The sequence below is a fragment of the Aotus nancymaae genome, unplaced genomic scaffold (assembly GCF_030222135.1).
Source record: "Aotus nancymaae isolate 86718 unplaced genomic scaffold, 86718_ANA_hifiasm-v0.15.2.pri h1tg000004l, whole genome shotgun sequence".
Lineage (NCBI taxonomy): Eukaryota > Metazoa > Chordata > Mammalia > Primates > Aotidae > Aotus > Aotus nancymaae.
The window spans coordinates 27606394-27750572 of record NW_026988415.1 but is presented as its reverse complement, the minus strand read 5'-3'; positions in this window follow the sequence as shown (position 1 = coordinate 27750572).

The following is a 144179-nucleotide window of genomic DNA, read 5'->3' as shown; positions in this document are numbered from 1 at the left end:
AGGTGCAGCCAATTCAATATGCAAAAAAAAGAAATTAAAGAAGACACATGTTAGCTATATTTGCCCAATCATGCTCAAGGTAAGAGAGAGCTAAGCCAATACATTTCTAATACTTTGACCTATTATGGAGAGCATCCCAATATGTTGGATATATTGGGCTACTCTGACACCTTAGGCATCAGGGTTTGATGGATTTTATTTCCTTTGTTATAATTTCAAGCTCATTAGGTAAATCTTCTGTATTTGGCCATTCTCGCATTGCTATAAAGAAATATCTGAGACTGGGTAATATAAATTATTATAAAAAATTTAGTTGGCTCACAGTTCTGCAGACTTTATAGGAAGCATAGTGGCATCTGCTTCTGGGGAGGCCTCAGGAAGCTTTCAATAATGGCAGAAGGTAAAACAGGAGTAGGCGCATCATATGGCAAAAGCAGGAGCAAGACAGAGAAGAAGTGGAGGTGCCACACACATTTAAGTAACCCTATCTTGAGAGAACTCACTCACTATCTCCAGGACAGTACCAAGGGGATAGTACTCAACTATTCATGAGAAATTACCCTCATGATCCAATCACTCCCACCAGGCCCCACCTCCAATACTGGGGTTTGCAATTCCATATGAGATTTGGGCGGGGACTCATTCAAACTATATCACCTTCTGTGTCTGATGTGGCTTTCCATGTACCATGAATACAGGGGAAACAATACACTGTTCATTTAAACTGTGAATAATTTGGTGCCTGAGTTAACTCTCAGTTTAATTTTTAAAAATTTTTTTGATTTGGTCCCCCACATGGTATATTGCGTTAGTGGTGAAGTCTGGGCTATTACTGTATCTATCACCCGAATAGTGTGCATTACATTTAACTCTGGGCTTTCCTAAACTCTCACTGTCTGTGGGCTCGTAAGAACTGTGGAGTCTGCTTGGGTGGTGTATACAGAGCTTAGGTGAGTTAATGGCTAGCCAACTCAGTGGTTTGCTCACCTTGGGTTTTATCTTTGTAGGGACCAGTTAGATAATTTGTCTTCAAAAGTCTCATGGACGACTTCTATCAAAAAGCCCCCTAAATACTGTCCTCTCCACAAGTAAGCTATTTGAGTAGTCTTTTGAATATCTAGAATGTTAATAAAGAACTATATTTCTTGTATTCTTCTACAAGAATACAAGATATTCTTGTAAAATCTATCTATCTATCTATCTATCTATCTATCTATCTATCTATCTATCTATCTATTTATCATCTATCTATCTATCTACCTAAAATGTCCCACAGATAGTACTTGCGACCTTGCTGGCAGAGAATTCTCTCATCATATTGATTTGATTATTCCAGTCCATGTGAGGATTATATTTTGCTTTTTCAGTAAATGAACTGGCATTTTCGTGTCTGTCTTAGCCTAGGGAGCTTAATTAGTGTGCATGCATTGCTGAGAGTTGGATTTGCTCTTGGTGAGCTAACAATATCTATTTTCACAGGTTGTGAGTCAGTGTGTCAAACCCAAGACTATGGTAAAATCACTAAAGTAATAAGCACCTTCCTGTGAGACCTCTTAGGAGATTTTGTGTGGGCTTTCCCCACTAATGGCATGCTATGTAGCTGAAAATAAACATGTGTTTAATTTATAAAATGATAGAGTTTCTAATAGTCTATTAACCAAGCTGTGTCTATCTAGGATATGTTTAGGATTCATCACAAATCTGTGATAAAATGTGGTCACATTAACTTCTTTCCATTTTTTCCTTATGGAATATTTGATCCACACATACAAAAATGTATGTAACACAAATAGAAGTTATTGATAGCAGTAATAAACAACTCTGAACCTTAGAACTGACAAGTTACAAATACCATGGAAATTCCTGTGTTCTTCCCTGCTTCATACCAAAGCTGTGTCTTAAAGACAACTACTGTCTTGAACTTTACATTCACAATTTCCTGGGATTTCTTTATAGCCTCACATATATGTAGATATCCCTAAACGTTGTACTGCTTATTTTCAAACTTCATAAAAGTTATATCATACTGCATATGTTTTTCTGGGAGATGTTTTCTTCATTCTGAATTATATTCCAAGAGCGTCTTGTGTTGTTGCACATATCTATAGGTGATTCATTTCCTCTCTTTTCAAAAAATTTTAATTTTTTTATTGTACGGGGTACATGGTAGGTGTATATATTTATGGGGTTCATGTGATGTTTTGATATAGACATAAAACATAAAATAATAATTAATTAAGGTTATTGCAGTATCTATCACCTCAAGTATTTATCATTTATTTGTGTTAGGAACATTCCAATTCCATTCTTTTTGTTATTTAAAAATAAATATTCTATAAGTTATAGTTGACCACAGTTATCATGTTGTGCTATTAAATACTAGATCTTATTTATTCTATCTAACTATGTATTTACAGCCCTTAACTATTCCCACTTACCACCACTCTCCTCTACCCTTCACAGCCACTGGTAGCCATCATTTTACTTTCAGTCTCCGTGAAATCAATTGTTTTAATTTTCGATCCCACATATGAGTGAGAACATGTGAAATTTGTCTTTCTATGCCTGGCTTATTTCACTTAACATAATGTCTTCTAGTCCTATCCATGTTATTGCAAACAACAGCATTTCCTTCTTTTATGGCTGAATAATATTCCATTGTGTATATGTACCACATTTTCTTTATTAATGTTGATGGACAAATAGGTTGATCCCAAATCTTGGCTATTGTGAATAGTGCTGCAGTAAATATGAGAGTGCATATAAGCTCTTTGATATACTGATTTCCTTTCTTTCAGATGTATACCTAGCAGTGAGATTCCTGCATCATATGGTAGTTCTATTTTTATTATTTTTGAGGAGCCTTCAAACTATTCTCCCTAGTAACTATACTAATTCACATTCACACAGACAGTGTACAAGGGTTCCCTTTTCTCCACATCCTCTCCAGGATGTCATTATTTCCTGTCTTTTGGATAAAAGTCATTTTAACAGGGGTGAGATGATATCTCATTGTAGTTTTGATTTTCATTTCTTTGATTAGTGTGATAAGCACTTTTCATATACCTGTTGTCAATTTTTATATTTTCTTTTGAGAAATGTCTATTCAGATCTTTTTTTTAAGGCAAGTGACATTATTTTACTAAAATATACTTAACTTCTATTACAGCTTGAACTGGATTAAATAGTACCCACACCCTGGCAAATTGTTAAAAATTTATTTTTATTTCAATAGTTTTAGGAGGGTACAAGTGGTTTTTGGTTACATGAATAAATGTATAATGGTAAAGTCTGAGCTTTTAGTGTACCCATCATCCAAATAGTGTGCAATATACCCCCCCATATGTGATTTTTTAATCCCTCCCCTCATCCTTCCCCCTTCTGAGTCTCCAATATCCACTATACCACTCCATGTGCCTTTGCATATCCATAGCTTAGCTCCTACTTATAATTGAGGACATGTGGTACTTGGTTTTCCATTCCTGAGTTACATCACTTAGTATAATGGCGTCCAGTTTCATCCATGTTGCTGCACAAGACATTATTTCTTTCTTTATCATGACTGGGTAATATTCCATGGTCTAGATATGCCACATTTTTTTAATCTACTCATCTGTTGATTGGCAATTTGATTGATTCCATGTCTTTATAGTTGTGAATTGTGCTGTGATAAACATGAGTGCAGGTATCTTTTAAATACAATGACTTCTTTTCCTTTTGGTAGTTACCTAGTAGTGGGATTGATAGATCAAATGGTAGACTTACTTTAGTTCTTTGAGAAATCTCCATACTGTTTTCCATAGAGATTGTACTAATTTATATTCTTACTAACAGTGTACAAGCATTCACTTTTTACTGTGTATACACTAGTTATCTACTGTTTATGTTTTAAAAATGGCCATTATGCCTGGGGTGAGGTGGTATCTCATTTTGTGTTTTAATTTGCATTCCCTTGATGATTAGTGATATTGAGCATATTTTCACGTTTGTTGACCATTTGTATATTTTCTTTTGAGAAGTATTTATTTGTGTTCTTTCCCTACTTCTTAATAGGATTATTTGTCTTTTTCTTGCTGATTTGTTTGAGTGCCTTGCAGATTCTGGATATTAGCCTTTTGTTAGATATATAGCTTGCAAATATTTTCTCCCATTCTATAGATTTTCTGTTTGCTCCATTATTTCTTTAGCTGTGCAGAAGCTTCTTTAGTTTAATGAAGCCCCATTTATTTATTTTTGTTTCTGCTGCATTTGCTTTTGAGGCCTTACTGATAAATTACTTTTCTAGGCCAATGTCCAGAAAAGTTTTCCCTAGATTTTCTTCTAGAATTTTTATACTTTCAGGTCTTATATTTAAGTCTTTAATCTATCTGAGTTAATTTTTGTATATGGTAAGAGATAAGGGTCCAGTTTCATTCTTCTGCATGTGGCTGTCCAATATTCTCAGCAACATTTATTGAAAAGAGTGTCCTTTCCCCAGTGCGTGCTTTTGTCTGCTTTGTCAAAGATCAGCTCTTTGTAAGTATTTGGTGTTATTTCTGGGTTCTCTGTTCTGTTCTATTGGTCTATGTGTCTACTTTTATACCAATCCATGCTGTTTTGGCTACTATAGCCTTGTAATATAATTTGAAGTTAGGTAATGTGATGTCTCTGGCTTTGTTCTTTTTGTTTAGGATTCCCTTGGCTATTCAAGCTCTTTTTTGGTTCCATATGGATTTTAAGATTTTTTTTCTAATTCTGTGCATGATGGTATTGGTAATTTGATAGAAATTGCATTGAATATATAGATTGCTTTGGGAAGTATGGTCATTTTCACAATATTGATTCTTCTAATCCATGAGTGTGGGATGTTTTTCCATTTCTTTATGTCATCTATGATTTCTTTCATCAGGGTTGCATAGTTCTTCTTGTAGAGATCTTTCATCTCATTGGTTAAATATATTCCTAGGGGTTTTTTTTTTTTGTAGCTATCATAAATGGAATTGATTTGATCTAATTTTCATCTTGGTCATTATTGGTGTATAGCAGAGCTACAGATTTGTGTATGTTAATTTTGTAATTGAGATTTTAGTGAATTCATTTATCAAGTCTAGGATGCTTTTTAAGGAGTCTTTAGGGTTTTCAAGATATAAGATGATATCATCAGCAAACAGATAGTTTGACATTATTTTTTCCAATTTGGATGCCCTTCATTTCTTTATTTTGCCTGATTGTTCTGGCTAGGACTTCCAGTACTACGTTGAATAAAAGTAGTGAAAGTGGGCATCCTTGTCTTGTTCCAGTTCTCAGGGGCAATGTTTTCAACTTTTCCCCATTTGGTACAATGTTTTCTGTGGGTTTGTCATATATGGCTTTTATTATTTTTAGATATGTTCCTTTGATGCCTAGTTTGTTAAGGATGTTTATCATGAAAGGATGCTGAATTTGATAAGATGCTTTTTCTGCATCTGTTGAAATGATCATTTTTTTCAAAAAATTATTTATGTGGTTAATCACATTTATTGATTTCTCTATCTTAAACCAACCTTGGATCCCTGGGATAAAACCCCCTTGATCTTGGTGAATTGTTAATGTAATGTTGGGTTTGGTTGACTAGATTTTTCTGTTCATGAGGGATATTGGTCTATAGTTATTTTTGCTGTCATTATGTCCTTTCCTGGCTTTGATAGCAGGATAATATTGGCTTCATAGAATGAGTTAGGGAGGATTCCCTACTTCTCAAGCTTTAGTAATAGTTTCAGTAGAATTGCTACCAGTTCTTCAAATGTGTGTTAGAAGTTGGCTGTGAATCTGTCTGGTCCTGAACTTTTTTTCATTTGGATATTTTTATCACTAATTCAGTCTCACTACTTATTATTAGTCTGTTCACAATTTCTATTTCTTCTTGATTCAAGCTTGGAGGGTTGTGTGTTTCCAAGAGTTTATCCATTTCCTTTAGATTTTTTAAAAAATTTTTTATTTTACTTTAGGTTCTGGGGTACATGTGCAGGTCATGCAGGGTTGTTGCATAGGTGCATACATAACCAGGTGGTTTACTGCCTCTATTCCCCCTTCATCTATATCCGGCATTCCTCCCCATGTTATCCCTCCCCACCCTCCCCACCCTCCCCACCCCCTGCTGTCCCTCCCCTAGCCCCCCCAACTGCCCCAAGTATGTGATGCTCCTCTCCCCGAGTCCACGTGTTCTCATTGTTCACCACCCACCTATGAGTGAGAACATGTGGTGTTTGGCTTTCTGTTCTTGTGTCAGTTTGCTGAGAATGATGGTTGCCAGATTCATCCAAGTCCCTACAAAGGACACAAATTCATCATTTTTTATGGCTGCGTAGTAGTCCATGGTGTATATGTGCCACATTTTCTTTGTCTAGTCTATCATTTCCATTTCCTTTAGATTTTCTGGTTTGCACACATAGAGGTGTTCATAGTAGTCTCAGATGATCTTTTGTATTTCTATGGTATCAGTAGTAATGTTTCCCTTTTTGTTTCTGATAGAGCTTATTGAATATTCTTTCTTTTCTTGGTTAATCTAGCTAACTATCTATCAATTTTATCTTTTTGAAAATAAATTTTCCTTTTGTTGATCATTTGTATTTGGCAGGGGTTCAATTTCATTTAGGTCTGCTCTGATCTTCGTTATTTATTTTCTGCTGATACCTTTGGGTTTGCTTTGTTCTTGTTTTTCCAGTTGCCTGAGCTATTATGTTAGGTTGTCAGTTTGTGATTTTTCTTTCTTTCTGATGTAGACATTTGGCAAGATGAACTATCATCTTAGCACTGCTTTTTCTGTATCCCAGAGATTTTTATAACTTGGGTTACTGTTATCATTTCTTTGAAAAAAATTTTAATTTTCTTCTTGATTTCATCATTTATCCAAAGATGATTCAGGATCAGATTAATTTCCATGTATTTGGATAGGTTACAGAGTTTCCCTTGGCATTGATTTCTAGTTTTATTCTCCTGTGGTCTAAAAAGGTACTTGCATGATTTGGATTTTTTTTTGGACTTATTTAAGCTTGTTTTGCAGCCTCTCATATGGTCTATCTTGGAAAGATTTCATGTGCTGATGAGAAGAATGTATATTTTGAATTTTTTGTAGAATATTCTGTAAATATCTGTTAGAGTCTAGTTTCAGTCCAGTGTTTATTTGTTGACTTTCTGCTCAGTGATCTGTTTAGTGCTGCCAGTGGAGTGTTGAGATTTTCTTGGGTCTAGTAGTATATCTTTTATTAATCTGGAAGTTCTTGTGTTTGGTGTGCATATATTAAGGATTGTTATATCTTTTTTATTGAATCGAACCCTTTATCATTATAGAATTACATTCTTTTTCTTATTTTATTGTTATTGATTTAAAATCTATTTTATCTGATAGAAGAAAAGCTACTTCTGCTCACATTTGGTTTCCACTTGTGTGGAATATTTTTCCTATTTTTTTTGCCGTGAGTCTATGAGAATCTTTATGAATTACATGGGTTTCTTGAAGGTAGCAGATATTTACATTGTGTTTTAGTGATACATTCTGCCAATGTACATCATTTAAGTGGGACACTTAGACCATTTACAAAGTTAATATTGGTATTTGAAATACTGTTTGTAAGGTTTAAATGAGAGGCAATGGAGGCCAGTTATTGGAATGAAGAAATTTAATCAGCTCCTGGGCAAGGTTCTGTGGTCCCACAGGAGGGGCCAGAGAAGTCGCGCAGACTCCTCTCAGACGTGGGGTTTTATAGGGAGCGGAGGCATTTGATTGGTTGTGGGAGAGCAGGACATGGACATGGCAAGCTGCTATTGGCAGGTAGGCAGGATTTCCGGTGAGCGGGCACCCAGGGGAAGTGGGACCTGGATGGGACAAAATGCTACTGGGCAGGTTCTGGCAGGGCTTTTTAAAATTTTGGTGGGATTCTTCAACGACTGGCTAGGTGCTGAGTGCAGAGCCTAGTGCCGAGTGCAGAAGTGGGTGTGGGATGATGGGGGACGTGTCTAAGCTTCCGGAGGGGGAGTGGATGTGTCCGAGCTCCCGGTGAGGCTACCGGCCTTACACTGTTCTTATAACTAAGTTGATTGTTACCTAGTTGCTTGTTTTTTCCATTCTGTTACTGTTCTACAAGTCTTGTGAGTTTCATACTTTCAAATGTTTTTACAGTGATGCGTATAGACCTATCATTTTGATATTTAGAATTCCATTGAGTATTTTTTGTAGTGCTGTTCTAGTGGCAGCAAATTTCCTAAATGTTTGATTGCCTGAGAAAAAGTTTATTTCTTCTTCATTTATGATACTTAGTTTTGCAGAATACAAAGTTCTTGGCTGACAGTTATTCTCTTTGAGGAGACTGAAGATAGAACCCAAATCCCTTATGACTTGTAAAGTTTCTACTGAGAAGTATGCTGTTAGTATGATAGGTTTTTCTTTATATGTTATTTGATATTTTTGTCTCACTAGTCTTAGAATTCTTTCTTTCATATTGACTTTAGATAGCCTGATTACTATATGCCTTGGTGATGTCCTTTTTGCAATGAATCTGTTGGCATACAGAAATGCTACTGATTTTTGTATTTGATTTTGTATCCTGCAACATTACTGAATTTATGAGTTCTAATGGTTTTTTTGTTGGAGTCTTTAGGTTTTTCCAATTATAAGATAATATCATTTGTGAACAACAATAATTTAACTTCTTCTTTTCCAATTTGTATGCCCTTTATATCTTTCTCTTGTCTGCTTGCTTTAGCTAGGGCTTCCAGTACTGTGTTGAATAGCAGTGGTGAAAGTGGACATCCCTTTCAGGTTCTAGATCTTAGAAAAAAAACTTTCAGTTTTTCCCATTCAATATGATACTAGTTGTAGGTCTGTGGTGTATTACATTTATTTCATTGTGGTATGTATCTTTCCTACCCTGTGTTTTTAGGGGTTTTTATCATGAAGAGATGTTGAATTTTATCAAATTCATTTTCAGCATCGATTGAAATGGTCATATGATTTTTGTCCTTCATTACATCGATAGGATGTATCACATTGTTTTTTGCATATGTTGAACCATCTGTGCATCCCTATGATAAATCCCACTTTGTCATGATGAATGATATTTTTAATGTGTGGTTTAATTTTGTTAGCTAGTATTTACTTGAGTGTTTTTGCATCAATATTCACCAGGGATATGAATCTGCAGTTTTTTTTTAAATGTGTCTTTGTCTGATTTTGGTATCTGGATAATAGTAGTCTCAGAGTCTGAAAGTATTCCCTTTTGTGTTTATTATAGTTGTTTGAGTAGGATTGGTATTAATTCTTCTTCGAATAATTGGCAAATTTCATCAATGAAGCCATCAGATCCTAGGCTTTTCTTTACCAGGATAATTTTTATTATGGCTTTGACATTGTTACTTATTATTTGTCTGTTCAGGGTTTGGACTTTTTTGTGGTTCAATGTTGGTAGGTTGTATGTGTCTAAAAATTTATCAATTTCCTCTAGATTTTCCAATTTATTGGCATATAGTTTTTTACAGTAGCCAGTAATGATCCTTTGAATTTTTGAAATATCAGTTATAATATCCCTTTTTCATCTCTGATTTTATTTGTCTGGGTCTTTTTTTCTTAGTCTGGTCAAAGGTTTGTGAAGTTTACTTATCTTTTAAAGGACCAGCTTTTTTATTTACTTTGTTGATTTTTTGTATTGTTTTTCTCATTTCAATGTTGTTTATTTTTGCTCTGATTTTTATCAGAGGCCTGCTGTAACCACTACCTGGCTATCTCCTGTGTTCACTCAATGCCCTAGGGCTCTACAATCAGCGTGTGGTAAAGCCAACCAGGCTTGTTTTTCCCTTCAGGGTGACAAGTTTCCTCAGGCCCTGGGCAGTCATAGACACCATCTGGGAGTCAGAAGTTGGAGTCAAAATCCTTAGAAATCTACCTGTTGTTCTAATGTACTGCAGGTGAGCTGGTACTCAAACCTTGAGATGCAGTCTTTTCCACTTTTCTTTTCACTTTGCGTAGTCATAGGAACCTCAGTCCATAGTCACCACCACCACAGGCCTACAAGGAGTACTTCCAAGCTAAGACTCATATTTGTTTAAAGCCCAAGGGCTCTTTCATCAGCTTGTCATGAAGGTTGTCATGTCTGAGACTCACCCTTCAGGGCAGTGGGCTCCTGTCTGGCCCAGGGAGGGTCCAGAAGTACCATTTAAGAGCCAAGTTCTAGAATTGGGGACCCTAAGAGAGTTCTTGGTGTTATACCACCCTGTGGACAAACTGGTATCTAAGATGAAAGACAAAGTCCTTTTTACTTTTCCATCTGCCTTTCTTTTTGGATTCTCATGGTAGCCACTACAGTTGGGAATGTGCTGGGTCTCACCTGATGTCAGCATGTTTCAGAGTCTCACCCAAGGCCTGTGGCATACTACCTGGTTATCGTTGCTGTTTATTCAGGGCCCAAATTCTCTTTAGCCAGAAGGTGATGAGTCCTGCCTGGATTGCATCTTTCCTTTAAGGCAGAGGGTTCCCTTCAGACCCATGATATGTGTAGACATGTCATGTGGGAGATAGGTCCTGGAATGGGGGGCCTCATGACTCAGACTGGTGTTCTATCCTAATGTGGCAGGCTGAGCTGGTATTCAAGATACAAGATAATGTCCTCTTTACTTTTTCCTATCCTCATCTTAAGCGGAAGGAAGGGGTCCCTTTTGGAGCCATGGGCTGTGTAGCCTGGGGTTGGAGAAGGGGTGGCACAAGCACTCCTTTAGCCACCCTTGCTAGTGTCTGAGCAGGTCACATGCCTGCCAAGTCCACTGGCTCTCAGCCCAGGCCAGCACTAGGACTTGGCTAAGTGTTCCAGTACTTGTGGCCTAGACTGTCTATCAAGTATACTAAGAGCCCCAGAGCCCTGTAGCTGCAGTGTTGAGTCCTGCCACAACTCATGTTCAAACTGCTGGGATGAGGTATGCTTCTCAAGATAGGACTCATTTAAATGGTTTCCCTGTGGGTGGATGTCGGCTGAGTTGAGCCCAATTTTGCTTTCCACTCTGCCAGGGCAACACTGAGTTTAATGCAAAGTCTCACAATCACTGTGCTTTTCCTTTCTCAGGTGCGCAGATTGTCTCTCCATGCCATGTGGACAGTGCTGGGGGGATAGAGGAAGAGTGACGTCAGTGATTCCAGACTGTCTTTCCTAACCTTTTCAGTGTCTCTGCCCTCGATATGAAATTTAAATCATGTACTGAGTGTTCAACTCATTTTTGGTTCTTATGAAGATGATTTTTGTGTGTAGATAGTTGTTAAATTGGGTGTTCCTGTTGGGGGAATGGTCAGCAGAGCATTCTATTCAGCCACCTTTTCCACCCCACCTCCAATGGGAGACTTATTATGGCTTTGATATCATTAGTTGTTATTGGTCTATTCAGGTTTTATATTCATGGTTTAATCTTGGTAGGTTGTTTCTGTCTAGGAATTTATTCATTTCTTCTAGATTTGCCAATTTATTGGCATATAGTTGTTCACAGTAGCCATAATGATCCTTGGAATTTCTGTGGTATGAGTTGTAATGCTTCCTTTCTCATTTCTGATTTTATTTATGTGGGTCTTCTCTCTCTTTTTTTAAATTAGTCTGGTTAACAGTTTGTTACCTTTACTTATCCTTTAAAAACATAACTTTTCGGGGGAGAGATCCAAGATGGCCGCTTAGGAGGAACTCAGGAATGCAGCTCCGAGAGAAAGCACAGAGGGTGAGTGGACGCCGTATTTCCAGACTGATTTTTACTGCCCACAGACCAGGAGATTCACACGCAGAGAAGCCACACGGGTCGCCAGCGCCGCTGGCGCCGCTGGCTTGAACAGCGCAGCCGCTGGGCCGGCACCCCGAGCCAACGGCTCACTGTACAGAGTGAGAGAGTCTGAGTCCCCTATAAGCCAGCAAGGGGAGCTGAAACGGGGAGCCAGGCCAGCGCCACGAATCTCAGAGCCGCGGCTTTAGCCAACGCAGCGGCTCCGGAGGCAGATCAGATGAGACGGTGTCCCCTCTTACCCAGCAAGAAGACCTGAAACACAACTGAAACCGGGACGGTCCAGCTCTGTGGAGGAGGGGCGTTCTCCATAGGCACCCTGCTGTTCCCAGGGCTATCTACCAAGGCAACCCGCCACTACAGAGACTCCGTCACTACAGGGGCGGGCCAACATAGCGGAAGCAGTTCTAACTACACCCAGAAGTTCACACGGAAGCTGGGTGGAGCCCACAGCAGCTTAGCGAAGCCTCTGCAACCTGAGTGTGACTAGGCTGCCACCTTGTGGGCAGGGAAAACAGCAACCGCACAGGGGAACCGTAACTCCCTGGGACAGAACACCTGGGGAGAAGAGCAGGGGGTTTATGAGTTCTGCCACAGCAGACTTAAAATTACCAAAATCAGAAAGACAACAACTACAAAGTCAACAGGTGGATAAATCCACAAAGATGGGAAGAAACCAGCGCAAAAAGGATGAAAACACCCAAAACCAGAACACTTCTCCTCCTACAAGGGATCATAACTCCCCACCAGCAAGGGAACAAGACTGGATGGAGAATGAGTGTGATGAAATGACAGAAACAGCTTTCAGAAAGTGGATAATAAGAAACTTCCGTGAGCTAAAAGAACATGTTCTAACCCAATGCAAAGAAACTAAGAACCTTGAAAAAAGACTTGACGAAATGCTAACAAGAATGGACAACTTAGAGAGGAATATGAGTGAATTGATGGAGCTGAAAAACACAACACGAGAACTTCGTGAAGCATGCACAAGTTTCAACAGCAGAATTGACCAAGCAGAAGAAAGAATATCAGAGGTCGAAGATCAACTCAATGAAATAAAACGAGAAGGCAAGATCAGAGAAAACAGGGTAAAAAGGAATGAACAAAGTCAACAAGAAATATGGGACTACGTGAAAAGACCTAATCTACGTTTGATAGGTGTACCTGAATGTGACGAAGAGAATGCATCCAAGCTGGAAAATACTCTTCAGGATATTATCCAGGAAAACTTCCCCAACCTAACAAGGCAGGCCAAGATTCAAGTCCAGGAAATACAGAGAACACCACAAAGATACTCCTCTAGAAGAGCAACCCCAAGACACATAATCATCAGATTCACCAGGGTTGAAATGAAGGAGAAAATACTAAGGGCAGCCAGAGAGAAAGGTCGGGTTACCCACAAAGGGAAGCCCATCAGACTCACTGCAGATCTCTCAGCAGAAACCCTACAGGCCAGAAGAGAGTGGGGGCCGATATTCAACATCCTTAAGGAAAAGAACTTTCAACCCAGAATTTCGTATCCAGCCAAACTAAGCTTCATAAGTGAAGGAAAAATAAAATCCTTTGTGAACAAGCAAGAACTCAGAGAGTTCATCACCACCAGACCAGCTCTACAAGAGCTCCTGAAGGAGGCACTACACATAGAAAAGAACAACCAGTACCAGCCACTCCAAAAACACACGAAAAGGTAAAGAGTATCAACACAATGAAGAATCTGTATCAACCAAAGGGCAAAACAGCCACCTAGCACCAAAATGACAGGATCGAATTCACACATAACAATATTAACCCTAAATGTAAACGGACTAAATGCCCCAATCAAAAGACACAGACTGGCAAATTGGATAAAAAGCCAAAACCCATCAGTGTGCTGTATCCAGGAAACCCATCTCGCATGCAAGGATACACAAAGGCTCAAAATAAAGGGATGGAGGAAGATTTACCAAGCAAATGGAGAGCAAAAAAAAGCAGGAGTTGCAATTCTCATCTCTGATAAAATAGACTTTAAAGCAACAAAGATCAAAAGAGACAAAGAAGGACATTACATAATGGTAAAAGGATCAATGCAGCAAGAAGAGCTAACGATCCTAAATATATATGCACCTAATACAGGAGCACCCAGATACATAAGGCAAGTTCTTAAAGACTTACAAAGAGACTTAGACTCCCACACAATAATAGTGGGAGACTTCAACACACCATTGTCAATATTAGACAGATCAACGAGACAGAAAATTAACAAGGATATCCAGGACTTGAACTCAGACCTGGAACAAGCAAACCTAATAGACATTTACAGAACTCTCCACCCCAAATCCACAGAATATACATTCTTCTCAGCACCACATCACACCTACTCTAAAATTGACCACATAATTGGAAGTAAATCACTCCTCAGCAAATGCAAAAGAACGGAAACCATAACAAACAGTCTCTCAGACCACAGTGCAATCAAGTTAGAACTCAGAATTCAGAAGCCAACCCAGAACCGCACAGCCTCATGGAAAATGAACAACTTTCTCCTGAATGTTGACTGGATAAACAATGAAATGAAGGCAGAAATAAAGACGTTCTTCGAAACCAACGAGAATGAAGACACCACATACCAGAATCTCTGGGACACATTTAAAGCAGTCTCTAGAGGAAAATATATAGCAATAAGTGCCCACATGAGAAGAAAGGAGAGATCTAAAATTGACACTCTATCGTCAAAATTGAAAGAGCTAGAGGAGCAAGATCAAAAAAACTCAAAACCTAGCAGAAGACAAGAAATAACTAAGATCAAAGCAGAATTGAAGGAGATAGAGACACGAAAAACCCTTCAAAAAATCAATAAATCCAGGAGCTGGTTTTTTGAAAAGATCAACAAAATAGACAGACCACTAGCCAGACTAATAAAAAAGAAAAGAGAGAATAATCAAATAGATGCAATAAAAAATGACAAAGGGGATATCACCACAGATGCCACAGAAATTCAAACCATCATCAGAGATTATTACAAACAACTCTATGCACATAAATTAGAAAACCTGGAGGAAATGGATAAATTCCTGGACAGCTGCCTCCTCCCAAGCCTAAACCAGGAAGAAGTTGAAACCCTGAATAGACCAATAACAAGGTCTGAAGTCGAGGCAGCAATAAAGAGCCTACCACCCAAAAAAAGCCCAGGTCCAGATGGGTTCACAGCAGAATTCTACCAGACATACAAAGAGGAACTGATACCATTCCTACTGAAACTATTCCAAATAATCCAAAAAGAGGGAATCCTTCCCAAATCATTTTATGAGACCAACATCATCCTAATACCAAAACCCGGCAGAGACTCAACAAGAAAAGAAAACTACAGGCCAATATCCATGATGAACATAGATGCAAAAATCTTCAATAAAATACTGGCAAGCCGATTGCAACAGCACATCAAAAAGCTTATCCACCATGATCAAGTAGGATTCATCCCAGGGATGCAAGGCTGGTTCAATATACGCAAGTCTATAAATGTAATTCACCACATAAACAGAACCAAAGACAAAAACCACATGATTATCTCAATCGATGCAGAGAAGGCCTTCGACAAAATTCAACAGCCCTTTATGCTAAAAACCCTCAATAAACTAGGTATCGACGGAACATATCTCAAAATAATAAAAGCTATTTACGACAAACCGACAGCCAATATCATACTGAACGGGCAAAAACTGGAAGCATTCCCTTTGAAATCTGGCACTAGACAAGGATGCCCTCTCTCACCACTCCTATTCAATATAGTACTGGAAGTTCTAGCCAGAGCAATCAGGCAAGAAAAAGAAATAAAGGGTATTCAATTAGGAAAGGAGGAAGTCAAATTGTCTCTATTTGCAGATGACATGATTGTATATCTAGAAGACCCCATCATCTCAGCCCAAAATCTCCTGAAACTGATAAGCAACTTCAGCAAAGTCTCAGGATACAAAATCAATGTGCAAAAATCACAAGCATTCCTATACACCAATAACAGACTTAAAGAGAGTCAAATCAAGAACGAACTGCCATTCACAATTGCTACAAAGAGAATAAAATACCTAGGAATACAACTAACAAGGAATGTAAAGGACCTCTTCAAGGAGAACTACAAACCACTACTCAACGAAATAAGAGAGGACACAAACAGATGGAGAAATATTCCATGTTCATGGTTAGGAAGAATTAATATCGTGAAAATGGCCATACTGCCCAAAGTAATTTACAGATTCAACGCCATCCCCATCAAGCTACCAATGACCTTCTTCACAGAACTGGAAAAAACCACCTTAAACTTCATATGGAACCAAAAGAGAGCCCGCATAGCCAAGTCAATTCTAAGCAAAAAGAACAAAGCGGGAGGCATCACACTACCAGACATCAAACTCTACTACAAGGCTACAGTAATCAAAACAGCATGGTACTGGTACCAAAACAGAGATATAGACCAATGGAACAGAACAGAGGCGTCGGAGGCAACACAACATATCTACAACCACCCGATCTTTGACAAACCTGATAAAAACAAGCAATGGGGAAAGGATTCTCTGTTCAATAAGTGGTGTTGGGAAAACTGGCTAGCCATATGCAGAAAGCAGAAACTGGACCCCTTCCTGACACCTTACACTAAAATTGACTCCAGATGGATTAAAGACTTAAACATAAGACCTAACACCATAAAATCACTAGAAGGAAACCTAGGCAAAACCATTCAGGACATAGGCGTAGGCAAGGACTTCATGACCAAAACACCAAAAGCATTGGCAACAAAAGCCAAAATAGACAAATGGGACCTAATCAAACTCCACAGCTTCTGCACAGCAAAAGAAACAGTCAATAGAGTGAATCGGCAACCAACAGAATGGGAAAAAATTTTTGCAGCCTACCCATCTGACAAAGGGCTGATATCCAGAATTTACAACGAGCTAAAAAAGATTTACAAGAAAAAAACAAACAAGCCCATTCTAAAGTGGGCGAAGGATATGAACAGATACTTTACAAAAGAAGACATACATGAGGCCAACAAGCATATGAAAAAATGCTCATCATCACTGGCCATTAGAGAAATGCAAATCAAAACTACATTGAGATACCATCTCACACCAGTTAGAATGGCAATCATTAAAAAATCTGGAGACAACAGATGCTGGAGAGGATGTGGAGAAATAGGAACACTTTTACACTGTTGGTGGGAGTGTAAATTAGTTCAACCATTGTGGAAAACAGTGTGGTGATTCCTCAAGGACCTAGAAATAGAAATTCCATTTGACCCAGCAATCCCATTACTGGGCATATATCCAAAGGATTATAAATCGTTCTACTATAAGGACACATGCACACGAATGTTCATAGCAGCACAGTTTACAATAGCAAAGACCTGGAACCAACCCAAATGCCCATCGATGATAGACTGGACAGGAAAAATGTGGCACATATACACCATGGAATATTATGCAGCCATTAAAAACGAGGAGTTCGCGTCCTTTGTAGGGACATGGATGAACCTGGAAACCATCATTCTCAGCAAACTGACACAAGAACACAAAATCAAACACCACATGTTCTCACTCATAGGTGGGTGTTGAACAAGGAGAACACATGGACACAGGGAGGGGAGCACTATACATGGGGGTCTGTTGTGGGGGAGTGGGGGGGACAGCGGGGGGGGTGGGGAGTTGGGGAGGGATAGCATGGGGAGAGATGCCAGATGTGGGTGAGGGGGGGGAAGGCAGCAAATCACACTGCCACGTATGCACCTATGCAACAACCTTGCATGTTTTTCACATGTACCCCAAAACCTAAAATGCAATTAAAAAAAAAAAAAAAAAAAAAAGAAAAAAAAAAAAAAAACATAACTTTTCATTTTGTTTTTTAGTATTGTTTCTTTGGTTTCAATTTTATTCATTTTTGTTCTGATCTTTATTATTTCTTTTATTCTACAAATTTTGGGTTTGGTTTGCATTTGCTTTTCTAGTTTTTTAGGATGCATTTGTAGGTTGATTTTTGAAGTATTTCTACTTTTTTTGATGTAGGTGCTCACTGCTGTAAACTTTCCTTTTAGAATTTGGTAGGTCGTATTTCCATTTTCATTAGTTTCAAGAAATTTTTAAATTTACTTCTTAGTTTCTTCATGGATTTACTGGTCATTCAGGAGCATATCATTTAATTTTTGTGTGTTGAAACAGTTTTCAAGTTTCCTACTCAGGATGAGTGATTTACAAACCACAATTATAGTGTTAGAGAATTTTATATTTGTCTGTGTACTTACTGTTACCAGTGAGTTTTTTACCTTCTGATGATTTCTTTTTTAACTTGTTATTTAGGTTCAGGGGTGAATGGACAGGTTTGTTATATAGAGAAAATAAGTGTCACATGAATTTGGTTTACAGATTATTTCATCACCTAGGTAATAGGCATAGTACTCAATATGTAGTATTTTTTTTTTAATTTCAAGAACAGCATTTCTAAAAATTTTTTAATTTTTGTGAGTACATAGTAGGTATATATGCAAAAGTAGTTTCTGGATCCTCTCCCTCCTTCCACCCTCCATCCTCAACTAGGCCCTGGTATCTGTTGTTTCTTTCTTTGCATCCATGTGTTCTCATTGTTTAGCTCTCACTTACAAATGAGAACATGTGGTATTTGATTTTCTGTTCCTGCATTAGTATGCTTAGGCTAATAGCCTCCAGCTTCATCCATGTTGCTGCAGGGTACATGATCTCATTCTTTCCTATAGCTGTATAGTATTCCATGGTGTATATGTATCACATTTTTTGTTTTTTTTTTTAACACCCCACAAAGACCTGTGCCACATTTTCTTTATCCAGTCTTTCATTGATGGGCATTTAGATTGATTTCACATCTTTGCTAATAGTGCTGCAATAAGTGTACATATATGTGTGTGTTTTTGTTAGAATGATTTATATTCCTTTGGGTATATACTCAATAATGGGATTGCTGGGCCAAATGGTAATTCTATTTTAAGTTCTTTGAGGAATCACCACATTGCTTTTCACGAAGGCTGAACTAATTTACATTCCCACCAGCAGTGTATAAGCATTCCCTGTTCTCCACAACCTTGCCAGCATCTTTAATTTTTTTACTTTTTTTTTTTTAATGGATTCTCACTCTGTCGCCCAGGCTGGAGTGCAGTGGTGCAATCTCAGCTCACTGCAACTTCCATCTCCCAGGTTCAAGTGACTCTCCTACCTCACCCCCCAAGTAGCTGAGATTACAGACAACTGTTACCACACCCAGCTAATTATTATATTTTTTGTGGAGATGGGGTTTTACTATGTTGATCAGGCTGTATCTCTTGACTTATTAATAGTTATTCCCACTGATGGGAGATGGTATCTCATTGTGGTTTTGATTTGACTTTCTCTAATGATTATTGATGTTGAGCATTTTTTCATATGCTTGCTGGCCACATGTATGTCTTCTTTTGAAGTGTCTGTTCATATCCTTTGCCCACTTTTTAATGAGATTTTTTTTTGCTTGTAGATTTATGTTTCATATAGATTTTGGATGTTAGACCTTTGTCAGATGCATAGTTTGCAAATAATTTCTCTGATTTTGTAGGTTGTCTGTTTACTCTTGGTTGTTTCTTTTGCTGTGCAGAGGCTATTTAGTTTAATTAGGTTCCATTTGTCAATTTTTGATTTTGTTGCAATCGCTTTGGTGTCTTCCTCATGAAATATTTGCCACATCCAGAATGGTATTGCATAGGTTACTGTCCAGTTTTTATAGTTTGAGATTGTACATTTAAGTCTTTAACCCATCTTGAGTTTTCAAGGGATTTTTGTATATTGTGTAAGAAAGGGATCCAGTTTCAATCTTCTACATATTGCAAGCCAGTTATCCCAGCACAGCTTAGTGAATAGGGAGTCCTTCTCCCATTGATTGTTTTTGTCAGCTTTGTTGAAGATTGGATGGTTGTAGGTATGCAGCATGATTTCTGGGTTTTCTATTCTGTTCCATTGATCTATGTGTCTGTTTTTGTACCAGTACCATGCTGTTTTGGTTACTTTAGCCTTGTAGTATAGTTTTGAAGTCAGGTAATGTGATGCCTCTAGCTTTGCTCTTTTTGCTTAGGATTGCCCTGGCTATTTGGGCTCTTTTTTGGTTTCATATGAATTGTAAAATAGTTTTCTTCTAGTTCTGCAAAGAATATCATTGGTAGTTTGATATAAATAGCATTGAATTTGTACTTTGGGCAGTGTGGCCATTTAAACAATATTGGTTCTTTCTATCCATAAGCATGGAATATTTTCCTATTTATTGGCTTCATTTCTGTCTTTGAGCATTCTTTTGTGATTCTCATTGTAGAGATCTTTCATCTCTTTTGTTAGCTGAATTCCTAGGTATTTTATTCTTTTTGTTGCTATCATCAGTGGAATTGCATTTTTGATTTATCTCTCAGCTTGGACATTGTTGTTGTATAGGAATCCTGCTGATTCTTGTACATTGATTTTGTATCCTGAAACTATCATAAATTGTTTATCAGATCAAGGAGATTTTGGGCAGAGACTATGGGATTTTCTAGGTATACAATCATATCATCTGCAAACAGTGATAGTTTGACTTTCTCCCTTCTGATTTGGATGCCTTTTATTTCTTTCTCTTGCCTGATTGCTCTGGCCAGGACTTCCAGCACTATGTTAAGTAAGAGTGGTGAGAGTGAGTATCCTTGTTTGGTTCAGGCTTTCAAGGGGAGTACTTCTAATTTTTTTCCATTCAATATAATGTTTGTTGTGGGTTTGTCATAGATATTATTTTGAGGTATGTTCCTTCGATGCCTAGTTTTTTGAGGTTATTTCGCATGAAGGGATGTTGAATTTTACAAAAGCATTTTCTATGTCTATTGAGATAATCATTAAGTTTTGGTTTTAGTTCTGTTTATGTGGTTAATCCTATTTATTGATTTGTTTATGTTGAATGAACCTTACATACCAGGGATAAAGCCTAATTGATTTTGCTGGATTAGCTTTTTGATGTGCTGCTAGATTTGGTTTGTTAGTATTTTGTTGAGGATTTTTGCACTGATGTTCATCAATGATATTGGCTAGTTTTTTTTTTCCCTTGTGTCTCTGCCAGGCTTTGGTGTCAGGATGATGCTGGCCTCACAGAATGAGTTGCGGAGAGCCTTCCTCCTCATTTTTAAAAATGGTTTCTGTTGAAATTGTTTCAGTTCTTTTTTATACATCTGGTAGAGTTTGCCTGTGAATCTATCTGGTTCTGGGCTTTTTTTTGGTTGGTAGGTTTTTAATTACTGTTTCAATTTCAGAACTCATTATTAGTTTCTTCAGGGATTCTACATCTCCCTGGTTCAATCTTTGGACGTTGTGTATGTCCAGAAATTTACCTATTTTTTTCTATGTTTTCTAGTTCATTTGCATACAGGTGTTTATAATAGTCTAGAAGGGTTTCTTTTATTTCTTTAGGTTTGGTAGTAATGTCCTCTTTTTCATTTCTGAATGTGTTTATTTCAATCTTTTCTCATTTTTTCCTTATTATTCTAGTTATCCTTTCAAATAAAAAAACTCCTGGTTTCCTTTATCTCTTGAATTTGTTTTACATGTCAATTTCATTCAGTTCATCTCTGATTTTGGCCATATCTTGTATTGCTAGATTTGAGGTTAGTTTTCTCTTGTTTCTCTAGGTTTTTAAAATGCAATGTTATATTGTCAATTTGAGATCTTTCTAACTTAAATTTTTTTTATTTCAGTAGGTTTTTTGGGGAACAGGTGTTGTTTGGTTACATGAATAAGTTCTTTAGTGGTGATGTCTGAGATTTTGGTGTACCCATAACTGAAGCAGTTTACCTTGTACCCAATGTGTAGTCTTTTATCCCTGACCCTCCCATCCTTTCCCTTGAATCCCAAACGTCTATTGTATCATTTTTATGCCTTTGCATCCTCATAACTCAGCTCCCAATTATGAGTGAGAACATACAATGTATGGTTTTCCATTCCTGAATTACTTCACTTAAAATAATAATTTCCAATTCCATCCAGGTTTCTGTGGAAGCCATTATTTTGTTCCTTTTAATGGCTGAGTAATATTCCATGGTGTATAAATATGCCACATTTTTTGTATCCACTAGTTGATTGATGGACATTTGGACTGGTTCATATTTTTGCAATTGCAAATTGTGCTGCTATAAACATGTGTGTGCAAGTATCTTTTTCATATAATGTCTTCTTTCCTCTGGGTAGATACCTAGTAGTTAGATTGTTGGATCAAATGGTAGATCTACTTTTAGTTCTTTAAGCAATCTCTACACTGTTTTCCATAGTGGTTGTGCTAGTTAACATTGCCACCAACAGGGAAAAAGTGTTCCCTTTTCACCACATCCATGCCAACATCCAGATTTTTTGATTATGGCTATTCTTGCAAGAGTGAGGTGGTATCACATTGTGATTTTGATTTGCATTTCCCTAATTAGTGATGTTGGGCAGTTTTTCATATGCTTGTTGGCCATTTGTATATCTTCTTTTGAGAATTGTCTATTCATGCCCTTAGCCTACATTTTGATGGGATTGTTTGTTTTTTTTCTAGTTGATTTGTTTGACTTTGTAGATTCTGGATATTAGTATTAGTCCTTTGTTGAATATATAGATTGGGAAGATTTTCTCCTACCGTGGGTTGTCTGTTAACTCTGCTGATTATTTCTTTTGTTGTGCAGAAGCTTTTTAGTTTAATTACATCACATCTATTTATCTTTGTTTTTGTTGCATTTGCTTTTGAGTTCTTGTTCATGAAGTCTTTGCCTAAGCCAATGTCTAGAAGGGTTTTTCTGGCGTTCTCTTCTAGAATTTTTATTGTTTCAGGTCTTAGATTTAAGCAGTTTATCCATCTTGAGTTGATTTTTGTATAAGGGGAGAGATGAGTATCCAGTTTCATTTTGCTACATGTGGCTCACTAGTTATCCCAGCACCATTTATTAAATAGGGTGTTTGTTCTCCACTTTATGTTTTTATTTGCTTTGTCAAAGGTCAGTTGGCTGCAAGTATTTCGGTTTATTTCTGGGTTCTCTATTCTGTTCCATTGGTCTATGTGCCTATGTTTATACTAGTACCATGCTGTTTTGGTGACTATGGCCTTACAGTATAGTTTGAATTTGGGTAATGTGATGCCTCCAGATTTTTTTTTTTTCTTAGTCTTGCTTTGGCTATGCAGGCTCTATTTTTGGTACCATATACATTTTAGGATTTTTTTTTAGTTCTGTGAAGAATGATGGTGATATTTTGATGAGAATTGCATGAATTTGTAGATTGCTTTTGGCAGTATGGTCATTTTCATGATATTGATTCTACTCATCCATGAGCATGGGATGTATTTCCATTTGTTTGTGCCACCTATGACTTTTTTAAAACTATACTATAAGGCCATAGTCTACAAAACAACATGGCACTGGTATAAAAATAGGCACATAGACCAATGGAACAGAATAGAGAACCCAGAAACGAAGCCAAATACTTACAGCCATCTTATCTTCTACAAAGTGAAGATAAAACAAAAACAAAAATAACAACAACAAATAAAACACCCTTCTAGACATTGGCTTAGGTGAAGATTTCATGACCAAGAACCCAAAAGCAAATGCAACAAAAACAAAGGTAAATAGATGAGACTTAATTAAACTAAAATACTTCAGCAGTTACAGGACTTGCTCAGCTCCCACACACCCCAAAAGGCCGGTCTGACTCCTATTATGTCCCCTCCAACAGCACCAAGTTTGTTTCCAGACAGTGGATGAGCAGGGCTGGGAACTTGCCTCACTCTACCAGCCTCCCTGGTAGAGTAAACAGGGCTTTCAGGTTTTGTGCCTCCTCCCCCACCCCACACCTGTCCGCAGCTTCTGTGCTGTGTCTGCACTCCAGATTCACCCCCTCCTGCAAGTTCTGTCCAGGAAACTTTGTATTCAGTTGAAATTGTTATAAAGTTCAGCTGGAAGTTTCCTTCTCCCTTTGGTCTTTTCCCAGTTCTTCTGGCAGCCCTCCCAAGGACCTCTGTGAGGGAAAGTCAGAAATGGCTTTCCTACTGATCAAGAGAGCCCACAGGGCTCTTTTCCATCCTCTTCTACATCTGTATTTTGCTCAGCTCTCTAAAATAGTTTCTGTTCCAGGCAAGGTAAAATCTTTCCCCATGATCTGGAACTTCAAGTTCCCCAGTGAGGATGTGTTTTTGGGGGCAGATGATCCCCATTTCACACTGTCACACTTTGGGAGCTCACAATTTTTGGGCTGTCTCCCAGGGTCTGCAGGAGCAATTCACTTCCTTCAACGGTTCTGTGGATTCTCTCAGCTTTCCTGGTTTGTTCCTGTGGTAGTTCTTGGAGCAAAAGTTTACAATGTGAGTCTCCACATGCTGCTCTGTCTGTCCAAATGGTAGCTATAATTTAGTTCTGCCTCCTATCTGCCATTTTACTATCCTCTTGAAATTTGTCTTCCTCTTCTTTCATTTTTATTGTTCTATAATAATTTATTATATGACTATATTATAATTTGTTCATTTCTCTGTCAATAAATATTTAAAATGTTACTCTGTGATATGGTTTGACTGTGCCCCCATCCAAATCTCGTCTTGAATTGCAGCTCCCATAATTCCCTCATAATGTGGGAGGGACCCAGTTGGAGATAACAGAATCATGGGGCAGTTTCCCCTGTACTGTTCTTGTGGTAGTGAATAAGTCTCATGAGATTTGATGGTTTTATAAGGGGAAACCCCTTTCATTTGGCTCTCATTCTCCTGTTTTGTCTGCTGCCATGTGAGATTTGCCTTTTACCTTCTGACATGATTGTGAGACCTCACCAGTCACATGAGAGTTCATTAACCCTTTTGTTTTTTTTGTAAATTGTCCCGTCTGGGGTATGTCTTTATCAGCAGAGTGAAGATGGACTAATACACTGTGTATGTTGTTAGAAGTGTGAGAATTTCTCTGGGGCAAATAGGAGTAGAATTGCTATATAATAGAGTATGCATATCTTCAATTTTACCTTGGTGAGTTTATTGTGACAACTTATTGTGATACTATTTTTAATCTCTTTGGTTGCTAATGAATTTGCACATTTTAAATTATCCTTATTGGCTGTTCTTATTTTCTTATTTGTGAAAAGCATTTTTGTGTCTTTTGTCCATTTTTCTATTGGACAGTGTTTTAAATTTATTTATTTTTATTGCTGATGTCATTTTGGTACCAATAAATGTGTTATATATGTTAAAGATACCTTTCTCTAAACTGTGGCTTATCTTTTTGCTTTTCTTATGGTGACTTTTGATCATCAGAATTTTTTTATTTAATGTGTTCTTATTTATTAATCTTCTTTTATGGTTTGTACTTTTTGAGTCTGGTTTAAGAAATACTTCCTAGACACCCTAACATTTGATGTTCAAATTACCATAACTTGAACTTTCATTTATCTGATATCTTGAACTTAGCAACCCTTCCCTTTTCCATATATCTGGAATTTTTTGCTTACAGTAAATGTGTTCACAAGCCTGTTGCCCACTATAATACCACATTGCAACTGCTATGATATTTTTCTCATATTCCTTCAGCCAATATCCACTGCTCTTGAAGAAGTTTGGTGGAGCCTCATTGTAGCTTGCATTAGGGTTATCCTTCAGAAAATTTTCAGTATGTATGCTTAGGGTGTTCTTTTTCTAAGTTACATATCTTTGGGACATTAGAGGGTGCTCAGCTCTTCGTGGAGATAGGGAGAATGTCTGTTCCCTAGGCACCAAAGCTATATTGCCTGAATGCAGTATCTCTTAATATCTCCTAATAAAGACAAAACAAATGAAAACTAAACAAAAAGGTCCATGCTCATTTCTCCAATCACAAGTAATGTTTCAGTGATAATATTATCTCAGTTCACACATAGTATAGCAAAATTTTTTACTCACCCTTATGTTACACAAAGCTTCAGAAATAGAGTCCTTGCTCAGACATAAACATTATCTATACTTAAAAACCAGAACACTTAACCTGCACATTCATTTTCTTTTTACAGTCTTTAGTATGAAGTGAAGAAATCATGAGATCTATATATTCTCCTTGGCATGGTGTTGCTCTTCCAATTTCCTGGAAGTAAATATTTGGACAAAAAGACCTACTTAAATTTTTAAAGATAGTTTTCTGAGACAATCAAATAAAAATCCATATTAAAATATTCCTCATAGTCCAACTAAAGATATACCTAATTTATTAAACAGTACAGTTGAAACTTAAGTGTATAGTCCCTGCATATAGCTTAACAATTTTCCCCAAGAATACAATGAAGAAATACCGTACTCAAAAGCTGACCGAAATCTTCATCACTAAAGAGATAGAACTTCTTGGAGTCCTTGAAGTGGCAACCTCTGTCCATTCCACCTATTCATCAAAGATTCCAAAAAAGATCTTAAGGCCTGAGTTTCATGTCATATACTTCATTTCTATTAGTAAAAATATCCTAGAGTATAAAGCCACCATTGCAGGAACAGAATTGACTGTGTGAGAATAAACAGTGTGAGGCAGGAGATGTTCAGGACTAGAATAGATAACTTTGTAGCCATTTTGGTTAGGCATTTGTGGTAGGTTAAGGATGACTTCAAATTCCGTGATGTTTATTCCATCAAGTATTGGTGTTTATTTCCCCTACATTTGAATCTGGGCTGACTAGTCCCTTCTCTGGCTAATGGAATTGATGCTGTGCCACTTCTGGGCCTAGCTGGTAAGAGTAATGGCAGCTTCTTCCTTGGTTTCATGGAGACCTGAACCACCATGTCTCAAAATCCTGCTAAAAGGACCATGTGGAGAAGCTCTGAGACTCCATAGGGAGGAGGAGGAGGAGTACCATTGAGCTGTTCTTGTCAAGGAACCAGGAATGTGAGTGATGTGTCTTGGATCCTCCATACCAACCAAGCCACAACATGAATACATTTTTCCCTTGGTATCTGCAGGAGATTTCAGGACCCCTGTGGATACCAAAATCCACAGATGCCCAAGTCCCTTACATAAAATGGCATATTATTTGCATATAATCTAGGCACATTCTCCCATGCACTTTAAATCACCTCTAGATTTGCAATCTGAAAATCAATCAATCAAAATCAGAATCAACACTTATATAGTCATTCACAGAGCAATTTTATTTCTTTTAAGAGCAGAAAAAAATTTGAGTCTCTTTATGCACATATTCCTAGTTAAGGTTGAACAAAGTAATAGCCTTTTTGTTTCACCTCTCATATTTTAAATGTGTCCTCTTTGCAATATACTTCGTGCCATGGTTTTTGTATTTTTCTACTTTTTTTTTGGGTGATTTTGCTGTTTAAAATGGCCGATAAGCATACTGTTTCTAAGTATAAGAAGGCTGTGATGTGCCTTCCAGAAAAAGTAATGTATACTATAAGCTTTGTTCAGGTATGAGTTATAGTGCTATTGGCTGTGAGTTTAACAGTCATAAATCAACAATATATATTAAATAAGAAATACACAGAAAACAAGGTTATGTATTGATGAAATTATAGAAAAATTGTGATCTCAGCATTTGAGCTCTGCTAAAAGACAGAGTGCCTCCTCAAGTGGGTCCCTGACCCCCATGCCTCTTGACTGGGAGACACCTACCAGCAGGGAGAGACACCTCATACAGGAGAGCTCCAGCTGGCATCTGGCATGTGCCCCTCTGGGACAAAGCTTCCAGAGAAAGTAACAGGCAGCAATCTTTGCTGTTCTGTAGTCTCCACTGGTGATACCCAGGCAAAGGTCTGGAGTGGACCTCCAGCAAACTTGAGCAGACCTGCAGCAGAGGGGCTTGTTAGAAGGAAAACTAACGAACAGAAAGGAATAGCATCAAATTTAACAAAAGGAATGTCCACACAAAAACCCCATCCAAAGGTAACCAACATCAAAGACTAAAGGTAGATAAATCCATGAAGATGAGGAAAAACCAGTGCAAAAAGGCTGAAAATTCCAAAAACCAGAATGCCTCTTCTCCAAAGTATCACAACTCCTCACCAGCAAGGGCACAAAACTGGATGGAGAATGAATTTGACAAATTGACAGAAATAGGCTTCAGAAGGTGAGTAATAACAAACTCCTTTGAGATAAAGGAGCATGTTTATCTCATGCTAATGCAAGGTAGCTAAGAACCTTGAAAAAAGGTTAGAAGAATTGCTAACTAGAATAATCAGTTTAGAGAAGAACATAAATTACTTGATGGAGCTGAAAAACACAGCACAAGAACTTCATGAAGCATACACAATTATCAATAGCTGAATCGATCAAGTGGAAGAAAGAATATCAGAGATTGAAGATCACCTTAATGAAATAAAGTGTGAAGACAAGATTAGAGAAAAAAGAATGAAAAATAATAAACAAAGCCTCCAAGAGGGAAGAATGAAACCAAGTTGGAAAACACTCTTCAGGATATTATCCAGGAGTACTTCCCCAGCCTAGCAAGACAGGCCAACATTCAAATTCAGGAAATACAGGGAACATCACAAAGATGCTCCTCGAGAAGAGCAACCCCAAGACACATAATCATGAAATTCACCAAGGTTGAAATGAAGGAAAAATTGTTAAGGGCAGACAGAGAGAAAGGTCAAGTTACCCACAAAGGGAAGCCTATCAGACTAACAGGGGATCTCTGCAGAAACCCTACAAGCCAGAAGAGAGTGGGCGCCAATATTAAACATTCTTAAAGAAATGAATATCCAGTTAAACTAAGCTTTATAAGAAAAAGAGAATAACATCCTTTACAGACAAACAAATGCTGAGGGATTTTGTCACCACCAGGCCTGCCTTACAAGAGCTCCTGAAGGAAGCACTAAATATAGAAAGGGAAAACCGGAACCAGCCACTGCAAAAACATACCAAATTGTAAAGACCATCAAAACTATGAAGAAACTGCAAAACTAGTGGGCAAAATAATCAGCTAGCATCATAATGACAGGATCAAATTCACACATAAAAATATTAACCTAAAATGTAAATGGGCTAAATGCCCCAATTAAAAGACACAGACTGGCAAGTTGGATAAAGAGTCAAGATTCATTGGTGTGCTGTATTCAGGAAAAAAAAAAAAAAAAAAAAAAAAAAGCAAAGCAGGGGTTGCAATCCTAGTCTCTATTAAAACAGACTTTAAACCAACAAAGATCAAAAAAGACAAAGAAGGGCATTCCAAGACAGGAGCACCCAGATTTATAAAGCAAGTTCTTAGAGACATACAAAGAAACTTAGATTCCCACACAGTAATAGTGGATGACTTTAACACCCCACTGTCAATATTATACATAACAATGAGACAGAAAATTAACAAGGATATTCAGGACTGGAACTCAGCTCTGGACAAAGTGGACCTAATAGAGATCTACAGAACTCTCCACATGAAATAAACATAATATACATTCTTCTTAACCCCACATTGCACTTATTCTAAAATTGATCACATAGTTGGAAGTAAAACACTTATCAGCAAATGCAAAAGAACAGAAATCATAGCAAAGAGTCTCTCAGACCAAAGTGCAATCCAATTAGAACTCAGGATTAAGAAACTCACTCAAAACTGAACAACTACATGGAAACTGAACAATCAGCTCCTGAATGACTACTGGGTAAATAATGAAATTAAAGCAAAAATAAATAAGTTTTTTGAAACCAATGAGAACAAAGACTCAATGTACCAGAATCTCTGGGGCACAGCCAAGGCAGGGCTTGGAGGGAAATTTATAGCACTAAATGCCCACAGGAGAAAGCAGGAAAGATCTAAAATGGACACCCTAATATCAAGATTAAAAGAATTGGAGAAGCAAGAGCAAACAAATTCAAAAGCTAGCAGAAGACAAGAAATAACTAAGATCAGAGCAAAACTGAAGGAGGTAGAGAGACATGAAAAAATCTTCAAAAAAATCAATGAATCCAGGAACTGGTTCTTTGAAAAGATTAACAAAATAGATAGACCTCTAGCCAGACTAATAAAGAATAAAAGAGAGAAGAATCAAATGACACAATAAAAATGATAAAGGGGATATCACCATTGATCCCACAGAAATACAAACTACCATCAGAGAATACTATAAACACCTCTACACAAGTGAACTAGAAAATCTAGGAGAAATGTACAATTTCCTGGACACATACACCCTCTCAACCAGGAAGATGTCAAATCCCTGAATAGACCAATAACGAGTTCTGAAATTGAGGCAATAATTAATAGCCTACCAATCAAAAAAACCCAGGACCAGACAGATTCACAGCCGAATTCTACCAGAAGTATAAAGAGGAGCTGGTTCCATTTCTTCAGAAACTATTCCAAACAATAGAAAAAGAGGGAGTCCTCCCTAACTCATTTTATGAGGCCAGCATCATCCTGAGACAAAAGCCTGGCAGAGACATAACAAAAAAAGAAAATTTCAGGCTATTATCCCTGATGAACATGGATGTTAAAATCCTTAATAAAATACTGGCAAACTGAATCCAGCAGCACATCAAAAAGCTTATCCACCATGATCAAGTCGGCTTCATTTCTGGGATGCAAGGCTGGTTTAACACATGGAAATAAACATAATCCATCACATAAACAGAACCAATGACAAAAACCGTACGTTTATCTCAATAGATGCAGAGAAGGCCTTCAATAAAATTCCACACCACTTCATACTAAAAACTCTCAATAAACTGGGTATTGATGGAACATATCTTAGAAGAATAAGAGCTATTTATGACAAACACACAGCCAATATTATACTGAAGGAGCAAAAGCTGGATGCATTCTCTTTGAAACCAGCACAAGACAAGGATGCCCTCTTTCACTACTTTTATTCAACACAGTATTGGAAGTTCTGGCCAGAGCAATTGGGCAAGAGAAAGAAATAAATATACTGAAATAGGAAGAGAGTAAGTCAAATTGTCTCTGTTTGCAGATGACATGATTGTATACTTAGAAAAGCCCATTGTCTCAGCCCAAAATCTCTTTAACCTGATAAGCAATTCAGCAAAGTCTCAGGATATAAAATCAATGTGCAAAAATCACAAGTATTCCTATACACCAATAATAGAGTGCCAAATCATGAGTGAACTCCTATTCACAATTGCTACAAAGAGAATAAAATGCATAAAAGAAGACTTACAAGGGATGTGAATGACCTCTTGAGGGAGAACTACAAACCACTGCTCAAGAAAATAAGAGAGAACACAAACAAATGGAAAAACATTCCATGCTCTTGTATAGGAAGAATTAATATCGTGAAAACGTCCATACTGCCCAAAGTAATTTATAGATTCAGTGCTATCCCCATCAAGCTACCATTGAATTTCTTCACAGAATTGGAAAAAACTACTTTAAATTTCATATAGAATCAAAAAAGAGTCATATGGCCAAGACAATCCTAAGCCAAAAGAACAAAGCTGGAAGCATCATGCTACCTGACTTCAAACTATACCACAAGCCTGCAGTAACCAGAACAGCATGGTACTGGTACCAAAACAGATATATAGACCAATCGAACAGAACAGAGGCCTCAGAAATAATGCCACACATCTACAACCATCTGATCTTTGGTAAACCTGACAAAACCAAGCAATGTGAAAAGGATTCCCTATTTAATAAATGGTGTTGGGGAAACTCGCTAGACATATGCAGACAACTGAAACTGGACCCCTTTCTCACACCTTATAAAAAAATTAACTCAAGATGGATTAAAGACTTCAATGTAAGGCCTAAAACCATAAAAAGCCTAGAAGAAATCTACACAATACCATTCATGACAGAGGCATGGTCAAAGAATTCATGACTAAAACACCAAACGCAATGGCAACAAAAGCCAAAATTGACAAATGGGATCTAATCAATCTAAAGAGGTTCCACACAGCAAAAGAAACTATCAAAGGGAACAGGCAACCTACAGAAAGGGAGAAAATTTTGCAATCTATCCATCTGACAAAGGGCTAATATCCAGAATCTACAAGGAACTTAAACAAATTTACAAGAAAAAAACAACCCCATCAAAAAGTGAGCAAACGATACGAACAGACACTTCTCAAAAGCTCATCATCACTGGTCATTAGGGAAATGTAAATCAAAACCACAATGAGATACCATCTGATGTCAGTTAGAATGGCGATTATTAAAAAGTCAGGAAACAACAAACGCTTTAAGGATGTGGAGAAATAGGAAGGCTTTTACACTGTTGTTGGGAGTGTAAATTCATTTAACCATTGTGAAAGACAGTATGGTGATTTCTCAAGGATCTAGAACCAGAAATACCATTTGACCCAGCAATTCCATTACTGGGTATATACCCAAAGTATTATAAACCATTCTATTATGAAAACACACGCACACGTATGTTTACTGTGGCACTGTTCACGATAGCAAAGACTTGGAACCAAACCAAATGCCCATCAATGATAGACTGGATAAAGAAAATGTGGCACGCATATACACCATGGTATACTATGCAGCTATAAAATAGGATGAGTTTATGTCCTTTGCAGGGACATGGATGAAGCTGGAAACCATCATTCTCAGCAAACTAACACAGGAACAGAAAACCAAACATCGAATGTTCTCACCTATAAGTGGAATTGAACAATGAGAACACATGAACACATGGAGGGAACATCACAAACCAGGGCCTGTTGGGCAGTCAGAGGTGGGGGAGAAAGAGCATTAGGAGAAATACCTAATGTAGATGATGAATTGATGGGTGCAGCAAACCTCCATGGCACGTGTATACTTATGTAACTAACCTGCACGTCCTGCACATTATTTCATAACCTAAAGTATAATAAAAAAATTTTAAAAAGGAAATATTGTGGTCTAAAAAGCTCACACACACCTAACCTGCATTTTTTCTAGGAACAGTTGTTCAGTATTTTCTAATTTTGTTTTTGTGACTATGCTATAGACCATAAATATCATGAATAATGAGCATAGATTGTACTGCATTCTGCTTACTCATTCTACTGTTGCTGGACACATGGATTTTTCCAACTTTTGGCAATTGTGAATGATGCTGCTATAAATGTTGTACAGTATCTGTTTGAATCCCTGCTTTCAATTGTTTTGGGTATCTACCTAGGAGTAAAAATGTCAGGTCATATAATAATCCTATGTTTCACTTTTTGAGAAACCTCCAAACTTGTTTTTCATAGTGGCTGCACCATTTTGCATTCCTGCCAGCAATGTACAGGGATTTTAATTTCTCCATATCCTCAACAAAACTTGCTGTTTTTCTTTACATTTTTTATTACAGCTATTTAGTAAACATGAAGTTGTGTCTCCAATGAGTTGTTTTTGATTTGAATTTTCCTAATGACTAACGATATGTATATCTTCTTACCAAAAACGTATACTCTCGTAATTTGCCTATTTTTAAAATGGATTTTTCGATGGTTGCTGAGTTGTTGAAAATTTTTATATAGTTTGGATGTTAAGTCTTATCAGATTATGACTTGCAAATATCTTTTCTCATTCTGTACATGGTCTTTTCACTCTCTTGATACTTTGATGCCCAAAAGTTCTTCATCTTAATGAGGTATTTGTTTTTTCTTTTTTGTCTGTGCTTTAGGTGTCATATTTATAAAACCATAGCAAAATCCAAGGTGATAAAAACTTGCCCATATATTTTCTCCTAAGAGTTCTATCATTTTAGCTCTTAGATTTAGGCCTTTGATTCATTTGTGTTAATTTTAGTAAAATGTAAATGTTGAACTTCATTCTTTTGCATATGGTTGTCCAGTTTTTCCAGCACGATTTATCGAAGAGATTGTTTTTTCCCCATTAAATGGTTTCAGACCTCCTGTTAAATTTTTTTAATCAATTTCACTGGTTTATATGTCTGTGCATATGACAACATTATTTTGATTCCTGTAGCTCTGTAGTACATTTCAAAATTAGAAAGTGTGAATTTTCCTACATTCTTTTTCAATATTGTTTTGGCTACTCTGGGTCTCTTGAAATTTCATATAAACTTTAGGGTAGGACATTCCATTTTTGTAAAGAAATATTATTGAAATTTTCATAGTAATTACATTGAACCTGTGGATTGATTTGGGTAGTATTGCCATTTAATTTTTTGTATTTTTAATTTTTGATGGTATGTAATAGGTGTATATATTTTTGGGGTGTATGAGATGTTTTGATACAGGCATGTAATGTGAAATAGGCACATCATGAAGAATGGGGTATCCATACCCTCAAGCATTTATCCATTGAGTTGCAAACAATCCAATTATACTCTTTATTTTAGAATGTACAGCTATTATTGACTATAGTCACCCTGTTGTGCTATTAAACAGTAGGTCTTATTTATTATTTCTAACTATTGTTTTTGTATTCATTAACCATTCCCACCTCCCCTCAAGCTTCCCACTACACTTCCCAGCCTCTGGTAAACATCCTTCTACTCTCTATGTCCATGACATCCATTGTTTTGATTTTTTATACCCACAAATAAGCAAGAACAAGTGATGTTTGTCTTTCTGTACCTAGCTTATTTTACTTAACATAATGATCTTCAGTTCCATCCATGTTGTTGCAAATGACAGGATCTCATTATTTTTTGTGGCTGAATAGTACTCTGTTACATATTTTCTTTATCCATTCATACATTGATGGACACTTAGGTTGCTTACAAATCTTAGCTATTGTAAACAATACTGCAACAAACATAGGAGTGCAGATATCTTTTCAATATACTGATTCCCTTTCTTTTGAGTATATTCCCAGTAGTGGAATTGCTGGATCATATGGTAGATCAATTTTAATTTTCTCAGGAACCTGTAAACTGTTCTCCATGATGGTTCTACTGATTTGCCTTCCCACAAACAGTGTACAAGGGTTCCTTTTTGTCCACATCTCTGCCAGCATCTGTTATTGCCTGTCTTTTTTTGTTTACTTTAAAACATTTTATTTTTAATTGTGGTAAAATATATGTAACATAAAACTTATCATAACCATTTCCAATGCACAACTCTGTGGTGTTAAGTACATTCATATTGTTGTGTGACCATCACCACCATCTGTCTTCAGAATGCTTTTCATCTTGCAAAAATGAAACTGAAAATTTTTCTACTTTCTCTCTCTGTGAATTTGACTACTCTGAGTATCTCATATAAGTGAAATCTTATAGTACTTGCTTTTTTGTGACTGGTTATTTTATTTACCATAATGATCTCAAGGTTAATCCATGTTGTAGCCTGTGTCAGAATTTTCTTCCTTTTTAAAGCTGAATAATATTTCATTGTGTGTATATATGTGGGATGTACATACATACAATGTATTGAAATATATATATATACATATATGCACACATATATATATGGCATTTTAAATATAAACCATTTTAACTTGGGTAAGATGATATCTCCATTGAATTTTTGACTTGCATTTCTCTGATGATCAGTGATGTTGAGCACCTTTTCATATGCCTGTTTGTCACTTACAGTTTTTTTTTTAAGAAATGTCTAGTCAAATATTTTGCAGATACTTTGATCAGATTATTAGATTTTTTTAAATATAGCTGTTTGAACTCCTTATATATTCTGGTTTTTATCCCTTGTCAGATGAGTAGTTTGCAAATATTTTCTCCTATTCTGTGGGTTGTTCTTTACTGTGTTGATTATTTTCTTTGTGGTGCAGAAGCTTTTTAACTTGATGTGATATCCTTTGTCCATTTTTGTTTTGGTTGCCTGTGCTTGTGGGGGATTGCTCCAGAATTTTTTGCCTAGACAAGTGTCCTGGAGATTTTCCCCAATGTTTTCTTACAGTAGTTTCATAGTGTGAAGTACTAGATTTGTCTTTAATCCATTTTGATTTGATTTTTGTATATGGTGGGAGATAGGGGTCATGTTTCATTTTTCTGCATATGGATATCCAGTTTTCCCAGCACTATTTGTTGAAGAGACTGTCTTTTCCCCAGTGTATGTTCTTGGCACCTTTGTCAAAAATGAGTTCACTCTAGGTATGTGGATTTGTTTCTGAGTACTCTACTATGTTCCATTGGCCTTTGTGTCTATTTTTATGCCAATATCATGCTGTTTTTGGTTACTATAGCTCTGTAGTATAATTTGAAGTCAGACAATGTGATTTCTCCAGTTATATTCTTTTTGCTTAGGATAGCGTTTGCTATACTGAGTCTTTTGTGGTTCCATCTACATTTTATGATTGTTTTTTCAATTTCTATGAAGAATGCATTGGTATTTTGATAAAGATTACATTGAATCCATAGACTGCTTTGTGTAATATGGACATTTTAACAATATTGATTCTTTCAATCTATAAACATGGAATATCTTTTCAGGGTTTGGTGTCCTCTTTAATTTCTTTCATCAGTGTTTGGTAGTTTTTCTTATAGAAATATTTCACTTCTTTGGTTAATTCTTAGGTATTTAATTTAATGTGTGTCTGTCATAAATGGGATTACTTTTCACGTTTCTTATTTATATTGTTTTCTGTTGGCATATAGAAATGCTACTGATTTTTATATGCTGATTTTGTATCCTACAACTTTACTGAATTTGGTTATCAGTTCTAAAATTTTTCTTGTGGAGTCTTTAGGTTTTTCTAAATATAAGATTCTATCATCTGTAAACAAAGATAATTTGACTTCTTTTTTTCTAATTTGGATGCTTTAATATCTACGTCTTATTTGAATGCTTTAGCTAGGACTTTCAGTACTATGTTGAATAACAGTGGTGTCAGTGGGCATCCTTGTCATGTTCCAGATCTTAGAGGAAAGGCTTTCAGTTTTTCCTCATTCAGGATGATACTAGCTGTGAGTCTGTCATTTACGGCTTTTATTATGTTGAGGTATGTTCTTTCTATTCCCAGTTTTTGAGGGTTTTTATCATGGAGGGATGCTGAATTTTATCAAATTATTTTTCAGCATCAATTGAAATTATTATATTGTTTTTATTATTCATTCTGTTGATATAATGTATCATATTGATTAATTAGTGTACTTTGAACCATCTCTTGCATTCTGGAGATAAGTCCCACTTGGTCATGATGAATAATCTTCCTTTTTAAAAATTATATTTTACATTATATATATAATTATATATATAATGTAATTATATATAATTATATATAATGTATATATAATGTATATTTATATACATATATAATATATAATTATATATATAATGTAATTATATATAATTATATATAATGTATATATATTACATTATAATTAAAATATATTTTAATTATAGTTTACATTATATATATAATTATATTTATAATGTAAACTATAATTAAAATATATTTTTTATTGCCCTTTAGGTTCTGGAGTACATGTGAAGAACATGCAGGATTGTTGCATAGGTACATACCTGGCAATGTGGTTTGCTGCCTCCATCCCCATCACTTATATCTGGCATTACTCCCCATGTTATCCCTCCCCAACTCCCTACTCCCCACTGTCCCACCTTTAGTGCCCCCCCACAGACCTCAGTGTGGTGCTCCCCTCCCTGTGTCCATGTGTTCTCATTGTTCAATATCCACCTGTGAGTGAGAACATGCAGTGTTTGATGTTCTGTGCTTGTGTCAATTTGCTAAGAATGATGGTTTCCAGGTTCATCCATGTCCCTACAAAGGACACGAACTCATCACTTTTCATAGCTGCATAGTATTCCATGGTGTATATGTGCCACATTTTCCCTGTCCAGTCTATCATTGATGGGCATCTTGGTTGGTTTCAAGTCTTTGCTATTGTAAACAGTGCTGCAATGAACATAAATGTGCATATCTCTTTATAATAGAATGATTTATAATCCCTTGGATATATACCCAGTAATGGGATTGCTGGGTCAAATTGAATTTCTATTTCTAGGTCCTTCAGGAATTGCCACACTGTCTTCTACAATGGTTGAACTAATTTACACCCCCACCAATTATATAAAAGCGTTCCTATTTCTCCACATCCTCTCCAGCATCTGTTGTCTCCAGATTTTTTAATGATCACCATTCTAACTGGCGTGAGATGGTATCTCAATGTAGTTTTGATTTACATTTCTCTAATGACCAGTGATGATGAGCATTTTTTCATGTTTGTTGGCCTCATATAAGTCTTCTTTTGAAAAGTGTCTGTTCATATCCTTTGCCCACTTTTGAATGGGTTTGTTTGTTTTTTTCTTGTAAATCTGTTTTAGTTCTTTGTAGATTCTGGATATAAGTCCTTTCTCAGATGGGTAGATTGCAAAAATTTTTTCCCATTCTATTGGTTGCCAGTTCACTCTAATGATTCTTTCTTTTGCTGTGCAGAAGCTCTGGAGTTTAATTAGATCCCATTTGTCTATTTTGGCTTTTGTTGCCAATGCTTTTGGTGTTTTAGTCATGAAGTCCTTGCCTATGCCTATGTCCTGAATGGTTTTACCTAGATTTTCTTCTAGGGTTTTTATGGTGTTAGGTCTTATGTTTAAGTCTTCAATCCAGCTGGAGTTAATTTTAGTCTAAGGTGTCAGGAAGGGGTCCAGTTTCTGCTTTCTGCACATGGCTAGCCAATTTTCCCAACACCGTTTATTAAACAGGAAATCCTTTCCCCATTGCTGGTTTTTGTCAAGTTTGTCAAAGATCAGATGATTGTAGATGTGTGGCATTGCCTCCGAGGCCTCTGTTCTGTTCCATTGGTATATATTTCTGTTTTGGTAGCAGTACCATGCTGTTTTGATTACTGTAGGCTTGTAGCATAGTTTCAAGTCACGTAGCATGATGCCTCCAGCTTTGTTCTTTTTGCTTAGAATTGACTTAGCTATGTGGGCTCTCTTTTCATTCCATATGAAGTTTAATGTGTTTTTTTTCTAGTTCTGTGAAGAAGGTCATTTATAGCTTGATGGGGATAGCGTTGAATCTATAAATTACTTTGGGCTGTATGGTCATTTTCACGATATTGATTCTTTCTAACCATGAACATGGAATGTTTCTCCGTCTGTTTGTATCCTATCTTATTTCTTTGAGCAGTGGTTTGTAGTTCTCCTTGAAGAGGTCCTTTACATACTTTGTTAGTTGTATTCCTAGGTATTTTATTCTCTTTGTAGCAATTGTGAATGGCAGTTCATTCTTGATTTGGCTCTCTTTAAGTCTATTATTGGTGTATAGGAATGCTTGTGATTTTTGCACATTGATTTTGTATCCTTAGACTTTGCTGAAGTTGCTTATCAGTTTCAGGAGATTTTGGGCTGAGATGATGGGGTCTTCTACATATACAATCATGTCGTCTGCAAATAAGACAAATTGACTTCCTCCTTTCCTAATTGAATACCCTTTATTTCTTTTTCTTGCCTGATTGCTCTGGCTAGAACCTCCAATAGTGAATTGAATAGGAGTGGTGAGAGAGGGCATCCTTGTCTAGTGCCAGATTTCAAAGGGAATGCTTCCTGTTTTTGCCCATTCGGTTGAAATGGCACCCAAATTTGTGTGAGTTTTTGTGTGGAGACCCACTGCGCCGGCTGAAACAGCTGCACTGGAGACTCATGGTGCTTTTTCACCCAGGAATATCCTGATCTGTGGGCAGTAAAAATTCATTTGGAAATGTGGTGATCACTTACCCTCTGCATTTTCGCTGGGAACTGCAATCCAGAGCTGTTCCTATTTGGCTATCTGATGAATAATCTTTCTAAAGCATTGCTGAAGTCAATTTGCTAGTATTTGGTTGAGGAGTTTTGCATCAATATTCCTCAGAGATATTGGCCTGTAGTTTTCTTTTTTGAATGTGTCTTTTTCTTATTTTGGTATCAGGTTAAAACTGGCCTCATATAGTGAGTTTGGAAGTGTTTTCTCATCCTTTATTTTTTGGAATAGCTCGAGTAGGATTAGTATTATCTCTTTAAATGTTTGGTAGAATTTAACAATGCATTCTTCAGGTCCCAGGATTTTTATTACTGGCAGACCTTTTATTATGGCTTTGGTCTCATTACTTGTGATTGGTTTGTTCAGGTTTTGGATTTCTTCCTAGTTTATTCTTGGTAGGTTGTATGTATCTAGGAATTTGTCAATTTAGTCTAGATTTTCCAATTTATTGGTGTATAGTTGCTCATAGTAGCCACTTATGATTCTTTGAGTTTCTGTGGTATTAGTTTTAATATCTCCCATTTCATTTCTGATATATTTATTTGGGTCTTTTCTCTTCTCTTTTTTAGTTAGTCTGGCTAAAGGTTTGTCAATTTTATTTAACTTTTCAGAAAACCAATTTTTCGTTTTATTGATTTTTTGTATTATTTTAAAATTTCAACTTAATTGATATCTGGTCTGATATTTATTATTTATTTTCTTCTATTAGTTTTGGTTTTATTTGCTTTTGCTTTTCTAGCTCTTTAAGATGCACCCTTAAATTGTTTATTTGAAGATTTTCTTCTTTTTTTCTGATGTAGGCACTTACAGCTATAAAATTCCCTCTTAGTACTGCTTTTGCTGTATCCCATGATTTTTGGTATGTTGTGTTTTCATTATCATTTGTTTCAAGAAAATTTTTAATTTATTTCTTAATTTCTTCATTAACTCACTGGTCATTGTGGAGCATATTATTTAACTTCCATGTATTTGTATAGTTTCCAGAATTCCTCTTTTTATAAATTTCTGGTTTTCTTCCATTGTACTCAGAGGAGATGCTTGATATTATTTTAATTTTTTGAATATTTTAAGGTTTTTTTGTTACCTATTATATGGTCTATCCTTGAAAATTATCCATGTGCTGAGGGGAATTGCCATCTTAATGATATTAAGTCTTTAAATCCATAAACATAGGGTGTCTTTTCATTTATTTAAATCGCTTTAATTTCTTTGAGCAATATTTTGTAGTTTTTAGCATACAAATCTTATGCCTTCTTAATTAAGTTTATTCCTAAACATTATATTCTTTTTCATAAGTTGAATTGTTAATTTCCCTTTCAGATTGTTTATAAATATTGTATAGAAATGCAACTGATTTTTTTAACTATTGAAATTGTATATGGGGACTTTGGTAAATTTATTTATTAGCTCTAATAGTTATCTTTGGCCCATTTAGGGAATTCTACATATCAGATCACATCATCTGTGAATTTTACTTCTTTCTTTCCAATTGGGATACTTTTTATTTCTTCTTAATTACTCTCTTTAGAACTTCTAGTATTACATTGAATAGAAGTGGTGTAAGTTAGCATTCTTGTCTTCTTCCTGATCTTAGAGGAAAAGCTTTCTGCTTTTTGCAGCATTATCATTTTAGCTGTTAGCTTATCATATATGGCCTTTATTATGTTGAGGCACATTCTTTCTATACTTAATTTGAGGAGAGTCTTTATCATGAAAGTATGCTGAATTATGTCAAATGCTTTTTCTGAATTTATTTGAAATGATAATATGTGAATTTTGTTCTTAATTCTTATCTTATGGTATATTACCACTATTACTTCTTGTAAGTTGAACCACTCTTCCATACCCGGGATAAATTTCACTTTTTCTTGGTATATAATCTTTTTAATATGCTGCTTAATTCAATTTGCTAGCATTTTGTTGAAGATTTTTTATTTACATTCATAAAAGATATTGGCCTGTAGTTTTCTCTTTTTATGTGGTGTCTTTCTCTGGCTTCAATTTTAGGTAAATCCTGTCTCATAGAATAAGTTTGGAAGCGTTCCTCCTTTTGCAGATATTTGGAAGAGTTTGAAAGGGATTGATGTAATTTTTCCTTAAGCGTTTGGTAGTATTCACTAGTGAAGCCATTTGGTCCTGAGCTTTTCTTTGTTAGGAGGTTTTTGATTACTACCTTCAATCTCTTTGTTTGTAATTGATTAAGTCTTAGCAGGTTGTATATTTCTAGGAATTTTTCCATGTTTTCTAAATTATCCAATTCATTGACATATAATTGTCCATAATAGTCCCTTAATGCTCTTTTTTTTTTTTAAAGGAATTCATTGTAATGTTGCCTCTTTCATTTGTATTTTATTTGAGTCTTCTCTTTTTTTTCTTAGTCTAGCTAAGGATTTGTTGATATTATCTTTTCTACAAAACAATTCTTAGTATTAATGATTTTCTATTTGATTTATTTTTGCTCTGATCTTTGTTATATTCTTTATTCTGCTAACTTTGGGTTTAGTCAGTTTTTCTTTTTCTAATTTCTTGAGGTATTTGATTCGGTTATTTATTTGAAATCTTTCTTATTTCTTAATGTAGATGTTTATTGTTATGTTTTTTCTTATTACTGCTTTTGCTGCAGACCATAAGTTTTGTTATGCTGTGTTTTAGTTTTCATTCATCTCAAGATATTTTTAAATTCTTTTTATTTCTTCTTTGACTCTGTGATAGTTATTGTGCATTAGATAAGATAACTGCTGCACCTAGTCTTGTCAGACTGGCCTTATGTAAGAGATGAATCTCAGCAATCAGCCTAGTCAGAGATTCTAGATCCCTCTTAAATCCTCTTGCTTGTCTAAACCACAGTTTGTGTTCATAATGGCCCCAAGTAGATTAGGATGTGCCAAGTCCTGTTATTGCCTTCAGACAGGTGAAATAGAAACCATTTCCTCAAGATGCAGCTGTAAAGGTTGAGGGTATTGGATGAGTATTCCAGTTTATTCTATCCTAAGGGAGAAACTAAAAGCTGGAGTTTATTTAACATTCTCTTAATAAACTACCTTCTTGTTCTTTGTGGTCTAGGGAGTCTCATAAATTGAGAGCCTTGTCAATTCTCAGTGCTAGGTGATTTAGAAGCCAGACTTTTAGGTGGGAGCTGCAAAAGTTGGGGTGTTTGGCTCTGCATCCCCACCCAAATCTCACCTTTAATTGTAATTCCCATAATCCCCACATGTGATGTGAGGGACCCAGTCGGACGTAATTTGAGTATGGGAGTGCTTACCCTCATGCTGTTCTTGTGATGGTAAGTTCTTATGAGATCTGATGGTTCTATAAGGGGCTTTCCCCCCTTTGCTTGGCACTTCTCCTTCCTGCTGCCATGTGAGGAAGGACATATTTGCTTTCCCTTCCACAATGATTGTAAGTTTCATGAGGCCTCCCCAGACATACAGAACTGTAAGTCAATTAACCCTCTTTCCTTTATAAATTACCCAGTCCTGGGTAGTTCTTTATGGCAACATGAGAAAGGAAAAAATAAATATAGGGTGCTTGGTGCATGCACAAACTGCTTCTGGAAAGGATCTACACACATGGATTTATGTCTGTCACTGTCTGAGAGATGAGGCCAGGGAGGTACCCACACTTCTGTTCAGGCTCATGGAAGTCCATAGTTTATCTGCCCCATCTCCTCCTCAGATATAGGCTAGCCAGAAGTCTGACCCCCAGGCAAAAGATTTAAAAGTGTGCAGACAAACCACTTCCAGGGCAATATAGGGAGCTGGACATTTTAGCCCATTCCCTATAGACTTATTCCAGGCTCTACAGCTACTGGACATTCCTTTGTACTCATTCAAAACCACCTCTTTGTTGTATGTGGCTTAGGGAAACTTGAGAATGCTGAGTCCCTTTCATTTTCAGGTCTATGTGATTTGAGAGCAAAAGCCTCTGGATGAAACCATAAAAGTTGGGGCACTATATATGTGGTCCAAACCACATATATAGAGAAGCTGGGTATTGGAGATTCCTTCCTGATTATATGGTATTGTCCCTGGTGGAGGGTGTCCAGGTTCTTGGCATCTTGAACAAAGAATTGGACAAAATATACAAACAAAGCATGGACAGAATGAAGGGATTCATTAAAAATGAAAGTACACTCCACAGTGTGGGAGTGGGCCCAAGCATAGGGGTTCAAAGGCCCTGTTACAGAATTTTAGAGAGTTTAAATACCCCCTAGAGGATTCCATTGGTTACTGCAAGTATGCCCTATGTAAATAGAGAGGATGAAGTAAAGTAACAAAGTCATTTACTTGGCCTACACCCTATGGAGAGGATATTCCCTGTTATAGCTGAAGTGTTAATTGACCTTATGTTCCCTATCTTTCCACCCTAGTTTACTTCCTTATCTACCCTAATAGAGATGTAATCCCCATAAATATTTTGTGGGAGGCAGAAGAACCAAAGGTCTTTCTTCTGTAACTGCTTCATTCTGACTTAGGGTGTAGTTTATACCTCTTGAAGATCACGGAACTCACCCTGCTCTGTCTAGTGGAGTCAGGGTAGCTTCTTGATGACCAGGGTTGATGTGTTCACCTAGAACTGATTGGAACCTTTTCTGCATGATTATCTGAAGCTTGATGGTCTCTAGGTGAGAAGAAATGAATTTGCTTAAAAGATTTAACGGGAACTTCAGGGGATGGATACCTATGCTGTTAGAAATGTTTGTTATAGAGATTTGCAGGAGAAAAAGCAAAACCTGGTTTGCTCTAGGATCTATGTGTGTCCTTAAAGTCTTAGCACAAATGATTCCATTTTGGTTTGGTTTGGTCTGCTGGGGCCTAGTGCATGAGCTCTTGTCCAAAACAATAGCCTCCCAGAATTTTGCTTGAAAAATTCCTCCTTTTTGGTCAGAGTATGACATTTTAGATAAGAGTGGGACCAAAACTTAGGACCTTAGCACCACTCTCAGTTGCCATCATTTTGGGTTTTTGATCTCAGCACATCATTCATAGGTTACAGTGTTCTCATGATTGTGCATTTCTTTCAGTTCCTGTTATTCCAGTTGAAGAGAGACCATATGACATTCTAGAGATGGCTGGATGCAAGCATTTAAAACCTTTGAGAGAATATAGTGCACCAGGGAGACTACTATTATGACTATTGTGAAGATAATACTAAGAGTTTGTAGTATTCTCCTTACCCAAGGTCCCCATAAACCAAACCTCCTAAAACTAAATAGATGAAAGGATGAGATAGACAAAGAGTTTACTTACTTGACTAAGCAATTTCTTCATCAATCCCCTACTATTGAATTTCTATAATCTTCATTTGATGTATTTCCCCATAGGCCACAAATGCCAGCAGCTGCACAGGTACTTTCTGTTTAGCTAATGCTTTATTTTGCATAACTTTCACAAGAGAGTCTAAAATCTGTTGTGTAACTGTAGCCTTTACAGTAGAATTTGCTGTATAACCTATCATGAGGGATATGTTTTGAATAGTTGCTTCTTTTACTTTAAACTATGGAAAAAGGACCTAATAAATGATGCACTTTTAGAAGAGTGAAGTTCTTCTGGCAATGTTCTCTTTAACCCATGATGTGGGTTAACAGGAGTGAACCAATGTTTTTCTTTTGACTGATTATGAGGCAACACATGTAGCATTAAAATTTCTTATCTACATTGGGCCTTTATCTTTTATCTATCAAAGTATAAAGTCATCCATATATAAGGCTGGCTTCAGACTCCTTCACAAATAAAAGTATACCCCATAAGTGCACATAATAGACCCTTTTTCCACTTCTATTTTTCTTAGAGGCATAAGCAAGAAGAAACATTCGAACATAAGAGTTTCATGTAGACTAGGTGCAGTGGCTCACAGCTGTAATCCCAGCACTTGGGAGGCCCAGGTGGGAGGATCACCTGAGGTCAGGATTTCAAGACCAGCCTGACCAACATGGAGAAACCCTGTCTCTACAAAAAACACAAAATTAGCCAGGCATGGTGGCACATACCTGTAATCCCAGCTACTCAGGAGGCTGAGTCAGAAGAATCGCTAGAACCTGGAAGGCAGAGGTTGAGGTGGGCTGAGATTATGCCCTTGAACTCCAGCCTAGGCAATAAGAGTAAAACTGTGTCTCAAAAAAAAAAAAAAAAGAGCTTCATGATAGTAGAAGTCTTAATCTGTGAACTTGGGAACTTGGGAAAAGCTTTTCACATCAAGGATGACATCCTCTTCTTTGGAGAAATTTCTCTGGTTAGTTTTACCTTAAGGGTTCGAATGGATGCATACCTTCAAGAGTGTGGAAAGACCCTTCTCAGTTGTGAGATTATGAACCCAAAGCCCAGGGTCCTGAGGTTTTGTTGTAGTGTAGACAGCAAGGACAGTTTTTCTCTGATGTTCTCAGAAGATTCAAACCATAAAAAGATTTTTTACCTGGTGAAAATACACTGTGGCATAATAATCTACTGTTATAACATAAGCCTTCTTGCATTGGAAAACTTTTATACAACCGGAAAACACGCACTGAAAATAACAAATGGGCTGAGCGTGGTGGCCCATGCCTGTAATCCCAGCACTTTGGGGGGTCAAGGCAGGTGGATCACCTGAAGTCAGGAGTTTAAGACCCGCCTGACCAACTTGATGAAACCCCATCTACTAAAAATACAAAAATGACCTGGGTGTGGTGGCAGGCACCTGTAATAGCCACTACTTGGGAGGCTGAGTCAGGAGAATCACTTGAACCTGGGAGACAAAGGTTGAAGTGAGCCGAGATTGTGCCATTGCACTCCAGCCTGGGCAACAGTGAGAGAGGCTCTGCCTCAAACACAACAACAAAACAAACAAACAAACAAAAAAAAGAAAGACAAGAAAAAAAAGAAAAAGAAAAGCAAATGAAATCCCTTAAAAAAATATTTAAATGGCCCATCAGGTGACCAAATGTACACGAAGCTTTAATTGTTTTCCCAGGAATGTGGGACCAAGCAATTGGTTATTAGCTATTTTAAACAATTTCAGTATCAGCAGGTTAACATGAAAATCTGACAAAGTATTTTCTTGATGTTTAATTTATTTTTGTTCTACATGGGTTAATAGTTTTATAGAAGAAAATTTGGTTATTTCTGTGGTTCACAATAACCTAATAACCATAATTATAATTGATAGTATATACTATTTTAGAAATCCCATACAATTTTGGAACTTATATTAGTATAATTTGCAAAATATAGTCTAAAAAAGATCAAACATCATTTTGGCAAATATAATACCTAAACATGTCAAATAACCTCGTTTAACTCTTTTCTGGATGTTTTCAGTGGCCCTCTGATCCATCCAGAAAGCTAGGCATTAGGAAAGACAATTTTGAAACTGAAGTGTGATTTTGGAATTCCATATTACCCTAAATTATTTATTTTGACAAGGTGACTCAAATTTCAAAGTAAAAACCTTTTATAACCTTCTACAAAAAAACTCACATTCTACTGTTTTTACACACCTTGCATGTAAAACTATTTCTAGTAGTCTTTATTGCATGTTACAATGACAACTCTTAGCAATTTTAACTTTAATGTAGAATCTGGTAAGTTATGTTCTGATAACCTTTGACTACTTTCAGCATAGCTGGGAGTATGACCAACTCCACATATCCCCTGGACTTAACCAGCTGAAAAGCAGGCAAGTTAAACAAGCCAAAGAAGCAGTTTATGGCCTTAAAGCATTTAGCAAACCTAATATTTGAACATAATTTAGACCATATGTTTACATTATGAAGACAATTATATTTTACCAATAATTTTAAAACCATCTTTATGGACACGCATGGTGGCCCACACTTGTAATCCAAGCACTTTGGGAGACTGAGGTTGGTGGATTATGAGGTCAGGAGTTCAAGACCAGCCTGGCCAAAATGGTGAAACCCATCTCTACTAAAAATACAAAAATTAGCTGGGCATGGTGACACATGCCTGTAATCCCAACTACTTAGGAGGCTTGAGCAGAATTTCTTGAACCAGGACCCGGGAGGTGGAGGTTGCAGTTGGTGCCACTGCACTCCAGCCTGGTCTAGTGCGAGACTCCGTCTCAAAAAGAAAAAAATTAAAAAGAAAAAAAAAACTCCAAAAAAACACCCATCTTTATTTCCCAAAGATTGCTAAAGTCACATGAACTAAAGGGCATTACATTTCTACTTTTCTGACAAAATATTTGATTTAAGTTCTCTTATTATGCTAATTAATTAAGAACTTCATGGAGAACATTAACCAGTGTGCACAGACAGAAAGAGGCCAGAGACCGACTGGTAAGAATTTTTTACCCTTTTGCTGGCAGGCCAGGTTTCTGGTTCTTGCTCCCTGAGTGGCCCTGAGGACCCTGCTTGACTTTATGCAAACAAACACATTTCCATGAATTAAGAATATTCATACATAGTTTACGAATTAAGAATATTCATACATTGTTTACAAATTAAGGCAGACAGAAATATGAACCAAATTCTATTTGTGAGAGTACACTTAACACACTTAAAGTATCAGGAAGCCTAAAATCCAAAAAGTTATTTTAAGGATAAGAAGCTGGTGTGCTCCAACAATTCCTGCAGCCCAACAAAGGTAGCTTAGGAATTCCAGATAAATGAAACAAATGGTGACTTGCTGGAAATGCATAAGTAACAAAATAATTATTCACAGAACCAAATAAAAGGTTTCCACTAGCATGGATACAATTCAATATCCTTAAGTTCATCAATATTATCATACCTTCTATGCAATTAAGAAATTTATGTTAGGCACATCACCAATAAGTACTCCAGCACTATGCATCAAAACCAGTAAACATAGTGTGAAGCAATGCAAGCATGTTTGTGAAATTTGGCTTTACACTAAATCCAGCTTCATGCTTAACTTTATTTTTTTTTTAAAAAGAATTGCCAATCTGCCAATGCATTTCTTTACAATACTTCTTATTTTACTCAAGACTAGACGCTTTAATGATGAAAATGTTAATTAGCCAAATGTTTTCAATTCTTTATCAGAATTTTAATATTTTATTAAACGTTTTTCACATCTTTCTCCCCTATATAATGGTTCCTTACTACACTGTTTCGTAAATAACCTTTTCAAATCTGTAATTTGAACTAACTTTTAGATAACTTCTGAATTAGACAAAATTATTATTTTTACTAATAATATAACCCTTTCTAGCACATTTTGTATACAGAATTACGTGTTCATAAGAATTTTATCCTTAGTAACTTAAAACTTTAGTGAAACCCTAAAAAGCAAGAAATCCTATACTATCAGATATGGGCATTTATAGATAAGAACAATTCCACAATTTTAGAAACATATTTTCCCATATCACAGCCACTTCTTAATTGGAAATGACTCAGATATTAAATGAGCATCAAAACTAGCTTTAATATTTTAATTTACACAAAAAGTTTACCTAAAACATTTATCTCATTCACTGTACATAATTTTTACTTTTAACACAGGAGACATGAGACATCAATTAACATATATAAAATGAACATTGGTTTGGTCCAGAAAGGCAGAACAACTTGAAGTAGGGAGGGGATTTGATGGTTTTCAGATCACAGGTGGGAGAAAAACGGTTGCATTCTTTTGAGTTTCTGATTAGCCTTTCCAAAGGAAGCAATCAGATATGCATTTATCTCAGTGAGATTTTGAATAGAATGGGAGGCAGGCTTGCCCCAAGCAGCTCCCAGCTTGAATTAACACTGACATTTAAAAATATCTAACAAAGACAAATGTAAAATTCAGACAAAATGTATACTGACAATTCTGAAGGCATTTCTATTTTTATTCCACCGATAATTTTAAAGCTAGCCTGTTTAGTAAAGTTATACTTTAAGTCATGTGAACTTGAAAGAATTGCTTAGACTTACTTTGATATTATTATTTTTTTGAGATGGAGTCTCACTCCATCACCCAGGCTGGAGTACAGTGGTGTGATCTCAGCTCACTGCAACCTCTGCCTCTGAGTTTCAGGCAATTCTCCTGTCTCGGCCTCTCAAGTAGCTGGAACTACAGGTGCCTGCCACCACACCTGGCTAATTTTAGTATTTTTAGTAGAGACGGAGTTTCACCTTGTTGGTCAGGCTGGTCTCAAATTTCTGACCTCAGGTGATCCACCTGCCTTGGCTTCCCAAAGTGCTGGGATTATAAATGTGAGCCACCACACCTGGCCTAGACTTATTTACTTAATTAATTTATGGGTAATCTTTTACTTATTAGCCAGTTTTGGTGGATAAAACATATAATAATAAGTGTATGTTGGAAACAGATGCTTGGTGCCTCAAAGAAAAATCAGCACTGAGACAAGGAATCTCTCTGCAAGGCAATTTTACTTTCTGCAGAAAGGGTACTATTCACCAGTAGTCTTGCCATGAGAATACAATGAACAAAGGAAAGGCAGGCATATTTATTCCTTATGCATTGGGTCCTTACTGCTGTGTCTGATCTCTGTTGGTTGGAGCCAGACCTCACAATCTAAACTGAACCTGAATGGTTAACAACTTAAAACTTTTCTAAACAGGTAAAGGCAATGGAGAACAAAGGAAAAAAGGAAGTTCAAATAAGGAGGGGAGAGATTGTTGCTTGTGAAAGGAGTTAGAAAAGTAATAACATAAATATCTTGGGTAAAGTACAAGGACATAGAATGTACTATGGGCCTGTGACCATGTCTAGCACAAATATCTTGGTTAAAGTACAAGGACATAGAATGCACTCGTTCCCTTACATCTAACAGCTACATAGGATAGGGCTTAACCTAGTTACTAGCAAAAAGCAACATGGCTTTCAAGAAAGTTAGTCTTTAAAAGAAACTATTATTTCTAACATTTATTTTTTTTTTAACAAGAGGACACTTTTAAGAGGAACTTTTTACTTTCTACAGTGTACATACGAATAAACACATCTAGTCGTGTATACACACACATAAACAAAGATCCAATAGCTTGGAACCTTAGCCGTGAGATAGCAATACAAGGTTGCCAGTTTTACTTTGCCCCAATAGATAATCCAATGAAGGCTATGAACCAAAATTTGGGGTGAAGTAGTCTCCATGGCAGTTTGAATTTTAAAGGCTATACCTCCCCAGACTCCAAAGAGCACTGGGGCCAAACTGTACCAAAGGAGGATGTCACACGTTAATGAGGCCCCCTACTTAGGACCAAAGCACAAAAACCTGGTTACATGCAATGCTATTCTACTTTCCTGTTCAACAGTAAACTTCAGATTCCAAACAATGTTTTGGCCAAATAGCATTGCAACTGTGAGAGAAAATTCTAAGGAGGGCTTTTACTACTAGACCTCAGAAGCTCTGTCAAAAGCATCCTCTTTGGAGTGGCTGGGGTCTGCAGAACCAGTGGAGTATCCTCCTGTGGAGTCCAGTCTTAGAGTTCCAGACATCTCTAGCCTTAGGTGGGTGCCACATGCAGGTTTTCTCCTCCAGAGCATACTATGAGCTTTATAAGAACAGCCATGAACCGTAATAAGATCTAGATGCTGGGTGGCCCTTTTTGTTCATTAGCCAGTTGAGTATGATAAAGGAAGAATTTAGCATAAGAAAAGAAGGTTTAAGTTCCCTGAAACAGGTACAAGTTTGCTCCAAGCTGCGCTGCTGGTAGAGATCAGGAACCATGTGCAAAAAAGATAAGAAAATAAAAATCCTTTCCCCGTTGGGGCAGAGCAATTATTTCCACTCATTTCTTGGCCTTCATGGAGTACTGGGGAGTGATCCAAGCCAATTGCTGTCAATTTCCAAGGAGCTACTAGGAAACAGCCACTGAAAGACTGAAAATGAAAGAGAGGAAAAAAAGATGAAGAAGACCCTGCTCCCTTAAGTGAACCAGGCAGTGGAGGTAAGGCTTCCCTGCATAGAAACCCCTTAGTTTCACTGGCCAAGGCCAGAAACCTGTCATTGCTTCCATGTTTGGATGTTGCACACCAAGGGTCCCGGGTTGGAAAGGAAAAGAGAGAGAGAGCCCCTGTATGGAGCAGAATGAAGAGTGAGAACAATGAATCCCAAACTTTAGAATTATCTCTTCTTCCTGGCTGGATCACCAAAATATGTCACCAGCGAAGAGTGTCCAGGTTCTTGGCATCTTGAAGAAAGAATTGGACAAAATGTGCAGATGAAGCAAGGAAGTAATGAAGGGATTTATAGAAAATGAAAGTATCTTCCACAGTGTGGGAGCAGCCCAAGTGTAGGGGTTCAAGAGCTCTGTTATGGAATTTTTGAGAAATTAAATACCCCCTAGAGGATTCCATTGGTTATGTTGGGTATGCCCTACGTAAATTAAAGTTACAAAGTCATTTACGGCATACACTTTATGAAAAGGATATTTTCTGTTATAGCTGCAGTTTGAATCAGCCTTATGTTCCCTGCCTCCAGACCCTATTTTCCTGCCTCAGTATTGGTGTCTAGGGTGGGGTTTGTGCACAATTGTGCTTCAGCTTTTTCTACCCATTTTGATGTAGATATGTTCTCAGTTATAAAGTGTGTAGGAGTCTCTCAACTAGGTTCTGGCTTTCTCTCAGAGGAAATTGATTCATGTGTAGATATTTATTCCGTGTGTCCATGGCGGAGTGGGGGTGAAAGTCAGGAGCCTCCTATTCTGCTATCTTGCTGATATCACCAAGGCAGTTGATTTAAAGTATTTTTCTAGTGAGTCCAATATTTGGGCTTCCTCAACGATGATTTAATGCCTTTTTTACTGTTAATTGTACATACATTCTATGCCTTTGCCTGTCTTGTAATTTTGTTGTTAAAAACTGGACATTTTGAACATTGTAATGTGGTAACCGAATATCAAGTTCCTCCCTCTTCCTGGAATTTGTTATTTCTCTTAATCATAAGTTATAATTTTTGTTTAGTGACTTTTCCAATGTATCTTTGTAAAAACAGTATATTTGTCATGTGTGATCACTGAAGTCTCTGTTATGTTAACTTACTGTTTAGTGATTTGACAGATATTTTCTTAAATTACTAGAGACAAAAACAATCTTCTAGTGTTTGCAGCTGGGCTTTTTGTGTGTGTTGGAGGAAGCCTTTAGCACTCAAATCAACAGTTTACAACTTTGCCTTTACCTTCGCATCATACTCGTGCAGAAATTGAATGTTACCCAGAAATGAGAGCTTACAGACTTTCAGGTCTGGCCGGGCACAGTGGCTCATGCCTGTAATCTCAGCACTTTGGGAGGCTGAGGCAGGCATATCACAAGGTCAGGAATTTGAGACCAGCCAGACCAACATGGTGAAACGCGGCCTCTACTAAAAATACAAAAATTAGCCAGGCATGGTGGCGTGCTCCTATAGTCCCAGCTATTCTGGAGTCTGAGGCAGGAGAATAGCTTGAACCTGGGAGGTGGAGGTTGCAGTGAGCCAAGATCCCGCCACTCTGTGCTCCAGCTGGGCACCAGAGTGAGACTGTCTCAAAAAACAAAAAACAGACTCTCAGGTCTTTTTCTGGGCATACTTCCAACCCTGGATATATGCATGGACTTCTAAATTTACAGGAATATGTGGGAGCTTTTCAAAGCCTTTATTCCCCAAAAGGATCTTACTCCTGACTTTTCACTGTATCTGTCGTTTGCCCAACTGATGTCCATTGTCTCAGGCAGGAGCTGTTAGTTAATTTACCTTTAAATGTTTTTGATGAATGCCTACCCTCCATGTACTTACTTCTCTACCCTCAGAGAGCTCTAAGTTAGGCAAACAAATGCAAGCTATTTATGTTAGTACTTCAGGGAGCCACTACCTAGGTAAAAACTTTAAAAACGTGGTCTATGCTACTACTCTGGCACAAGGAATCCACATTGGGAACATGGACTGATGTCTTCAAGACCCTCACTAAGCTTGTGAGTCCGGGATGGGGCAGGGTAATTAAAAATGTCACAAAGCTTTTTTATCAGATTTCAGTCACCTGTTTCTTGCTAAAGTGTTCTCTTGAGAGCACAATTTTTTGAGAACATGGTCCAGAAATTGGCTCCTTATGGTACCAGAAATCCACACTGGGAATATGGACTGATGTTTTAAAGACAAACCTCTGGGCCAGCTGCTTGGTAAGAGGTGGGCCTCAAGGGGCTATTTAAGGCTTTCTTCACTTCCTGATTGTGTGTGAGAGTGTGAGAGTTGAGTAGCTATTCAGGGCTTCTCGGCTGTGTAAGTCTACCTGTTTACCTGGGGAGTGTAGCATCTCATGAGTTCACATGTTGTAGTCTTGTTCATTTCATCAGGCCTAGGCTCTGGGAAGCCAGGGTATTGGTGTTGCAGGCACCTATGTGAACATAGTGGAATAATGGTGGAGCCTCAGGGATGGAAGGGGTCAGTGGTTATTGGTCCCCAGGGCATAATGCAGTCTACAGTGGGTCTGGTTTCAAGATGGCACCATGTTAACAGCAGCTGAGGTTGTTGGGGTTTGGGATGCCAAGAGGGTTCCTGCTCTGGGGCCATGCAGTAGTGTCAACTCTAGACAACTGTCCATAGTGAATTTGAGGACTGGCAGACCCTTCTGTAGCAATGACTGTTGGCATCTGTGGCAGGGATGGGGACTGCCAAAGGTCTTCATCTTACCTTTTCCCTGTAAGAAGTTCCCTCTGGCTCTGAGCTGATCTCAGTGCGGGAGATGGTGTGGTAAAGGCAGGATGCCTCTCTTCCCTCTCTTTGGTGCTATCCTGGGCTTTTGTGCTCCACAGGGATTTTGCTGCTCCCCTGGTGCGCCTACGCATACTTCCTGTTATTCCATTTGAAATACAGTTGTTTATTTGTTGTTTGGGTCCTTTTTTTTGAGGGAGGGGCCAAGTGCCAGGTTCTGCTAGTTGGTCATTTTACTGGTGTCACTCTACTCACCCTCATTCTCACAACACATGGCTTGAGGATATGAGGACACCTTCCATACTTGTCATGAAGTCCATCCATTTGGTTTCCTCTGTTGCAAAATGCTCTTTGCCTCCCACCTTCTCCTCTGAGTTGTTGCTTTATAAAGTACACTTTTTTTTTTCTCAGTGAGGAATGAGTGTGTGCAGGCATTCATTTTGATCTTGGACACTGTTTCCTATCCTCTCCTGATGCATTACTCTATCTAGAGTTCTCTCTTCATGAATCTCTTCTGGCTCATTTTTTTTCCTGTGAGTAGAAGTTATGTTTTATTTACTTCCTGTTAGCCCAGGTAATTACATAGTGTGCCAAATCAGTATCCAGAGATAATCAAATAGTCCTTCCTAGTCTAGGGTTTGTGATTTGTCCAATGTCTGGACAGAAAAGTAAATCAATAGCAATGACTTTAGGCATTTTAGCCTTTTTCCCCAGTAAGTATGCTCATACTTCCCAGACTGTATGTCCTGACTTTCATTTTAGAAAAATATGGTACCTATGGATCACCTTGGTGAAGGAGTCAGATGGGATTTTCTGAATCAATTTATTTTTCTCATGGACCTTTGATGAGAGCCAGTGTTCAGTGTGCTTTTCCTTGTTATTGATTTGTTTGATTTATTGGGAAATTTTGCTAGGAGCATTTGACTTAGCTTTAATGGAAATAAGATAAATTAGATATGGCCTCTAATAAGTGTGTGTGTGTGTGTGTGTGCGTGTGTGTGTGTGTGCGTGTGTGTGTGAGAGAGAGAGAGAGAGAGAGAAAGAGAGAGGCTGCATTTTCTTGGTGCTTTAAATGAATAACTGATTTTCTTATTTTTTTTTTTTTCTGAGACAGAATCTCACTGTGTCACCCAGGCTAGAGTTCAGTGGTGCGATCTCAGCTCACTGCAACCTCTGCCTCCCGGGTGCAAGCAGTTCTCCTGCCTCAGCCTCCCAAGTAGCTGGGATTACAGGCGCACTCCACCACGCCTGGCTAGTTTTTGTATTTTTAGTAGAGACAGGGTTTCACCATGTTGGTCAGGCTGATCTTGAACTCCTGACTTCGTGATCTGCCTGCCTCGGCCTCCCAAAGTGCTGAGATTACGGGTGTGAGCTACTGCACCTGACCCTGATTTGCTTATTTTTTTTTCAATGAGGAATTAAATAACAGCAGTAAAAAGAAGGCTCAGGTAACCACTATCAGGAACTTGGAGTATGTATGAATATAGGCATTTTGCTAATATTTGCTATGAAGGTTGAGAAGAAAAACCTTACAGTAGAATGTTCTATTTTATTATTAATGGAGCTAGTGACATTTCTTTCTTGTAATTCATTTGAATGCCTTGCAAATCTGGTTGGAGCTTGCTGGTCTCTTGTTACTCTTGATACGTATGGAAGACAAATGGATATCAGCATTAGTGCTGTTTTTTGTGCTTTCAGCCAAAAAGCTGAAGAGGTTATAGAGCTATCTTCCACACTGTGGCATTTTGCCTGAGACTAGTTCAAGGCAAATGGAGCAACTGTATTAATGATAAAAAAAAAAAGGTATTAGTTATCAGTTCATACTAGGTGACAGTTAATATTTTATTGATTATTCCTAAATCTTGCAACATTAATATCATTGTCTCCATTCTATATATGAGGAAACTGAGACACAGAGTGGAGACAATTTGTCCCAGGTTACACAGCAAATGGTTCAAGTCCAGGTCTCTCTGAATGTAGAATTCTCTCTTTCTTTCTGCTGTGCCTCAATGCTTTTCATGGATTTTAGTTTCTTCATGGTATCATATCTGCTTCTTTTTTCTGTTCCTCTTCTCAAGTAGCTATTGTTTGAACATTTTCTATATCCAGGCACTGTGCTTGCCATATATTATCAATAAAACTCACAATAGCCCTGAAAGATAAATATTAATATCCTGGTTTGACAGATAATTTTCATTTTGCTATGCTGACTCTCCTTGTTCTTAGAGTCACCTATTGCCCCTGGCCTGGGTAGCTTTGAGCTATGCTTTTACCCTTCCTTCCCTATTCTCATTATAACTTCCCAGACCTGTGTTTCAGGTGATTCCATAATCTTGCTGCCACATGCTTGATGGGTGCTAATTATTTCCTGTGTTACCTTTCCAGCTTGTTAGCACTTTCTTAGAGACCCACAGGCTTACTGCTCACTATAAATTTATGGACTTACTAAAGCTTGTTTTTCCTCAACTATGATGAAAATCCACTCTATATCCAACAGCTATGTTTGCCCATATCAAATCACCTCCCTGGAATTTTTGGACAAGGGGAAGCAATGCAAACAAATATGCTTTTCTTATGCTGCTTGCTGTGCTGTGAGCACTAAAGTCCTTTTTTTCTGATCCAGGAATCTCGTCTTCTGTTGGCATCCATGAAACAGTATGATCTATCTTTTCAGTTTGCAAGTAGGGCAAATCCCAGACCCTTCACAGTTCTTGACAAATACTGTACTTAAGGATCTTCAGTGGGAAAAGGCTCTATTCCTAGCCCTATGTGAGTGCTGGCTACTCTAGGCGAACATTTTTCAGCCCTCCAGAGTTCTCCGTGTTGCTCTTTTTTTTTCAGTACTCTGTCCTGCAAACTCAAGTCTCCTTGTTCTCTTTATACTCTCAGCTCCTTCTCCTTGACTCAGGGAATCCTATAGGCTTCTCCCCTCCTCTGTCTCCCTGCATTACATGTTGAAAACTCTTTTCAGACAGTAAGCTAGTACAATAATTTGTTTCAAGGATCACTATTCTTTGTTGCTTGATGTCCTGTGTCTTGAAAACTCTGTTTTTGTGTCTATTTTTGGAATAGTTTTAGGTGAAAAGAGAATTTGGTCCCTGATACTCCATCTTGGCCAGAAGTGGAAGTTGAATCTGCCTTTTGAAAGTGGATTTCATATTTGGAAACAACCCAAAGAAAGGGGTACAAACTCAAATTAATAATGTTGGCCATCAAGCTGGCTAATTTCTCATACTCTCTTCCCCCAAAACAATGTGGTAGTAAAGTAACCAACCCACTTTTTCGTGTAGTTTCAAATTTCTGTGGTTTAGAATTGCAATTTTTATTTTTAGCTATTTACTTTTATATATGTATTTCTTTGAGACAGAGTTTCACTCTGTCACCCAGGCTGGAGTGCAGTGGTGCGATCTTGGCTCACTGCAACCTCTGCCTCTCGGATTCAAGCGATTCTCCTGCCTCAGCCTCACCACCACACCTGGTTATTTTGTTTATTTATTTATTTATTTATTTATTTATTTATTTATTTATTATTTTCAGTAGACGTGGGGTTTCATCATGTTGGCCAGGCTGGTCTCAAACTGCTGACCTCAAGTAATCTGCCCACCTCGGCCTCCCAAAGTGCTGGGATTACAGGCATGAGCCAGTGTGCCTGGCCTAGCATTATAATTTTTAAAGATGAGTTTCAGTGGTCTCCCTCCACTCTCCCCTCTCCTAATTTGCTAGTTTTTGTAACCTACAAAGAAATAAAAATCACGAGAAAAAATGGGTAGTGTCATGTTTTTACCATCAGCCACTTTTCAAATTAATTTAGTAGACAAATTTTCTGACTTTTCCCTTATTGATGTCTCTTACAATTTTCTCATTCTTAATGCCATGCTTCAGGCTGGCACTTGATCTGAGTTGTTATAAACCCCACCACCCTTTAACTGCTTTCTTTGTTTTTCTATCATTCACATTAAGGCAGACTGGCTTTCAGGAAAAAACAAAACAAAACAAAACAGGTCTACGTTATTTTTGCTTCTGATAATGATCTTCCCCTTGAATATAGACTAAGTCCAGCTTCATTTTTGCCCACAATCTGTTCTCTGCTTACATTTATCATCTTATTTTATATATCATAGTCTCCACCACTGATAGGATTATAATCCACAAATTACAATATTGTAAGATGCTCTAAACACAAACCGAGTGAGGAGAAGTTTGCCTTTCATATACAGGTCTAGTTCTGTTCTACCTTCATGACTTTGCTTATTCCTTCTCTTTTTGCCAGGTATACCTCGTTTTGCCTACCTTCAAAGAAATTTATCAACTAAGAACCACACCATAAGGCCTCCCCAGAAGCCTCTAATTGGAATAAATCACTTTGCCCGTTATTTTCTCATAACAAATTGGTTGTATCTGTATTAGAGGACATAGCAAAATCTGCTTTGATTTACTGAAGTAAATGTCTGTCTCTTTTAGTGAATTGCGAGTCCCTGGAAGGCAGGCCTTATTTCTCTTTATATCCATCTCAAGGCCTTTTAGATAGCATGTGCCAAATGGGTATCTATTGAATTGAAATTGGCTAAATCAGGGAACTTATTTAGCACATAAGACTAAATCAATGTACTTTCATTCGCTGACATCTGCAATCTGGTCCGAGTTCAGTGAAATTCCAAGTATATAATTTGTCTTTGGGTCTATAAAGTCCCTGCTTTCTCTTTTTGGACAACCTGAAGGCAGAACCTTCATTTCATCCCCTAAATGTAAGTGGTGCTACTTCTTCCTGCCTTCTCTAGGTGATGTCCTCTGGTAGTGGCTTCAAACATGGCTATGGTCCTAATGCATCTGGGACAATTGCTTTTTTCAACAATGCAGTTACTTGGGTTCAATCTGAGAACCACTGAGTTAGAATCTGGTGGCAGGGCTCAGGAATGTGTGTGTTTAGTAGACACCTGGCATTTAGTGATAATTTAGTATAGCCAGATTTGAGACCTACTCCTCTGTGCTCTTGAGTCTAGATTGTTCCCTGTACTTACTCTCCTGTCAGAATGTATCTACTCTGAGTCTCATGCCTTTGAGACCCAGATTTCAGCTAGCTGTAATTTTGAAAAGTGATTTTATTTACTTTCAAACTCCCCTTCATTCAGTTATTAATGTCTTCTCTCAAGGGTACTTGCTTTTTTATTAAAAAACAATTTAATAGCCATTATCTTTGGGGTGGTTTTAGGTTTACAGCAAAACTGAGAGGAAGCATTTAATTTTTAATAGGGCATTCTCGAAGACAATGAGGAAAATACTGCTTTTAAGAAATAGCAATGTTTAGACTTTTCAGAAGGAAAGAGTTCACCCCTTTAAGGGATATTTTTAAATTGCTGTGGAAAATAGACAAGATGGGATAGGACTGGTCACATGCCAACTTGAGTGGTCTAGGGAGTGAGGAGTGTGTGATGGTTGGTTTCACTTAAACCTCACAAAATGGATTTTCCATAAGAAAGAAGGTTTGACTACAGGAATAAAAGGGAAAAGGATATTATGCTGGGTAGATGATTTCACAATCTACTAAAGAAGTGTACTTGCAAATTTAATCTTGTTTTGATTGTGCTAATGGCACTGTGTGGAATAGTTGTAGACACAATGCCCTGAGACAAAAGGAATGTTTATCTAAGGGTAAACACTCTGTATAAGATTGGTCTTACGTGAAGTTAACTTGTAGATTTTTATATAAGCTAACACGCAATTTTCCTTTCTATTGTAACTGTCAACTGATCCTTACTTTATGAATTCGTAAATTCCCTGCTGTGGACATTAGTTTCTGAGGTCTTGGGAGAAACTGAATTCATTTTTGTGAGAGACAATGTGTTAATGAAAATCTTAAGCCTCATTAGCTTGAAATTTGTTTAACATTTAAGATTTGTTTAACATTCAATTGCTTAACATTCAGTTGAGGAGAAACCCCTTTTCGGGCTGTTGATTTACAGATTGATAAGACATTGCTCTTACTACAGTGATCAAGAAATTCTGAAAATTGTAGAGCTATTAGAATAACGATATTGTCAGAATCTATGCTATGTGAGAGCCTAGCTCAGGGTTTCTCTCTGAGATAGCACATATGTATTCACAGTTGAAGTACTGACCCTGAAAATCTGATTGTCGACTGGGAAAAGCCCTTTTAGAGTCAGTTTCTTCTGTAATTGGTTGATACTCTTCTTTCTCCATGGAATCAAGTAATAGAGAAATAAATGCAGAGTAAATAGAATTTCATGCTTGTGCAAATCACTGGCAAGATCATCTTTGGTCATGCAGGAAGAGATGTTCTATCCAGAGGCAAATTGCCTGGATGGGAAACATTTTATTTTAGGCTCCTTTCCCTTATTTACTCATTTTGAAGTTTTGTTTTTGAAACGTTGCTCCTTTCCAGAGAGATATACTGGGAAGGAGGGAACTTTAAACCGGTCATAGGGATCAGATGAGCTATTGCAGCATTATAAAATGAATGATTTACTCATGCAGGTCTTGAATATTACAAAACTCACCCAAGGCTAATTGTATAAAAGGAGAGAAGAGAATATTTAATATTCCATTTATTTATTTATTTAATATTAAATTAGTGTCTACTAATTTTACCTATTGGGCAAAATGGTAAAATAGACAAAGTTTGCCTTAGCATATAAATTACCTCAATTCTGTTGGTTTTATTTTTTTTCTCTCTCTTTCCCGTCTTCCCCTTGTCACTTTTCCTGCTACATTATATTAATTTTCTATTGCTGCTTTAATAAATTACCACAGACTTAGAGGCTTAAACCATACAAATGTATTGTTAACCATGTGGAATTTCACTAGCCTGTCATCAAAACCCAGTTTCTATCTTGCCAATTCTTTCACATTTCTATTTTAAGATCAAAACAATTGTCTTCCCTCATCTCATTCACAGCAACTACTGCCCATCTGTATTAGTCCATTATAACATGGCTATAAAGAAATATCTGAGACTGAGTAATTTATGAAGAAATGAGTATTAATTGGCTCATGGTTCTGCAGCCTGCACAGGAAGCATAGAAACATCTGCTTCTAGGGAGGCCTCAAGAAGCTTCCAATCATGGCATAAAAAGGGAGCAGCCATTTTACATGGCAGGAGCAGGAGCAAGAGAGAGAGAGGGGGAAGGTGCCACATGCTTTTGGACAACAAGATCTCACTTGTCATTTAAGAGAACTCACTATTACAAGGACAGTACTAAGTGGATGGTGCTAAACCATTCATAAGAAATCCAGCCCCATGATCCAATCATTTTCCACCAGACCCCATCTCCAACATTGGGGATTATAATTCGACATATGATTTGGGCAGTGATAAATATCCAAACTATATAATTCCACCTCTGGATCCTCCCAAATCTCATATCCTCACATTGCAAAATACAATCATGTCTTCCTAACAATCCCTCCAAGTCTTAACTCATTCCAGCACTAACTCAAAAGTTCAAAGTCCCATGTGAGAAAAGGCAAGCCCCGCCTCCCCGACCTATGAGCCTGATAAAATAAAACAAAACAAGTTAGCTATTTCCAAGATAAAATGGAGATGTAGATATTGGGTAAAAATTCCCATTCCAAAGGGAGAAATTGGTGGAAAGAAAAGGACTGGACGCCCCATGTAGGTCAGAAACCCAGCAGGGCAATCATTAAATCTTACAACTCCAAAATATTCTCCTTTGATGCTATATCCCATATCTAGGGCACACTGGTGCAAGGGGTGGGCTCCCAAGGTATTGGGCAGTTCTGCCCCTGTGGCTTTTCAGGGTTGAGGCCCCAAGGCTGCTTTCATAAGTTGATGTTGAGTGCCTATGGCTTTTCCAGGCTGAGGGTGTCAGCTGCTGGTGGATCTATTATTCTGGTGTCTGGAGGACAGTGGCCCTCTTCTCACAGCTCTACTAGGCAATGCCCTAGTGGGGACTCTGTGTGGGGGCTCCACCCCACATTTCCCCTCTGATTGCCCTAGTGGAGGTACTCCATGAGGGCTCTGCCCCTGTAGTAGGCTTCTGCCTGGACCTTATGGCTTTTCCATACATCTTCTTATATCAAGGTTGAGACTCCCAAGCTTCAACTCTTGCCCTCTGTACACTGGCATGCTTAACAGCATGTGGAAGCTGCCAATGCTTAGGGCTGTACCCTCTGAAGCAGCAGCCTGAACTATACCTGGGCCCCTTTGAGCCATAACTGGAGCTAGAGTGGCTGGGATGCAGTGAGGAGTGTCCAGAGGCTGTGCAGGCAGCCAGGCCCTGGCTCTGGTCCAGTAAACAATTCTTCCTTCCTAAGCCTCCCAGACTATGATGGGAGGGGCTGCTGTGAGTATATCTGAAGTGCTTTTGAAGTATCTTCCCCATTTTCATGGCTATTACCACTTGGCTCCTTTTTGAAAATATCTGTAGTCTGCTCAATTTTCTCACCAGAAAATGGACTTTTCTTTTTTACCACGTGGCAAGGCTACAAATTTGCCAAACTTTTATGCTCTGCTTCCCCTTTAAATATAGGTTCCAGCTTTAGGTCATTTCTTTGCTCATGCATATGGGCATGGGTTATTAGAAGCAGCCTGACAATATCTTGAATGCTTTGCTACTTAGATATTTCTTCTGCCATATACCCTAAATCATTGCTCTCAAGTTCAAAATTCCACAGACTTTTAGGGCAAGGGCACAATATAACCAAGTTCTTGTTAAGGCATAACAAAAGTGACCCTTGCTCCAGTTTCCCTAAAATTTCTCATTTCCATTAGGTACCTTATGAGCCTGGCCTTCACTGTCCTTATTACTATCAGCATTTTGGTCACTATCATTCAACCAGTCTCTAGGAAGTTACAAACTTTCCCTCATCTTCCTGTCCTCTTCTGAGCTCTCCAGACTCTTCCAACCTCTGCCTGTTACTCAGTTCCAAAGTTGCTTCCACATTTTCAGGTATCTTTACAGCAATGGTTCACTCCTGGTACTAATTTTATGTACTGATTAATTCTTTTATTGCTATAAAAAATACCTGAGACTGGGTAATTTATAAAGAAAAGAGGTTTAATTGGCTTACAGTTCTGAAGGATGTACAGAAAGCATAGCAACATCAGCTTCTAGGGAGGCCTCAGGGAGCTTCCAATTATGGCAGAAGGCAAAGAGGGAGTAGGCTTCTTACATAGCTGGAGCAGGAGCAAGATAGACAGGGAGTGGGGAGGTGTCAGACACTTTTAAACGACCAGCTCTCATGAGACCTCACTCACTATCACAAGGACAGTACCAAGGTGATGGTGCTAAACCATAAATGAAAAATTTGCCACCATGATCCAAGAGCTTCCAATTTGACAAGAGATTTGGTGGGGACACAAATCCAAACTATATCACCATCTTAAGACTTAGTGCCACCTGGTTATCTCGATTTTTTTTGGAGGGGGTGGTTGAGAAAGGTTACTTTCTATCCTTCCACTTTAAATACTTAACAAAGCGGTCTTCCAGTCCAAGACAATGTTATTCTTGAGAGAAATTCTAGTGATCAAATTTGTCTCTAACTCATTTCATAAAAATATAATTATTGTTGCTGTCATGAAGCAGATATGAATATGACATGACTAAGTGAAAAGAATACGATACCAGATGGTGAAGAGAAGAAAACTGTTTTCTGAACTTGACCTGTATATTCAGAACAAAGCTATGTATTTTATATGTTTCTTTATTTAGTCCTCACAATAACCATGTGAGGTGTATCATGATTAGCCTCATATTACACATGAGAAAAATGAGGACCAGAGAGCTTAAGTGACTTCAACTACTAAAAAGAAACCCTAGTATTTAAATTGAGATTTCTCTGACTTCCAACTTTATGTAACTTTCACTATACTGACACATGCCTCTGAATCTAGAGTCCTGGATCCAAAGTTCTATTACTCGTGATCCTTGAAAAATGTCATGTTCACTCTGTGAGTTTCACCTCCTTATGTATAAAACAGAAAGGCTGGATGAAATGGTTTCCAAGGGCCATTTGAGTACAGAAAATATGTTGTTCTATGACCTTTCCTTATACCACATTTCAAGTGCTTAATAGCCACCTGTGAGTAGAGGCCACTGTACTGTGAAGCACAGATATAGAATGTTAACTTTATCACAGGAAATTCTATTAGACAGTACTCACACAATAACAAATGTGTTGAGTGAAAAAAGAGGACTTAAGATTTTAAAATTATTTAATGGGAGATTTAGTCTGAGAGGCTTTCCTGAGGAGAAGAACATTTGAGTTCACCTTTCAATCAGAAATAATTAAGCAAATATTACCAGGTGATAACCTTTCTACAGATACTTCCTACCGTAAGATAATGTGACTTTTATTGAGTGACAACAATGAGGTTGTCTAGGTTATAAAGGAACTTACTTTCTGCCTTCAATGGATCCAACCTTGCCTAAGCAAGAGAGAACAGAATAGGGGAAAGTAGGGAGCTGTTTCACATCTGTGCCTGTTAAGGTCAGGATGTTAGAACCTGGGACCATGAATTCTTGTAAATGAAGAACTGCATGTATTTTGGGGCTTGCTTACATATCTTTTTTTAAAATATTGGGAGATCCCAGCCTAAGTATCGATATTAAATTTTACAGGACAATGGTATGATTCATATTGACAGGGTATTCAGAAAAAAAGAAAAAGAGACCAAGCAGGGTAAAAGCTGAACAGCAGAAAAGCTGAGCAGGGGAAAAGCTGTCTGTTCTTGGGTGCCTGCATTCTGTCAGAAGCTACATGCTCCGTGAGCTTCTCAAGTCTGCACTGGAGAGGAGAAGGACAGTTAGATATCCAAACATCTGTAGGCAGAATGTTAAGTTCAAATTCACAACCTGGCCAAGATGAAACATGTGACAATTTGATATATCTTCAAATTAATTGCCACACAGAATGAATCTTCCTCTATATGTCACCCTCTGCCTCTCTTCTATCTCTATTACCTATTATTGTCATTATCTGTATCAATTCTCTAGAAGAACTAGGCAGAATCTCCAATGCTATACACATCCCAAATCATTGCTTTCTGTATATTCCACTCAGGTCTTGATTCTTTCTCTGACCAGGACTCCATGGAACAAGGTGTAGGAAGGCCAGGTGCTTTTCTAGAGTGCCAATGACATGACCTAGGAATATTTCATATTTACTTTGCAGAGGGAGAAAACGAATCTTCGAAAGATGAATTTGACTTCATTGATAGGTTGCATGGTATCACCACAATTTGTCATGTCAGTAAAAAACACCAATTAAAATCTATGTATTAGTATGATAGAAATGGAGGAAAATCAAATTGATTGCATGAACTTTTCAACATTAAACCAATTATATTAATATCATGTGAATGTCATGGTATTGCAAATGAGAATGACTCAGTTCTCCAAACACTTCCCAGTTTTTGAACCTTCAGGAACAACTGTGTCAGCCTCTGCAAATCTGCCATCTGTTTGTCACACTTGTATATTGAAGTGCTTTTTTAATGCCTCCCATTGCTACTGTTTTTTTCTGAGGGAAGGATGATTTGTTTCTGAAGGTGATATTCTCTTTTAAAAGTACTGTTTCTTCCTCTTTGATATAGAATCCTGCTTGCAGCAGCCCTTCAGAGACCTTGACTCACTAGTTAATGGCTAGAATCCAGGTCCTGTCCTGCTCAGTTTTCATTGCATGTTCTGAGCTTTGTCAGAGCCATTCTGTATTTGATTTATCTCCTGCCAGGATTGTGGCTACATATTCAATCTGTGTGCCAAGTGCTTCTGAGGTTGCCTTTCCATACCAGATAATTTAATTTCTCCATTTTTAGAAAGCAAAGAGTATGCTACATTATTAACTGGAAAGATGCTTATTTGGGGGATGAGATGATCCCTCTGAATCTTAAGAAGATGCTCATTTTGTTCCTGAGGTTCACTTCTCCTTCTTAAAGTCTTTCTGCAATTTTCCCATTCCCTACCTCCTTATACATCCTCATATACAGATACATGGACACAGACTTCCAACTCTTCAAGTTCTATGAGTTATTTGAGGCCCAGTTTAAGTCTCCTTTCCTCCATGGTTTCTTCTCTAATTAGGAAATTTAAATTGTTTTTTCTCTTCTCCTACAGCATCTATCGTCTGCAACACACAATTTAACCTTCATTTATTATACTAACTTGTGCTATCTTCTTTTAATTAAAGGGCAAATTCTTTGAGACTAAGTCCATGTATTATAATTTTTCTCCTAGTTATTGCTTTATTCATTCATCTATTCAACAAACATTTACTGAACACTTTTACATTAGATCTTGTGATAGGTACTGATACTATAAAGGTAAATAATACAAAGATGAATAAGACATGGTCCCTGCCCTCAAGGAGTACCTGGCCTAGCAGGGCAGAGAAACACATAAACATATAGGTGAAATAATGTACTAGGTACTATAATAAAAGTCAAAATAGGGTACAAAGAAAGCACAAAGAAAGGAGTGGGGGCCAGTTCTAATTGAAGGAGGCAGGAATGGCTTCATAAAGGAGATGATGATTGATTGAGCTTTGTTTTCAAAGCTTAATCCACATTTACTTGGAAAGAAACAGGTGTATTCCAAACAGCGAGAGAATCAGAAGCAAAGTAATAGGGCTTGAAAAAGTATGACACATTGGAGAAACTTTAAGTGGTTTGATACAACTGGAAAGCACTTGGGCTAAGGCGGGTGGTGTAACTAGTGAGAGATAGCACTGGAGAGGTATCTGGAATTAGATTATGAAGGGCCTTGTCATGTTAAGAATATTGAACCTTAGGCTGTAGGCAAAGGTGAACCATTGTAGAATTTCATACAGAGGAGTTACATGATCTGATTTGTGATTTTAAAAGATTACTCTGATAACATGGAGGCCAATTAGAAGGCTGAAATAATGAGGGACTGATAAGACTGAGTACCATGGCAGTAGAAATTGAGAGGAAACACAGATTTTAGAAATATAGGGAGTCAAACATGACAGGACTTAGTGATTGACTGGGTAGGCAGGGCCAACGACAGGGAAAAGAAGTCTGGTAAATCTCAGGTTTGTGGTTGGGACCTCTGGGTGGGTGGTGGTGCCACTCACTGACAAAAGAAACAGGGAAGTAAGCCTAATACCTAATTGCTCCCCCCACCCCCCCCACAATCCCATGCAGGTCCACAGTAGGTGCTCAATAAATACATTATATTTATTTAATTTCATTATATTAAGAGAGAGGAAAATGTCTTGCTTTTTCTGTTTGTGTTCTGCCATAGTTTATATAAGACTTCCAGTAGTTGTAATGAAATTTCATGGCTTTTTTTTTTTTTTTACTGCTACTTTGTTCTCTCTCCTGTTATAATCTGTTTTTTCATTTAGGTGTCTCTGGTGCAGGTTATGGATTCATTACCCAGCATGCCTTTTTTGTTGTTTTTGTTGTTAGTGCCACACACTTCTGACCTTTGTCCATTTGTATGATTTAATAATAGTAATTACTCACATTTGAACAGTGATTTTAAGTTTACAAGGCATTTTCAAATATGATTATCTCCTTTGGGCCCTATTACTATATGGCAAAGTAGGCAGTGAAATAGATTTAATTGTTCATGTTTTATAAGTGAAAAGAATTTAGCCAGTGGTGATGTGACCTGTCACAGATCGCACAGTAGTAGGTGGCATAACTAGGATTCTGATTGCTTCCATATCCATTGTATTTTAATTTTACAATCCTGATCCTTGCCTTGCTCTCTGCTATCCATGTGCATCTAGACTCCTTGTAGCCTGTCTGATTTCTACCCTCTGCTTTCTTCTGACCTCCAGTTATTTTTCGTGCCTTAGATCCACTGTGCCCATCTGTTTTCAGTAATCTCTCTTGCCTTAGAACTGTACCTTACCTTGTATATCCAGATCTATTTTGGCTCTCCAAGTCCAGACATCTTGCTCTGTCTCTCCAGTTCTTTTACTTAGAGTCCTGGAAGTCACACAGCAGGGCCTGCAGATGGATTTGTGGCACTAGTAACTTTTCTTCCCAAGAATATAAGGTGACACCCACCTTCAGTCTGTTGGAAATAAATCTGACCTGATGAAATACAGGGCGTTGGACAATGTTGTTTGTAAATTATTTAATTCATGAATCTGAGCAGTGAACGATGACAGATATAAGGAAAAGGCAAGTTTTACAACCACTGCCTGGCCCCTCTCCAGCACAGATCTCTTTTTAGGTTGTCCAGTGAGCTCCACTGTATGAGCTTCAGTCTCCCTGTGAGCACATGAATCTCTTAACTCAAATGCTTGTGATTATTTTGAAACATTTAATATTCATATGGTAGCAGCAAACATTTAGTATTTATATGGTAGCTTTCAAGATCATATAAATCACTGGTAGATGCTTTCTCAATACTGAAGTAGTTTAATGTGACTCAGTGGGAGTCAGGGTCCTTAGCACTTCAACATCTTATAGTTGAGTAGCAAGTACTTTGAAACACCTACTGTGTAACAGGGATGTTATAAACAAACACTTTGCTCTTGAGCCTACCATCTAGTTGGGAAGATATATTGTTTTATATTGACTGAGCAGTGGACAATACAATTATAAATCTATGCTAGGAAGTTTGGGACAGAAAATGAGATATGAGCAGAATTAGTTGAAGAAACTTCCTAAAAATGATGACATCTGAACTGAGCCTTTAAGAGTGGGTAAGACTTTGAATGCAGAGTGTGTATGAGTCAGCGTTAGTGCTGATATTTTGGGATGGCAGAATGGCATGATGGAAACCCCATATTTAATTCTTTTTCAGAGTATTTTTCTCCATTTCAGGTGACAAGTTCAAGGGGGCCTGTCAAAGCAGGCTTTCTTAGTGATGCCAGATTATTTCACCATAAGTTCCCCCAATTCCACAGTTGGTTCTTTTGCAACATGATTTTAGGCTATGGTGTGAACGTAGCCTAGGAGATCCCTTTCTCAAGTCAGGCTTCAACTCCAAACAAAAACTAACTTTGTACTTTTGAGATAATTGTTCTAAGAAGGCAGTGCTGCTAAAACATAGGCTAGAATAGAAAAGTTAACTTTGTGTAGCTCAGAGATGCAATTTTCTCTTCTTCCTTGGCAAAGATGATGCTGTGACTGGGGAGCCTTCTCAGAGTGACAGATCTGTGTGGGCTGAAGCTCCAGTTTGATCATGAGGGGGTGGGAGATGGATTTGTTTTTCCTCTATGATGGGTTCTGATGTAGACAACTATATGCTCTGGGAGTTATTGCTGGGGGCCTTGTATGATGTGTACCTTGTTTCTCAGTGGAACATTATGTAGCAAACAGCTTCTGAAATGTGTTTTTGCAAGTAGGGCAGGGGGCACAATGTGCTAAGCAGGAGAAATAATAATTTATTGAATAGAACTATTTTTTGAAGCTATGGCCTGTAGAAATGCTGTATCTGTTATGAAACTTAATTACCTCACCCAGTGTTCTACGTTTTCTACATGCTAGGATAGAATTAAGGTAAGATCTTCTATCTTGCAATTTGGGTAGTTAGGGAGGTATTGTTAAACAAAAATGGGAAAAGATAGTTTGTCCTTGGCCAACTGTGAACTTGGCAACATATGTGAACTTGGCAACATATGTCTGTTAATTTCATACCTTCTTATTGGTTTTCCCTCTCCCCTCTCAATATTTTCCTCTGGGGAATCTGGAATCCCCCTCTGTTAAGTCTGTAGTGTAACCGCAATGGTGACTTACAGGGAGAAAGGAGTATGCATGAGACACAGTATGCAGGAATGGTGATAGGACTGCCTCATATAAAGGGCTCTCTCCCAATAATAGTAGAAAGTAGTCCAAACATAAGATCCTGAAAGTATAGCAGATTCTTGTCCAGTATGGGCTGTTGTCTATGCCTAAGGATAGAAGTTGATTGATGGAGTCAATCTGGGCTACTCTTAGAGGCTCATATGTTTTACTGCTGAATAGACAAGATACACATATTATGAAGAGCTAGAAAAGTAATTAAAGTGGAGATTCAGAAAAATAATCTCAAGGACTTGTTCAGGATGGATTCAGTGGGAGAGAAGTTAGTATCTAGAGGGTAAAAAATTGAAGTAGCTAATATTTATTGAGACTTTACTATATGTCAAGCATTTTATGTAAAGTTCTCATTTAATTCTCATGATAAGCCTATGAGGTACATAGTTTTATTACTCACACTTTACATAGAGGTAAAGTGAGAACAAGATGCCTAAGATCAGAGATCTGGTAAATGATTGAACCATGCTTCATTGGTTGATTGATATTTATTGTGGTAAAAACATAACATATAAGATAAAATTGACTATCCTAATCAAGTAAATACTGAACCAGGATTTATTTTATTATTTATTATTTATTTAAATCATTATTTTTTGATTCAGGGGGTACTTGTGCAGGTTTGTTACCAGCGTATATTCCATGATGCTAAGGCTTGCACTTCCACTCATCTGTCACCCAGATAATAAACAAAAGTACCCAATAAGAAGTTTTTCAGCTCTTTCCCCCCTTCCTTCCTCCCTCCTTTGGAGTCTCTAGTATCTCTTGGTCCTATCTTTATGTCCATGTGTGCTTAATGTTTAGCTCCCACTTATAAGTGAGAACATGAGATACTTGTTTCACTGTTTCTTTGATGGTTTGCTTAGGATAATTTCTCCAGCTGAATCCATGTTGCTGCAAAGGATATGATTTCGTTCCTTTTTCTGGCTGCATAATATTCCATGGTGTGTGTTTGAGTTGTGTATCACATTTTCTTTATCTAATTCACCATTAATGGGCAAGTAGGCTGATTCCATGTCTTTTCTATTGGGAATAGTGCTGCAATAGTTCAGGTGTTGTTTTGGTAGAATGATTTATTTTCCTTTGGGTATATACCTAGTAATGGGATTGCTGGGTTGAATGTAGTTCTATTTTTAGTCCTTTGAGAAAACTCCAAACTGCTTTCCACTGTGGCTGAACTAATTGGCATTCCCACCAATGGTATATAATTGTTCCCTTTTCTCCGCAGCTACACCAACTTCGTTATTTTCTGACTTTAAACAATAGCCATTCTGACTGCTATGGCATGGTCTCTCATTGCAGTTCTGATTTCTATTTCTCTGATGATTGGTGATGTTGAGCATTTTTTCATATGCTTGCTGGCCTCTTGTATGTCTTCTTTTAAGAAGTGTCTGTTCATGTCCTTTGCCTACTTTTTAATGAGGTTGTTTTTCTCCTTTTTGACTTGGTAAGTTCCTTATAGATTCTGAATTTGGATTTATGTTTAGTTGTATTTATAAAATAAAATTATTAAATTAGGAAAATAAATGTCAGATGGGAGGCAGGACTAACTTGCAGCTCCCACTTTGATGAACAGACCAACGTGTGGAGACTGACATTGTGAACATTTGCTCTAAGAACTACTACTTCAGAAACATACTAGGAAAATTGAAAGAATTCACAGACCCTTTGAAAGAAGTGGCTTGCTGCTTCAAATTCCATGAGACAGCCAAAAGAAAATAGAAACTGAGTGCACAAAGTGTGAAAGGAGGAAAGTATACAAAAATTATAGAAGATAACATCAGAAAAATCCTTCTAGACATTGACTTAGGCAAAGACTTCATGAACAACAACTCAAAAGCAAATGCAACAAAAATGAAGATAAATAGATGTATTTAATTAAACTAAAAAGCTTCTACACAGAAGAAATAATCAGCAAAATAAACAGAAAATGGGAGATAATATTTGCAAACTATGCATCTGACAAAGAACTACTATCCAGAATCTACAAGAGACTCAAATAAATCAGTGAGAAAAAAACAAATTATCCCATCAAAAAGTGGGCTCAGGACATGAATAGACAATTGCAAAACAAAATATACAAACGGGCCAACAAACATGAACATATGCTCAACATCACTAATTATCAGAGAAATGAAAATCAAAACCACAGTACAATACCACCTTACTCCTGCAAGAATGGCCATAATTTAAAAATCAAAAAATAAGATATACTGGTGTGGATGTTGTGAAAAGGGAAAACTTTTACACTGCTGGTGGAAATGTAAACTAGTATGACCACTATGGGAAACAGTGTAAAGATTTCTTAAAGAACTAAAAGTAGATCTACCCTTTGATCCAGCAATCCCGCTACTGGTTATCTACCCAAAGGAAAAGAAGTCATATGAAAAAGACACTTGTATATATATGTTTATAACAGCACAATTCACAATTGCAAAAATATGGAACTAGTCCTAATGTCCACAATTGCAAAAATATGGAACTAGCCCAAATGTCCACCAAATGTGGTGGTCCAGCTACCACCACAATGAGGATACAAAACAGTTTCATCTCCCATATATACACCATGGAATACTAGTCAGCCATAGACAGGAACAAAATAATAACATTTGCAGCAAGCTGAATAGAGTTGGAAGCCATTATTCTAAGTGAAGTAACTCATGAATGGAAAACCAAGCATCATATGTTCTCACTTATAAGTGGGAGCTAAGCTATGAGGACACGAAGGCATAAGGATGACACAATGGTCTTTGGGACTTGGAGGGAAGGGTGGGATGTGGATGAAGAATAAAAGGCAACAAATTGGGTAGAGTGTTCACTGCTCAGGTGATGGGTGTGCCAAAATCTCAGAAATCACCACTGAAGAACTTATCCATGTAACCAAACACCACCTGTTCACACACACACACACAGAAACTATTGAAATAAAAAATAAAATAATTATTTGACAAAGGTGCTTTTTTTGGTGTACACTAGTGTGAGTTTTAATACGTGTACAGGTTCATGAAACTACCACCACAATGAGGATACAAAACAGTTTCATCTCCCTAGAAAGCTCTGTCATGCCAGACTTTTACTCTTATACCCTCTGCCAGTTTTCTATCACTGTTTTGTCTTTCCCAGAAAGTTGTATATGTGGAATCATACATTATGTAAACTTTCATGATTGGTCCCTTTCACTTAACAAAATTCTTTGGAGATTTGTCCAGGTTGTTGCATGTCCATTCCTTTTTATTGCTGGGTAGTATTCCATTGTATGGATGTACCACTGTTTGTTTATCCATTCGTCTGTTAATGGTCATTTGGATTGCTTTTGATTTTTGGCAATTATCAACAGAGCCTCTATAAATATTCATGTGCAGACTTTTGTGTGAAAAGCAATTTTCTTTTCTCTATGAAAAATCTTAGGAGTTGGATTGCTGGTTCACATGGTAAGTGTATGTTTAACTGTACAAGAAATGGCCAACTCATTTTCCAGAGTAGCTGTACAATTTTGCATTCTCATAAGTGGTATATGAGTATTGTAGTTGCTCCATATCCTCATGACACTTGGTATTGTTAGCACATTTTATTTTAGCTAGTCTAATAGATAATAGTGGTATCTTATCATGGTTTCAATTTGAATTTCCCTAATGGCTAATAATGTTGAATATCATTTTATTTTAATTAATCAAGCCATTTGCCATTCATCTTCAGTGAATTATCTGGGCAAACCTTTTGCACATTTTTATATCAGATTGTTTTTCTTACTATTGAGATTTGAGAGTTCTTTATATATTTTGTATCTAAGTCTTTTGTCAGATATGTGATTTGCAGTTTTTGTCTTAGTTTGTAGCTTATCATTTTATTCTCTTAACAGTGTGTTTTGCCAAACACCCTTCCATCAGCTTTAAATTTAATAAAGTAGACTTTATTTTATAGATTATGCTTTTGGTATCCTATCTAAGAACAATTTATAATAACAAAAACGGATATAAAATTACTTAGGAATAGTGTCCCTGAATAATTTTAACAACTTTATTGAGGCATATTTTGCATATCATATAATTCCCTCTTTTAAAGTGTATAATTCAATGATATTTTAGAACCAAATTTACCAAGTTCTGCAGCCATCACCATAAACCAGCTTTAGAACCTTTTTTATCACCCCAATATGATCACATCTCTATATATTTACCGTTATCTCCGTTAACCCCTAAACCTGCTCTAGGAAACCACTAATCTACTTTCTCTATAGTTTTTCTGGCACCATTTATTTTTATTAAAAAATCTTCATGGTGGCAAAAACATATAACATAAAATTTACTGTTTTAACCATTTCTTTTTTTCTCAGTTTTTCTGAGTATGCATATTCTTTTTCTTATTATTGTACTTTAGGTTCTGGGTTACATGTGCAGATCATGCAGGATTGTTGCGTAGGTACGCACATGGAAATGTGGTTTGCTGCCTCCATCTAGGTATACAGTCCAGTAGTATTAATTATATTCACATTATTGTGTGACCAATTTCTAGAACTTTTTCGTCTTGCAAAACTGAAACTCTATTCCCTTAAAACAACAACTCTCCATTTGCTCTTGTCTACCAGCTCTTGGCAACCACCATTCTGCTTTCTGTTTCTATGAATTTGGTTTCTTTAGATACCTCTTATAAGTGGAATTATACAACATTTGTCTTTTTTTGACTGGCTTATTTTACTTAATATAATGTCCTCAAGGTTCATCCATATTACAGCACGTGTCAGAATTTCCTTCTTTTTTTTTTTTTTTTTTTTTTTTTTTTTTTTTTTGAGACGGAGTTTCGCTCTTGATACCCAGGCTGGAGCGCAATGGCGCGATCTCGGCTCACCGCAATCTCCGCCTCCTGGGTTCAGGCAATTCTCCTGCCTCAGCCTCCTGAGTAGCTGGGATTACAGGCACGCGCCACCGTGCCCAGCTAATTTTTTGTATTAGTAGAGACGGGGTTTCACCATGTTGACCAGGATGGTCTCGATCTCTTGACCTCGTGATCCACCCGCCTCGGCCTCCCAAAGTGCTGGGATTACAGGCTTGAGCCACCGCGCCCGGCCTCCTTCTTTTTTTAAGCTGAATAATATTCACCCTTAAAATCATATTATATGCATAGATCACATTTTGTTTATCCATTCTTCTGTCATTAGACATATGGGTTGCTTCTCCCTTTTAGCTATTGCAAGTGATTCTGCTATGAACATAGGAATACAAATATCTCTTTGAGACTCTGTCAGCACCATTATTTTGAAAAGATAATATTGTCCCTATTATAAGGCATCTTCACCTTTGTTTAAATCAATTTACCATAGGCACATGAATCGACTTCTGGATTATCTATTCTGTTTTATTGATCTATATATTTATCTTTTTGCCAATATCAATCAATCTTAATATTTTAGTTTTATAGTATGTCTTAGATTCGGGTTGTATGAGTCTTCTAAATTTGTTTTTTCTCCAAAATACCTTTGGCTACTTTAGTCCTTTACCTTTCCACATAATTTTAGAATCTGCTTGTCTATACCTATAAAAGTCCTACTGGGATTTCATTAAATTTATTACTTAGGAGAGAATTAAATATCTAAACACTCTTTAATCTAAAGATTTTTCGTGGAGTCTTTACATCCAAGAAAATTTTATGTCTTTAGGTCTTCTTTGATTTATTTTATCAAATTTTTCCAAGGCCTCATTGCACAGCAAAATTATCTGAAGTGTTTGTAAACTAAAGATCTGAGGTATTACCAGGGAATATGTATTGTTAACAAGCACTCCTGGTAATTTTGATGAAACGGATCCACAGAATGGTAGGCTGAGAGGAGTTTTACTTCTCTAGTTAGACTCTTTACATTAAAATCTACAGAGAATATTTTTCTTTCAGCTTTAGCACCAGGAAAGATTTATTTCTTCTGGATATCTAATATGCAGTTATCACATGGATAGTACAAGTAAGTAAACTTGGCATGTTGACTTCTATTTTCTTTGTTGGCTTGTATTTTTTATCTTTTTATAGGAGTAGTATTTTTTACCATACAAGATTAATATGGGACTCATATGATAAATATTGACTGAGCACTTACTGTGTGCCAGACACTTTTCATAGATATATAGGCATACCTCAGAGATGTTGAGGGTTGAGTTCCAGACAACCTTAATAAAGTGAATGTCACAATAAAGGAAGTCACACAAAGTTTTTGGTTTCCCAGTGCATATAAAAATTATGTTTACACTATACTGTAGTCCATTAAGTATGTGATATTATTATGTCTAAAAATGTACGTATCTTAACTTAAAAATACTTTATTGCTAAGAAAATGCTAATGATCATCTGGGCCTTCAGCAAGTTGTAATCATTTTGTTGGCAGAGGGTCTTGCCTCATTGTTGACAACTGCTGACTGATCAGTGTGGTGGTTGCTGAAGGTTGGGGTGGCTATGGTAATTTATTAAAATCAAATAAGAATGAAGTTTGCCATATTGATTGACTCTTCACAAAAGTTTTCTCTGTAGATGCAGACTGATAACATTTTACTCATAGTAGAATTTTTCTTCAAAATTTAAGTCAGTCCTCTCAAACCTTGCTGCTGCTTTATCAATTAAATGTATGTAATATTCCAAAAGTTTTGTTATTTCAGCAGTGTTCACAACATCTTCAGCAGGAGTACATTTCATCTCATGAAACCACTTTCTTTACTTATCCATAAAAAGCAATTCCTTATTCATTCAAGTTTGATCATGTGATTGCAGAAATTCAGTCAGATCTTCAGGCTTCACTTCTAATTCTGGTTCCCTTGCTATTTCCACCACATATGTGGTTATTTTCCCCCATGAAATCTTGAACTCATCCATGGGGTGTTGGAATCAACTTCTTCCGGACTGTTAATGTTGTTATTTTGACCTCCTTCCATGACTCACAAATGTTCTTAATGGCATCTAGAGTGGTGAATCCTTCCCATAAAGTTTTCAATTGACTTTGCCCAAATCCATCAGAGGAATCACTATCTATGGTAGCTACAGCCTAATGAAATGCATTTCTTAAATAATAAGACTTGAAAATTGAAATTACTCCTTGGTCCATGGGCTGCAGAATAGCTGTTGTGTTCCCAGGCAGGAAAACAACATTAATCTCCTTGTAAATCTCCATCAGAGCTCTTGGGTGACTAACTGCATGTCTCAATAAACAGTAATATTTTCAAAGGAATCTTTTTTTTTTAAGCAGTAGGCCTCGACGGTGGGCTTAACACATTCAGAAAACTATGCTGTAAACAGATGTACTGTCATCCCAGCTTTGTTGTTTCATTTAGAGAGCACAGGCAGATTTAGCATAATTCTTAAGAGCCCTAGGATTTTCAGAATGCTAAATGAACCTTGGCTTCAGCTTAAAGTCACCAGCTGGACTAGCCCCTAACAAGAGAGTCAGCCTGTCCTTTGAAGCTTTGAAGACAGGCATTGACTTTTCCTTTTTAGCTATAAAAAGTCCTAGATGGCATGTTCTTCCGATAAAAGGCTGTTTTGTCTATATTTAAAATCTTCTGTGTAATGTAGCCAACTTCAGCAATTATTTTAGCTAGATCTTCTGAATTACTTGCTGCACTTTTTATATCCGCATTTGCTACTTCACCTTGCACGTTTGTATCATGAATATGGCTTCTTTCCTCAATCATCATGAACCAACCTGTGCTGGCTTCCAACATTTCTTCTGCGGCTTACCCACCTTTCTCAGCCTTCATAGAACTGAAGAGAGTTTGAGCCTTTCTCCAGATTTGGCTTTGGTTGAAGGGAATGTTGTGGCTGGTTATTTTGTATTCAGACCACTCATACTTTCTCCCTATCAGCAATAAGGCTGTTTTGCGTTCCTATCATTTGTGTGTTCACTGGAGTAGCACTTTTAATTTTCTTCAAGAACTTTTCCTTTGCATTCACAACTTGACTAACTGTTTCCTCTGGTAAAATAGTAAATATTCTAAATACAAAGACCCTAGCATTTGGCCTATCTCAGCTTTCCACGTGCCTTCCTCACTAATATTAATTATTTATCGCTTTTGATTTAAAGTAAGAGATGTGCAGCTCTTTCACTTGAACACTTAGAGGCCATTGTAGGATTATTAATTGGCTTAATTTCAATATTGTTGTGTCTCAGGGAATAGGGATGGCCAAGGAGAGGGAAAGAAATGGGGGAATGGCCAGTTGGTGGAACAGTCAAAATACACACAGCATTTATCAATTAAGTTCACCATCTTATATAGACTTGGCTCATTGCATCCCAAAACAATTGCAATAGTAACAACAAAGATAATTGATCACAGATCACCATAAAATAATTATTAATATGAAAAGTTTGAAATATTGTGAGAATTACCAAAATGTGACACAGAGATATGAAGTTAGCACATGCTGTTTAAAAAATGGTGCTGATAGACTTGTTCTATGTGTGGTTGCCACAAACTTTCAATTTATTCAAAAAAGAAAACCAACACAGTATTTGTGAAGCACAAAAAAATGAGGTATGCCTGTACATTCCTTCATTTAATCCTCAAAACAACCCTATGTAGTAGGTACTGTTTTTTGCCCACTTTATAAATGAGGAAACTAAGGCTCAGCAAGATTTATAACTTATTTAAGATTGTACAACTAAACTGGGATGTAAATATGATTTTTTGATTTTAGAGTCCAAGTTTATAACCATTAAATCTATGTTATTCAGTATGGGCCATTATGTTGCAGGAACAAACAACCTTGAAACCTATGGCTTAAAATAACAAAGGTTTATTTTTTGTTCTTGCTACATATTTTTGGTTGCCTGAAGGTCTTACTGATGTTGTCATCACTCCAGGATCCAGGTTGATAGAGTAAATGCTATTACTAGCATTGCTGGTCACCTTGACAGAGGGAAAGAAGAGAGCTTGTGATGTATTACTCATTGGCTCTTAAAGCTTCCACCCACAAGTGACATATGTAATTTCCACTCAGGCATTGTTGGCCAAAGCCAGTCACATGGAGATACGTAACAAGTGTGTGTTGAGGGGTGGGGCTTAGGGTCAGGCATGTAATGCAATCTCACTATAATGCTGGGAAGGAGGAGAAATGTAAGTATTTGTGGAACAGCACTAATGACTGCCACAGCAGTTTTCAAATGTGCTTATTGATATAAAACTGTTACCATGATTATGAATATTATTATTATTATTATTATTTTGAGATGAAGTCTCGCTCTTGTTGCCCAGGCTGGAGTGCAATGGTGCTATCTAGGCTCACTGCAACCTCCGCCCCCGTGTTCAAGTGATTCTCCTGTTTCAGCCTCCCGAGTAGCTGGAATTACAGGCATGTGCCACCACGCCCGGCTAATTTTTTGTATTTTTAATAGAGACCGGGTTTCTCCATGTTGGTCAGGCTGGTCTCGAACTCCTTACCTCAGGTGATCTGCCTGCCTCAGCCTCCCAAAGTGCTGGGATTACAGATGTGAGTCACCGTGCCCGGCCGGAATATTATTCTTACCTAAGAAGCAATGAGGTGGGTTTACAATTTTTGGCACAGTCTTTTTTATAAATCATATCATAAAGCCTACTTATGTGCTACAATTAAATAAATTAAACAATGAATATATAAAACAAAACAAATAAATGAGCAAGTTAGAATCTGTGCTGTTTTAATGGATAGATTTGAATGTAGTTTTCCTTTCATAGAAGGGTATGGTTTTTACCTTCTGGAAATATATTAAAAGAAGAAATGACACTAGAAGGAATTAAAGTTTAATAAATGGGGTTGTGTATATATAAATTGGAAGAAATGCTGTAAACAGTTAAAGAGGTTTACTCTGCTTGTGGGCCTGGCTGATTTGAGAGAAATTTCCTGCATGTAATTGTCACAATGCCTAACATAGCCCTGTATAATTTTCAAAGTGCTCCTACAGAATTACTTGAACTAATATATGTGAAAGAGCTTTCTGTAAACTGTCAATACTTTGCAAATGTAATCATTATTATTGCATCATCTTATTTGGTCCTTACAATTACCCTGTGAAGTAGATGCAATGCTGTTTGTTGTTGTTGTTTTCATTGTTCTCATTTTATAGTTGAGGCAACTCAGGTGTATTAAACTACTCTCCATGGTTGTGTGGTAGGTAAACAAAAGAATCAGAGTAGAACTCCACTCTGTGACGCCTAGGTCAGCCCTTTATTCACTGCACAGTGCTGCCTCTCCAGCCAGATTTTTGGGTGTAACTTAAAACACATGAGTGAAATTTAAAATGACCCTGTTGAAAGAGTAAAGAGCAGCTGGACGCTGTGGCTCACACCTGTAATCCCAGCACTTTGGGAGGCCGAGGAGGGCAGATCACCTGAGGTCAGAAGTTTGAGACCAGCCTGGCCAACGTGGTAAAACCCTGTCTCTACTAAAAATACAAAAATTAGCCTGGCGTGGTGGTGGGTGCCTGTAATCCCAGCTACTTGGGAGGCTGAGGCAGGAGAATCACTTGAACCCAGAAGGTGGAGGTTGCAGTGAGCCGAGATTGCACCATTGCATTCTAGCCTGGGCCACAAAAGTGAAACTCTGTCAAAAAAAAAAAAAAAGGAAGGAAAGAAGGAAAAAGAAAGAAAGAAAGAATGAATGAATTCCCAGTTTTCCAAAAACACAGCAGGCATTGTGCAGGCAAACAAGCCGAGGAAACAGAACCTACTGCCTTCTGATAAGGAACTCCTGAAAAGACTGAATCATTCTAAAGCCTAACATTAAAAGTGAGAAAATGGTCTTTCTTAGGGGCCAATTAGAGGCTTGATAACCTGATATATTTTACAGAATGTCACAGCTCAAGGAGGCTGAGGAAAGGTAGTTATGCCTGCCTTGAAGAATTGTGCAAAGTGGGTTAGTAGCATTGCTTTCATTTTTTGAAAGAGAATGCCTTTCTAATTTTAGAGTTTTTCACGAGGTGGATGGGCTTTTGTGCAAAGGGAAGCTTTTCTCAGTGCTCATCTCAAGAGGTGCCTGTGAAATTATTTTATATCCTGTTTGGAAAAGAAAGACAATGTGTTGGGAATAAAAAATGAGTTTGCATAAAAAGTTATCTTCCCCAGAAGAGATGGTGGAAATAGGGCTCTATAGCCATATTTATTACTTTTTTCCTGTTATAGAGCTATGTGCTATCAGTTCAATGCAGTTATTGGGATGGTTTAACTGTAATGTCTCCTGATGTTATACAGTAGGAAATATTTATTTAGCAGATTATTCAAGAAGGGACAGAGACTTTTTAACTCCTGGAGGGTGTTGGGTTTTTCCCAGCTTCTCAATAGCTCCACTGTAATTTATTTTGCAAATCCAATTCTTAAAGCATTAAAAAGTAACTCATAAGCCAATCTTTTTATTTTCTAATCCATTGTTTCCTCTGGTAAAATAGTAAATATTCTAAATACAAAGACCCAAGGAAAAGAAAATAGTTCCCATAAAGAACCAGAGGTCTCTTTACAGGCTGGCAATTACTGTGTGTAGCTTTGTTTAAGTAACTGAGATTGGAGTATGTCTTGAGAACCAAAAATTTCTTTAAAAGTAGGGATTCCATCTAGAAAGAGAAAAGCTTAGATAAACCTAGGACTTAAATCTGTAAAATTATCAAGGGGTCTGGTGGCTGCCAAGTCCCAGAAAACTACGGGTATATTAGATTAGAATTGAAGGTATTCTTTTGAGAACCAAAGGCAATGAGATTACTCTGAATGGGGAGTATATTTAAGACTTCTGTTATCTACAGAGAGTATATAAATGTAAGGAGGAAAAAGAAGGATTCTAATGAGTATTTGTTATATATGGTCACATTTAATCCTCACAAGCTACTCTGGAAAGTACATATTTTATAAAGAATATAATAAGACTCAGACAAAAGTTCAGTAATAGACTTAAGGCTAATAAATAATAGAGATAGAATTACAACCCAAATTATGAGAGTCTCAAAGCCATACTCATCTTATCATAGTAGTTTCAGGAAGACTATAGGTAAACCCTTAGTAGACGGATATATATATAGAGAGAGACAGTTATTAAGGGAAACCAAAGATAGCAAAGCTTTCCTTAATATTCAAGACTGATATCAAGGACAACTAGGCCTTTCTACCTTGGGCCTCTGAGACAGAACTTGAAGCCAAATAGACTGTACAGCTGAGGTGGCAGTCATGCCAGACTCCTATGTAGGCCAGTTTGCAATAGGTGCCTTTGAGTTAGATTACATCCATAGCTCAATCAACTAATGCCAGAGTGTCCTGGTGTAAAGCATTATGATTATTGGGGCATATGTGACCTATAAGGATTTTTCTGATTACTGTGTTCACTTGGAACTTGTTATAGGTATGAAAGATCCTGTATAGGTGGATATATAGAAGAGATCTGTCTAGGACGGATTTTTCATTTGTTAGTATTGGACAAGATGCGTCTAGATCCAAAATAAGATGGATATTCATTAAGATCTGGCTTAAATGGAACTTTTTCATCCAATAAATATTTTAGTTATATGATATTTTCTAATTTTTTTGAGCTCATATTTTATCATTTTTAGTCCCTCAAACTAGATCTTAATATGCATTTTTCATAGAATTTTTTAGGGCCCCTCATGTGTGCATATGCATATATAAGTGTGTATATATATATATACACATACATACACACACACATATATATATGCATGTGTGTGCATATTATTTTGCAATCTCTATCTTCAGCGCCTATCTCCTGAGTATCATAACTCATTTCAAATGTCTCCTCAACAGCTCAACTTGATGTCCTACCTCAAACCTGGACTCATCTTTTTTCCACAATACCTCCTATCTCTTATTTTTAGCATCTCTATGAAGGGTACCACCATCCACAGAACTGCTTGTATCAGAAATGTGGGAGTTATTATTTACTGCTCTTTTTTTCTCTCCAGAACAAATCTCTCACTAAGTTCTATTGATTCAAGCACTAATGGTATCCTGAGGGTGGAGTGGGTTGCGGAGAGTGAGGAGTGATTGCTAACAGGTGCATAGTTTCTTTAGGAGGTGATGAAATGATTCTGAAATTAGGTAGTGGTGATGATTGCAAAGCCTTGTAAATGTACTAACAAAGCAGTTTAAAAAGGTGAATTTTGTGACGTGAACTATGTCTCAAAGAGCTATTTATAAAATTACTATATTTCCATAGCTCTGAGAACATGGTGGCACATGATATTGTAGACCTTTCTTTTCTGTCTTAGATCTGTCAGCATGATGTAACCTTTTTTTAAATGCCACTTTTTGAAAAAACGGATGAAAGAACATACTCCTGCTTAATTGATCTTCTTCTGTTAATCTCTGGCTGAGGTGGCCTCTGTCCTTCCCACTTCATTGTGTTCTCTGGTTGCTGGGCTGACTCATTTAATCAAAATAAAATCTTTACTCAGTCACGGTCATTTTTCTGTCTTTATCTTAATAACAATGATAGTAAAAATAGTTTATATTTATTGCAGGTTTGCCATATGCCAAATAAATTTTTCAATTAACCCTTGCAAAAAGCTAATGAGTCAGTACTATCTCTTTTATCCAAGTAAGGAAATCCATGCATAAAAGCGAAGTGATTTCTTAAGATCCAGCAGATATAAATAAGTGATGGAGCCAATATTCAAACCCAGGTCTATCTGACTTCGAAGTCCCCACAGTCTCCTTCTTTCTTTCTCCTCCTTCCCACATTCCTCCTCTTCCCCTCTCTTCACATTTATTAGCTTTGTCATAATACGAAGAAGAAAACAAATAAATAAAGCACTCATAATTCACCTCCTAAATAACTCCTGTTAGCATAAAAAGGGCAATATATGTAGAAAGTTTGAAAATCCAGAGAGTGGAGAAAAGTACTAAGTGCAAAAGAGAAATTTTCTCTGTTCCTCCTAAATATCTCTTCCCAACGTATACCACTGTTAAGAGTTTAGAGTGGTTTCTTCCAACATCCATTTTTCCTTTTTATTTCTAAGTAGTATTCCATGGTATGGATATATCACAGTTTGTTTAGTCATTCACTCTCTGAAAGGCATCCGGCATGATTCAGTTTGTGACCATTATAAATAAAGCTGCTATTAAAATTTGTGTAGAGATTCATAAGTTTTCATTTCTCTGAGAAAAATGCTCAAGAGTGGAATTTCTAGGTCATCTGGAAGTAGCATGGTTAGATTTTTAAGAAATTGCCAAACTTTTGTAGAATAGAGCTACCATTTTTAAAAATTATTATCTCATTTATTTTTTTAAAAAACCTCATGAATAGTATTTCAATTTTTATAAAGTTGAGTTTCTTCACATGTATGCATTCTTTAACCAGTTAACCTTCTCACAAGCAATGTATGAGTCATCCAGTTTCTTCACAGCCTCTCTAGCATTTGGTGTTGTCATTATTTTTCATTTTAGCAATTCTCAGAGGTGTATAATGATATCTTGTGGTTTTATTTTGCATTTCTCTGATAACTAATGATGCTGAGCATATTTTCATGTGCTTATTTGCCATTCATATATCCTTTTACGGGAAATGTTTCTTCATGTCATTTGTCTGTTTTCTAATTGGATTGTTTCCACTTATTTATTTATTTATTTATTTAGAGTTGGAGTCTTACTCTGTCACCCAGGCTAGAGTGCAGTGTTGTGATCTCGGCTCACTCCAACCTCCGCCTGCCGGGTTAAAGCGATTCTCCTGCCTCAGCCTCCCAAGTAGCTGGGATTACAGGTGAGTGCCACCACGCCTGGCTAGTTTTTTCTATTTTTAGTAGAGATGAGGTTTCACCATATTGGCCAGGCTGATTTTGATCTTGTGACCTCAAGTGATCTGGCTGCCTTGGTCTCCTAAAGTGCTAGGATTACAGGCATGAGTCACCGCTCCTGGCCTTTTATTTTATTACTGTAGAGCTTTGAGGATTCTTTGTATATTCTAGATACTTCTACTCTGTTATTAGATATGTTCAATTTCTCTAGCACCATTTGTTATGAAAGTTGTCCTTCCTCTATTGAATTGCTTTTGTACTTTTTTCAAAAATCAGTTGGACATATTCTTGTGGGTATATTTCTAGAATCTCTGTTCTGTTCCACTGATTTATGTGTATAGCTTTCCACCAATATCACACTGCCTTGATTTGTAGTCATATAGTAAGACTTAATATTTAATAGACACATCCTTCTCACTTTACCTTCAAGAGCATTTGAATTATTCTAGTTTTTTGCCTTTTCATATAAATTTTAGAGTAATTTTGTCTATATCACAAAGAAGTCTTGCTGGAATTTTTGATATAAATTGAGTTAAACGTTGCTATGGACAGAATTGTTTCCCTGTGAAATTTAGAGGTTAAATCCTTAACCCACAGTGTGATTGGTGATAGGGTCTTTAGGAGATAATTAAGGTTAAATGAGGTCATAAAGATGGGGCTGTGCTATGGTTTGGTTATGGTTTGTCTCCATCAAAACTCTTGTTGAAATTGGATCCCCAGTGTGGTGGTGTTGGGAGGTAGGGGCTAGTGAGAGGTATTTGGCTCGTGAGAGCCAATCCCTCATAAATGGCTTGGTGCTATTTTCACAAGAGTCTTCTCTCTGACTAGGTTACTTTAGTACTCGCAGGAATGCATTAGTTCCCATGAGAATAAGTTGTTAAAAAGCTAGAATGCCCTTTGGGTTTTGCCTCTTTGCATGTATCTGCTTCCCCTTTAACCTTCATAATGTTATGATGCATCACAAAAGGTCTCAGCAGAAGCCCGGGCCATGCCCTTGAACTTCCCAGCCTTCAGAACTATGAGCTGAATAAACCTTTTTTCTTTATAAATTACCTAAACTTAGATATTATATTATAACCACAGAAAACGAGATAGGCCACAATCTGTTAGGAATGTAGCCTTACAAGAAGAGGAAGATCTGTTTCTCACTCTTTCTGTCTCTCTGCCAGGTAAGTACACAGTGAGAAGGTGACCATCTGTAACACAAAGAGAGCCTTCACCAGACACCAACACTGTTGGCACCTTGATTTTGGGTATCCAGTCTCCAGAACTGTGATAAATAAATTTCTGTTGTTTAAGCTACCTAGTCTATGGTATTTTGTTATGGCAGCCAAAGAAAACCTATAAATCGATTTAGAGAAAATTGGCATTTTTACTGTGCTGAGTATCCCAATCCATGAACATGGTGCATCTCTCCCTTTATATAGGTCTTATTTTATTTTCTTCATTAGCGTTTCCAGCATATAAATCTTGTATGTGTTTTGTTAGATTTACACCTAAGTACTTACATTTTTCAGTAACTGTAAATAATATTGTATTTTTAAATTTCAGTTTTCATATGTTCATTGCTAGTACCTACAAATACATTTTATTTTTTCATGTTGATCTTGTATCCTGTGAACTTGCTGAACTCCCTTGGTTCTAGGTGTTTTCTAGAGAGTCCTTGGGATTTTTATAGACAACTGTGCTATCTGCAAAAAGGGACAATTTTTCTTCCTTTACAATCTGTATGCCTTGTATTTCCTTTACTTACCTTATTTTACTGGCTAGAACTTCTAGTACTATGTTGGATAAGATTGATGAAAGCAGATATCTTTGTCTTGTTCCCAATATTAGGAAATGCAGCATTGCAATTTTTGTTCAATCTTGCTATGGTTTGAATTATATACCCCCAAAACCCATATGTGAAAATTTTAACCTCCAGTACTTTAAAGTATAACTATATTTGGAGATAAGATCTTTAAAGAGGTAATTAAATAACAATGAGATCTTTAGGATAGGTAAGCCCTAATCCAAGATGACTGGTATCTTTATAAGAAGGGGAAATTTGGAGAGACAGGTACAGAAGGAAGACAATTTAAAGACTCAAAAAGAAGAATGCCATCTGCAACTCAAAGAGAGAGTTCTTAGAAGAAATGAACCCTGCTGACAACTTGATCTGTGATTTCTGACCTCCAGAATTGTAAGAAAATAAGTTTCACTTGTTTAAACCACCCAGTCTTTTGTACTTTGTTATGGCAGTTCTAGAAATCTAATACAAACCCCAAATGTAATTTACAAAACTCAAAAACAGAAGGAAAGTTATTTAAAATTACTCAGGTTTTTATTCTTTCCATTGTTCTTCCTTCGTTTTTGATGTTCCAATATTTCCTTTGTTATCTTATCCTTAATGTTTAGAGAACTTCATGCAGCCATTCTTTTTAGGAAAAATCTACTAATGACAAATTCTTTTTTTCTTTCTTCATCTGAGAATATTGATTTCCCCTTCTTCCCTGCAGGATTATTTTCACTGAATATAGAGGTTTGGGTTGACAGTTCTTTTTTTCAGCAGTTTAAAAATGGGACAATTTTCTGGCCTTCATGGTTTCTGGTGAGGAATTCACTGTTACTTAATACTGCTTTTCCTGTTAAGTAAAATATCTTCTCTCACAGCTTTTAAGATTTTTTTCTTTGTCATTAATTTTCACAAGATCGGCTACAGTATGTCTTGGTGTGGACATCTTTGAGTTCATCTTGTTTTCAGTTTGTTCAGCTTCTTGAATTTTGAGATTTGTCTTTTGCCAAAGTTTGAAAGTTTTAGCCATTATTTATTTGAATACGTTTACAACCCCACTGTTTCTGCTTTCCTTTCAGAACTTCAATCACATAAATGTTAGATATTTTGTTTAAGTCTCACAGGTCCATAAGGGTTCATCCTTTTTTTGCTATTGTCTCATTATTTTTTATCTGTTGTTCAGATAGGGTAATTTTTATTATTTTATCTTACAATTTATTTGTTTCCTCCATTTTGCTGTTGAGACTATTTGGTGTTTTTATTTTGGTTATTATAATTTTCAGTTGTAAATCTTTATGTTCTTTATTTGATCGAATTATACTTTTTTATTTGTTTCTACTGTGTTCATAATTTCTTTTTGAACCATTTTATAATGACTACTTTAAAATCTTTTAGAGAATTCTAACATCTCTATCATCTCAGTGTTGGTGTCTATTGATTATCTTTTTTCATTCAAGTCGAAATTTTTCTGGTTCTGTGTATGATGAATGATTTTCAGTTGAAACATTTGGGATATTATGTTATGAGACTCTAGATTTCATTTAAATGTTTCATTTTAGTTCTTTTTCTGACACTACTCTGGCAATAGAAATGAGAATACCACCTTGGTAGTACTAGATGGAAGTAGAAGCTCAAGTTTTCCACTCTGCTTCTGTTGCCATCTGAGGTGGGAGGCATGGGGCTATTTATTACTGTTGGATGAAAGTGGAAGTCCAGTCTCCTCCCATGGTTTCCACTGGCACTGTCAGAAGGAGGGACAGGCTCATCACTATCTTTACTTGGCCTTCTCTGACCACTATGGTGGGGGTGTTGGAGCATTTTGGTATAGCCTGGTGAGGATGGAAATCTAGACTCCCTATTTTGCCTTGCTGGTGGGGGTGGGGATAGGGGTAAGGCCAATGTTTTCTTTGTGGAGTTTGTCTAGAATGGAGCAGATACTGTCTAAATATTTTTCTGTCTTGCTAGACTGCCCCCTTTTTGGACCTTTGGTTAGAGAGAGAAGGCCATCTTAGTCTGTGCTTGTTGATGCTTCTGGGTTGCTGGCTTATTCAGCTCCAAGTCTGGGATATTAGAGGCAAAAAGACAAACCAAGGAATTCACCACCTAGTTGCTCCTAGGGCCTAATGTCCCTAGCAAGTTAGGCTTTTTCTTTCCTTCAGAGTTTTATTTTGTTTGTTTTATATATAACACCCAAGAGTTTTAGTTGTACTTAAGAGGAAGTATAGCAAAAATTGTGTCTGCTCCATCTTTCTGAAAGCTGATATTGGTTTTAGAAGTTCCATAATTTTGCTGGGCATGGTGGCTCACACCTGTAATCCCAGCTACTCAGGAGGCTGAGGCAGGAGAATCTATTGAACCTGGGAGGTGGAGGTTGCAGTGAGCCGAGACTGCGCCACTGCACTCCAGCCTGGGTGACAGAGTGAGATTCTGTCTCAAAAACAAAAACAAAAAACTTTCATGATTTCAATTTTTACATTTTAAATGTTTCGGTTCATTTTATTTTGACTTAAAGAATGAGGTAGGGGTGCGGCCTTTCTTAAATTTCAGATGATCAGCTAGTTGGTACAAGCCCAATTATTGAATAATCCTTTTCTTTGCCAACTTCAAATGCCACTTTTATCACAGAACTATTTCTATATTTGTGTAGGCCTATTTCCATTCTGTCTATTCTCTTTTAGTAATCTTGGTTTTTTTCTTTGTTATCAAATGGTTTTAATTAGTAAAGTTTAAAAATAAGTTTTAATAGACAAGAGCTATACTCTTGACCATTTGACTGGTTTCCACTTTATTCATGTGGAATCTCACTGGCAGTAGAAAGATGTCCTGTATGATTTTCACAAGTGACAATGCCACCATGTTTCTTCTCTGCCTATTGTGATTCTAGTGCTTGGCTGGACACTGGGATGTTAATTCTCTGGAGCAGGAAAGAGAATCTTGGGAGAAAGAGAGAATGCCTTCTGGCAAACCTCAATTCTTTCAGCCTAATAATGCTTGGTAGATGCTACTCTAGAGGGGATGGAAATTTGCAATTATTTTTCCAACTTTGCAATCCAGCATGTTGCATCTCTGCCTTTTACCTTCACAACCTTCTAAGAACATCAGTAATTAAATTTCACCCCTCGTTTCTAATGAGGAAAGTACCAAGACAACTTTGACCTAGAAGCTCTGGGGAATGGGTTGCATGTGGAGAGTGCCACCATGGGGGCACTCCTTTTAACATTCGCCATACAATTTACTTCCATGGCTACTCATCTGTTAGGTCGTCTTGTACATTCCCTGTTTTTCTAAGGGAGATTAAACAAACTGAAAACCTTTTAGAGTTATATATATATATATATATATATCTGGAGTGTAACACATTAACTTTTCTATCAACGAAATATAAACTGAACTGGGCTTCAGTCTTGCACTCTCCAAGTTACCTCCTTTACTGAAACCAATATGATTTATCTCCCTTGTCTCTATTTCCAGCCTAGGCCTTTACACTGAGCTACTGACCCATATATATATAGCTGCCTATGTAACATCTTCTTTTGAATGTTTCGGATACACTATCTTCAAAATGAATCAAATGATCGTCCCACTAAAATCTGCTTTCATTTTAGAGTTTCTTTTCTTTTTCTTAAAATGAATGACTACCCAGCTCTAGTAATGCACCAATCAGAGTCTGTCATTTCCTTGACCTCACAGCCTCCTAACTGGTAGTTTGCTTCCACTTCTGTTCCTCTCCACAGTATTCTCTATCTAGCAAAAGTGCTTACTAAAATACAAGTCTGATCACATCAAATTCCTGCTTAAAATCTTTTTAATGGCTTCCCATTACTGTTAGAATGCCTACCTCTAACTTTCTCAATTTATTTTCTTTTTCCCCCATGTCCTATCGAGTGACAGTGATGGATATTTGCCTCCGAGATATATTCTGAATGTATTTATTTCCAACTTGAGTGCCACCACTCCATTTCAAGCCACCATTTTTTTTTTTTTTACCATGTGTTCATTTTGTGGTGACCAATTAACTAGATTTCCTGATTATACTTGTTTCCCTTTATCTACCTCTACTTAGCAGTTACAATAATCTGTTAAACATAGATATGCTCATGTGACTGTTCTTCTTTTACTCCTTCTTTCACATACAGCATAGAATGTCATCTTTCTACTGTAGCACACAAGTCCCTCCTTGATCTGGATTCATCCCTATATTTTCAGCCACAGTGCAGCATTAATTCACCCTGTATTGTAGCTTTAACAATAATTAATAATAGTACCAAATACTCCAAACAGTTATTGATTACTAACCATCTTCAATACACTAGCCCTGTGAATCTATTACCTCTAATTCTCAAAACAATCTTCCTAGTTACTTATTATATAACTGCTAATCTAGGCATTATTAATTGCAATGCTGACTTATTTGTTTGAAATGAAAATATCATGTTAAGTGATTATCTTTCTGTTTCAAGTTTATTAAAATTTTATGAGGAATGCAATGTAGAATTTGATGAAAACCTTTTTATATCTACTAAGATGATGTCTCTATTCATTCAGGCTCCTATAACAAAATACCTTAGACTGGGTAATTTATAAAGAATATAAATTTTACACAGATCTAGAGACTAGAAAGTACAAGATCAAGGTGCTAGTAGATTCAGTGTCTGGTAAGGGCTTGTCTCTGCTTCTCAGATGACACCTTCTCACTGTGTTCTCATATGATGGAAGGAGCAAATGCTGTATCCTCACATGGCAGAAGGGCAAAACAGCTCCCTTGAACCTCTTTTATAAGGGCACTAATCCCATTCATGAGGGCTTTGCTCTAATCACTTAATCACCAAATAAAGTCCCACCCTTAATATTTTCACATTGATGATTAAGTTTCAGCATATGAATTTGGGAGGATACATTCAGACCACAACAGATGGTCATATAGATATTTTTGTTGCTTTATTGATGTGGGATATATTATGGTTGCAGATTGCTAATTAAAGGATGTGACATTTGAGGAATTAATCCTACTTGTTATTATGGTATTTTAATCTTTTAATATACTGTTAGATTTGATTGAGTTTAGCATTTTAAAATCTATATTCATAACTGAGATGGGTTAATTGAGATGGGTCAATACCTTTTTGTGTATATATGTGTGCACATGTACATATGAATGTGTGATGTCTTTATCTGCTTTATTATCAGAGTTGTAGTACCCTCATAAAATTGGTATGCCTACACAATATTCTTATAATTTTTTGTTAAATATCTGTGCCTCCCAGTAGATTATAGCCTCTGTGAGGACAGAAAGCAAGTCTAGGGTAATCCTAGCACAGTACTTGGCACATTAAAATTAATATGTAAATTTTGCTGAATGTTTGAATGAATCCTGGTTTTGTAGATGGGAAAGTGAGGCTCAGAGTGTTTAAGCAATGTAGTCAGGATCCTATAGCTAGTAAATGGCAAAGCTGGTCCTAAGAAAACTATAAATAGGATAAATAGAATTTAATGGCTAAGACTTGGGTAGGAAAGTAGGGCACATGGATTGGAAACTTGAGGCTTTGTGGTTAGCATTTCATAAATGCAAAATCAAGTCTCATAGTCATCTCTTCTTGTTCAGACTTATAGACTCTATTCTGATTTCAGAGTCTGTGCGAACTTCCACTTTATCATATGGCCTCTCCAACTACTTGCAGCTTTCATATATGCAGAGTGTATTGCATAATGTATTATCTTGGGGACCAGGATGTCTGATCTTCCCATTCATACATACATTGTGTGTTGTCATTCATATCCGTACAATTGCCCATGATGTGCACTATGCTTGAAATGCCATTTCTCCTTCTTTATGTAGTCAACTCTTACTAATCTTTCCAATTCTTCTCACTCTGGGAAGCTTTGTCAGGCTCCTCCTTTCCCCGCAGAGTCAGTCAAATGTTTTACTCTAGTGTATATTCAGCACTCTGTGATTATTCCATTCCAGTATTTATCATACTCTTATAACTGTGTGTGTTTAATGATCTCCTTTCCTGATAGGTTATGAGCTACCTGAGGTCAGGAACCATGTCTTTTCCCCGCTAGTGCCTGGAAGAGCTTGGCATATTTTAAGCAGTTACTAATTGTTTCTTGAATATATGGATCCACAAACAGATAAATGAATGAACCACAAAATAACATTGCTCTTTTCATACCAGAAAATGGCAACCTTTTGTGAAGGGAACTGGACAAGAAAACATGCTCGTGCTTTCCACTTGATGTCTGTGGCTCAGCTCTCTCTACTGTCAACCGTTAGTAAACATTAGGGCTGGAACAGATGGCCTCGCTGTGCTATGAGGCATGCTAAAGGGTGGTCTGAACAATACAGCTTCCACTAGTGTGCCACACAGTCTGGAATGCTGCCACCACAGCCATTCCTTTGTGGTAAATACTGTCTCTAGATGGCCACTCCTAAAATGTGCATATGTTATCCGAGAAGAGTAGCCCTGTAAATTATCACTCTTTCCTTTACTCACTTAGATTTTACTGGAAATGGGATATAATATACAGAATGGGTGAATGTGGGTGACAGTGGGGTTGGTCCAATGGATGGAATTTTTGTTGTCTATAATTATCTATCCATGAGATTAATAGATGTCTCCCCCACTATACTGTGAGCTCCATGAAAGCAGAGATATGCCTCCTTTTTTACTCAGTACTCAATATAATACTATGTATACTGACCTATATATAGTAGATGTTCAATAATGTTTGATGACTGACTGATACCATGATCACATACCACTTTGTACATACTTATAGACCTTATATCACTGAACCTCATTTGTTTATTTACATGTTGTCTTGCTTTTATGCAGCCTCACTCAAACTGAGGAACATTAAACCTGTGGATTTAGACTGCCCATCCCAGCATCAAATCTGACCAATGCAGGATCTATATTACCAAGTAGAACACTGACTTGTTTTACTTCCTGGTAATTCGTCATGTGTGTGTAGAGCAAGTCTCAGAGCCCCTGTGTGCTTGAGGAGCCACAGCACTTCTACTAATCCTTGCTGTTCTGATCTTCAAATAACCCAGATTGGCTCTTTCCAAATTTCCATCCCCACCTTTGTGGGATTAGATCGTGCTTTCTGTACCCTCAGATTCTGGCTATGTCCCTGTATTATAAGATTGGATTATAATTATAATTTTAGAGTGCAAGTGTCTGTCAGGCACTTTGTTTTATTCATTGCTATACTCCTGATGCCCAGTGCAATGCTTGGCATAGAGTAGGTGTTCAATAAATGCCCATCAAATAAATGAAAGATGAAACCCTTTCCAGAGAAGGTATGCTGTGCGCATGTGTTTGGGGGTGAGGGTGGATGGGTGGGAAGAGATCTTGGGCTGTAATAGTAATAGCTATCATTTATTATTTGCATACTCTGTGCCAAGTCCTTTGCTAAGCATTTTAAGGACTTTTTAAAAATTGGCATAATGATGCCTATGAAGCAGGTAGTATTATCTCCATTTTACAGGTTACTAAACTGAGGCTCAGAGATGTTAAGCAACATGACTAAGATAACATGGTAAGTTGTGGAACAAACTCTTATTGTTATGATTCCAGAGCCCCATACTTTCCATTTTATCATATGACAGAGTACTTCATTGGTGACATTGGGATGGCAATTTGGTGGGGTCACAGATGAGTTAGGGAAGAGGTGAGGGTAGTAAAGAGAGACTTTATTTCCTGACGTATTTGCCAAGTACCAGCTCTGTTGCCCTTTGAGTCTGAAGCTGCTGCTACCCCAGAAGAGTCAAGCTGTCGATCTCTGAGATTTATGTGGTTCAGTAAGCACTGTGAGCAGACAGGACAGAGAATGTGGGTAGGTATTGATTGGCTATGCTGGGAGGTGTCTCTGTTGTTTACTACCTGCTCTATGCAGGCTAGTTAAGGTGCTGGGAATTTGTGTTTACATAGGATTTTAAGTTGAGGAAAAGATTATTGTTAATAGTTTTGTGGTACATATGCAGGATGAGCAGGTTTGTTACATAGGTAAACATATGCCATAGTGGTTTACTGCAACTGTCAACCCATCATCTAGGTATTAAGCCCAGCATGCATTAGCCATCCTTTCTGATACTCTCCCTCCCCCAACCCTATCCCCCAACAGGCCCCAGTACCTGTTGCTTACTTCCCCATGCCCATGTGATCCCATCCTTCAGCTCCCACTTATAAGTGAGAACATGCAGTATTTGTTTTTTTGTTCCTGCCTTAATTTGCTGAGGGTAAAGGCTTCCAGCTTCATCCATGGCCCTGGAAAGGACATGATGTCATTCCTTTTTATGGTACATAATATTCCATGGTGTATATGTACCACATTTTCTTTATCCAGTCTATCATTGATGGGCATTTGGGTTGATTCCATTTCCTTGCTATTGTGAATAGTGCTCCAATGAACATACACGTATACGTATCTTTGTAACAGAATGATTTATATTCCTTTGGGTATATACCCGATAATGAAATTGCTAGGTTAAATCATATTTCTGATTCTAGCCCTTTGAGGAATCACCACACCATTTCCCACAATTGAGGAAAGGATTTGTAATTAATTTGGGATTATCTACTTGATTCCCCAAGAGAAAAACTCAGATTAATTCATGTATGAAATTTACTCCTCCCAATCTCATTCCTTCTCTGGCTCTGGCTCTCCACAGTATATCTGATGAAATCCTTTTGGGGTAATTTATTATACTTGGGAATACTTGGTGGCAGGGGGCCGCAATTTGAATGAATAGGAAGCCAAAATATGAAAATAATTGTGTAAATAAATTTTTAAAAAGATTTGAAACTCAAAGGAAATGCTGAATTATGGGGAAATCAACTCACACACTTAGCTTTTGCCAGGTTGACTGGTTTGGAGGTGATGGACATATGGGGTTAGCTGGCATATTATAAATGATCTAGCCTCTTGCTTTTTACCTAGGATGCTAGGGGCTTCATCTAGCTGTAATACATTCTAAGGAAAAATCGGACAAGCCTACTGTGGGTTGAAATTGCAGGCACTGCTTTTGTTAACAGTGGAAGGTGTCCAGGTTTTTGGCATTTGGATCAAAGAATTGGACAAAACACACAAACAAAGTAAGGAAAGAATGAAGGGATTTATTGAAAATGAAAGTACACTCCACAGTGTGGGAGTGGGATCAAGCATAGAGGCTCAAGAGCCCCATTACAAAATTTCTGGTAGCTTAAATACCCTCTACAGGATTTCATTGGTTACTTTGAGTATGCCCTATGTAAATGGAGAGGGTAAAGTAAAGTTACAAGGTCATTTACTTGGCCTATGCCCTGTGGAGAGGATATTTCCTGTCATAGCTCAAGTTTGAATCAGCCTTACGTTCCCTGTCTCCAGGCCCTATTTCCCTGCCTTATCTCCCCTCTGAGAGATGTGATCCACATAAATCTTTAAGGGAGGCAGAGGGTCCAAGGGTCTTTTTTCTGTAACTGCTTCATGCTGTCTTGAGGTGTAGTCCCTACTGAGGATCACGGAACTCTCACCTTGCTCTATCTAGCGGAGGCAGAATAGCTTCTTGATGAGCAGGGGTGGTCGTTTGGTCTGTTGGGGTCTAGTACATGAGCTCAGTCCAAAGCAATGGCTTCCCAGAATTTTCTTAAAAAATTCCCCTTTATTCAGTTTCTCACTTAGGCGAGAGTATGACCAAAACTTAGGGCCTTAGCGCCACTCTCAGTTACCATCACTTTGGGTTTCTGGTCTCAGCACTTTATTTATAGGTTACAGTGTCCTCATGGTTGCATATTTCTTTCAGCTCTTGTCATTCCAGTTGAAGAGAGACCATTTGACGTTCTAGAGATGGCTGTATGCAAGCATTTAAAACCTTGGAGAGAATACAGCACACCAGGGAGACTATTACTGTGACTATTGGGTGGATAATACCAAAAGTATGGAGTACGTTCCATACCCAGGGTCCCCATAAACCAAACCACCTATAATTAAATAGATTAAGGAACGAGCTAGATGAAGAGTCTACTCGATTGATTAAACATTTTTTTTTTTTTTGTCAATCCCCTACTATTGAATTTCTATAATCGTCATTTGATGTACTTCCCCATAGGCCACAAGTGCCAGAAGCTGCACAGGTACTTTTCTGTTTAGCCAGTTCTATTATTTAGCATAACTTTCAAAACAGAATTTAAAGTCTGTCGTGTAACGATAGCCTTTACAGTAGAATTTGTTATAGAGCCTATCATGAGGGAGGCATTTTTTTTATTGTATTTTAAGTTCTGGGGTACATGTGCAGATCTTGCAGGATTGTTGCATAGGTACACACCTGCCATGGTGGTTTGCTACCTCCATCCCCCCATCACCTACATCAGGCATTTCTCCTAATTTTATCCCTCCCCAACCTCCCCACCTTCCACTGTCCCTCCCCTACCTCCCCACCTCCCGCTGTTCCTCCCCTAACCCCCCACCCCCCAACAGACCCTAGTGTGTGACATTCCCCTCTCTGTGTCCATGTGTTCTCATTGTTCAACACCCACCTATGAGTAAGAACATGCAGTGTTTGGTTTTCTGTTCTTATGTCAGTTTGCTGAAAATGATGGTTTCCAGATTCATCCATGTCCCTGCAAAGGACATGAACTCATCATTTTTTATGGCTGCATAGTATTCCGTGGTGTATATGTGCCACATTTTCCTTGTCCAGTCTATCATTGATGGGCATTTGGGTTGGTTCCAGGTCTTTGCTATTGTAAACAGTGCCACAATAAACATATGTGTGTTTGTGTCTTTATAATAGAATGATTTATAATCATTTGGGTATATATCCAGTAATGGGATTGCTGGGTCAATTGGAATTTCTATTTCTAGATCCTTGAGGAATCGCCACACTGTCTTCCACAATGGCATTGCTTCTTTTACTTTAAACCATGGAAAAAGGACCTAATAAATTGTGGCCTTCTGGAATAGTGAAGGCCTCCTGGCACTGTTCTCTTCAACCTATGATGGGGGTTAAGAGGAGTGATCCACTGTGTTATTCTTGACTGATTATGAGGCAATGTATGAACTGTTAAAGTTTCTTACCTACATTGGGCCTTCATCTTTTATCTATCAAAGTATAAATTCATCCATGTATAAGGCTGACTGCAAACTCCTTCACAAATAAAAGTATACCCCATAAGTGGACATAACAGATACCTTTTCCACTTCTATTGTTCATAGAGGCATGAGCAAGGAAAATTATTCAAAGATAAGAGTTTCATGATAGAAGTCTTAATCTGTGAACTTGGGAAAAGACGTTCATGTCAAGGATGCAATCTTTTTCTTTGGAGAAATTTCCCTGGTTAGTTTAACCTTAAGGGTTCCAATGGGTGTGCAGTTCCAAGAGTGTGGAGGGACCCTTCTCAGTTGCAAGACCAGGAACCCAAAGCCCAAATCTCGAAGTTTTGTTGTGGTGTGGATGGCAAGGATAGTCTTACTCTGATGTTCCTAGAAGTTTCAAAGCATAAAAAGTTATCTTTACCTGGTGATACACTGTAGCATAATAATCTACTGTTATAATATCAGCCCTCTTGCATGGGAAAGCATTTATACAACTAGAAAACATGCATTGAAAATAACAATTGAATGAAGTTCCTTGATAAAATGTTTAAATGGCTGACCAGGTAACCAAATGTACCTGAAGCTTTAATTGTTTTCCCAGGAATATGGGACCAAACATTGGTTGTAAACTATTTTAAATAACTTCAGTATCAGCTGGTTTAACATGAAAATCTGACAAAGTATTTTCTTGGTATTTAATTAATTTTTGTTCTACTTGGGTTAGTAGCTTTACACAAGGAAATTTGGTTATTTCTGTGGTTTACAATAGCTTAACATAATAGTCATAATTAAAATTGATAGCATATACTATTTTAGAAAACCCATATAATTTTGGAACATATATTAGTATTATTCTCAAAAATACAACCTAAAGAAGATTGAATATTGTTTTGGCAATCTCACGTACCTAAACATGTCAAATAATCCTGTTTACCTCCTTTCTGGTTGCTTCCAGGGGCCCTTTGATCCATCCAGAAAGCCAGGCATTAGGAAAGACAATTGTGAAACTGAAGTGTGATTTTGGAATTCCAGATTACCCTAAATTATTTATTTTGCCAAAATGATGTCTCAGAAATTTTAAAGAAACAGAAACATTTTATAGCCTTTTACAAAAAACCCCCATAATCTACTGTTTTTATACACCTTGCATGTAAAACCATTTATAGTAAGTAATCTTAATTGCATGTTGCAATGATGACTCTTAGCAATTTTAACTTTAATGTAAATCCTGGTAAGTTATGTTCTGATAAGGTTTGGCTATTTCCAGCATAGCTGGGGGCGTGGCCAACTCCACATGTCTTCAGGCCTTACATAGCTAGAAAGCAGGCAAGTTAAACGATTTTCAAAAGCCAAAGAAGCAGTTTATGGCCTTAAAGCATTTAGCAAACCTAATATTTGAACATAATTTATACAACATATTTGCATTTTGAAGACATTGTAATTTACCAATAATCTTTAAAACCGTCTTTATTTCTCAAAGATTGCTAAAGTCACATGAACTAAAAGGCATTACACTTTCTACTTTTCTGACAAAATATTTGAATTAAGCTCTTATTATTATTTAATTAATTAATTTAAAACTTCACACAGGAGATAAACAGTGACTTTTACTTTATAGTTAACCAGTTTGCACAGAGATAAAGAGGCCAGATACTGATTGGTAAGAAATGATTTCCCTTTTGCCAGCATGCCAGGTTTCTAGATTTTCTCTCCCTGAGGGGTCCTTGTAACCCTGCTTGACTGTATGCAAACAAACACATTGCTTTGAATTAAGAATATTCACAAATAGTTTACAAATTTTGGAGAAATTAGGCAGAGGGACAGAAATATGACTCAAATTCTATTTATGAGCATATATTCAACAAACTTAAAGTATCAGGAAGCCTAAATTTCTAAAAGTTAGTTTATAAGGATAGAAAAATAGTGTGCTCCATTAATTCTTGTGGCTCAATAAAACTAGCTTAGGAATTCCAAATAAATGGGGAAATGATGACTTACTAGAAATGCATAGAAAACAAATAACTATTCACAGAACCAAATAAAAGCCTTCCACTAGGAACTTAAAAACATCATGGTTTTATATATATGGATACACAAGCAAAGCCAGAAGAGAATAAACAGCAAGCGAATGGAAACTAGAAGCAAAAATACAGAGGAAACCAGCCCTACATTTTTATACTCTATTTACCCTGGAGGCTACAGTGTTAGGTAGTGCCCCCTCACCCCTGCCAAAACCCCACTGTATTAGTCCGTTTTCATGCTGCTGATAAAGACATATTGAAGACTGGGAAGAAAAAGAGATTTAATTGGACTTATAGTTCCGTATGGCTCAGGAGGCCTCAGAATCATGGCAGGAGGCAAAAGGCACTTCTTACAGGGTGTCAGCAAGAGAAAATAAGGAAGATGCAAAAGCAGAAATCCTTGAAAAAACCAACAGATCTCATGAGACTTATTCACTACCATGAGAACAGTATGGGGAAAACTGCCCCCATGATTCAAATCATCTCCCATCAAGTCCCTCCCATAACACATAGGAATTATGGGAGTACAATTCAAGATGAGATTTGGGTGGAAACACAGAGGCAAGCCATATCTTTCTGCCCCTGGCCCCTCCAAATATCATGTCCTCACATTTCAAAACCAATTATTCCTTCCCAACAGTTCCCCAAAGTCTTAACTCATTTCAGTGTTAACTAAAAGTCCACAGTCTAAAGTCTTATATGAGACAAGGCAAGTCCCTTCCACCTATGAGCCTGTAAAATCAAAAGCAAATTCGTTACTTCCAAGATACAATGGAGGTAAAGGCCTTGGGTAAATACAGCCATTCCAAATGTCAGAAGTTGGCTGAAACAAAGGGGCTACCAGCCCCATGCAAGTTCAAAATCCAGCAGGGCAGTCAACTCTTAAAGCTCCAAAATAATCTCCTTTGATACCATGTCTCACATCTGGGTCATGCTGAGGTAAGTGGTAGGTCCTCTGGTCTTGGGCAGCTCCACCCTGTGGCTTTGCAGGGTACAGCCTCCCTCTTGGCTGCTTTCACCAGCTGGCACTGAGAATCTGCAGCTTTTCAAGGCACAAGATGCAAGCTGTCAGTGGATCTACTATTCTGGGGCTTGGAGGTGGCCCTCTTCTCACAGCTCCACTAGGCAGTGCTCCAGTAGGGACTCTGTGTGGAAGCTTCGACCGCACATTTCCCTTCTGCACTGCCCTAGCAGAGGTTCTCCATGAGCTCCTCTGCCCTGCAACAAATTTCTGCCTGGGCATCCAGGCATTTCCATATATCTTCTGAAATCTTGGTGGAGATTTCTAAACCTCAGTCTTGACATCTGTGCACCTGCAGGCTCAACACCACATGGAAGCTGCTAAGGCTTTGGGCTTTCAACCTCTGAAGCCATGGCCTGAGCTCCATGTTGTCTCTTTTCAGTCATGGCTGGAGCAGCTGGGACGCAGGGCACCAAGTCCCTAGGCTGCACACAGTACAGGGACCCAGGGCTTGGCCCGCAAAATCATTTTCTCCTAGGCCTCCATGCCAGTGATGGGAGAGGCTGCCATGAGGACCTCTGACTAGCCCTGGAGACATTTTCCCCGTTGTCTTGGGGATTAACATTGGGCTCCTTATTACTTATGCAAATTTCTGCAGCTGGCTTCAGTTTCTCCTCAGAAAATGGGTTTTTCTTTTCTAACTGATTGTCAGGCTGCAAAATTTCCAAACTTTTATGCTGTTTCCCTTTTCAAGCTAAATGTTTTTACCAGCACCCAAGTTACCTCTTAAATGCTTTGCTGCTTCGAAATTTCTTTCACCGGATACCCTAAATCGTCTCTCTCAAGTTCAAAGTTCCAAATCTCTAGAGCAGGGGTAAAATGCCACCAGTCTCTTTGTTAAAACATAACAAGAGTCACCTTTGCTCCAGTTCCCAACAAGTTCCTCAACTCCATGTGAGACCACCTCAGCCTGGACCTTATTGTCCATATTGCTATCAGGCTTTTGGTCAAAGCCATTCAACAAGTGTCTAGGAAGTCCCAAAGTTTCCTACATTTTCCTGTCGTCTTCTGTGCCCTCTAAACTGTTCCAGCCTCTGCCTATTACCCAGTTCCAAAGTCGAGTCCACATTTTTGGCTATCTTTTTAGCAATGCTCCACTCTACTGGTACCAATTTACTGTATTAGTTAGTTTTCATACTGCTGATAAAGACATATCTGGCTGGGCATGGTGGCTCATACCTGTAATCCCAGCACTCTGGGAGGCTGAGCCAGGTAGATCACTTGAGGTCAGGAGTTCAAGACTAGCCTGGCCAACATGGTGAAACCCTGTCTCTACTAAACATACAAAAATGAGCCAGGCATGGTGGAACACACCTGTAGTCTCAGCTCCTTGGAAGGCTGAGGCAGGAGAATCACTTGAGCCCAGGGAGTGGAGGTTGCAGTGAACCAAGATCATGCCACTGTACTCCAACCTGGGTGACAGAGTGAGACTCCATCTCAAAAAACAAACAAACAAAAAGACATACCTGACACTGTGAAGAAAAAGAGGTTTAATTGTACTTACAGTTCCACATAGCTGGAGAGGCCTCAGAATCATGGCAGAAGGCAAAAGTCACTGCTTACATGGTAGCAGCAAGAGAAAATGAGGAAGATGCAAAAGCAGAAACCCCTGATAAAACCATCAGATCTCATTAGACTTATTCACTACCATGAGAACAGTATGGGGGAAATTGCCTCCATGATTCAAATTATCTCTCACTGGGTTCCTGCCAAAACACATGGGAATTATGGGAGTAAAATTCAAGATGAGATTTGGGTGGGGAAACAGAGCCAAACTGTATTACCCACATAATGAATATTTTATTCCTGATACACAATTCAATACCCTTAAGTTCACCAATATTATTATACAGTCTGTGCAATCAAGAAATTCACTTTAGGCACATGACCAATAAGTACTCTAGCACTATCTACACAAAATGATGAACATAGTGTGAAACAATGCAAGTATTATGTGAAATTTGGCTCCACACTAAATCCAGCTTTATGCCTAACTATATTAAAGAATTTTCAAACTGCTGATGCATTAATTTACAATATTCTTATTTTACTTTAATCAAGAATAAGAACTTTAACTATGAATTATTTTTTTCTTGAGATGGAGTCTCACTTTGTTGCCTAGGCTGTAGTACAGTGGTGTGATTTTGGTTCACTGCAACCTCCACCTCCTGGGTTTAAGTGATTCTCCTTCCTCAGCCTCCCAAGTAGCTGGGACTACAGGTGTGTGCCACCACACATGGCTAATTTTTTTTGGTATTTTTGGTAGAGACGTGGTTTTACCATGTTAGTCAGGCTGATCCTGAACTCCTGACCTCAAATGGTCTGCCTGCCTCGGCCTACCAAAGTGCTGGGATTACAGGCATGAACCACTGCACCTGGCAAACTGTGAAAATATTAATTAGCTGAATGTCTCCAATTCTCTATCAAGTTTTAAAGAATATTTTCTTATTTAGACTTTTCCACATCTTTCTCCCCTACTTAATGATTCCTTGAGACATTGTTTAATAAATAACCTTTTCAAATCTTTAATTTGATCTCACTTTCGGATAACTTGTGAATTAGACCTAAATTCACAAAACATAAAAATGAGACAGGGGTTATTTGTATTATGAAATCATTGACAAAAAGATTTCTATCCACAGTTTGCTTTATATATATTAACTAAGATTGTAGTTCTAAAATTTTCACTGATATTATATATATAATATCAACATGTACAAAATGTCTACAAATTTTAATAAACGTTTATTAAGTGAAAGAAACTGTAATTAATCTATAAATCACACATAAATATATTGAGTTTTTGGTATTTGAATGGACTCTTTGGTGAAAGCTTTTTGATATGGGAATAATCACCTCTTATTTTATTTTATTTTTTTGAGACGGAGTCTAGCTCTGTCACCAGGCTGGAGTGCAGTGGCACGATCTTGGCTCACTGCAACCTCTACATCCCAGGTTCAAGCGATTCTCCTGCCTCAGACTCCCCAGTAGCTGGGACTACAGGCAAGTGCCACCACGTCCAGCTAATTTTTGTACTTTTAGTAGAGATGGGGTTTCAACATATTGGCCAGGATGGTTTCAATTTCTTGACCTCATGATCCACCTGCCTTGGCATCCCAAAGTGCTAGGATTACAGGCGTGAGCCACTGTACCCGGCCAGTCACCTCTTATTTGTTGGCATTTGTCTCTCAGAATTTTGCTCCGTTGAGTTTTCATAAAGTGAAGAATGCCTCTATACCAGGTTTTCTCAACTTTGGCACCATTAATATTTTGATCCAGTAATTTTCTGTTCCTTGTGCATTCTTTCCTATTCACATTGACCATGGAGAGGGATATTGTGCATGGTCAGCTGTGGGCCTATCAATATGGAGAACTTCAGGTAAAGGCTAAAGTATAGTTTTTTTTTTAAGGACTGTAATCAACTTTACTCATACCAAACTACACGTTTGCAGGCCTACTCTTGGTCACTAACCACTTTTTATTTATTTTTTAAATTGAGAAATGAAAATTATACATATTTATGGTGTACAGCATGATGTTTCAAAATATGTATACATTTCTGTGGAATGTCTAATTCAAACTAATCAACATATGCATTATCTTCCATACTTATCTTTTTTTTTTGTAGTGAGAACACTTAAAATCTACTCTTAGCTTGTTCACTCTGATGATAGTTTCTTTTGCTGTGCAGAAGCTCTTTAGTTTAATTAGATCCCATTTGTCAATTTCGGCTTTTGTTGCCATTGCTTTTGGTGTTTTAGTCATGAAGTCTTTGCCCATGCCTATGTCCTGAATAGTATTGCCTAGGTTTTCTTCTAGGGTTTTTTATGGTTTTAGGGCTTATGTTTAAGTCTTTAATCCATCTTAAGTTAATTTTTGTATAAGATGTAAGGAAGGGGTCCAGTTTCAGTTTTCTGCATATGGCTAGCCAGTTTTCCTAACACCATTTATTAAATAGGGAATCCTTTCCCCATTGCTTGTTTTTGTCAGGTTTATCAAAGATCAGATGGTTATAGATGTGTGGCATTATTTCTGAGGTCTCTGTTCTTCTTTGTTCATCTGTATATCTGTTTTGGTACCAGTACCATCCTATTTTGGTTAAACAAAAATAAATCGGAATTCTGCATAGTTTCTGATCATCTGCAAATTCAGCACATAAGAGAACTACCACCCTTATCATTGAAAGGTCTGATCTTCCTCAAAATCCAGTTGAAAAAAAATTAGATGGATATCTATTTTAAATGTCAGTATATTTAGCAAAATTAAAATTACTCAGAGACAGGCCCTAGATGTTATGAAAACCGTAATCATCAGGATAGCAAATGGAGACAGGTTTTGCAATGTCTCTATGTACCTTCTCTATGAACTGCAAGGTGATGAACTTGTGTGACTCCTGTTCTCTTCATGTAGTAAGAACTATGGCAGAGAATCACTATACCAAACATTGAATATCATTTATAGCTACTTTTAGCCTCCAACAGACCAAGGAAATGTTAAGTCGTAAAGGTGAAGAGAAAAATTTGAAACTCAAATTCCTCCATCTAAAGAACAAAATAAATAGCTAAACTGCAACGAACATCCAGATTCATTAGTTACAGAGTAATGGCGAGAAAAGCCAACAGCTTGACACAACTCACAGGCATTATTTAGATATAAACTTTAAATCTGCTGTAATGAAATAAATGCTAAATACATACTATGAATATATATCAATATTACATACATATACACATACTCTCACTTTCTCTCTCACTCTTGCCCATACATCCCATGAGAACTATTAGATGTAATCAGGCAAATTAAATTAAAAACATTATGTCTTAATAAGAAATTTTTTAAAAGATTATATCTTCAAATTAAGTTTCTACTTTCAATAACATTTGAAGATAAAGCAAAACTATACTTGTGCTCATCTAAAATAAGACTCTTGTGTTTCAATTAGAATCTTTACATTTTTAGATGCTGGTGGACTAACAGGAAGTCAAATAAGCATACAAGTCACGTAAGCATACAGGTCTACATTTTTGACATGCTGTTTAAAAAAAGCAATGTTTCATTTTGAGTGCAGTAATTAAGTTTATAATCCTTACCAAATGATTTTTACAAAATGTTTGTTCTCTGAAATCCAATGCATTCAAAGGATGTTGACACTTAAAATGTTTATTATTTCCACCAACTACATTATCTTAGTAAACTAAAATAAACACTTTTATTATAGATGTAGTAAATGATTAATACCTTTAAAAAAAAAAGACCCTAAACTTCCCCCAGATTTCAGCACAGGTAGCACAGGCAACTTACAGAATAGGAAAATGTTTTTGCAATCTATCCATCTGACAAAGGGTTAATATCCAGAATCTACAAGGAACTTAAACAAATTTACAAGAACAAAAACAGCCCCATCAAAAAGTAGGTGAAGGATATGAACAGACACTTCTCAAAGAAGATATTTATGAGGCCAACAAACATGAAAGAAAGCTCATCATCACTGGCCATTAGAGAGATGCAAATCAAAACCACAATGAGATACCATCTACCAACAGTTAGAATGGCAATCATTAAAAAGTCAGGAAACAACAGCTGCTGGAGAGGCTGTGAGAAACAGGAATGCTTTTACACTGTTGGTGGGAGTGTAAATTAGTTCAACCATTGTGGAAGACAGTGTGGTGATTCCTCAAGGATCTAGAACCAGAAATACCATTTGACTCAGTAATCCCATTACTGGGTTGAGTATATGCCCAAAGGATTATAAATCATTCTACTGTAAAGACACATGCATACGTATGTTTATTGCAGCACTGTTCACAATAACAAAGACATGCAACCAACCCAAATGCCCACCAATGATAGACTGGATAAAGAAAATGTGGCGCATATATACCATGGAATACTATGCAGCCATAAAAAAGGATGAGTTTGTGTCCTTTGCAGAGACATGGATGAAGCTGGAAACCATCATTCTCAGCAAACTGACACAAGAACAGAAAACCAAACACTACATGTTCTCACTCATAAGTGGCAGTTGAACAATGAGAACACATGGACACAGGGAGGGGAACATCACACACTGGGGCCTATAGGGTGGTAGGGGTCTAGGGGAGGGATAGCATTGGGAGAAATATCTAATGTAGATGACTGGTTGATGGCTATAGCAAACCACCATGGCATGTGTATACCTATATAACAAACCTGCAAGTTCTGCACATATATCCCAGAACTTAAGTATAATTTAAAAAACATATACTCTTAATGATTTTCATAGTTACTATGGTGTACAATAGATCTCTTGATCTTATTCCTCTTAACTAAAATTTTGTATACTTTGACCAACATCACTAACCACTTTTGATTGACTCTGAAAATTATGTTATTTGACAGACTGCATGTGGTGCATATTCAGGCGGAGCCCATCTTATGCTGATTCTAGGGTTAAACACTGTTAGTGGATTCCATTATAATATTTTCATGTAAAATAATTCAATTTTAGCTGAGCTTGGTGAACTCACATTACTCAAGCTTGATCCCCCAGCCTGATGAGTAATGATAGTTCCAAAATGCCAGTGTATTCCTGCTGGGCAGTTATGCAAAATTTTCAGATATGAACTTTGGATAGTTTGTGGATCAAGGATAGAATGAAAACATAAACCCACATAGTACATACTCAATAGGTGTTGGCTATTACTAGTATTGTGTACTTATTATGTCCCTGTATGCCTACTAGGGGAGAAAAAAACAAGGACATAAATACAGCATAAGACAGAAGGTGATATGTCACAACAGAAGGAATAATAAAATGCTTTGGTAGTTCATAAGAGAATGGGAGTCTTTTTGGATGAAAACGCAAAGCCAGAATCATGGAGGAAGTGACATCTAAGATGAGTCTAAAAGGAAGGATAGAATTAAGGCATACAGTTGTGAGAACAGTATTTCTAGAATCAGCTATAAATACCTTCTGGGACTGGACTGCAAATATGACTCATGCTTTTCTTCTTCATCATGCTAGCAATATGCAAAGAGGAAATCCATAGCGAAAGCAGATTTCTGTCCACTGGTGTCCCCCTTCCTTCATTTTCCAAGGAGAACATAAAAGGGCAGTCTTATTTCCTGGTGCAATAATAGAGGCACTAAGTTCAGGGTCATGTAGTCAGTCTTAAAATAGATGAAGGTTATGAACTCTATAATAAGTAATCAAGCACCATGTACATTTGTTATTAGTCATCTACCCTAACCCAATATTGTGTGGTACTTTGGGTGTATAGCCCTTCAAGAAATTATGTTCACATTTGGAAATAATGACATAGCACAATAAATAATATTGTAAAATAGTATAGACTCCAAGATTCAACTATGTGGGATAGACTCTCTAGTAGAAGTTCTGAGAAAAGACTGATCAGTGGGATCTGGAATGTCTTTGGAAAAAGGTTTCATGGAAGGATAGGAACTTGAGTTGTTTGGGATTGGTGTTGTGGTTGGGGGACGGGGGGAGAAAAGAGCATTTTATTTGGGAAAATTAATATAGCAAAGCTACTGAGGTGGTAATTCATGAATGAATGAATAAAGATAATATCTTTTAATTAATGGATTAAAATTTCAGTAATCGCTGCATCTCCTCAGCTGAGCAATATTTGCAGAGATGTGTTTGTATCTGCTGTGTCCTAATGTACCTACTCCAGCTGATTTATAAACTGCACATAATTAGAGTACTTTCTCAAATTCCTGCTCTTGTTGAGGTTTCCCACCTTCTAGAAACTATACATGCATGAGTTAAATGTATGTCATGCTATTGACAGGAATGATTCACCATTTCTAGGCATTGTGAGGAAATGAATAATACTGGCTTATTTCAAAAAGGGGTCTTTCAAAGTCAGCACATTCTAACCCTTCTCTCTTCTCTCCCTTCAGTGCGTGAATCCCAGTGATGTCTTAGGAAGATGCACTGGTTGTCATGGTAAAAGCTACGCTAATTGGCTTCCTCTAGTTGATGTTCTGTCAAGCACACTGCCCCACTGAGGATTTGGAATAGAGTGCTTAACTTTTTGCTTCTCAAAGAACATGTTCCCAGCAACTCAGCTGCCTCAGCAGAAAATGGAATGTATTTGAAATGTCCAATATGTTATCCAAATATATCCCTTTTCATGGGGCCAGACATGCACAGTTTCACTTTCATTTGGTATCTTCTTTCCACAGAGAGTAGTGATGGAAACTCAGCTGGAGATTTTTAACTGAATTAAGTGGATTTGAGGAATTGTAAAGAATGAAAGCATGTGGGCAGACGATTACTTTGTGGAGACCTGAGTTCAGGTCAGAGTTGGTCTGGAGCCAACTGTGAAGTAGTCCTCTCTGTTGTCCTCTTGCCCTGTTTTTCTCATTGCTAGAAGGAAAAAAAGGGAGGAACATGGAAAAAAAAAAAAAAAAGAAAGGCATATACAAGCCCAGTACTTCCCTCACAAGGTGGGGTTTCAACTTCAGACTATTTATTGTTTCTCTTCTGCTATAGTCTGAATGTCCCTGAAAATTCATGTTTTAAAATAAAATCTCCATCATGGTGCTATTTAGAGATGGAGTCTTTGGGGGAAATTATTAAGTTTTGAGGGCCCTGGCTTATAAAGGTGATGAAGGGAACTAGCTTGGGACCCCTTTTTTTTTGCCTTTCCATTCCTTCTGCCATGTGAGGACGTATCATTCATCCCCTCTCAAGGATGTAGCAACAAAGAGCAATCAAGGAAGGAGAGACACAAGACACCAACCCTGTGGTGCCTTGATATTGGACTTCCCAGACTCCAGAACTGTGAGAAATACATTTCTATTTTTTTATATAAATTATCCAGTCTATAATATTTTGCAATAGCACAAACAGGCTAAGATACTTTGAGTTCCAGACTTTCAAATCAAAATGTAACTATCTGGTACATCTTGCCACGGATATTTTCTCTATTTGAAAACATAAAGAAATCTGAACTATGATTTTCATGGCACTAAATGACTTAACATATCACTTATATAACTTATCATTTGAAATTTTTCTTGAGGACCATTGGGCTAAATATTTTGGTAATTTTTTACACAAGATCAGGTAAACAGATGCCTTCATCTACATACTGATTTAGTTTTGTTCTAGATCTTTTTTGTAGTTCACTGTGAAATTGTGAGCAACTTGTGTAACTTGATGCCTGTTTTCCCACTGGAAGACTGGGGCTTGTAAGGCTGCTTCCCCTTTCTTTGGAGGAACTTCACGTGGTATGATATCAGAGGTTTTTGGAGGTCTTCTTACATCTCTTGGAACACTTTTAGCGATTTTGCAAACTCACCTGAAAACTCTCATATATATTTTTTAAATCCAATTTTAACTGTCATTGGTCATCTGTACTTTAGTGTGAATGGGTATGAGAGAAGGTTCTGGGCCTTGGCCACCTGAAGAAAGAAAGAGGTTAAACACTGGGGAGAAAAAGTGTCCAATGAGTGTTTGAGACTAGAAAACTAGTTGCCTTTTGAAGAATTTTGCCTCAGGCTGGTGGTGGGAATAATAATGATAATCCTCGTCATTACGAAGTGCTGCCCTATTGATTTCCTAATTGGGTATGATGCTGTATATTGAAAACTTCACAGACCTAGTCAGTTTCTTTCTTCCTTTCTCCCTCCTTTGTCTCTTTCTCTTTCTTTCCTTCCCTTCCCCTCCCTTCCCCTTCCTTCTCTTTTTTCTTTTCTTTTCTTTCTTTCTGTCTTTCTTTCCTTACTCTGTCACCCAGGCTGGAGTACAGTCATGCAATGTCTGCTCAATGCAACCTCCTCCTCCCAGATTCAACTGATTCTCCTGCCTCAGCCTCCTGACTAGCTGGGTTTATAGGCATGTGCCCCCATGCCTGGCAGCTAATTTTTTTTTTTTTGGTACAGACAGGATTTCACCATGTTGGCCAGGCTGGTCTCAAACTCCTGACCTCAAGTCATTCGCCTGCCTGGGCCTCCCAAAGTACTGGGATTATAGGCATGAGCTATAATGCTTGGCTTTGACATAGTCAGTTTCTGCATTGAGCGTAAGACAAGCCCACTCTCATAGAGACTGCAGTGTTGGTGTATGGGAGGATGGTAAGGTGGTGCAAAATATGTGGTCCATATTATGCACAAGCTAAAGATCAGTTGATTTGGGGGAAATATGGGTCAGTGAGACTAAAAGTATGAAGGGAAAAGGATTCTGAATATTGATTTGGCTTTGACCTTCTCAAATATTTAGAAATGTTTCTGGTCTTTCCTGCTTCAGAAAGTAATGTCATAGAATCTTTGGTGATAAGGAAAGTCCTTGCTAGGCATCAGATATATTGTTCAGACTAACAGAGATCACTGTCTACTCTTGGAAATGGGGGTGGAGAAGGTGTGGATAAAGATTCTTCGATAAAGATTCACACAAAAACATCCCTTGGAAGATGATGATTTTGGGAGACCTTATAGACTAAAAGAGTATAAATATATACTAAGACTTATTGTTACTAGGTTCCAGGTACTGTGTGAAGTACCCTATATCTATTATCTTATTTAATTCTGTTAAATATTATACAGGTGAGGAAATTGAGAACCTGGGAGTATAAAGAAGTTGCCCAAAGTCATACAGCTATTCATATTACCTACCTTCTCCCCATACATACTCAGTATACTAAATTCCTGTGATTTCTTTCTTTTTTTTATGCTTTCTTTTTCTTTTTTTTTTTTGCTTTGTTTCTCATCAGGCACTTCCTTTGCAAAAAGTAGATGCAGTTAGTTGAGGACTCCACTTCTTTGGGTTTCTGGTTAATTGAGGTTTGGCTCTTTCAAAGGAAGTTTGCAGTTCAGTCCCGGCAAATTTAGCCCCTTTTCTTTCCAGTAAATATTCATATCTCGTGGTAGCTTGTAGTTGGAGATTGAGGAGGCTAATATTAATACACCAAAGGAACTTGAATCATCAAAGGCGAGACCTGATTTAAATTAACTAATTTAAAGTGCCTGGAATTCTGTTGAATTCAAGCTGTTAAAATTCCATCATTGTTAAATCTCTTCTTTTCTAACAAATCACCAGCTGCCCAGCCATAATGGCTTGTTTATAATACATGGAGTTCCTTTATTTGAAAGACAAAAAGAGCTTTGCAGCTCATAGGATGCTGGTGAAGCCTGCCTATGCTGTAGTTCCTACAGTTTGCCCTTACATGTTTCCATAGAAACAGAGTTGTTGCTTGAAGAAAAAATTCTTAAATTTTCTTTTCTCTTTATGTTCTTTGAAACTTGAACTAACTTTGCCAGAACTGAAGAACAAATTCCTGGCTTTCCGTTTTTCTGGGAAATTGGTGGAACCTATGTGCTCAGAGGAGAAAAAGGACACTCAGGAGTTTTGAGAGTCAGGTTTGTGTTAACCCTTGATACCAGTGAAGAGAGAGATGCTTAAAATCCCCTTCCAATCCTTTTTTCCAATTCAGTCTTTCCATTCATCTCAGCCATTCTGCCCCAGAGCAAAAGATTATTTTGGAGGCAAGAGAGTGGTTAAATGCATGTGGGCTCTATAGTCAGGCAGACTTGGGTTTGACTTCTGCCCCTAGTACATATCAGGCTATCTGAGCTTTGGAAAGTAGTTTAAACACTCTGATCCTTCCCTCTTCATCTGTAAAATGGGGGATATAGAAATATTGTGAAGGTTAAATGAATTAATCCATGCTTGGAATATGCCTGAAACATAGCAAGCACTCAATAATAAATGGTAGCTTTTAAAAAAATTATTTTTCTTCCCCCTGAAATCTCATTAATGTTCCCTAATTGATCACTCCTTTTAAGGCCTTTTCTTGAATTCCATTGTCAAAGACATTCAAACCAGAGCAACTCCATTTTGAATGAGAGCTAGGAAAATGAGGCTGGGGCTTGCTGGGCTGTATTCCCAGAAAGTCAGGCTTTCCTAAGCTCTAAATGTTTAAGGTTAAGGGAGCAAATTAATAATGTTACTAAACAGACCCAGACTTGGAAGTGTCCAGCTATCCTGATATCTGGAGAACAAAGGCATTCCTAATTTTGCTTTAAAGATAATAATATTGATTCTTGAAAAATATAGTAATTAAGAAAATTAATCCTTTATCAAAAACTCTTGAAGCACAGCACATCTTCCTGTATATTCGAGCATTGTACCTAGGGTGGACGCGTTCCTCTTCTTACTTTCAGGGACCTCCTACTCTGTCTATGAAGTAGCTGTTTTTTCACCACGTTACTTTCTCAATAAACTTACTTTTACTTTGCACTGTGGACTCGCCCTAAATTATTTCTTGCACGAAATCCAAGAACCCTCTCTTGGGGTCTAGATCGTGACTTCTTTCTGGTAACATATTTCTGGCAACCCAGATGGGACTGCCTATGTAGTACACAAACCCTGACTTCAATGGCTACCTTTGGGTAAGTGTTAGTGTCCTGTAACATATTTCTGGTGAACCACAGAGGAGACAATATTGAAGAAACGCCCCTAACCCAAAGGAAATCGATTGCAGCACTGATTGGATGACTTTGGGTAACTGGTGATATACCTGGGTAAAGAATGGGATTGGGTTAGAGGCCCAATTTAGGGGAGTTAGAGCCTCTCCTAAGACAGACAGAATGGGTTAGAGGCCCATCTTAATAAAAGGCAAGGACGCTTGGCCAACTTTAGGTTAGAGGCCCGACTTAGGAGGGATAGAGTCCCTTCTAAGATTCAGAGGATTAGAGGCCCCTCTCGGTGAAATCCCTCTTGGTTCAAAATGGGTTTAGCACTATAGGCTATGCTCTTTGTATTAATCTGCCTAGTCCTCCTTGCTGCATGAATCAATATCTTGGTTGCTGCCTTTGTTTCACTGTCACTTTCAGGAAACTTTATTTAACTGGTCTTAGAGATTTTAACTTACTCTTTTCCTATATGCCTCCTGATTTCTGTCCATCTGCTTGTGAAACATTGGGAACAAAAAGCATTGAAGGCTCTGTCTCTAAAACTGCCGATTGAGATTTGGTATTTAACAGCTATGAGCAATAGGATTAGACAGATGTGGTTATGTTTTGTTGCTTCCATGCTGACTAGGTGTAATCGAGGAGCAGTAGGATGGAAATCAGGGGAGTTTTCTCCCTGTTGTTTTGTTTCATTTTGTACGCTAAAAAAACACTTCTTCCCTGGATTCGGGCAAACTGGCTTTGCTTGTTGCTATTATCTAAAACCTGCTTGCTCTGGTCGTTCCCTTCTAAATCCTCTTCATTTCCTTTGTCTTATTTGACATTTTTGTCAAAGTCCATGTTGTGGTTTATCTAAGATTCATGGCTCAACTAACTTATATTATTCGGATAATGTGAATCATGTTTGATAAGAAGAAAGAAAGAAAAGAAAAAACTAGACATACTAAATGATCCTTTAACGCAAGCCCCCTTTCCCCAGTTCAGCAGGCATTTTTGTGTAGAGCAGAATCTCCTTCTGTTGGCTCTGAAGGTTCAGACATATTGGTCCTTTCTCCCTCTAGTTCACGTGAAAGTTCTAGTGAGAACCCTTTGTCCCCTCCTCCTTACCCATCTAGTCCCACTCTATACACACCACTCCTTGAGGAATTTAGCCTCGTGAATACTACTCATAGTGGAGCCTCCTATCAACCTCCAATGGGAAATCTTTTTCCACTTAGGGAAATGGCAAATGGGGAAGAAGGCACTATGAAAGTACATGTCCCCTTTTCTAGGTCAGATTTGACTCTATGTAAAGAGAAGTTTGATCATTTCTCTGAAGATCCAGGAAAATTCATAGATGAGTTTGAGAAATTAACTCTGACCTATACTTTAACTTGGCAGGATCTGCACATTTTTTTGGTCTCTGCATTGTATAGTGGAAGAGAAACAATCTATTTTGGGGATAGGTAGGGCTCATGAAGATGAGGTATTGGCTTGGAACCCAAACCATAATATATATCAGGCAGGAGATATAGCAGTTCCAAATCAAGATCCAGAGTGAAACTATCAAAGGGGCAGTAAAGACTTGGGGAAGAGAGATCATATGGTCACTTGTTTGTTGGAAGGGATGAAGAAATGTGTAAAAAAGCCTGTTAACTATGAAAAGGTTAAGGAAGTTTCTCAGGGTAAAGATAAGAATCCAGCTTTGTTTCAAGGGCATTTAGTTGAGGCAATCAGGAAATATACTAACACTGATCCTGCCTCAAAGGAAGACAAACCCTTTTGGAAGTACGTTTTATACCCAGTCTGCCACTAATATTCCTAGGAAACGACAAAAAGCGGCTATGGGTCCCCAAACTCCTATGTAACAGCTTTTGGATATGACATTTTTAGTTTTTAATGACAAGGACAAAGCAGAAAAAGCAGAAAGAGCAAGAAGGACTTCCCACGAGGTGCAGCTCTTGGCTGCAGCGTTAAGTTCATCTCCCACATGGGATTGCTCTCCTGGCTCTTGGCCTAAGCAAGGGAAGCTGAAAGGTGGGAAGCTCAGAGCTGGACATCTGAGTCACTGTGCCTTGGGCATAAATCAGTGTGCACACTGTAAGAAAACTGGCCATTGGAAGAGGAATTTCCCAGCGTTCTGAAGGGAGACATTAGCACCCAAACCAATATTGGCCGAAATAGCCAGGCAAGCCCAAGAGAGATGGGGCTGAAACCTTCTGCCACAGCTCCCGTCGGACAACTAGCCATATCTCCGGAGGAGCCTTGGGTAACCCTTGATGTGGCAGTCCCACAGGCTGATGGAACACAAGAGACAGATCCTGTTTATTCCTGTGAGCCAGTCAGTAACCTCCAACTCCTATTCAGAAGAAATGAAAGGGATGGATAACATAAAGATATGGATTGACATTCTACTTTTGTGTATAAGTTGGAATCATGCAGAGAGTAACTTATTTACTGAGTGCACAAAGATTTAGCCCCACTTTTACCATGTGTTATAGCCACATGGGCCTTAGCTCCTTCATCTACTGTGAAAAGACAAGGTACCTTTTTAATCTAATTAGAAAACAGCTAAACTCCACCCCAACTTTAGGTTATGCTATACCTAATGAACTTGTGGGGATGAGAGCTGTTCAAGTGCAGGTATCAGGCAAAACACCTCTATGTTTTGAAAGCACAATAATAGTCATCACCGAACTGGAACCCGTGATATGGGATGACTGTTATTTCAACAATGCTTAAATCAGACTCTTCTTCTAACAGACCAGATGTGGATAGAATGACAAGATAATTTGCCAAAAATGAGTGCCTACCCTTCTTCTTGAGGATGGGTATGGGCTTGTGGAACTCATGGCTGGCCATCCTTACCTTATAACTGGACTAGAAGGTGTACATGGGGTAACCCTTATCTCCCGGGATGTATACTCTACAAATTGGACTGTCTGTCATCTAACTGGGAAATTATAAAAACTTGCCATAGGTGACAAAAACAGGCATCTTGGTGATTCTATCCAATGGCTATATTTTCCCTACAGGCAGCTACAATCCATATTGAGTTACAAGTTGAAGCTTTACAAAGCATATAACTGCAGCTTTCAGTAATATCCACCACACCCTTACCCCCTAATTGAGAAAGCTTCTCAGATTAGGCAGATAGCCTTACAAAACCTTGTGGCTTTGGACATTTTAACAGCGACCCAGGGGGGAACTTGTGCTTTGATCAAAACTGAATGTTGTATGTATGTTCCAGACTATTCACATAATAGTATCCAGGCCGTGAAAGCTTTTGACACTCATATTTCTGCCATTGATGCACTATCAGTCGACCCTATATCAGCTTGGTTGCAGTAGCTGCCCAGTTCTTGGAAGGCCTTTCTGTTTAGTTTACTTGGGATTATTTTACTTATTTTGCTTTGCTCTTGTGGAATATATAGGGGTTGTACTCTCTTGTGTAGGAATGCAAGACAAGCTCACTCAACGATTTCTTAAATTGGACACTTACTAATCTTCCAAATACCTTTTGTCAGAACTTGGAGTTATGAATGGCCTTCACCATAACGACGCTTTCTTTCTGTCTTTCTTTTTTTTTTTTTTGAGACGAAATCTTGCTCTGGCACCAGGCTGGAGTGCAGTGATGCCATTTTGGCTCACTGCAACCTTTACCTCACAGGTTCAAGCGATTCTCCTGCCACAGCCTCCTGAGTAGCTGCGACTACAGGTGCACTAATTACCACCACTCCCAGCTAATTTTTGTATTTTTAGTAGAGACGGGGTTTCACCATGTTGGTCAGGATGGTACAGATTTCTTGACCTTGTGATTCTCCTGGCTCAGCCTCCCAAAGTGCTGGGATTACAGGTGTGGGCCACCATGCCAGCAGTGCTTTCTAACGCTCTTCTCTCTACCCTGAATGCAAAAAACTATAATAGTTAGACAGGAATATCATTGTCCCTATTCAGCCTGATTTACAGAAGACAGATCTTTGTCCCTCTGCAATCCTTAGTAATAAACGTCCTCTTGGTAAGGGAGGAGGGATCTCTGTCTGAGGCATTAGAACCAGAACTACTGCATTTGGAGTGAGGGCTAGGAAAATGAGGCTGGGGCTTGCTGGGCTGCATTCCCATAAAGTCAGACATTCCGAACCTCTAGATGTTTAAGGGAACAAATTAATAATGTTTACTAAACAGACCCAGACTTGGGGGTTTCCAGATATCCTGATATCTGGAGAACAAAGGCATTCCTAATTTTGCTTTAAAGATAATAATATTGATTCTTGTGAAATATAGTAATTAAGAAAAGTAATTCTTTATCACAAACCCTTGTAGCAGAGCACATCTCCCCATATATACGAGCACTGTACCTAGGATGGACTCATTCCTCCTCTTACTTTTGGGAACATCCTACTCTGTCTATGGAGTAGCTGTCTTTTCACCACTTTACTTTCTTAATAACCTTGCTTTTACTTTGCACTGTGGCCTTGCCCTAAATTCTTTTTTGTGCGAGATCTAAGAACCCGCTCTTTGGGTCTGGATTGGGTTCCCTTTTCTGTAACACCATTTCATCTTGCCTGCTTTAATGTCACATTGTTTGAAACTTTTGAGTTGACGATACGTTTAAGTTATTTTATTATGGATGGGTTTTGTCTCCCAGATTAGCTAGATTGTAATCATCTGAGGGCCAAAGTGGGCTCTTGTTTAGCACACTACTGAGCACGCAGGAAATGCTAATTAAATGTTTTTTGGGGTAAAGACTGGACTCTGGGCTTCACTAACTTTCCTAGAGACTGTTTTGCGTTGGCATTTTGTCTCCACAAGAATCCAGACAACCACTCTCTTTCCTGGCTTTTGCAGCCTCACTAATACAATCTGGTAAGACATGTTCAATGTGCCCAATATAATAGATTCCATCAGTCTAAAGATTGGTGAAGGTGAAAGAATTATATCACATAACCCGAGGCTTCTGTGACTTGAGTGTCTCTATGCCTGAGGCTTATTTTATTCGGGGGAAGCCTTATATTAAGTTTGGTCAGCCTCAAGGACAGACACTGGAGCCTCTTACTTGAGAGTAAGATGGAAATGCCTCCAGGTGAACTGAGCTGGGACCAAGGACCACTTCACTTTAAGATTCCCCTTTTGATCATCATCGGGTGATGATATTACTCAGATTGAAAGTGTTAACCTTCAGCCTGGGCTATTTTTCTCAGGTATTTTGTGGTTAAAGATGATATCTAAGGTGAAAAATCAATTATAGGAAAGCGCACATGTTAAACAGTGAGTTGCTTCAGGCAGCTTGCTGGAACGAAAGGGAAGACAAGGTATTATTAAGGAAAAAATCAAGCGTTTACTAGTGCTTTGCAAAATGGAGGAGGAAATGAAACTAGGGCTTCTCTGGTAAATGAACACAGGACATGGATTTGCCTCAGTAGTAAACTTTTTCATCACTCCAGTCAAATAGTAGAAGTTATTTGAACTCGTTTTTTTTTTTTTTTTTTTGCCACACTGAATAAAGCAGGCATCCAAGGAGGATATTCAGGAGCTTTTTCAGGTCAAACTCACATTCTGTTGAGATAGCAATTTTGCTATAGCTCTCTCTATAGCTCTCCCTATAGCTATCATTGTGGGTGCCATCTAGATAAGTTGGTTGAATTTTTTCCATGAAGAAAAATACCCAGCCTTGGAAACTTCTCCCTCCAACTTGGAGACCTGCCAGCACTTCCAACAGGGACTAAGGGCAGGCCTGAGGCACTGACTGGTGAGAAGGCAGAAGAGAGGAAAAGAAGTAGGAGGAATGTGAGAGGAGAGAAAGGACAAGGAGAAAGGCCAAGAGAAAAGTGTCTGGGTTTATTGAGCCAGACTGTTAATTGCACTCCCTTCTTTTAGTACTGTCTCTCTTTAATCCACATTTCACGCAGCCACCATTGATCTTCCTAAACAAAAATCTGATCATCTTATTTTCCTCTTTAATGTTCCCTATTGATATGAGCATCAAGTCCATCCAAGCTCCTTGTCATGATGCATAACGCCTTGCATGATCTGTCTCTTGCCATGATCAGTCTCACCTTCTCTTATTTTGTGCCTCCCACTTGATGCTATGGTAATAGTGAATGGCTTACAGATCTTTCTACCCTTCAGTGACTCTTCTCCCCTACTACATACTTACACACAAAAGGCTTTATCATGTCCTTGCCCATGCAAATCACTCTTCCTGAGACACTGTTTCTACCTTTATTTGCTAATTTCTGTTCATACTTCAAGATACATCTGAGATAGTGCCTCCAACTCCTTCAGTTCCATGACATCTATGAATACCTTTATATCTGTCTCTTACCTCATTATATTAAAATTATACATTTACATATTTGTCTCCCTACTAAACTGAGAGCTCCTTGAGGAGGAAGCTAAGGTCATCCAAAATATTTCAAGTGGTGGTAAGTGGTATAGAGAGGGCAAAGGCAGTGGTCTTAAGTGCCTGTCAGAAGCAGGTTCGAGCTTTCTTCCTGTTCAATAGATGCCTGCTCTGTCATTGGCTTACATATTTGTGAAAAGTTGTCATGCAATTATTTGTGAAACTCCTGGCTCTATGAAATGTTTGCATTTGCAATGGATGTCCTTAATGCCTTATCTGTAGGGAACAATGGAATTTCAGAAACTGAGGCAGGCTGACATAGAGACATAGTTTCCTTGGCCTTTGGTATACAACATGGTACAGGCAGCTGTCCATTAACCTGTGCTTTCTTAGGATCAGCTTGGAGCCAAGTGCCCACTGATCACCATGGTGATCTGTTAATGGTTAATTTGTCTCTTAAGAAAAACCTTGTGGGTGTGTTGATACTGGGGCTCTAGCTAGAGAGTGAACTCCATGAAGACAGAGACTGTTTTAAACTTGGTTGGGACTTCCCAGAAGGCTCTATAATATGGGAGAGCCTTGTGGGGAGGGGGTTTTCTTGACTGAATCTGCTGATCAATGCGGGGTGGGGGGGTTCTCTTTTTACATTATGCCTAAACCAGAATGGAGAGCAACAGTTTAATATAGTGCAATAAAGATTGGTTGTCCTGTGCCTTAAATCCCAGAGTGCTATCTTAACTATAAGTCTGAGGCTTAAATAAAATCTAGTGCAAAGGAAGTGAAGGATAGATGGGGAACAGCTTGGACCATCAAACTTGGTTGCTTTTATCACACTATCATTTCTCAGAAATTTCAAATGCTTCCTATCATTGAAAAATGAGAAAAAAAAACGAAGGAATCACATCTTATAGTATCCAGAGAAAAATGTGCTTTAAGTAGCCAGATCCAGTCTTTCCTTATTGGAGGAATGCCAGTTTTACTAATGGAAAGAGTTTTTTCAGACCATCTGTTAGTTATCATAGCAGTCTGTGCTTAACCCTTTCTGTCCTAACATGAAAGAATTCACTAATCTAGTAAATTTCTGCATCAGGTGCTATGGTGAATAAGTCATGACATTTGCCTTCGAGGGTCTTAAAATTTAATAGGCAAGACAAGAGACATACACAACCATGTATAAAGTAGGCAGAATGCATTAAGCATTATAAGAGAGCTACCAAATGTGGCGGAAGCATTAATGAGAGAAAGATTACTCTTGGTTAGAGGCTAGGGAAGTCTTCATGGGTGCACCTGAAGATAGGTGAAAAGGGTAAAAATTGTGGGCATTCTGGGTGGAGGGACTAGCATGTTAAACGCCATAGAGGTGAAAAAGTCCAGGATAGATCTGTACAATAGGAATAGTAGTGTGATAAAAGTATAGGATGTGGAAATAGCAGTAGATATGGTTTCTCTGATTGTTTGTGGGTCACATGAAGGAGGCATTTGACTGTTAGATTGAGAGGTAGGCATTTTATTCTATAGAGTAGACAATGGTTTGTCAGGGCCTTGCTCAGAACTGTGCTTCCTTTGGGCATCCTAGGCAGTATGAGCTAAATGCTGAACTATTTTCTCTAACCTCAGGGTAGGTGGAAATGGATCCCTGGCTTCTGCTATTCAAGATGTGATGCATTGGGTTTTGCAGATTTAGAGCTATGTTTTTTTTTTTCTTTTTGCAACTAGATTGATAGCCCTGAGGTCACTGCTTAGGACAAGTCTTCTAGCCGGGCTGGGAAGAGAGGGCACTGCTGGGCTTTGAATCTGTGTAACTTTGTAGGTTTTGAATTAACCCGAGCCAACATTTTAATATCAGCTTGATGTTCTTTATGTTATAAATTATGTTTGTATTTACATATGTGTGTGCATGTTCGCCAATTTTTGGGGGTTGGGGGATAATTTTTATAACTCAGTTTTTCTGTATCTCATGGAATAAAACAGCTGGAGGTTGGGGGTGGTGGTGAGGAGGATGTAGAGTCACATCTTAAATATCTATATTTTTATTATCCAAGTTCCTTCTGGCTTAGTGCTATCAAGAGGCTTACATTATGGGGTACATTTTTTAAAATAGGAATAGCACCAGTGTTTCTCAAAATCTGGCCCTCCTTGAAAATCTGCCACGGAATTCACCCAGAGAGGAACATAGTTGGTCTGAATCAGAGATCACATAGCTGCCTGTTTAGTAAACTAAACACGTGATTCAGATACATGCTCAGATTTGAGGACTACTCAAGTAACAAAAGATTAAGAGCCAGAAAATGGATTTTTGAATTTTAAAAAGGTGGAAAATGGCAGATAATAAAGCTATTAAAAGGAGTTTTGAAAAGCCTAGAAAACTTGGACTTTTGGATTTTTTTTTCCTTTTAATTTTGCAAGCTAGGAATTTTGCAGTCAAAAAGAAAAATTTGTGGTAGAAGGACCTTCACATTTTGGAATGGTCTTTCTCCATTTTTTCCCTCCCTCTAGAAATCTGACTTATTCCTAAAGTCTCATCTTCTCTTACGTGTTCCATGACTACTGTAGTCCATGAAAATTATTTTGGTTTTCAGAGTTGCCTTCTCTTTTATTTGACATTCAGCTTTAGGACCTCTTTTGTTTTTAAGTTGTGTACAGTGGAGACTTCACCTTTTAATTGGGTTTCATGAGCTTCATGCCCGTTGATATGGTCTCTCCAACTACCCTCTAAGTTCCTTGTGGGTAAGAGCTATGTCTCATTCTTCTTTACATACTCTCCAGTCCTGTAGCATGTAACATCATGTTTATCATCCAGTAGGAGCCAAATGGATGCTTGCAGTGTGCATGAAAGTATCAGAGGACATAATGCAACTTTGCTTGAGGAACATGAATACCGAAGCTATGTTGAGGAAAAGCGAATTTAAAACACTTGATTATATTCACTAAAATAGTCAAATACTTAAAAATGTAGTGTCCAGAGTTCTCCTTCTCTCCAGTAGTTTTTAAATAAATGTGATGAACCAAAATTCTTTATTTTCATTTATGAGAAATAAACCCATTTCCGTAACTCACCTTTCAACACTTTCTTTCGATTTTACCTATGACTCAGACTTGCTTTATTTCTGGCAGCATGTTGTCTTTTAACTGAGAAGTGGAAAGAACTCAGAACCATGACTTTTCAACTCCTCTAGTCCTTCCATAATAGTCCCTCTTAAGTGCTAAGAGATGATAGTCATTTGTGCTTTCACTGATTACATCATCCATTATACTGGCCTTCTCATGGGATCCTTTTCTTCCTTTTGAAATTTAATAACTGACTTTGTTTAATTTCATTTGTAGAAATGCATCTTACCCATTTATCCCTCCCCCCTCATTCTCCTTTGAAGCCATAGCGTCCCTGATTTTAGTGTGGGGGACCAGGGGTGGGTGGGAATTGATGCCTGCTTGGAGTTTTTAAGTACCAGAAGCAACATTATTTCTATATTTTTTGTTCTGCCACTGAAAATGCCTCAGCCCACACATAACTAGTTCTCATTCTCTTCCTGTTCCTCCGCCTACAGCATCCTCCCGCTCCCTTTCATATGCCTGCCCCGCTTCACAGCAGACCACTTTCTTTCACAGTTCCAGAATGGTTTCATTCATCACTGTCACAGTCCCTGTCAATGGTAAACTGTTTCATCTTATCTGTGGCCATCAGTAAATGAGTTTGCATTTAACATTTTAAAGAGTTTTCTTTGTTTCTGGCATTTCTCCACCCACTGATACTTGTACTTATGCGGCTTGCTGTCACCTTTTTTCCTGCCAGTTGGTTGGCAAGAACCAGTCTCCCCCAGAAAATGCAAGAGGATCGTCCTGTCACTCAGAAAATCTTTCTAATCTTAATCTGACATGGGTTACAAATGCTCACGTTCTTCTTTGGGTGAGAAGGACAGACTTAAGAAGAACAGGAACAGTTTGAGAATTTGGCAGAGATGGCTGAAAGTTGCAATGATTAGATTGAACACTGGGAAATTTTGGATCTGATTTCCTGCCCTGGGCTGACCTGCTGTCAGTTCTGTGTAAATTATTTAGTCGATTTGTGACCTCTTCTGTGCCACGGGGATGATATTAATTTCTAGATTGGGATGGGAGGTAGGTAATGGATACTACAATTTGAACTATTAAGAGTATCAACAATAATGATAGTGTTTGTTGAAAGCTTATTATATGCAAAGATGCCAGGTGATTTGTACTCACAATGTCTACTTCTCAAGACAACATTGAGCAACTTGGGGCCCAGAGTAATTCAGTGTCTTGCTCAAGATCACACAGACAAAGCTTATAAGGAATGGAACAAGAATTTGAACATAGATCTGTCTGTTTCCAGAGTTGGCACACATATGATGACTTTGTTACATAAGATAAGAGTAGTTCTGAGTGCAATTGAGTGTTCTCAGTGATTTGTGTCTCCTTTTTCCTTGGTCTCCTTCGGGATATCGACTGATACTGGGCTTGTGTGTGATTAATAGTGTCTGTGTTTGAATTTCAGTTCAGCTATTTGCCAGCTATATAACTTTGGGCAAGTTATTTAATCTCTCTGTGCCTATTATCCACATCTATAAAATACGGATGATAAAGGATGATAAAGAAACCTCTACGCCATAGATTTGTTGTGAGTCTTAACAAGTAAACACATAGGAACAACTTTTGCTTAACCTGTTGTAACCCCTCAATGATTGTCTTATTGTCAACTGCAGCATTATTTCCTTACAGTGCTTCTCCGCAGACCTGTTCTGACTGGCTGTTTGACCATACTCCAGATGGAGTCTTCCTTTTATACATCTCTCCCTCTCTCTCTCTCTCTCTCTCTCTCTCTGTGTGTGTGTGTGTGTGTGTGTGTGTAAAACAACTTGTTCAGTTTTTTTGTTTGTTTGTTTTTATGAGAGCCCAACTCAGTACCTTCCGTGGTGACTGATCCTTCCAGGATAAATTAACTCATTCTGTGGTATTAGTAGTAGATGATTTATTCTTGACTAGAGTTTCTATTGACATGATTCTTTAACCCCAAGACATAAAATCATTTAGTGCAGATTGGGAATTGTGCTGCTTTAAGACTGAAGGGAATAAGGGATGGAGTGGGGTGGGTTGTGGTATAGTTAGGACTATAGCATGTTTTCTTCAAATAGAGCAGGGCCGCTTTTTTCTCTTTTATGCATACATTAACTTCCTGGTAAATTTTTTATTTGAATTATAATAATAACAAACACCTACATAATACTTAACTTTATGCCAGCTGTTGTTTTCAAAACCTCATATTATCTCGTTTAATTCTCAAAACAACCTTTGGGGTAGATGTTCTTATCCTCATTTTACATAAGTTAAAGCACAGAGAGGTTAAGTAACTTGTTCACGATTCCACAACTAGGAAGTGGTAAAACCGGGATTTGAGCTCAGATAGTGTTTTTAACTACTATAGTATATTGTCTCTAGCTGAAGAAAAGATTGCCTTGGCTTTTTGGTAAGTTTGAAAACCATTAATATTTAATATTGGAAATTTAGGGTACAAACTTGTGCAAAGATTGGGTAATGTCAGAAAGGTGTCAGCCTGAGATTGTAGTTTTGATTTTTTTCAACATTTCTGTGTTTTTAATTGTTTCAGCATTTCAATTACTTTTTAGTAACTGACCCTGTAATTTTCAAACACTTCCTCGCCATCAGGTGGTAGAAGACAGTTGTAAATCACGTGATTCATAAAGCTTGAAGCAGACACCAAAATGCCTACATATGTCTTTTTAAATTTCAAATTTATTTTAGATACAGGGGATACATGTGCAGGTTTGTTACAAGGGAACATTGCGTGATGCTGAGGTCTGGAGTATGGATCCTATTACCCAGGTAGTGAGCGTAATTTCTGGCAAGTAGTTTTTTTTTTTTTTTTTAACTCAGCCCTCCTCCCTCCTCCCTCCTCCGTCCACCCTCTGGTGGTCCACAGTGTCTATTAGTCCCATATTTATGTCCATATGTGATTAATGTTTAGCTCCCACTTATAAGTGAGAATGTGTGGTATTTGGTTTTCTGTTCCTGCATTAATTTGCTTAGGATTATGGCCTCCAGTTCCATCCATATTGCTGCAAATTATATTATTTCATTTTTTTTTATAACTACATGGTATTACATGGTACATATGTACCACAATTTCTTTATCCGATCTACCATTGATGGACACCTGACTTGATTCCATTTCTTTGCCATTGTGAATAGTGCAGCAATACATGGACAAGTGCATGTGTCTTTTGGTAAGAATCATCTATTTTTCTTTGGGTACATATACCCAGTAATAGGATTGCTGGGTAGAATGGTAGCTCTGTTTTAAGTTCTTTGAGAAATCTCTGATACATATGTCTTTTATTTAAAATACTCTCTTTGTTACCATAAGAAACTCTTAATAATGTGGACCTTAATGTTTTCAGAACTCCTTATGGAACAAAATCAATATGTCTGATAAATAATCTCTAAAAACCATGTCATACAGAAAAATGGGTGAAGGAAGTAAAGTTGTTTCACCTACAGCAAGAAGGCCTATGGAGATGAGAAAACTGTCTTTAAATATTTAAGCATCAAATGTCTGTCACGAGGAGGTGGAAGTGGGCTTGCTTTCTTTGGACTGAAGGACTGAGCTAGGATTCATATGTAAGAGTTATAAAGATAGCAAATCTTGGCTCATTATAAGGGATGGTTTTTATAAAGAGTTTTCTTTAAAAACTTTTTTATTGATGCACAATAGATGTACATATTTGGAGAGTACATGTGACATTTTGATTTGTTTATAGAATGTGTAATGATTGACTATTGTATGTTTCAAAATAGCCAGAAGAGAATAAGAAGGTTTTTAATGACACAAAATTTCTTACAATTTTAAAAATTGTAAGAAAATACACTTGGGGAAATAAGATTTTCTGAGCAATGGTTATCAAGCAAGACTTCATATATATGTATTTTCTTAGTTCTTATTAATATTAAATGTGTTCTTTCAAATTGTTAAAACTTGGCTCTAGTAGTGAGTTGTCTCTTCTGTACACACATTACTTACTGAATACTTATTATGTCTTGGGTCTGTCTTATTTGAGCTTTGGATTCCTAATCCGTAGAAAACATCTAGCTTTTCACCATAGCGATTTCTATGATCAGTGAGTTAATGCCCTCCTTCAGGTGGCCCTCTTGTATGTGCTACTTTGCCTTCTGATTTAACCTGAAAAACTCAAGAGACTCAATCATTAGGCCTGTCAGAACACTAAAATTCCACATCTCCTCATCAAGAGAAGGGAGAGCATCTATCTTATTCTCTTGGGTGGTTGAACAAGCTCCCTAGTATCCAACATTTTTCCTCAGCAATTACTCTAAAATGAAGACAGACAGGATTATAAGATGACAGAATCTTGTAATGCAGAAATTGGAACAAAATTTGAACCTTTTAAAATCACAGGGTGAACCTTGGTGTGTAGTCTAAAATCTCTTCTAGATATTTTCCTATTTTGCCCCTTCAGACTCAGGGAAAAGGTTTTATCACTATATTGAGAAGCGTTGTTTTGTTAAATAAATAACTCTTGTTTCTATGAGAAAAGCAAACTCTAGTAAGAGCTCTTTAAATATGTTCTTCAAGACAATGCTGAGACAGAATTGGGGTTAAAGATGCTCTTTTATCTGCTCTCTCTCCTGGTAGTGCCAAATAACCTCTCAATGTAAAATTCATCAATTTTCAGTGTCCCATGACAGATGAAAAACACTGATGAAATACTTGGAAAGCAATGGTATCTGGTGTGTCAGATTCAAACCTAGTGAGATTTTTAAATAATCTAAGAAGTATTCTTAGAAGTATATAATCATTTCTTGGTTCAGGACTCTTTAATATAATGCAGATTATATTAGAAACCAAGCTACCTCCTCCCCAACCCTATCCTCAGTTTTCTGTTATTTTCTTTCCTTCCCTCCTTCCTCCCTCCTTTCTTTTCTTTCTTTCTCTTTCCTTCTTTCTTTCTTTCCTTCTTTCTTTCTTTTCTTTCTTTTTCTTTCTTCCTCTCTCTCTCTCTTTCTTTCTCTGTTTCTCACTTTTTCTTTCTTTCTTGGCACCTTACTCTGTCACCAGGCTGGAGTGCAGTGGCACAATCTCAGCTCACTGCAACCTCTGCCTCTTGGGTTCAAGTGATTTTCCTGTCTCAGCCTCCTGAGTAGCTGGGATTACAGGCACGCGCCACCGTGCCTAGCTAATGTTTGTATTTTTAGTAGAGACAGGGTTTCACCATGTAGGCCAGGATGGTCTCGAACTCCTGACCTCGTGATCTGCCTGCCTCAGCCTCCCAAAGTGCTGGGACTACAGGTGTGAGCCACCATGCCCGGCTTCTTTAATTATTTCATAAGCATGGCTAAATATTACGTTTCTCCAGACTCATGTTAGACAGGAGGACGAAATGTGTCATCATATTTTGACTAACCATACTAATGAGGGATTGATAACAAAGATAAATTAATCTTTCAAAGCAGGCTCCATTTAATTGAGGGTGCAATCTAACTATAAACCTTACTTGGTGCTGTTAAACAAAAGTTCACATTTTTCTATTTGGAGTTAACACCTCTTGTTGCTCTGCCTACTGTTTAGTCTGTGAGCTAAGGGAGCCAGGATCAAGTCAGGGGAGAAGCTTGGAGCCCAGCTAATATCTGATTAGCCCAGCTTCTCTTGAATACATGAGAAATAACTAAAGAATCCATAGAGTGCTGCAATAAGGGAGAGATGACTGTATTTTTTTAAATCGCTGTTCGCAAACTGATGATCGGAAAATAGGGGAAATGTAGTTATAACAGCTGCAAAAAATGGTATTACATTTTTTACCTAAGTTAGTCAGTTGAGAGAAGCCAGTTGCTTCTCAACTACTTTTATTCTTTTCTGCACTTGTGATAAGGAAACCTCTATTAACCTGAATGCTGAGATGTAGGAAGGAGGAACGCATGAAAAGTTCTGATTAGGAGGAGTTTTAGGACTTGTAAATTCTTTTTTTTTCTCTCTCTTTTGGTGAAAATATTTCCAAAACATTGGAATAAGAATAACTACTATGTATTGGGACCCACCTGGGTTAGTGCTTACTTTATACCTGCCCTGGGTGGTAGCTGGTATATATTATCCTGGTTATACAGACGAGAAATTTGAAATTCAGAGAGCTTAAATTTTCCAAGGCCACACAACAAGGGAATAGAACACAAGGGGATGAAATCCAAAGGTTTTTGCCCCTGCTCTGCCCAGTTTACCATGAGAGGATCATGTGAAGCATTAGGACTTTATTTTGGTATCAGCAACCACCTAAGCATTGGGGTTATTGCTTCCCACTTGACTGTCTTCTACAATAACATCCTCGAATAGAGACTGTTTATTAAGTGGTGGTTGATACCTAGAAGACACAGGAGTTAAGATGGTTGCTTTGGGGGCATTATAATCTAATAGAAGGAACAGGAAACATGTTATAAGTCTTTAAAAAAAAATCACCATGCTCTGTCAATACACAAGAGAAAATCTCCACACATTTATGATAGAATTTCTCTGTAGCATACAAGTTCTACTGTATAAAGGTTCAATAACTACTCAAAGGTAAACATCATTACAGGGAGGTTTTAAGCAGGAATTAATTTCACTAAGAAGCCGTGGCCTTCTGCAGGAAATACCATGAGAATACTCAGTCTCCCAAGTCCTAGCCAATGTCCTATTTTTTTGTACAATCTGATGTATCTCAATTCCAGATCAATTTAGACTGACACAGTATAAATGTTCCTGAGAAGTTAACTGGTGAATACCAATTTTTTTCCTCAAATGAATTATTTTTAATATGTGCTTATGGAGCTATTATAAATATCCTGTGATTGATTCCTTTTAAAACAAAGCAAGCATACCCCAGTTGAGTTGTTTTCATGTTTGTTTGTTTGTTTTTAATCTATTAAACAGCTTGAAGTGGAGCAGATTAACACACACAAACTGTGGACAGCTCCTCAATTTATTGTAATAGAGTTTGAACTTTATTTCAAACTATAGTCACAAATGCCAACAGGCTGTGGAAAAAAGAGAGACAAAGTTTCCTGGGAGAGGCTGTCTTCCCTCAGCGATGTGAACAGTACAGCTTGTCTGTTTTCCCCTTAATGGCGGGTGGGGATACTTAGCACTATACTAATGAAGGAGATACTGTTTTCCTCTTAATGAGAAGTGGCAGGTGAGGTAGCTTTTGGTGTATTAGGAATTTCTGAGAAATACTATAGGGATTCTGCTTTTAATTCAGTCAGTTCAGATTCATGAAGCATTTTGTGTTTAAAAATATAGTGCAGAGTTTCTGAGTAGGATGTGCAAGATGAAGGAGTGTTTTAGATCTGGTTTACAGGGGAATTCTTGAGGGGAATCCTTTAGTAAAACTGCAGAAAGACAGTTCTTTACTGGAACCATGCATTTTAGTGGTTACTTTTGGTAATTATGGGTTAAAGCTGTTCCCTTATTTGACTGCCTTTATAATTGTAGAGGAATTCAGGTTTTCATTTTTGTTTTCATGGCCATTTAAAAATATTAATACACTGATACAACAAAAGAGAATTAACTAAATCAGATTAAGTTTATTGTATTTTACTTAATTATATACTGACAAAAAATGTATAATAAAGGATCCTGGATGCAGAACTATGGAATAATACGTAACCATTACATCTTTCAAGCATTTTACGGATAATAATTTCCATAGCAATGCAATGGAAGAAGTAAATATTATTTCCATAGATAGGCAGAGCCCAGCAAAATGTGACCAAGGGATCTAGATGTAGGTTTCAAAATTCACATCTGGCCTTTTGGGCACATCTGGTAAAGCATCAGCTTATAGGTTTAGCAGGGAAAAAGCAATCAGTAATTTCTCTAAAGTTAACCATTTTTTAAGGGAGATAGCATTTTTCAAAGCAATCCATTTAGAAGGAAACAAAAGTATGTCTGAATTTCAAAAAATGAGTTAGTTTTTTAATGAAAGCCAAGTGTCTAGCATTGAGTTAACAAACTACAGTCTGTGGGTGAATTCTGGGTGCCACCTGTTTTTGAATAAAGTTTTATTGGACCATAGTCATCCATTCATTTCTGTATCGTCTATGGCTAATTTCATGCTACAATGGTAGAGTTAAGTAGTTGTAACAGAGACTTTATGTCCTGCAAAACCTAAAATATTTACTTATATCTAGCTATTTACAGAAAAACTTTACTTATACTTGCTATATAGTATTTCATAGAAGAATACATGCTGAGACAGCATTAATTTGATATACTTTGTAATTAATGCATTATTTCTTACTGTAAGAAATAATATTCCTTCACACAAATTTATTAAGGACTTATCTGTTCCTGATATTTTACTATGTTCATTACATACAGCCAATTTAATTGTTACAATTATGCATTCAGGAATAGATACTGTCAATATTTTCATTTTATAGGTGGTAAAAGTAATGTTTAGAGAACTTCACTACCTTGATACTTTTATAAGAGGTGCTAAAAGATTGAATGACTTGTTTAAAGTCATATAGTTAGTGGTGGAGCCAAAATTCAAACCCAGACTTCTTTTTTATATTGTGGTAAAATATATGTAACAGTATTATTTTAACCATTCATAAGTCTACAATTCAGTGCCGTTAAATATAGTCACGATGTGTAGCTGTCACCACACTCTACACTCCAGACTTTTTCATCATTTCCAACAAAAGCTCTATACCCATTAAACAATAACTCTTCCTTTTCCCCTTCCCTCAGACTGATAACCTGTCTTATACTTTGTTGCACATGCTGTACAGCATTGCAAATTAAGTCAGTTTTTTAAAATGGAGTGATACTAATATGACTGGCTACTACTTTTTGTTTTTGATTGTACAATTCACTGGTTTATAGTATATTTACAGAGTCATGCAACCATCACCACAATTGTTTTAGTCTGTTTTATGCTGCTATAACAGAATACCATAGAATGCATAATTTACAAGGAACAGAAATTTATTTCTCACATTTCTGGAGGCTGGGAAGTCCAAGATCAAGAGAGCTGCATATGGTGAGGTCTTTCTTGCTGCATCATTACATAGTAAAAGGTGAAAGGGCAAGAGAGAAACTACTCTTGCAAAAACTTTTTTTTAGTGGCATTGATTTATTTATGATGCCTCCCCTTAGGCCTTACCTCCAACATTGCTGCATTGGGGATTAAGTTTCCAACACATGAATTTTGGAGGGACACATAAGCAATTTTAGAACATTGTTATCACCTCCCCCCAAAAAACCTATATACATAAACATTTACTCCCCTTTTTCCTCTAGCCTCTACAGCCCCTGTCAAACACTAATATACTCTCCTTCTCTATAGGCATTGTAAATACGTTTAATCATATAATACATGGTCTTTTGTGACTCATTTCTTTCATATATACTAGTCTTTTAAATATCATTCATGTTATAATATGTATCAGCACTCCATTCCTTTTTGTGGCTGAATAATATTCCATTCTAACTATATGCCTTTGTTTATCCAATCATCGGTTGAGGGACATTTAGATTGTATCTACCTTTTGCTATCATGAATGATGCTGCTGTGACTATTTGTATACACATTTTTATGTGGACATATGTTTGTATGTTTTCTTTTGTTTTGAGACAGAGTCTTACTACATCACCCAGGCTGGAGTGCAGTGACACAGTCTCAGCTCACTACAACCTCTGCCTCCCGGGTTCAAGCAATTCTCCTGTCTCAGCCTCCTGAGTAGCTGGGACTACAGGTGCCTGCCACCACCGCCAGCTAATTTTTGTATTTTTAGTAGAGAGTGGGTTTCACCCTGTTGGTCATGCTGGTCTCGTACTCCTAACCTCAGGTGATCACCCACCTCAGTTCCCCAAAGTGCTGGGATTACAGTGCTGGGCCACCATGTCTGGCCCAAATGTATGTTTTATTCCCTTCCATACTTAGGAGTAGAATTGCTGACATATATGGTCACTTAATATTTAACATCTTTGGAAACTTCTAAACTGCTTTACAAAGCAACTGTGTCATTTTATATACTCAACTGCCATATATAAGAGTTCTAATTTCTCCTACATTCTTGCCAACAGTTGTTATTATCTGTCTTTTTTATTATAACCATTTCTTGTAGATGAGAAGTAGTTTTGATTTATATTTTCCTAATGACTACCAACGATAAGCATCTTTTCATACGCTTATTTGTGACTTGTGTATCTTTGGAGAAATATTTATTCAATACTTTGTCTATATTCATGTTGTGTTATTTATATTGTATTATTGTGTCTAAGAATCTTTGTATATTCCAGATACAAGTCCCTTATTAGACATATAATCTACAAATTATTTCTTCCATTTTTTGTTTGTCTTTTCTTTTTTTTTGATAATGCTCTTTGATGCACAAAGGTTTTAAATTCTAATTAAGTAATATTTATCTATATTTTCTTTGTTTTTTTTGTGTTTTGAGCGTTATATATAAGGAACCGTTTCCTAATTCAAAGTCCTGGAGACTTACTCCTATGGATTTTACTAAGACTTTTATAGTTTAGCTCTTCTTATACTTAGGTTTATGGATCATCTTGGGTTTTTATATGCAGTGTGAGATAGTAGTCCAACTTCACTTTTTTGCACAGGCATATCTAGTTATTACACCACTATTTGTTGAAAAGTCTGTTGCTTTCCTCATTGATTTGTCTTAGCACCCTTGTTGAAAATCAATTTACCATAAACATAATGTTTTATTTCTGGACTCTCAATTTTGTTCTATTGATTTGTACATGCCTATCTTTATGTTAATATAACACTGTCTTGATTAACTTTTTAAAATTTTTCATTCATTTTATTCCACTTTGCACACATAGTATTTTCAGAATAATAATGCTAATACTACTACCTACTATATAATTACTAAAAAGAGTTTGACTTTTTATTCTATTATTTTTATTCTCAGAATGTACAGTTGAGTTACCATGTCTTAAAATCATTTAAAATATTAATACCTTCTTTCTATGTGGTTATACCACTAACGTGAAAGATAGGCTTATTTATTTCATTGTTGTATCATTTTATAGATTGCTTTATATATTTAATTTGCTTTAAAATTTTTTGAAAAATTTATATGGTTCCAGAGACAAATCTACAAATAACTAAATTTAGAGAAGTCTAAATTATTCTTTTCAAATCAGCTATCTTTTCTCCTCTGTATGTAACTGTTTGCTTCTCAGAAGAAAACCATTTCTGTTTTTGATGTTAATTTTTCATTATTTAAAAATAAATAAGCAATGCCTACTCCACACAAGGCACATATTTGCATTATTTTTTTGTAAGCAGTAGTTTATTTTTATTTACTTATTTTTTGGGGAGTTGATAAAAGCCTTTTTATAAAGCCATTTTTAAACAAAACAAAAAAAAGTTTCCAAAGGAAAAAAATACAGAAAAAGAATAACTTGCTTCATATGTTTCAAGAGAGGAAAAAAAAAGAGGGGGGCAATGCCAACATGATCAACAATAAAGGGTTCTTTTTCTTATTTCTTAAATTACAAAATATAAGCAAAGGATACACATACTTAAAATAGAGCTCAGGAGCAAGCACAAAGCAAGACTGTTTTTTCCTTTTTCTTTCTTTTTTTTTTTTTTTTAAATTTCTCTCTCTAGTTAAATCCTGAAGAGTTAGCCAACTCTTTTTTTTTTTTTTTTTTTTTTTTAGAGAAAGAGAGAGAGAATAGGAAGGAGAAAAAAGGAAGAGAAAGAGAGAGAGAGAATGGGGAGGAGGGAGAAGGAAAAGAAAGAGGGAGAGAGAATGGGAGTATTGCTTTCTTGCCCAGGCTAGAATGCAATTTAGTAATGGGTATTGAAAACCTCTTTTATACTGATAATTATACTTAATGATGTAATCAGGAAGGAGTAAGGGAAGAAGATAACAAACAAACAGCCAACCAATATTTAATTTAAACCTATGAAATGCTATGCGATTACTGAGGAGTGATTTACTTCCAATTATATAGTCACCTTTGGAATAGGTGTGAGGTGGTAATGTATGTTTTGTGTATTTGAAGTGGAGAGTTCTATAAATGTTTATTAAGTTTACTTGTTCCGGGTCTGAGTTCAAGTTCTGAATATCCTTGTTAATTTTCTATCTCGTTGATCTATAGAATCGTTAGCTCTTCTTGTTGCATTGATCCTTTTGCCATTATGTAATGTCATTCCTCGCCTCTTTTGATCTTTGTTGCTTTAAAGTCTACTTTATCAGAGGTGAGAATTGCATCTGCTGCTTTTTGTTTCTTAGTTTATTTTTACTCTCTGTTCAATTGGTAAATCTTCCTCCTTCTCTCTGAGTCTTTGTGTATTGTTTCATGTAAGATGGGCCCGGATGCAGCATACCGATGGGTTTTGGCTTTTTATCCAATTAAAATATATATAAGTTTAATACCAGCATTTGATGCTAGCTGGCTGTTTTGCCCATTAGTTGATGTGAATTTTTTATTGTGTTAAAGTTCTTTGCTTTTTGATATATTTTTGGAAAGGCTGATATTGGTTGTTCCTTTATATGTATAGTGCTTCTTTCAGAAGCTCTTGTAAAGCAGGCCTGGTGGTGGTGAACTCTCTAAGTACTTGTTTGTTCGCAAAAGATTTAATTTTTCCTTCGCACATAAAGCTTAGTTTGGCTGGATAGGAAATTCTGGGTTGAAAGTTCTTTTCTTTAAGGATGTTAAATATTGGTCCCCACTCTTTTCTGGCTTGTAGGGTTTCTGCTGAGAGATCTGCTGTAAGTCTGATAGGTTTCCCTTTATGGGTAACCTGAACTTTCTCTCTAGCTGCCCTTAGTATTTTCTCCTTCATTTCAACCCTAATAAATCTGGCAATTACGTGCCTTGGGGTTGGTCTTCTTGAAGAATATCTTTGTGGTGTTCTCTGTATTACCTGGAGTTGAATATTACCCTGCCTTGCCAGGTTGGGAAAATTTTCCTGAATGATATCCTGAAGAGTATTTTCCAACTTGGATTCATTCTCTACATCACATTCAGGTACACCTATCAAACGTAAATTAGGTCTTTTCACATAGTCCCATATTTCCTGGAGACTTTGCTCATTCCTTTTCATCCTTTTTTCTGCATTCTTGTCTTCTCGTTTCATTTCACTGAGCTGGTCCTCGACTTCTGATATCCTTCCTTCTGCTTGATCAATACGACTGTTTAAACTTGTGCATGCTTCGCGAAGTTCTCGTGTTGTGTTTTTCAGCTCCATCAATTCACTTATATTCTTCTCTAAATTGTCCATTCTCATTAACATTTCGTTAAACCTTTTTTCAAGGTTCTTAGTTTCTTTGCATTGGGTTAGAATAAGTTCTTTTAATTCACAGAAGTTTCTTATCACCCACGTTTGGAAACCTGCTTCTGTTATTGGAATACCGGTGTAATCTATTAAGCCTTGTTCCGTTACTGATGAGGAATTGCAATCCCCTGTAGAGGGAGAGGCATTCTGATTTTGAGTATTCTCTACCTTTTTACGCTGGTTTCTTCCCTTCATTATATATTTGTCCGTCTGTCGTCTTTATAATTACCGACTTTCTAACTGGGTCTCTGACGTCCAACTTGTTGATTCCCTGCGCCGAAATCTGAGCAATCCACTGAGCCGGCCAAAAGAGCGGTGTTAAGATTGATGGTGCTTTTCTGCCCGGGAATATCCGGACTCTGCACCAAGAACTGGCGTGCTAAGGCACCAGCAAAACCGCCACGCCGGCCACAAGAGTCGCCCTGGTGACCCGTGGAGCTCCTCCACTGGGAATCTCGTGGTCCGTGAGCAACTAATATTCGTCTGAAAGTGTGGCGTCCTCTCGTTCTTTGCGCTTTCACTGGGAGGTACGTGCCCGAGCTGCTAATCATCAGCCATCTTGGATCTCTCTCCCTTTTTTTTTTAATTGTACTTTAAGTTCTGGGATACACGTGCAGAATGTGCAGGTTTGTTACATAGGTATACATGTGCCATGGTGGTCTGTTGCACCCATCAACCTGTCATCTACATTAGGTATTTATCCTAATGCTACCCCTCCCCTAGCCCCCATCCCTGGTGTGTGATGTTCCCCTCCCTGTGTCCATGTGTTCTCATTGTTCAGCTCCCACTTATGAGTGAGAACATGTGGTGTTTGGTTTTCTGTTCCGGTGTTAGTTTGCTGAGAATGATGGTTTCCAGCTTCATCCATGTCCCTGCAAAGGACATGAACTAATTCTTTCTATGGCTGCATAGTATTCCATGGTGTATATGTGCCACATTTTCTTTATCCAGTCTATCATTGATGGGCATTTGGGTTGGTTCCAAGTCTTTGCTATTGTGAGCAGTGCCGCAATAAACATACGTGTGCATGTATCTTTAAAGCAGAATGATTTATAATACTTTGGGTATATTCCCAGTAATAGGATTACTGGATTAAATGATATTTTTGGTTCTAGATGCTTGAGGAATCGCCACACTGTCTTCCACAATGGTTGAACTAATTTACACTCCCACCAACAGTGTAAAAGCATTCCTATTTCTCCACATCCTCTCCAGCATCTGTTGTTTCCTGACTTTTAATGATCATCATTCTAACTGACATGAGATGGTATCTCATTGTGGTTTTGATTTGCAGTTCTCTAATGACCAGTGATAATGAGCTTTCATATGTTTGTTGGCTACATAAATGTTTTCTTTTGAGAAGTATCTGTTCATATCCTTCACTCACTTTTTGATGGGGCTGATTTTTGTTCTTGTAAATTTGTTTAAGTTATTTGTAGATTCTGGATATTAGCCCTTTGTAAGATGGAGAGATTGCAAAAATTTTCTCACATTCTGTGGGCTGCCTGTTTATGCTGATGATAGTTTCTTTTCCTGTGCAGAAGTTCTTTAGTTTAATTAGATCCCATTTGTCAATTTTGACTTTTGTTGCCATTGCTTTTGGTATTTTAGTCATGAAGTCTTTGCCCATGCCTATGTCCTCAATGGTATTGCCTAGGTTTTCTTCTAGGGTTTTTATGGTTTTAGGTCTTACGTTTAAGTCTTTAATCCATCTGGAGTTAATTTTAGTGTAAGGTGTCAGGAAGGGGTCCAGTTTCTACTTTCTGCACATGGCTAGCCAGTTTTCCCAACACCATTTATTAAATAGGAAATCCTTTCCCCATTGCTTGTTTTTGTCAGGTTTGTCAAAGATCAGATGGTTGCAGATGTGTGGCATTATTTTTGAGGCCTCTGTTCTGTTTCATTGGTCTATATATCTGTTTTGGTATTAGTACCATAATGTTTTGGTTACTGTAGCATTGTAGTATAGTTTGAAGTCAGGTAGCGTGATGCCTCCAGCCTTGTTCTTTTTGCTTAGGATTGTCTTGGCTATACAGGCTATTTTTGGTTCCATATGAAATTTAAAGCAGTTTTTTTCTAATTCATGAAGAAAGTCAATGGTACCTTGATGGGGATAACATTGAATCTATACATTACTTTGGGCAATATGGACATTTTCATGATGTTAATTATCCCAACCCATGAGCATGGAATGTTTTTCCATCTGTTTGTGTCCTCTTTTATTTCCTTGAGCAGTGGTTTGTAGTTCTCCTTGAAGAGGTCCTTCACATCTCTTGTAAATTGTATTCCTAGGTATTTTATTCTCTTTGTAGCAATTGTGAATTGGAGTTCACTCATGATTTGGCTCTCTGTTGGTCTATTATTGGTGTATAGGAATGCTTGTGATTTTTGCACATTGATTTTGTATCCTGAGACCTTGCTGAAGTTCCTTATCAGCTTAAGGAGATTTTGGGCTGAGATGATGGGCTTTTCTCAATATACAATCATGTCATCTGCAAACAGAGACAATTTGACATCCTCTCTTCCTGTTTGAATACCCTTTATTTCTTTCTCTTGTCTGATTGCCGTGTCCAGAACTTCCAATACTATGTTGAATAGGAGTTGTGAAAGAGGGCATCCTTGTCTTGTGCTGGTTTTCAAAGGGAATCCTTCCATCTTTGGCCAAATCAGTATGATATTGACTGTGGGTTTATCATAAATAGCTCTTACTATTTTGAGATAAATTCCATCAATACCTAGTTTGTTGAGAATTTTGAGCGTGAAAGAGTTTTGAATATTATTGAAGGCCTTTTCTGTATCTATTGAGATAATCATGTGGATTTTGTCATGGGTTCTGTTTATGTGATGTATTACATTTATTGATTTGCATATGTTGAACCAGCCTTGCATCCCAGGGATGAAGCCATCTTCATCGTGGTGGATATACTTTTTGTTGTGCTGATGGATTTGATTTGTCAATATTTTGTTGAAGATTTTCACATTGATATTCATCAGGGATATTGGCCTAAAATTTTCTTTTTTTTTTGTGGTGTCTCTGCCAGGTTTTGGTATCATGATGATGCTGGCTTTATAAAAGAAGTTTGTTTTTTCTTTGTCTATGCAGATACATACAGAGACTGGGATATGTAATAATTGAGTATCCAAAAGACCATCACATGATTCTAACAATGCATGTTGCATCTATAATTCAGAAAGATGGTCAACAAAATCATATTCACTTCAACCCCATTTCATTTTAAGAAAAAATCTTTTAAAATAAAGTAGTTACATTCAAACTTTAACTTCCTTCATACCATGCTGCAGATTTCAGCACCGCTAAGGTATTGAAAGAATGCCTAGGCCAGGTGCAGTGGCTCACACCTGTAATCCCAGCACTTTGGGAGGCCGAGGTGGGCGGGTAGATCACCTGAGGTCAAGAGTTCGAGACCAGCCTGGCCAACAGAGTGAAACCTCGTCTCTACAAAAATACAAAATAAAACTATCCAGGCATGCTGGCAGGTGCCTGTAATTCCAACTACTCGGGAGACTGAAGCAAGAGAATGGCTTGAACCTGGGAGGTGGAGGTTGCAGTGAGCTGAGATGGCACCATTGCACTCCAGCCTGGGCAACAAGAGCAAAATTCCATCTAAAAAAAAAAAAGAATGCCCAACCCTCTGGTGTATCTAGCAACATTGCAGTATGAAGAAAGAGATGCCCTGGTCTCAGCCCATGGACTAATTAGTACAGTGAAGCAGATTCCTGTCTTTTACCCTTCCTATAAGCAATAGTTTATTATACACACCTTGTATTTTTTAATTTTGTTGACCTTTTTATACTTTACTTTCTACAATGAGTAACATAAAAATTTAACTGCTATTAATAGGTGGATGTACTGATTAAATAAAATAATGCAGAAATTGCCTAGCCTAACCAGATTTAATGATAATTCAGTGACAATAAAAGTTGAATATGAAATAAAATTTTTGACATTGCTTATGACACATTGGAAGGGATAAGTAGTAACCTTGCCTTCATATTTTGTGTGTGGTCTTGACAAATGTGACAAGGGCTACAGGAATAGCTTCATCTAATAAAGTGGAAAATTCTCGGGGAACTAATCAGTTCAAGTGTCAATTTTACAAGCTGTGTAAAAGTAGATCAAAATAATAGCAAATAATCTATATCTGTTTTTTTGCAGTACTTCCTTGGGCCAAATCATAAGCTAAAAACTGTAAAGACATGCATCATGAAGAATCATTAGACAAGAGCTGATTTTTTGACAATAAGATGAATCTTGTTATATTTTCAAAAAATGTGCTCTGTCCCATGGACATCACTGACATTACCTAGGCATTTGATTTTAAGTGTTTATAGCATCATTATTTCTAATAGAGTGAGACAGAAAGACGAAGAGCGGAAAGAGAGGGATGATGAGAACATAGGAAGATGGGTGGAAGGGAGACAAGAGAAAATTCAATGATACTACTATGGGAAACATATCTCATTCATTCATTTATTGGCCAAATAATGTTCATTGTGGGCTTGCATTGAATCACCAACTAGTCTGATATTAGCTTATCAATTTCTCCTTCAGTGTCTTTGCAGTTTTGTAATTATTCTGCCTTGAGTACTTATCCCAAGATTTTAAAATATATCACTCCTTCATTTCTGTGGTAGGCAGAATGATGCATCCCACACCAAAGATGTGCATGTCCTTATCCCTGGCCCCTGTGAATATGCTACTATACAGGGCAAAAGATTTTGAAACTGTGATTAACACAAAGGGCACTGAGAAGAAGACAGTATCATACAAAGATGTGATGTTAGAATAAGAGTAAGAGAAATGCAAGGAGAAGCGACTTGATTTATTGGCTTTAAACACGGATAAAGGAGATGATGTACCAAAGAATGTGGGTAGCCTTTAGAGCTAGAGAAGGCAAAGAGACAGATTTTTCTCTTAGGGCCTTAATACCACCCTGCTGATACATTGATTTTAATCCAGTGATACTCATATCAGACTTGTGGCCTACAGATATAATTTTGTGGGGATTTTTGTTTGTTTTTATTTCAATAGTTTTTTTTGGGAACTGGTGGTCTTTGGTTACATGGATAAGTTCCTTACTTATGATTTCTGAGATTTTGGTGCACCCCTTACTGGAGCAGTATACACTGTACCCAGTGTATAGTCTTTTATCCCTCAGCATCCCACCATTCCTCCCGAGTCCCCAGAGTTCATTACCACATTTTCTTATTCCCTTGCATCCTTGTAGCTTAGATCTCACTTATAAGTGAGAACATGCAATATTTGGTTTCTATTCCTGAGTTATTTCGCTTGAAATAATGGTTCCAACTCCACCCAAGTTGCTGGAAATGCAATTATTTTATTTTATTTTTTTACAGCTGAGTAGCACTCCGTAGTGTATATATACCACATTTTCTTTAACCACTCATTGGTTGATGGGCATTTCGTTGGTTTCATATTTTTGCAATTGTGAATTGTGCTGGTATAAACATGTGTGTGCAAGTGTCTTTTTCTTTCTTTTTTTTTTTTTTAAAGAGAAAGAGAGAGAGAGAATAGGAAGGAGGAAAAAGGAAGAGAAAGAGAGAGAGAGAATGGGGAGGAGGGAGAAGGAAAAGAAAGAGGGAGAGAGAATGGGAGTATTGCTTTCTTGCCCAGGCTAGAATGCAATTTAGTAATGGGTATTGAAAACCTCTTTTATACTGATAATTATACTTAATGATGTAGTCAGGAAGGAATAAGGGAAGAAGATAACAAACAAACAGCCAACCAATATTTAATTTAAACCTATGAAATGCTATGCGATTACTGAGGAGTGATTTACTTCCAATTATATAGTCACCTTTGGAATAGGTGTGAGGTGGTAATGTATGTTTTGTGTATTTGAAGTGGAGAGTTCTATAAATGTTTATTAAGTTTACTTGTTCCGGGTCTGAGTTCAAGTTCTGAATATCCTTGTTAATTTTCTATCTCGTTGATCTATAGAATCGTTAGCTCTTCTTGTTGCATTGATCCTTTTGCCATTATGTAATGTCATTCCTCGCCTCTTTTGATCTTTGTTGCTTTAAAGTCTACTTTATCAGAGGCGAGAATTGCATCTCCTGCTTTTTGTTTATTAGTTTATTTTTACTCTCTGTTTGATTGGTAAATCTTCCTCCTTCTCTCTGAGTCTTTGTGTATTGTTGCATGTAAGATGGGCCCGGATGCAGCATACCGATGGGTTTTGGCTTTTTATCCAATTAAAATATATATAAGTTTAATACCCGTGTTTGATGCTAGCTGGCTGTTTTGACCTTTAGTTGATGTAAATTTTTTATTGTGTTAAAGTTCTTTGCTTTTTGATATATTTTTGGAAAGGCTGATATTGGTTGTTCCTTTATATGTATAGTGCTTCTTTCAGAAGTTCTTGTAAAGCAGGCCTGGTGGTGGTGAACTCTCTAAGTACTTGTTTGTTCGCAAAAGATTTAATTTTTCCTTCACTCATAAAGCTTAGTTTGGCTGGATAGGAAATTCTGGGTTGAAAGTTCTTTTCTTTAAGGATGTTAAATATTGGTCCCCACTCTTTTCTGGCTTGTAGGGTTTCTGCTGAGAGATCTGCTGTAAGTCTGATAGGTTTCCCTTTATGGGTAACCTGAATTTTCTCTCTGGCTGCCCTTAGTATTTTCTCCTTCATTTCAACCCTAATAAATCTGGCAATTATGTGCCTTGGGGTTGGTCTTCTTGAAGAATATCTTTGTGGTGTTCTCTGTATTACCTGGAGTTGAATATTACCCTGCCTTGCCAGGTTGGGAAAATTTTCCTGAATGATATCCTGAAGAGTATTTTCCAACTTGGATTCATTCTCTTCATCACATTCAGGTACACCTATCAAACGTAAATTAGGTCTTTTCACATAGTCCCATATTTCCTGGAGACTTTGCTCATTCCTTTTCATCCTTTTTTCTGCATTCTTGTCTTCTCGTTTCATTTCACTGAGCTGGTCCTCGACTTCTGATATCCTTCCTTCTGCTTGATCAATTCGACTGTTTAAACTTGTGCATGCTTCGCGAAGTTCTCGTGTTGTGTTTTTCAGCTCCATCAATTCACTTATATTCTTCTCTAAATTGTCCATTCTCGTTAACATTTCATCAAACCTTTTTTCAAGGTTCTTAGTTTCTTTGCATTGGGTTAGAACAAGTTCTTTTAATTCACAGAAGTTTCTTATCACCCACGTTTTGAAACCTGCTTCTGTTATTGGAACACACGTGTAATCTATTAAGCCTTGTTCCGTTACTGATGAGGAATTGCAATCCCCTGTAGAGGGAGAGGCATTCTGATTTTGAGTATTCTCTACCTTTTTACGCTGGTTTCTTCCCTTCATTATATATTTGTCCGTCTGTCGTCTTTATAATTACCGACTTTCTAACTGGGTCTCTGACGTCCAACTTGTTGATTCCCTGCGCCGAAATCTGAGCAATCCACTGAGCCGGCCAAAACAGCGGTATTAAGATTGATGGTGCTTTTCTGCCCGGGAATCTCCGGACTCTGCACCAAGAACTGGCGTGCTAAGGCACCAGCAAAACCGCCACGCTGGCCACAAGAGTCGCCCTGGCGACCCGTGGAGCTCCTCCACTGGGAATCTCCTGGTCCGTGAGCAACTAATATTCGTCTGAAAGTGTGGCGTCCTCTCGTTCTTTGCGCTTTCACTGGGAGGTACGTGCCCGAGCTGCTAATCATCAGCCATCTTGGATCTCTCTCCGCAAGTGTCTTTTTCATATTATGACTTCTTCCCCTTTGGGTAGATATCCAGTAGTGAAATTGCAGTATAGAATGGTAGATCAACTTTTAGTTTTAAGATATCTCCAAACTGTTTTCCACTGTGGTTGCACTAGTTTACATTTCCACCTGCAGGGTAATAGTGTTCCCTTTTCACCATATCCATGCCAATATCTATTATTATTTTTTATATTTTGGTTATGGCCCATTCTTGCAGTAAGCTACCTGATTGTGGTTTTAATTTGCATTTCCCTGATAGTGATGTTGAGATTTTTTTTCATATGTTTGTTGGCCAATTGTATATCTTTTTTTCATCATAAAGGGATGCTGAATTTTGTCAAATGCTTTTTCTATATCTATTGAGATGATCATATGGTTTTTGCTTTAAATTATATTTATGTGATGTATCACAGCTATCATCTTATGTACGTTAAAGCACCCCTGCATTCCTGCTATCAAACCCACTTGGTCATGGTGGATTAACTTTTTGATACACTGTCAGATTCAGTTAGCTAATATTTTGTTGTGGATTTCTGCATCTAGGTTCATCAGAGATATTGGTTTTTAGGTTTTTGTTGATGTTATGTCCTTTTCTGGTTTTGGTATTAGGGTGCTACTGGCTTCATAGAATGATTTAGGGAAAATTCCTTTTCTCAATCTTTTGGAAATTGTTTCAGTAGAATTGGTGCCAATTCTTCTTTAAATGTATGTTAGTCTGGGTGCGGTGGCTCATGCCTGTAATCCCAGCACTTTGGGAGACCAAGCTCATGGTTCATGAGGTCAGGAGTTCGAGACCACCCTGGACAACATAGTGAAACCCTGTCTCTACTAAAAGTACAAAAATTAGCTAGGCATGGTGGCACACACCTATAGTCCCAGCTACTCAGGAGTCTGAGGCAGGAGAATAGCTTGAACCCAGGTGGCGGAGGTTATGATTAGCTGAGATCATGCCACTGCACTACTCCAGCCTGAGCAACAGAGCGAGATTCTGTCTTAAATAAATAAATAAAATGTTTCATGGAACTCAACTGTGAATCTATCTGGCT